The sequence below is a fragment of the Rhincodon typus genome, chromosome 21 (assembly GCF_021869965.1).
Source record: "Rhincodon typus isolate 14 chromosome 21, sRhiTyp1.1, whole genome shotgun sequence".
In the NCBI taxonomy this organism is placed as follows: Eukaryota; Metazoa; Chordata; class Chondrichthyes; order Orectolobiformes; family Rhincodontidae; genus Rhincodon; species Rhincodon typus.
Genome location: NC_063352.1, coordinates 40576860 through 40689359, shown reverse-complemented (window position 1 = coordinate 40689359; position 112500 = coordinate 40576860). Strand labels below are relative to the sequence as shown.

Here is a 112500-nt window from a genome sequence, read left to right as displayed (position 1 = left end):
AACTATTAACTGCAGTATCATATATAAAAAAATTGCTTACAGCTCTCAATGTCAGCACCAGCCAGTTTACCAGATGGGCCAAAGTGAATTCGGATGAATTTACCCTTAACAGAATTACAAATTAAAATTAAATTGAAGTTAGTTACATATTACCATTAACATTAATCTTCAGTCTTAAACAGGTATAAGATTACATAATCTTTGATTTTCCATCACAACCATGTTAGTTAGGAATTCCACCAACAGTAGAGGTGGTCAGCCCATTTATTGCTAAGAAATAAATTGTTCTGGCGTTTACTCATGAGATGGGAAAGGCTTCAACAAGACCCCCTCTTACTTCCACTGACTATATCAGTAGAAGGTAGAAGTGGATGTCTGTGAGGAACAAAGATTAGTTGGTGTCAATTTATCAAATTAGAAGATCACAGTTTGGCTGAGATCATTGGGTAGCAAGACTTCTTTCATATCAAAACCTCAGTGTGAATTTGAAGGAAAATGTGAATGGAGATCCATCCCATCATATTCTGATCAGACCAAAAATGTGATACAGTTTCTGAAGGAGGCAACTAGGCCTATTGAGCTTGTGCCAGTTCTGGGATAGAGCTATTGAATAGGTTTCACTCCCCTGCTCTTTCTGATTGTCCTGCATTTATTTGATTTTCACATATTTATCTCTCGCTAATTGAAAATTACAATTAAATCTGCTTACACTATGCTGTATGCTCCATATTACAACAACGTGCCACAGAAAGAATTTCTCCTCATTTCTCTGGGGCATTCGCCCATCGGTGTCCTCCAGTTACTGAGCCACCTGGAGCACAAACCATCTCTCCTTACTTATTCTATCAAAACATCTCATAATTTTGACACTTCTATCAAGTCTATGGAATAAAACGGTCAACCTGATATATTTCTGATGTTGGTCATGAAACACAGATTTTCTTTTATTCATTCAGGAGATCTGAGCATTTATTTGCCATCTCAAATTTCCCTTAAGGAAATGGTCGTCTTTTTGAATTCAGTTGAATGCTTTGCTAAGTCATTTCAGAGTCTGGTTAAGAGTCAACCATATTATTGTGGACCCGGAGAGAATATGGCTTCAACTGGATAGGGATGGCAGATTTTCTCCCCTGAAGAACATTAGATAGTTATATGCAGCAGTATGATGGTATTATGTTCACTATTATTGATCCTAGCTTTGTATTTCAGATTTGTTTAACCACTGAATTTAAAATCCCCATTTGCCATAATGAAATTTAAACTCATGTCTCCAGGTTGTCTGGTGAGGGTCCTAGATTATTAGTCCATAACATAAACACAATATCACTGTATCCATACTGCCGTGTTAACGTACATGATAGAACTTAGTAAAAGTTATCCTTAAATTTCAGTGAAGTTAATAGGCGACTGATCACAAATTATAGGGTGCAAAAGGTTTAATTATTTAATGGTCACATAACCTGCATGAAGGGAGGGAAGAAAAATAGACTTACAAAGCGGGAGGAGTTGTTGTTTCTGGTGGTTTTTGCATTCCCAAAAGCTTCCAGCACAGGATTGGCCTGGATGATTTGATCTTCCAGGGAGCCCTTTACAAAGAAAACGAGAGAAAAAAAAATCTGTATTATCAGGTTCATAATATTTTTCTGCATGAAGAATTTATTACATTAATTTTTATGTTTCTTTTTCTAGAGATGCTGTTTGACCTTGTGAACATGTCCAGTATTTTGTTTTCATTTCAGATTTCCAACATGCACAGCATGTTGCTTTTGTGCTGCTCTGATTATTTTAAAGTTAATAACTTTCGAAGGCATGAATTTGGCTTGCTTGTTATCGAAGTGAATCACCAGCCCAAAAACAGAAGTTGCTGGAAAAGCTCAGCAGGTCTTGCAGCATCTGTGAAGAAAAAATTCAGAGTTAACATTTCAGATCCGGTGACCCTTCTAATCCTAGACAACAAGGTGCAGGGCTGGATGAACACAGCAGGCCAAGCAGCATCATAGGAGCAGAGAGGCTGACGTTTCGGGCCTAGACCCTTCATCAGAAAAGGGGGAGGGGAAGGGGGTTCTGAAATAAATAGGGAGAGAGTGGGAGGCGGATAGAAGAGGGATAGAGGAGAGGATAGGTGGAGAGGAAACAAACAGGTCGAAGAGGCGGGGATGGAGCCAGTAAAGGTGAGTGTAGGTAGGGAGTTAGGAAGGGGATAGGTCAGTCCAGGGAGGACGGACAGGTCAAGGGGGCGGGATGAGGTTGGTCGGTAGGAGATGGAGGTGCGGCTTGAGGTGGGAGGAGGGGATAGGTGGGAGGAAGAACAGGTTAGGGAGGCAGGGACGAGTTGGACTGGTTTTGGGATGCGGTGGGGGGAGGGGAGATTTTGAAACTTGTGAAATCCACATTGATACCATTGGGCTGCAGGGTTCCCAAGCGGAATATGAGTTGCTGTTCCTGCAACCTTCGGGTGGCATCGTTGTGGCACTGCAGGAGGCCCAGGATGGACATGTCGTCTGAGGAATGGGAGGGGGAGTTGAAATGGTTCGCGACTGGGAGGTGCAGTTGTTTGTTGCGAACCGAGCGTAGGTGTTCTGCAAAGCGGTCCCCGAGTCTCCGCTTGGTTTCCCCGATGTAGAGGAAGCCACACCGGGTACAGCGGATGCAGTATACCACATTGGCAGATGTGCAGGTGAACATCTGCTTGATGTGGAAAGTCTTCTTGGGGCCTGGGATGGGGGTGAGGGAGGAGGTATGGGGGCAGGTGTAGCACTTCCTGCAGTTGCAGGGAAAAGTGCCGGGTGTGGTGGAGCTGGAGGGGAGTGTGGAGTGGACAAGGGAGTCACGGAGAGAGTTGTCCCTCCGGAAAGCAGATAAGGGTGGGGAGGGAAAGATGTCTTTGGTGGTGGGGTCGGATTGCAGATGGCGGAAGTGTCGGAGGATGATGCGTTGGATCCGGAGGTTGGTGGGGTGGTACGTGAGGACGAGGGGGATTCTTTTTTGGTTTTTATTGCGTGGACGGGGTGTGAGGGATGAGGTGCGGGAGATGTGGGAGACACGGTTGAGGGCGTTCTCGACCACCGAGGAGGGGAAGTTACGGTCCTTGAAAAACGAGGACAACTGAGATGTACGGGAGTGGAATGCCTCATCCTGGGAGCAGATGCGGCGGAGGCAAAGGAATTGGGAATAGGGGATAGCATTTTTGCAGGAAGGTGGGTGGGAGGAGGAGTATTCTAGGTAGCTGTGGGAGTCGGTGGGCTTGAAATGAATATCGGTTTCTAGGTGGTTGCCCGATATGGAGACAGAGAGGTCCAGGAAGGGGAGAGAGGTGTTAGAGATGGTCCAGGTAAACTTAAGGTTGGGGTGGAAGGTGTTAGTGAAGTGTATGAACTGTTCGAGCTCCTCGTGGGAGCACGAGGTGGCCCCGATACAGTCACCAATGTAACGGAGGAAGAGGTGGGGTTTAGGACCGGTGTAGGTACGGAAGAGGGATTGTTCCACGTAACCTACAAAGAGGCAGGCGTTGCTTGGGCCCATGCGGGTACCCATGGCTACCCCCTTTGTCTGTAGGAAGTGGGAGGAATTGAAAGAGAAGTTGTTGAGTGTGAGGACGAGTTCGGCTAAGCGGATGAGGGTATCAGTGGAGGGGGACTGGTCGGGCCTGCGGGACAGGAAGAAGCGGAGGGCCTTAAGGCCATCTGCATGGGGAATGCAGGTGTAGAGGGACTGGACGTCCATGGTAAAGATGAGGTGTTGGGGACCGGGGAATTGGAAGTTCTGGAGGAGGTGGAGGGCGTGGGTGGTGTCACGGACATAGGTAGGGAGTTTCTGGACCAAGGGGGAGTAAATGGAGTCTAGATAGTTGGAGATAAGTTCGGTGGGGCAGGAGCAGGCGGAGACAATGGGTCGACCAGGGCATTCAGGTTTGTGGATTTTGGGAAGGAGATAGAAGCGGGCAGTGCGAGGTTGGGGAACGATGAGGTTGGAGGCCGTGGGTGGGAGGTCACCTGAGGTGATGAGGTTGTGGATGGTTTGCAAGATGATGGTTTCGTGCTCAGGGGTGGGGTCATGATCAAGGGGGCGGTAGGAGGAGGTGTCGGAGAGTTGGTGTCCGGCCTCGGCGATGTAGAGGTCAGTGCGCCATACTACAACTGCGCCTCCCTTGTCCGCGGGTTTTATGGTGAGGTTGGGATTGGAGCGGAGGGCTGCATGTTCTGCGGGGGAGAGGTTGGAGTGGGTGAGAGGGGTGGAGAGGTTGAGGCGATTGATGTCTCGACGGCAGTTGGAGATGAAGAGGTCGAGGGAGGGTAGGAGGCCTTGGGGTGGTTCTGTTTTTGTTCCTGATTTACAGCATCCACAGTTCTTTAGGTTTTTATTTAGAATCACCAGCCCATGTTATGAGTTAATAAAGAAAATTCAGTTAAAGCATAAAATAGTTAGTCTGTTCTCTGTTGTCCATTTTGAGCTATATCTGGGATGAATTCATAATTTTTTCAGTGATAATTAACGACATATTTTCAAATACGCCTGGAATTAGGTGAATTTGGTATTTAATGATAATGCAATGCAGTTGATTTTAAGAGTGTTTTAGTATTGATGCTAAGTCTAATTGGGTGCTACAAACGTAGAATTTCCTGAGTATGTATCCATTGAAGCCTCAAGTGTACTTCTGTCTGTTTTATGTAAGATCTGAGACAGCTGTTGAAACAAATGAAAACTATTCAGAAATACAAGTGGAAATCTCATAGAAAACAGATACAAATATGAATTAAAATTCAATCAACTTTCTCAGCCTTAAGCTGGTTTGAGAAGCAACGATATGTAGTCATGTTCACCTATTACTTTAACTCCAATAATCTGATTCGGTTTTATCCTTACTTTGTTGACACTTCTTCACATGCAGCTCTAGAGCTTTGGGTTATACTTTGGATTAAAATGTGCAACAATATCCAATTGCAGAAGGAAACCTACATTCTCTTGCATATGTCACAAAATGCTGGACACTGTTTTGGTGGGTGAGACAATCCAGATCTCATACAATATTTGGATGTTTCACAGAACCTGTCGATGGCTGCTTTAGTTTATGTGATGTTGAGCACTTGAAGATGTTGTTGGCCAACAACAATTGGTTTGAATTGCATCCTCCTTCTAGCAGTGCATCAATGGTATACTGTTTAGGTTTGTCAAGAAGAGCCTTTATGAAAGATTTAATTGTTGAAAGACCATGACCAATTCCATTAGGATTTTAACTTTGTTAGCTTTGGTGAAATCATGTTGCATACATATGCATTGACTATGACATGACTGTCTAAGTGGAGTTTGCAAATTTTCGCCAAATGTGCATCAGTTTCCTCCAGGTGCTCTGGTTTCCTCCCACAGTTCAAAGATGTGCAGGTTAGGTGGATTAATCATACTAAATTTCCCATAGTGTCCAGGGATGTGTAGGCCAGGTGGAGTAGCCATGGGAAATGTGGGGTTACAGGGATAGCATGAGGGAGTGGGATGCTTCTTGGAGGGTCAGTGCAAACTCAATGGGCCGAATGGGCTCTATCTGCACTGTAGGGATTCTATGATTTTAAGTATTGCACTTAACTCAATCCAGAAGTAATATCATAAAGATTATGTAAAAATTCAAACAAGCTTAAATAGGTTAAGACCTATTATTTGTTAATTAATACCATTAGTCCCAGATTTACTTTGCAAGTTTCAGATCTCAATACCTGGAAATAGTAACTCATATTAATGTAATTGGTATGTAAGTGTTACAGTTTTAACTTTTTTCACATTTATTATCAATCCTGAATTGCTCTGAAACAATGGTAGCAGAGTTCCCTGAAGAAAGGTCAAATACAACTGTGTAGCGAAATTTTCTTTAATTTATTTGTTCTGGCCACTGAATTATTATTCCACTTGTCTACCCTCTATACCACTATATCTATACTGCTTTCAAAACATAGCAATTATTTTAACATTTATTTACATTCATATTAAATCACATTTAATGTGAAGTGTTTTGCAAGCGATACATGATGAATCCTGCTGATGTCAACATTAATGATGACGATTAACCATTTTAGCCACATTAGCAAACAATGGCTAATATTGGACTTGCAAACAATTAAGTATATTTAGGCAGACTTGTGTACAATGAAGTTTGCTATAAGAATCTTCCTGGAATGAAAAGATTTGATTTATAGGCTTAAGAGGGTAAATGATAAAAACAAGAAACCTAGATTGTAATTATATTGTCTCGTTCCGTGCCGTTCAAGAGAATCTAAAGGCCATGGTGCCTGTACCTCAAAAGATGTTACACTACTGTTATTTAAATTCAAAGATATTATTCATTATTCAAACAAAACATCATGACTGGCTGGTTCTTGGAATGCTTTCTTTTGGTGTAAAAAGGCAACAATAAAATTTGTTGCTAAATGTAGATATTGAAAATCACATGCAAAACTCCTTGCCCTTCTCTGCGCTGAGGAGAATAAGCCCAGCTCTCCTGGTCTTGCCATATAACTGAAGACCCTCATCCATGGTCCCATTCTAGTAAATTTCTTCACATCCTTTGAAGCCCTTGATACTCTTCTTAAACTATGGTGTCCAGAATTGACACAGCACATCAGATATAGTCAACTCAGTTTTTTAAAATAAACATTAAGACCAGCAGATGCTGCAATCTTAAATGAAAACATAGAATGCTGGAGAAACATAGCAGGTCTGGCACCATCTGTAGAGAGAAAACAGAATTAACATTTCAATTTCAGTGACACTGGACTTGAAACGTTAACTCTGTTTTCTGCCTACAGATGCTTCCGGACTTGCTATGTTTCTCTAGTGCACTCTGTTTTTATTTCAGATTTTATAAACTTCAGCCTAACTTCTTTTAAGCTCTACACCTCTGATAAATTCAATAATCCAATATGCTCTTTCACCAGCCTTTTCAACTTGTCCCACCATCTTCAAAGATTTATGTACGTGGTATTATTTATTTTACTCAAGTCATTCTTCCAAACAAATTAAATCACATCAAAATTCTCTGTCAAATCCTAATCTTACCTTTCCATCGCTTCCTTCGCCTGACTTGATGCCACCTATGTTGGCAAAATACTGAATGACCTTTTTGGTGTTTTCAGTCTTCCCAGCACCAGATTCTCCACTGTGTGTGCAAAAGTCACATTTTTAAATTGTCACAGATATGTTTGAATTGTGATGAAGAAACCCTTTCACTTTCGAGGTCTGAAGATCAGGACTCCCTCATCACATAGAAACGGATGAACTTTTGTGGTCAGTTTTAAGACTCGGACAGGATGGAAACTCAATAATAAACATAAAGAATTTCCTCTATGAAACACCTGTACTTGATCAAGGCAGCCTGGGATTATGTGCTCAGATAGATCCAACAGTAACCACACTTGCTGAGAGCAGTCAGAAATTCTGTTTTGGACCAAGTAACGGATCTTAAGTGCTTCAGGAAAAAGATAATGGGTCTCAGGTGGACCTATCCTTTGGATTAAGATAGGATAATTCACAGTTCGCAATTTCTCACATGACTGTGCTATCAATGTGAAAGTGTAGATGCCAAACTCGATTATTAGTAGTTACTTAGTTTTAATGATCTCCAAAAGTTTACATTCTGAAGAAAACTATTACAGATTCAAATATGTACTTACGTGATAAGCATAGATTGGTTTTCACGCTCTGTCAAAAAGCAATGTTAAAAAAATGAATTATTGACAGGTACAATACTAACCCTAATACATTCTAACTCATATTAAAAGGCTGAAATTTTACGATACTAAATCAGTGATGTGCCAGCCTGTTCACTTTGAGCACCATTCTCATTCACCTCTGACAAAAGATAGCATACTCCAATAAATATTGCTGGCAGTTACAGGGAAAAAAATTATATTTGATATTCTTTCCTGTAATTCCATGCATTCATACTTTAGTTTGCCCTGAGTACCAAAAGACCAGTAAATACTGAATGAATTACAATTTTAATGGACAACTGCAAAGTTGGTCTATGTCTATCTGGCATCATTTTCACTATTATTTTGGTAAATAGTCGATTATTGTTACTATAGCAATCAGGCGATTGGGGTTAATTGAGTAATATTTTGAGTAAATATAAAGGGAGAATGGGCAGAACTGCTATGTGGAAGGAGCCAAACAACTGTGTAGTTAATAAAATATGTCCAAAGAAGTGTCATGTTTTCTATATCACTAAAACACGCAAGGATCTGATATGTTTTTGGTAGTAAAGGAGGGTTGCTGAAAAGTGAAGATGGGAAACCAAGGGTTCTTTTCTGTGTTCTGAGTTACTTTGGAGAAGAATGGCTGAAACTAAGTGCGAACTGGCAGGGTATAGCTTCCCAGAAATGTTTGTGCAGCTGAACCTTACGACCAATGGAAAAATAAAGTGGGTTACGTCTTTCAAAAAAAAAGAAGTATGGCATTGGCATTATTTCTCCCTACTAGGGAGGATCAGGTGGAAGCAGTATCAGGTGTAAGGTATTCTCAGAGTTCTTTATGAATTCATGTTCATTGCTGTGGAAATCTTTATCTTTCTGAAATTTGCTCAACCCCTTCTCCCTAGGTGAGAGAAAATTGAAATTTGGCCCCATCCCTACCTCCCCCAAACTCCACATACAGATTGTACAGCCTTAATGCAGACTGTTTGTTGGAGTGTCCTGTTTTGCTGAGTCGGTAGACTTTTGTTTGGTTTAAATCCTGCTGTAAGATCTGCCTTGCTTTCCATACGTCAGCCGGAATAATAGTATAAATAGATGTTTCTGTCAAAATCTTCACATCCCTGACAATGAAAGTTTGTTTCAATTTAAGATGGATGTGAGTAGATTCTGACAGAGTTATAAATGTTCAATACTTTCAAATTGTTTCAAAACTTTAAAGAAACATTTTTACTTGTCTCTTACCTACAAGCATGTCATGGTAGGCGTTGTCTGAGATTGAGAAAAGATGGGGAGGCATCTCATTGCGTTTCTTGCCCTTGTACATAAGAGCTACTCTGGCACCGTAGATAGGCAGCCACTTGTATGGATTTACCGTTACACAGAACAACCCTGAATATGTCTACAAAGGAAGGAAACATCGTCAAGATGAGGCACGACAGTTTTGCTAAAATGGTTACATGCTGATAATGAGTACCTTAGAAAAATAGCTGATAAAACCCACCACTGAAGTTCCTTGCCAACTCAAGAAAGATTGTACTTCTCCAGCATCTTTCATGACCGCAAGACATCACAAAACGCTTTGTAGCCAGTTAAAGACCCTTAAAGCAAGGTCCCAACAATGATAATGTGTATGATAATAAGTGAGCTGTTATTTTTAATGATATTTCTTGAGGGACACCAGGGCAACATCTTTATTTTTCCTTGACATGAGTGAGAAGATCTTTTATGGGCAGAAAAGGCCTTGGTTTGAGTTTGTACCTCTGGCAGTGCAGTGTTCCTTCAGTACAAATTTTGGAACAAAGTCTCTAAATGCACAGCCAAGAGTGCCTACTGAACTTGTTTTGTGGTTCAGTCTGCATTCTGTATGGTTACAGTTAGCTTGCACGTGGAGTCGGGATATCTGCTGTGGAGGATATGCAATGTAAAACGCTAATGTCTCTGCCACCAGCTCTGACATTGATTGGGTATTATGTGTAGTAACTTCACTTGCTTAACATTTCTTTCTACAAATTGCTTAAGGCATGTACAACAGTCATCACTTCTTGTGTTCAATGGCTCTAGGCCTTCATGTAGCAATGTTCCTGGTTCAGCAGCTTCTCCTTTCTCATGGAATATTTACAACCCCTCGAGAGTTATCAGTAGCTTTATTTACTTTTACATCCTAATACCTTTATTTCCATCTAAAAGAACTAAAAGAAAATCTATGAAGTTCAAGTTGTTCTAAGGATAGAATATTACTCCCATAGCCAGGATGTTCTTTTAGTTCTGACATTTATGAATAGAATATAAATATGCACCTGACCTCTCTCTCAATGTAACCTTTCTCAAATGCTATTATGATTGGCATCCTTAAGATTTTCCTTGCTTCCTCTAAGATTGAAATGTGCCTTGCAACATGTTCTATAGTCTTACTGTCTTTAAATTAGCACTTATTAGACAATATTTGACTTTAACTCACCCTTTTCCAATTCTTAAAAATTCTGGAATTGTTGACCTTGGTTTCTCTTTTCAGCATTTGGGGTTTTCAACACAAGCTCTGCTTCTCTTGATCTCATCTGTTCCCTGTACTGAAATGTTAGCCTATACTCAGTGATAACAATCTTACCTTTGAGTCAGTAGGTCATGGTCCATGTTCCAGGGTTTGAGCACATAATCTAGACTGGCACATTAGCATTTTGCATAAGGACTGCTGTTCTGTCAGAGGTGGTACTTTCTTATGAAAGGAAGAGGGCAAGGAGAAGGGAGGTTTTCCAGCATCTGAAACATCTGTGTTTCAACAAAGACAGGTTGACTAGACATTGACCTCATTTTATGTTTGTGGGAATTTCCTGTGTCCAGATTGACAGAAGCTGCCTGCAATATTCTTTAGGACAATTTTTAATTGTGAGAAATTGTAGATAAATGCAAAATTGATCAATCCTTCCATCTATCTCTCTGTCTGTTTCTTTCTCTCTCTCTCTTTTCTTGCATTTTGTTCTAACTGTGGAAATTGGCCCTTCACATGGATTACTTCAAACTTAAAGAAAAGAAAAATACAGATCAACAATCCATGTGACGTACATAAATTCGCATTTTGACATAGCGATCGCGTAGATTTACGAGGACGCTTGCTTCGTTCAGATACGTCAAGTTAGCCATGTCTGTGACTTGATGAAACTTTGGTGGATTCATTTGCTGAATATTATCTTTCTTCAAAGTCAACGTCTGAAGAAAAGCACATAAAAGATTGTACAGAATGTTAATATAACGCTTAACCTACATTATTTTAGATCAGAGTATCAGATGACCCCATCACAATTGATAATTACGAAGGAAACAAACACAGGGGCCGTACATTGTATAAATTACCCTGGTTGCCAGGATTCTTTCCTTAACTATGTTGTACCATATCAAAATGGAACAATCAAATGTTAAAGCAGCAATGATCCTATTTGAGTCCTGTGTTTCATTCTACATCATAGAATTTGATGTATGCTTCACACTATTTTAAAAATGTTACATGTTTAACCTAATCTTTTTAGTCTCCCTTTTTCACAGATTTGGTACAACACAGAAGAAACCATTTGGCTTTCTTCATTTCTGAAGAAGGGTCTAGGCCCGAAACTTCAGCCTTCCTGCTCCTATGATGCTGCTTGGCCTGCTGTGTTTATCCAGCTCTACACCTTGTTATCTCAGGAGGCCATTTGGCTTGTCTTGTCTGCACAGGCTCTCCAAATCAGCAATTCTTCCAGTCACTCCCCTGTCTCCTGTGTGTAAGCCTGCTCACTCTTCATTTTTTTTACATTTTCTTTCTCAGGATTCAATGCTTAAAAAAATCTTCGTCAGCTTTAAAGATTGGTCTTTCAATCAAATGGCAGAATTAGAGTATCACCTCGCTCTTATTCACACAAGACAGCTGCAATGAAGTCAAAAAACTTACACAAAAATGACAAGTGAACAGGGAAAGTCTCCTGCCAGTGAATATCTTCTGACAATTTCTTTGTTTAGACTATTATGAAACAAAAAATAATTTCTAAACAATGGGAACCAATTGAAGGTGCTTGACACAATTTTGAAGGGCAACATTTGAAAGTTGAAAATTCAAATAATGCATCCCCATTTATTCCTGCATGTTGCTTGTACTGAGACTAATACATTAATCTGACGAGGAATCTGTGGTATGGATTGAGAGAAGCTGATGAATACTTATCTTTCTCAGCAGGCATCTTCATTACTGAACTTTATTTTGTAAAATGAGGACATTGTTATATTAAATGTGGGAGCACACAGCACCTGATAGTCATTGTAAACACCATAGCTTAAGTTTTCATTAGAACCAGTGTTCTTGCCATTCCAACCCCATCAACAAGTATAGCTCTGGATCATAGAATCCCTACAGTGTGGAAATGGGCCCTTCGGCCCAACAAGTCCACAATGACCTTTAGAGCTTCCCACCTAGACTCATTCCCCAAGTCCACCTAATCTACACATCCCTGAACACTATAGACAATTTAGCATGGCCAATCCACCTAGCCTGCACATCTTGGACTGTGGGAGGAAGCTGGAGCACCCGGAGGAAACTCACGCAGACATGGGGAGAATGTGCAAACTTCACACAGACAGTCACCCAAGGGTGGAATCAAACCCGGGTCCCTGGCGCTGTGAGGCAGCAGTGCTAACCACTGAGCCACCGTGCCGCCCTCTGATTCCAGAGATTCAGCCTCCATTGCGCTATCTTCAAATCCATTCATAGCACTGACCACAGTGTACAAAGAAATGTCTCCTGATGCCTACACTGGTGACTGAAGGCCAGGTTCAGGAAGATTTCTTAATTCCTCCTACCTCTAATTATCAAAGAAAATGAAGCGAGCACTGAAGTTCACCATTTAGTGTCACATGCATTAATATCATAAAAAAGAGAGAAATGTTGCTGTCTTTTATTTCTCACAATATTACTTGTGGGATCATGCTTACTTACTTGATTCTTGGCCGTCTTCACGGTGACTTGGTCACCTTGTTCAGACTGGATCTCTCCTTCAATAAAACCATCTTTATCATCCTTTACCCAGCATGACTTCTTAATATCGTAGGGCCTGTTCATATATTCCAGTTTCTCCTTTTCAGTGGGAGCCAAATAGGGCATTGGATCAACATCATCTGCACACTCTCCTTTGCCTACCATTTTGAGTTTGGTTTGATTGTAGAGGACTAACTCGAGGAGAACAGAGAACTCCCTCTGAGGATATAAAATAATTTCAAAAATATAATCTGCAAAGGGAGAACTCGTGCAGTGATTTTCAATTCTACAAATCTGCTTAGAGTCCTACAGCTCACCAGCCTGACATCCCAGTCTAATTCTGAAGATATATCCAGCCAGGACCATTGTTGCTGGCCCGACAAGATTTAAAGGGCTATGGGAGAGAGAAGGGGACTCAATGAGGACTGGAATTTCACGGATTTAGGCATACTCCAGAAAACCTTAAAAACAGTGGCCGATGAGATGCTGAGGTCCCAGCCACCTTCTGACAGATCCCATTTTTGCCGGGAGAGGAAAAGGCAAGGTCATGAATCACAAAGCCGGGAAACCTGATATCACTGAAGACATCTTAAGATCATGCAGAGATTAAGCAGACAACATTTTTGCTGTTCAAGGGGTCTTAACTCCTGGTATGGCAGTCATAAACTTATGGAGGATGCTTGAATGGTTTTGAAAGACCGATAAGCTCAGTTTGAGTGTTATGACCTTAAGTTATTTAAATTACGAGCCCATTAACAATGAAAAAGTAGAAAAACAGGCTACCACTGTTGCTGAAGTAAAATCAAACAACCACTGATGAAGTCCACTGAAAGATGGTAATAATAATAATTTTGTAGTTTGAAAAAGATAGATTGCCATCCATTCATACAGTTTTAATAGATTTCGTTGTTGACATTTCTCAGAGGCTGTTGCTGTAGTAGCTGAGCCCATTTGAGCCCAGCTGAGTCTCCAAAGTTCCAAAACTGTTTCTCAGCAGGGATCTGAGTGCATATTCTGCTTGACAGTTTTAAGAGCTTATTTAAGGATAAGCTGTTATGATATGATTAGTGAATAAAAGTTTCATGGCTTTTATGATTGATTGACCACTTGAGGATATTTAAAATCTTCCAAAGTGTTTCATAAATGAATGACGTTTTGTCTGTTTCAACTGCATCTAAATAAGAGCTCCATCAGATTGTTAGAAGAGTAGTTTTTTGTTTAGTCTCCACTCTGAGGTCAGCCCATTGTGTAATGTGGCCATGAAGGTGGCAGTGGGGAGTAATGAGGTGGCATGGAGCAGATGAGGTGGTGTGGGTGCATGACTGTTTAGGACTGGAAGATCTAGCAGTCTTTTATAAAACTGGGCCAAAGGTGCCAGAAAAATCCTGTGGTACTCCACTCTGGTCTTTTCCCAAACAGAACACAAATGCTTCTGGTTGTTCCAAACATTATGTTCTCGAATATCTCACTCACCATGCTCCGTTCTCTCTGTCTAATCCTGGCCAATGCACCATTAAAGAAAGCTGCCACCTCAGTTTAATTTACAGCTAAAAATACAAAGCTTATTCTATGCTCTGCGGAAAGAATATTTATTTTGCTGTTCCCCAAATCCTCACTCATACCAAGATCTGCGTGCCTGTTGTTTCCACTTTTAATGAATTTAAATGGATCTCTCGACTGGAGGTTTGACCTTAAGAGTCACATTAACAATTTCAAGGGCTGAATTTTGTCATGGTGATCGGTGCTCTGATGGCGGGTCTCCTTTCAAGGGTGTCTACTGACCCCCAGGAGCTGCCAACGAAATGGAGAGCTGGCAGTTCAATAGTGCCAAGAGGCACGGTGGCCACAGCTGGCACTGTGTCATAAAGAAGAGGATGCCATGAAAGCTGTGGATAAGTTGGGGCTGGGCGCAGTGACCCAACCAGGCAACCCTAGCAAGGAGGTGGTGATAATTGGGTATCAGTGAGGCATGAAAGTTTGTCACAGGTGCAACAGAATGTCTGCACCACCCGCCCACTCACAGGGAGGTTGCTAGAGTTCATCAGGCAGTCTCCCTACATTGGCAGAGGCCCACCACTACTGGGAAAATGGAGTGGCTGCAGGAAGGAACCCTTAATTGGCTATTCAATCAGCCGATGGGTCAGAGAGCCACCCTTCACTTCTGGTGCTGGTAAAATGGCACGGTGGCAATAAGATATTGGGTATTCTACACATCCCTCCCACCACCTCCTCACTTTCCCTTGCCATTTTACTGGCCCTTCTGCCTCCTAGCTTGTTTCTCAGCCGTAAATATTCCCTAACATCGCCTTCTCTCATCAAAACTCAGTCATATCATCTAACAACATGCTGGCTTTGCCATATTTTCCTATCCCTGCTCCCTATAGCCAGCAATGAATGCTCATTCCAAATGTTCTGTTTGTTGTATTTTTTTGCTACAACTTCCAACTTGCTAACCTCCACACTCCATCCAAAGCTTCGTTTTTGGAAACTGCAACCTTTTCCATTAGTCATGCTTTTGCCCTTCTGACTTTTTCTTTTCCTTCATTTGTCCTTCAGCATTTACTGTGGTGATCTAAGTTCTCTATGTGAATGTGAAGACGCCAACATAAAAATTAACTGTTTCCCAATTACTAAAAATACCTCCAAATTCACCCACAAATAAATACAAATGATACAAAATTTAAACCAATTGATATTTTAAAATATGTTATGGTCAACAAGATAGCAAGTGATTAAAGAATCATGGTTGTCTGACAAGAGACAAAATTAACTGTTTCAAGACTTATTTTTAACAAAAAGACTTGTGTGAAATGACAAAGTAAAGCACAATTCAAATTGTGATTATTTTACTGGAGGACGCTTTTTAACAATTCCTCAAAAGATGCAAACAAAATACTGAAAGGTGGCCTTAACTGCTGTTTAGGTGTGCAGTGTGTGCTTTTAGTTTGAAAAAGTACAATATACGGCACTTCACCAATGGATGTCGTAAAGTAAAGTCAGAAGTCACACGTCACCAGGTTAGAGTCTGACAAGTTTATATGTAATCACAAGCTTTCGGAGCGGTGCTCCTTCTTCAGGTGATGAGGGGGCAGCGCTCTAAAAGCTTGTGATTTCAAATAAACCAGTTGGATTATAACCTGGTGTCATGTGGCTTGACTTTGTCCAAACCAGTCCAACACCAGCACCTCCATATCACATCATGAGGTAAATATCATAGAATCTGTGGCACAGAGGAGGCCATTGGTTCATCATGCCTATTCTAACTCTTTGAAAGAGCAATTAAATATTTTCCCCATCTATGCTCCCTTCTAGATTTTATCCAGTTTAAATTTCATAATTGAATCTGCTTCCATCGCCCTACTTAGAAATGCCTTCCAGATCACAACAACTTGCTGCGTTTTTTTGAAAAAACATCTGCTGCTCTGACTCTCTAGCTGTGTCACTATCTCTGAATTTGTAACAAATTTCTTTTAAACGCTTGCCTTCCAGCAAAGTAATCCAAATAACAAACTTAACTTCACAATAATGACAACCTCACATCATAACAAGATCTGTTGAAAAATCTAATGGGCATGTGATTGCACTAAACAAGCACCGAAAATATGTTATCATTAGCTCACTTACCAGAGACGGGAAGAAGCTGCTATGAAGCCTTCTTGGAATTTGTCTTTTATACCTCATGTAATATCCTGAGCAAGCAAAAATCATTAATTAGCATTTACAGAAAAAAAACATTAGATATCCTTTATTGGTCATTCATTGGCTACTCCTGTTCCCCAGTGTATGACACAGTAAATAGCTTGTTTCTAGGGAATTGTGGAGTCCAACGTATGTCTATAAAAGGGACAAGGAACAGGTGCCACATTGTAACTTGGAGGCCATACTGTACTCAATATATAAGGGATCAAGTTGCAGTACTACTTAAGGAAGACATTAATTAATTTGCTATTTTAGAAAAACATTAATTTAATCCATGAGCTATTTTGGTAAGAAGAAAACATTGTCTGTGAAATTAGTCATTTTTTCACTATATGTTTAGATGAAAGTTCTGTCTGTTTTTATTTAAATTTGATTTTACATTTTTACATGTTGAGTTCTGCATTTCTGATATTTTTATTCCCACTGACACTAAAGGTAAAGTGTCTTATACAAGGAAATAATGATATAGATTCTTTCATTGTGGGCATATGAAGCTTGATTCGATATTGCAAATGTTCCTTTTGCATCTCAGTGCATAATATTTTAATTGTGAAACTGTAGAACTATGCTCTAATTTAGAGCCTTTGGGGTTGGAGGTCTTAGAATTAGAATTAGAATTATGTTTATTGTTATGTGTACTCAAGTACAAAGTACAGGAATACAGTGAAATGCGTACAATGTTGCCACACAAGGAGCATCTTGGGTGCAAAGTACCTAGCTACAAATCTTAGGTACAGAAATAGAGAAATAAAGAGAAATGCTAAAAGTTTTATATTACAGTCCTTCATAATATAAATTAGAAAGATAAAGAAATAAAGTTAAAAGATAAACATTACAGCCCTGCTATAGCCTGCAGTCTGAGGATGGAGAAACCAAACTTTCTCCTGGAATGGAAGAGATATGATGGACACAGTCACTGCTGACAGCTGTTAGTCAGCTTTGACCACGAAATTCGACTTTCTTGAATTTAGTTATCTCAATATCAGGGGACCATTGAGCATGCAACTGCTTTGCATTCGTATGGAGTCGGTCAGAAATCAGGCAATACCAGGTTATAGGCCAACAGGTTTATTTGAAATCACAAGCTTTCGGAGTGTTGCCCCTTTGTCAGGTGACTAATGCTTCGAAAGCTTGCGATTTCAAATAAACCTGCTGGACTATAACCTGGTGTTGTCTGACTTCTGATCTTGTCCACCCCAGTCAAATATTGGCACCTCCACATCAAGGTATTAGTATGGAGTTGTTTGTTGGATTGATGTGAATTGGAGAGAGAGAGACAGAGAGACAGAGAGACAGAGAGAGAGAGAGCACTGTAATTCCAGTACAGTTCTGCTATTGGGATCTGAACTTTAGGGATTTACTCAAGTGCAACACTTTGAAAAGTAACTGTTGGGTGCACACAATATCACAGCTATTGTACCCATTGGATTAATTATGTAATTATTCAATCCTTATATAAAAATAAAACACTATCAATATAATTTTTGAAAAAGGTGATTTTATTTCTGCAAGAAAGTAGCTCACCAACACAGTAGGAAAATGCTTGCGGTTTCATTAATCATGCGACAAGATTGTCTGTGAATTGATTTACCTTAGTTAGTTCAGAACAAGGAGATACACCACTTTGTGAAAGAACAATATTAACAAGAAGGAAGCTATTGTGGATATTTTAGAAATTAGTGCATCTAAAACACGCATTGTCTTTGAGAAGCAAATACATTTTTTCTAAGCGGAGTTCTTTCTCCAAAAGCAAATACAAATTCATGGCAGTGAATGTGTTTCTGCTCACAAGGATTTGTATATGGTTGCATTCAACTTCATTAGAATTGAAGGCATTTCAGCTCAGGTAATTTCATAGAATCATAGAATACCCACAATGCAGAAAGAGGCCATTCAGCTCATTGAATCCACACTGACCATCCAAAGACCATCCCAACAAGACCCAGCTTCCCCACCCTATCCCATAACCCTACATTTACTGGCTAATCCACCTAATCTACATTAGGATCTCAAATCTGCATTAGGAACTCAGGAGAAAAATATGGAAACCATGAAGAATTACCATCCATCAGGATGCAGACTTTGTTGCTAGCATCTACACTGCATCCTTACAACACACTTTGAAGGAAGCCATTATAATACTAGCCCTTATGGGGCAATTTAGTATGGCTAATCGACCAAACCTGCACATCCTGTGGGAGGAAATCCACACAGACATGGGGACAATGTGCAAACTCCACACAGACACCAAAGCTGGAATCAAACCCAGGTCCCCAGTGCTGTCAGGCAGCAGAGCTAACCACCGAGCTACCATGCTGCTCGTGGATTTGTCCACAAATAGTTCATCAAAGTGTCTCGTGATAAGGAGATGCAATTGTGATTCACTCCCCTCCCATTGGAAAGCCTAATGAAATAAAAATGTAATTTAATACATGTGAAGATGTTATGCTCTTTAAGGAACTGCACAGGTTGCAAGTCAGAAAACAGGAAGGTATGAAACAGGAACAAAAACAAAGTTGCTGGAAAAGCTCAGCAGGTCTGGCAGCATCTGTGAAGACAATATCAGAGTTAACGTTTCGGTCTGCTGACCCTTCCTCAGAACTGGTGCGAAACTGGTATGAGACAATAATGTCGACAGAAGCATTTATAACAAAATAATCCAAGGCCAATTCTTAATTATATTTTCTCAGAGCTATTTCATGCAATTTGAACTCGTTTGCAAAGTTGATGCTGACGGACTTTTCATTTTGATTAGTAGTTTTCCTGAAACCTCATAGCTCAAGAACTATTGCGGTTCATGACACCATTGACATAGTTGTACCATCACAGAAACAGGGGAAGTGCAATGAGCAAGGCGTGGATTAACACATTGTATCTGTTGATTTTAAAATGAATTTTTGGTACATTTAGCAGAAATGGACTCTGAAAGAGTTGGTTCATCAGCATGGCACCATACTGGTCAGGGTGACCACACATGGATAAATGCTGCAACTATTTTCAATAATAAATCAGAGGGATAAAGGTTTAAGTTTTGACCCCAGTTCACTCAACGTTTATTTGCTGTCATGTTTGAAGAATAACAAACTTTTCAAATTAAGACAATGTTAACAAGAGACAAAAATCTGTGAGGAAATCGAAATAAGGTATTCTTTTCTGATAACTGTGCTTGCTTCTTCGAATGACTATCTACAAGGGTCAGAGAGAATTGGCTGCAATATAGAACGACTTGTCAATTAAGCAGAAAAGATACCTGGAGCTCAAATCTGCATTTGGATCGCAAGAGAAAAACATGGAAACGATGCAGAATCACAGCCTAACACATCCATCAGGATACAGACTTTGTTGCTATTGTCTACACTGCATCCTTACGGCACACTTTGAATGGAGCCATTATAACGCGAAAGGTTTGTAATTTAAAGTACAGGTAAATATAAAATAACATGATGCACTGATGTGTTACTTATTTCTGTAATTTTTTTAAACATTTAATTTGTCACATTTATAACTTTTAAAAGATACTTCTAATAAAACACTTTAATAGAAAAACAGACTCTATGGAGCTACAAGAAATAACCGCAGCACACACTTAAAGAGCTGACAGAATTAAATCATGCGAAGTTTTAACTAAGCAAGCTCATTGGTGTCTTTATCTTACCTTAAAAGGATATTTGCATACCATACAATTCCCAGAGAACATACCGGTAATTGATTCCCCCATAGGGCTTGAATACAATCCAACCAGAGTTGAGCTAATGACTTCTGAAGTTGTTTACCAAATCTTTTTTTAACAGTTACTTCTTGTCCATGAGAATGGGGAATGTATAAAAAGGGATTACAGACAGCAACATGTGTTTCATTTGTAAATGGGGAACATGGCAGTTGATTGCTACAGTCACTGGATTGGCAATCCAGAGGCTAACGCTCTGGAGACCAAATTTCATTGCGGGAGCTGGTGGAATCTAAACTCACTTCACCAATAAGTTGAATTAAACAATAAAGATGGAATTGAAAGCTAGTCTCAATCATAGCGACAGTGGTGTGAATCTTACTTTTCTATGTCTACTTGCCAGTTACATGAAGGTTTTTGGAGAGTTTTCTGCAGAGTGGCAAATGAGACTTCTTGCAATATCTTACCAAACTCACATCATTATCTACGGACCCTGAATCTATGGCATCCATCTCATTTGATTCTAGCCCCATCTCCCCATGTACCATTCCCAGAACAACTCGCCAATGTCAGGATATCCCAGAATTGACTGGCATCCCAGGTGTGAGTGCCATCTTTAAAAGGTTATGTGCACCCAGGTAAGCACTGTCAGTCTGGAACTGCCCTGGATACGGCAGATAGGGGTAAATTTGAAACCCCACCTTGCGGGCAGGGAGCTGGAGGTCCTGCTGGACAGGGTGGTGTGCAGAGGAGACATTCTCTTGCTCCAAGACCATCAGAGGAGGCCATGACACTACACCATGCCAGCCTAGGCCAAGGTTGCCACCTGGGTCAATGCAGTTTCAGCCACCTGGAAGAACCTCCAGCATTGTGGGAAGAGGATCAGTGACCTTCTCCGTGCCACTAGCATAAGTGACCCCATCATCTCTTTGATACTTCACACTCACTCTATCTCTGCTACTGAACCAATCTCCTACAAAGGCTCATGTTCTACCACTCTCAGTATTGCCTGCAACATCTTTTCTCACTCACTGTCACCCATTCTAACCCCCAACTGCACTAACCTTGCATGTCCTCTGTGCTGCCTACTCACTCACTTGTGACACCTCCTGACTTGTACCAATAATGCCACCCACATTTGCCTTCAGTAATACCCACCACTTTCTCATTCTACGAGACAAACAACCTACAAAGGGCAGAAAGTGTCAAAACTGGTGGTGGCCCAACAATCACCCCTTAAGAAGAGAGGATTCAGGCTCTCTCTGCCCCAGTCTTGCCCTGGACTTACTGTGCCTGAAACCACTGAGTGAAAGCTTTGGTTTGACTGAGGCCTGCTGACAGTTTGTGCCAGGCTTTGGCTCTGTGCTAAAGGACATGGATGGACAGCAGAATCATAAGCCTGGTATCTCTGACTGAGGGGGGAAAGCAAAAAAGGCAAGGCAACACAATGCAAAGAAAAATGCTGTGAGCATCCAGGTAAACTCAGGGTGAGTGAGTACTAATAAAAGAGAGTGCAGAGCCCAGAGGTTCAGCCTGGTCCAGTCCATGGGCTGGGTGCGTGACTTTGGTGCAGCATCACAATGCTAGTTGTCGTTTTGTCCTGAGATGCAGCATCGAAGTGCAGAAGCTTCCTTGAGTGGACCTGAGATGTGTCATAAGGGTTCTTAAAGGCTGGTCACATACCAATGTCTGTGGATGCGGAAAGTGTGTGGCTGGTACCCTGGAAGGGCCACACACTAATGTGAATAGCTGGTTACTTCCACCATGAAAAGATCAATTTTCCAATGGCTAAGTCAGTTATTCTTCAATGTTCTAAGCTTAGATGCTTCTATCATCTAAGTACTGTATGCCTGCCTCTTGGAGATGTTTCAGTGAGTGGGGCCACTAATGGTTGGGCTTATTGGAATTCACCATCCTGCCTCACGTCACTAGACTGATTTGTAGAACGACAGGTCTATCTTGTGAGGAGTGATAAAGTAGAAATGGCTCATGTTCTCTGGGGTTTAGAAGAATGAGAGATAATTTAATTCAAACATATAAAATTCTGAGAAGGTTTGATAGGGTAGATGCTGAATGACTCTTCCCCTTGTCTGAAGTCTGTGATGAGTTTTTTTTCACTCAGAAGGCTAGGAATTTTTAAAATTCTGAAACGCAGAGAGCTATGAGTTGAAGTGTATATCCAAGAATCAGACTGAGAGATTTTTGAACATGAGCAATCAAGGCAATCAAGCAATAGTGAAGTTGAGATAGATCAGCCATTGTCTTACTGAGTGGTATAGCAGACTTGAGGAGCCATTTGGCTTACGCATAGTCATAATTTTTATATTTCAATTGGGCAATGAGGGAGATGAGGAAACAAATGCTTGCTCCTAGCTCCCATAGACACTCTAGTATTTGCCCCTGCATGTGACTGGGTACACGCCCAATTTCTGCATCTGAAACTCTCTGCCCACCCGAAGACGGAACTGGGGTTAATGCTCATAAAAGATACAAAATAAATTCAACTCTGCATAAACATATAATTTCTACACCCAAAATTATAATGAACTGATCAAATATGTTCAGTTGCCACTATTTCTCTTCTGTCATTTTTTATTAGTTTAAATTATAAATGACAATGCTAAAAGAAAAAAAAACCTTTTTGCTGCTTATCCTTACTATCATAACTCCAAGTACTCTTTATTCTGAAACCTTGAAGAATGTGCTAAAGAACTTGCAGCATCTATAATTTTCTCCGTAAACATGACAATGTAGTGGCGTGCAATCATGGGAACAAAATATTGTTTGGACAAGACTTGACACAAACTTAACAGCTCATAGTTTTCAGTTGGCAGCTATTTGAAATATCAATTGAGTTTCAGTACGGCACTCTGTACATCCTGTGCTTAAGTGAGGGGCACTTGATAGTGACTTTGTGTCAACACAATTAAGGTAATTATTTTCTCAGCCATGCTTTTCCTAGCTACGCAAAAAAAAAACCCACTGTAGCCAAAAGAATTGTAAAGAGAGGCGTTTTGATCTGAGTTATTGTTCACTTCTTGCTGTCAGCTTCATAGTTATCTTTCAGCACTTAGCTTGGATGAACAGATGCAATATTCTGTTACTTCTCTGGTTGGTCTTCTCAAGAAACAGATAAATCCTCAGAGACCCATTAGTCTACATCTAAAGTGCTTTTTCACTCTAATTTTAGAAACATTGCCCACTTGTGTTTGATTCATTTTGATTCTAATTAATGATGCTAATGTGTATAAATAAATCTAGCCCTTTGGCCATACCAAGATACACTTCATTAAAGTGACAACCACTTAAATGGGAGCATTGACACAGACAGTGAAATACGTTAACATTATTCATATTATGCTGAAGCTTTAGAAATTGCTTTACTAGCTCGTAAAGGGCACTATTTAAAAGATATCAGCAAAACATTCCTGTTAAGGTCTTGGGTCCTCCTGACAACATGAAATGGGAACTACAAGAAGCTTTAGGGCAGTGTCACATTGTGACAAGATATGGTTGCATCTTCCTAAGCATCAAGTTACCCAATCTCATAGGAAGTAAAGAAATAGTGGTAGGTTAGACCTATTCCTGGGTAGCCTATTTATAAAATGGGATTCCCAGATCAATTTCGTTACCCGCCTTGTCATAAGCAAATCCATAATTTAAAAATGAAATAATGAAAATACAAAATAACTTACCCAACAATTCAACTGATTAATAGATGCTATATAAATAAATCAACTTCTTCAAGTGTGATTTGAAATATTTTGTGTTTGGAGAAAATGTATATTTAAATAATTTTCCATCTTTTAAAGCCATTCAGTAATGGTATACAATTCCTCATCTGAGAGGAACATAGGAACAAAAGTGGGCCATTCAGCCCCTGGAGCCTGTTCTACCATTCAATTACATCATGGCTGATCTAAGGTCGAACTCCATACACCTGCCTTTAGCCCATACCCCTTAATACCATTGCTTAACAAAAAATTAATCTTTATTTATTGGATGAAGGTGTTGCTGGCTAGGCAGCAGTTATTGACCATCCCTAATTGCCCAGAGAGTAGTTAAGAGTCAACTATATTGCTGTGAGTCTGGAGTCACATATAGGCCAGATGAGGTGAGGATGGCAGTTTCCTTCCCTAAAGGGCATTAATGAACCTGCTGGGTTTTTCCCCTGACAATTAATTCATGGTCATTATTAGATTCTTAATTCCAGATATTTTATTGAATTCAAATACCACCATCTGCCATGGCAGGATTTGAACCCAGGTCCCCAGAACATTATTGGGGTTACTGGATTAACAGTCCAGCAATAATGCCACTAGGCCATCACCTCCCCCACCTCAAATTTAAATTTAACAACTGATCAAGCATCCACTGCCATTTGTGGAAGAGAGTTCCAAACATCTACCACCCCTTATGTGTACAAGTGCTTTCTAACATCTCTCCTGAATGGTCTGGCCCTAATTCTCAGACTATGCTCCCTTGTTACAGAATCCCCAGCCCGTGGAAAGAGTTTATCTTTACATACCCTGTCTTTTCACATATCAGCTTGCAGACATCTGAAAAAATGCTTTCATTGGAGGCAGCCAATCACAGTGGATGTTGCAGTAATGGAGTGAAAACATGGCAAAGAATTGCCAGCAAAGTTCCTGAAACGTATCAGATTAGTCATCATAAAAGTGATGTGTTAAGAGCCCATTTGGCACAATGGTAGTGTCAATAGCTCTAAGCTAGGAGGTCTGGGTTCAAATCCCTCTCTACCCTAGAAGTGTGTAATAACATCTCTGAACAGACTGATTAGAAAATATGTTAAAAAAACAGAGTGATTTGAGAGAGGAATAAACATAGACTAAGAGGAGAACTCCCTTGTGCTTTATTTTGTATTAGAGGTATCTCAACATCCACCCTTATTTTTCTTTGTTCAACGTTTCAAGTTCATCCTGGATGTGTATATGGCTTTCAGTAAATTACTAAACCAAGTGGTTTTATTTTGCAGTGGGGATCAGTTGGACAGCTCATTTGCGATGTAGAGTGATGCCAACAGTGTGGATTCAATTCTCTCATCAGCAGAGATTACCATAAAGGACTCTCCTTCGCAACCTTACCCAAAGTGTGGTGACCCTCAGATTAAACCACCACCACCAATCCTCTCTCTCTAATAAGAGAGCAGCCCCACACTCTGGTAGGACTATGGCACCTTTTATTTCCTAACCTATGTAACTATTTTACATTTAGATGATTGAGAATGAGGATTCACCTTTTTTTGACTTAGTTGGGCCTGTCTCCATCAGTTCATTCCTACAATTACCTGTATATTGGGTTTGGTACAATGTAACAGACATTTCATTACTGAACATGTTCTCAATTGTGACATGCCCAGGTGGCACATGATTGAATGATGTCAAATGATCCGGTATCGTACGATGGAGATAACATTATAAGAACCTTCAATAGCGAGCCCTGGGTATGAATGGGACTGCTGAAGGCTCCCACTCCCAGTGCTCAATAGATGCAGAACTTAAATAAAAATTGTCCCCTGCTGCAGGGTTTCCATTTCCTCTCTCATTAAGAAATCAGCGGGTTAAGAAACACTGCATTTTTTGAAATAGGTAGACTAGCCATAAAGGTATTTTAGTTGAGAGAGAGAGAGAGAGACAGTGGGAACTACCGATGCTGGAGAATCTGAGATAACAAGAGGGATAAAAATTTTCTGAAGAAGGGTCCAGACCCGAAAAGTCAGCTTTCCTGCTCCTCTGATGCTGCTTGGCCTGATGTGTTCATCCAGCTCTACACCTTGTTATCTCATGTATTTAAGTTGCTATGTTATTATAATACAGAACTTATTGCGCGCACACACACAAAACTGATATTGTGTAGTAAATTCCCAAATTGCTGTTTGCGAGATTAAGTGAATTAAGAAGTAACTACAATATATTCCAACAGCTTTAAGGAAAATTATATGTTCAGAGGGAATTCCGCTGCTGCCCCTCTGGCAATAGGAGCGCTCCGGGCGGCGCTTATTACTCACTCTCCAATCAGCGGGCACTGGGAATGATTTATTCAACAACCCTGGCCCGGCCCGGGAAATTTAAATCATTTTTGTTACTCTGAGTCATTATAGAAGGGAAGAGGTTGATTGGTGTTTATGTGTGTAAGATCTTTGGTAGGAAGGCGTCGAGGTATTGTATCGAAGGCTAAGCTATCACGTGTAAAGGTGTGTAGGGTTTATTAGTATTTGCAGCTCATCGTCCCCAACGTCTATATTACCGTAATTAATACTCCAAACATTTTCCAAATTCGTTTTTTTAAAGCTTTAGTTTCTGGACGAGTATAGTGATTTGGTATTCAATAGACGGGTTATTATTGTTAATTTCATGTCTGTAAAGATGCTCCTAGTTCTGAGGTGCTTGGAAACTCTTCATGTAATTGCCCACACTTGTGTACGATGCAATCTTCACTTTGCATCACGTGAAGAATTCTCTCCAAGGTGCAAATGATGGGCTTTGCTTGTTTCCTCTTACTTTTGTCAGTGTGGTCTGTTTCCTGGATTGTAACTTATTTGTTTCTGTTGGACATTTTGGTTTGGGGGATGTGGGTGGGGCTGGTAGGTGACCCTGTCCCTAGTTGCCCTTGAGAAGCTGCCTTCTTGAACCACTAGTCCTCTTGCTGTGGGTTGACTCTCAATGCTATTAGGGAGGAGACTGTGGTAATATTACAGTATGTTGTACTAATTGCTGGTGACTGTTGGTTTTTTTTCCCGGGTTTAATTTTGGACCGTTTGGGATGGGGGGGACAGCGACACTTTTTTTTTTCGGATGAGATGGCCGAACTGAGCGAAATCAATGAAAGGGAATTGTGTGGGGTCTTGACAAATAGTTATCCCTTGATTAACATCACGAAAGAAACTGATCACTAACATGCTGCAGTTTTTGTGCATTTGCCGTATTCTGATTAGATTCTCAATTCTACAATGCAGCCATGACTATACTCCCAAAAGTAACTCATTGGCTGTAAGTCTTTTGGAATCTCTAGTGCGTGGGGGAAGTGATATCTAAACTTTATCTTTTTTTTTCTATTGTTTTTCCCCTAAATTATACTGAAGGATATTGATCTCTGAAAAGACCAGAGGAACTAGTTGGTGGATTTTATTTTTGGTAAGTCCAAGCTAATAAACCTTGTAAAGTTGGACTTAGATATGATGTGATCTTTCTTGGTAAATCATGAGATATTGTATGATTTGAGGTACATATTACTGTGTAAATGAAGGATTATGTATAATTGACTCCAATTGTTACTTTTAGAAATAGATTTAACAGATGACCCAATCTGTGCTGCTAGGGCTATGAAGCTGTTCTCCAGAATGAAGTTAGATGAATAATATCAAAGTGTGACTATATGTAGCTAAATGAAATATCGCATTTAGTTTTGGCTTTTGAGAGATTATCCTTTAGAATGTTAAGTAGAGATTTGATGAAATTTCTTTCAATACATGTGGAGAATAGGTGGAATCTTATAGGGGTCTGAATAGGTGGAATCTTATAGGGGTCTGAATTACATGGGCTATGGCAGGATTTCAGGCAGAAGTCTGTTCAGATTTACTTCAATACCTGAGGCACTGTGCTACATATTTTTGTTTTTGCCAAACAATACGGTGAGCTCCTTTGTTGGGTAGTAGTGAATTTCCAATTAAGGGAGTTGTAGATTGTCAAGTTCCTTATTAATGCCTATCTCTAATTTTATTATGCTTCCTATCTTGCCTAATGGGCTAAACAAGCTAGATGCTGTGAATTCTCAACCCAGTGTTACAGAAGGGAGATGGAGGGCTTGGTGAAGTCGTGCAATGAGAATAAGCCCTCAATGTCGGCGAAACTAAAGAACTGATCATCGACTTCAGAAAGCAAGGAGGAGAACACTTTCCCCCATCTACATCCAACAGAACTTGGGTGGAGAGTGTCAAGCTCCTCGGAGTGATGATAACTGACAACCTGTTCTGGACTTGCCAAGAACATGCAACAGTCGTGATGTCACAACAACGCTTCTTCCTCAGGCTGCTTGGGAAACTTGAGGGTCCCTGTGGATGTGCCAAACTTCTACAAAGCATTCTCTTTGGCTGCATAATGGCCTGGTATGGCAACTGCTCTGCACAGGAAAGAAAGGAACTACAGAAGGTGGTATGCACAGCCCAGACCATCATAGAAGCTGAACTTCCATCCACAGACTTCATGTACACTGGCTCATTGTTGGCGTCCTTTCTGCAGCATCAAAGACCCATCACATCCCAGTAATGATCTCCTACTGCTTGATGAAAGAGGTTGAAGATATAGAAGTTTGAACACATGGAACAGCTTCTTCCCCGATGTTGTTAGACTGAATGAATTCTCTAGATGCCAATAATGTTGATCTCACATAGTGCACACACTCTGTGCAACTTAATCTGTATGCCTCCAAGCTAGTTTTTCCAACCTTTTTTGATCTGTACATCCTTGCTTATATGATCGGCCTGTAATGCTTGTAAAAGAGCTTTTCACTGTACTTCGTACGTGTGACAAATCAATCAGCGAGTACCAAGTGACTTCAGCTTGCTGGCTGCAACCAGCCTCCTATGTAGTAGAATGGGCACCAACTTCTGAGGACATGCTTCACGGGCAGTGGCCCCACACCTCCCATCCACAGACACTGGTAATCGAAGGTTCAAGCCTCTTAAGAACATTCATGGCATATCTCTGATCCAGACAGGATGCTTCTGCACTTCATGCTGCACCAGCAAGGACACTTACCCAGCTTGTGGATTGGATCTAGGCATCTCTGGGCATTTTGCTTGCTGACATTCACTTGTATGCTCTCTGAGCCTATCTGAATGCTTACAGCATTCCTTACACTTTTTTTTTTTTTTTCTATTTAACCCCTCTACCAGAGATATCAGGCTCATTGTACAGGCAATCTGTATTGCTGTGCTGTTCAGGGCAGACACGAAGCCGTGACACTTGTGATAGCAGCCAGCAGGCCTCTGCCTTCACTGTGGCAGGTACTAGCCTCGTCCAGGACAACTTCTGAAACCAATCCAGGAGCTTGGATGTGGTTAGTTGGCTGCTTGGTGCAGTCAGTCAGGATTGCCTTCACAGAAGGTGAGAAGCTGAATGTCTGTCTGGCACCCCACCAACCTTTCTGCCCTGCTGTGGGCTGGCTTATTCCTGGAATGAGAGAGAGGTTAAGGGAGCTACATCTGGTGCAGCTGTAGAGGTGTCTTAAGTGTATGGGTAAGGGTTGGTGTCAGTGAGCATGAATGTGAAAGATGTTGCAGCCTATAGTGAGTGGTGGAACTTGACCCTCAGGAACACACTAGCAGAGATTAGTAAGTATAAGGTGTTGGCAAGATGATGATGGCCACTCTTAAGGGCAGAGTGGAGAAAGATATTGTCCACCATTTGTAGAAGACAGTCATTCCCACAGATGTGAGTTTCCACTAATCTGGATGGTAGCCTTTGACAGGCTGGTGTGGCTATGATCCCTGGAAGAAGTCCCATGTCTGCATCAACCATCCAGCAGGACCACCATGTCGCTGTGCAAATAGCAGATGGAAGTTGGCATCCTATGTTCAGGGCAGCTCCAGACGAATGATGCTTGTCTGCCTGCACTGAGCTTTAAAAGATGGTGTGGGCAAAAAGGCCTGATCATCTTTTGAACTGATTATCTGTTGAGTTGTTCTGGGTATAGCATGTGGTAATAGTGTTGGAATTTGTCTTCAGGGATGCATAGGGGCAGGGTAGATATTTGATGTGATGAATCTCACTGATCCTCAGTGAGAATCCCTCCAAAAATTGTAGCATTGGTATTGTCCATCCTTCTGAGCCAGGAGGCTTGGGTTCTATCAAGTCCTATCTGCTCCAGAAGAGTGTAATAACATGCCTGAGCATGGTGATTAGCAAATATCTTTGAAACAACCAGCTTTCAGTAATTTTCACCAATATAGTGTGTTTTTGTGATTGTAATGTCCTCAATTGTAGATTTTCTTTCTATCTTGATACTGTCTCCCTCTTTATCCATCTGCTAACTGTATCAGCAGAAATGTCTTTTGTAAATGATATGTTTTGTGAGTAGAAGGTTTTTTCTTTTTAAAAACACCAGCTCTGATAGCAAAGGCGATTGTGGGTTAATGAATCGGCAAATGACAGTACTTGACTACTTGCAGGCAACTTCCCTTAACCCCCCAACCCTAGACAATCTTCCAGAAAGTCAAAAGACAACCTGTAGGGAAATGGTGCCAGTGCTAGAAAGGCTCAGTAGGTCATGCAGCATCTGTCCAGCAAAGATTGTTTGTTTCTTTTTAAGAACAAAAGATGGACTGTTTTAATAGTAAATAGCAGCTTCTATTTTCTGAATCCATTAAAGCCCATAAACCTATCATTGATCTTGACAAATTATTGCTATCCATGTTGGACATCAACTAATTCCTAGGACTCTTAACCAAACACGTAATCAGATTAACTATCTTGGTCTTGTTTTACTTGCAGTCTTTACCATGTCCACGAACTAGCAATTGCATAACATTGAATCACCCTTGCTAGAATAGAAGACTCTCTTGGAATGTGTGTTTTTTTATGTTATGAGTTGTGCTTGAATGTACATTCAATCTCTCATGCACCTGAGATTTTCCCAAATGCACAAATTTTTGACTGTGGTGTTTATTAGTACAATGACTTCATGAAACATTCACAAAAATTCCTAAAACATTGCATTTGGTAATGTGAACGAATATTTCTCCAGAAGGAGAAGGCAAGGCAAGAATACACAGGAATTCGGATAACTGAAGCGCAAAAGTCAATTAAATCAAACTTATATTGATTATCACGTCTACACTTGGACCATGAAAAGAGAAACGCAGTTCTTATTTAAGATGATCGATATATCGAGCTATAAATGGTGTATTTTTTTCCACAGGTTCTTATATTTCAACTGGATACAGCCAGACAATGTACTCAAATTTTTCCCAAAAGTACTGTTGAAATGGACAGATAAATGAGGAGTAAATATGCTACATAAAGAACATGCTGTAGTTTATTAATTCATACAAGGTTTCTATGACAGTTGCGGTCTTTCCTAGTAGCTTGCACTTTCCTCAGGTTGGACCTTGCTTCAGTGTGTTTTTTTTTTTGTCAGCTTTATTTGTATCAGTAAAATGCTTTGAGCTATCGTTTTCCATTGGCAGGTCATTCAAAATTGTTTACTACTCTTTAAAATAGCAGTTAAAATTTTACATTTTGCTGTGTATTATTGATCTCTAGTTGCACTTTTTTTTTTCTCTTAACTTCAGGCGGTCAAGATGTCAACTGCTAGTGAAACTGAGAATGAGAGGATGAAAAAATTCAAGAATAGAGGCAAAAATGTGGAGGTATTTCATTGGTTCTTGATTGATGGAAACTGAAGTTTAACTTCAGTTCCACTTTGGAGAATCTCACTTCTAGCTCAATGAGCTCCTGGCTGAATATGCCACCCAAGTGGAGCTTGGGTGCTGTCAAAAGTGTAGCACTTGTTCAGTTTTAAATACTCCAAGCCACTTCAACCTTTTGCTCCAGGAGTTTCCATTGCTGCCTCTTTTAAAATGTTCTTGTGATATCGATGAGAGCTAACAACTGCTTTTTGTTTTATTCTTGAAGACTCTCCTGGTGAAAGGAGATGTGAACAATTGCACAACACCCAGTGGCATTGTTTAGGGGAAAATATAATGTCTTGTTTAAAATGCATTTTACGGCTGGGAATCTTCCCCCAACACCACGACAGTGCCAAGGGTGGCCAGTGATGGAGAAAGCAAAACTAATTTTGGTTTGGGTAGTAGTGGGGGGAATTAAATATATGCACTTTTGCATATGGCTAGTAGCTGTCTGCGAAAGAGGTGGTGGGGTTTTTGTGGGAGGCTGAGCCCAGGTGTCAAGTATAGTTATTCAGTGGCAGAAAATGAATCAGTGCTGGAACCACAATTGTTCCTCCATTCTAATAACTGTTTAGATTGGAGATTACACAACTCCAATTTGTTTTTATTAATCAATACTGAAGAGAACTGCAACAAATTCAAGTGTTTTTATTTTTAATAAAATTTTGCAATAATCTCTAATTGCCAGATGTATTTTGTGAGGTATAGGAAGGAGGTTGCATGCTATTTGCCAAATAAGAATCTCATGAGGCAGAGGGAGTTGAAAGTATAGATGCTTATCGTTGAATGTAGTGATGCAATTTAATAAAGCCCTTTTCTTTTTAAAAGAATTATTTCCAGAAGAACAAAACTCAAATTGTCAAGTTGTATTAAACGTCTATCGTAAATAGATTAGACCACATTTTGAACTTTTGTACAATTCCAGTCACCATAAGGCACGGGAGAGGATAATACAATACCTGAAGTTGTCGCTATCCAGAATGAATAAATCAGCTGGTAGTAGGAAGTGCAGATGCTGGAGAATCTGAGATAACAAGGTGCAGAGCTGGATGAACACAGCAGGCCAAGCAGCATCAGAGGAGCAGGAAGGCTGACGCTTCGGGCCTAGACCCTTATTCAGAAAAGGGAATACATCAAGGATATTAAGCCCTTTTTCTGAAGAAGGGTCTAGGCCCGAAGCGTCAGCCTTCCTGCTCCTCTGATGCTGCTTGGCCTGCTGTGTTCATCGAGCTCTGCACCTTGTTATCCCTGAATAAATCAGCTGTTTCCTTTTTTGTTGTGAGAAGTGTGGGGTGAATAATAGCTATTCAAATTTTAAACTGTTGGATGGAGTCATTTGGCTTCAAGTTTGCTGTTGCATTCAATGAGTGTGGCTGATTTGATGATCCTCAACTCTGCTTTCCTGTCTTTTTCTCATAACCCATCGTTCCCTTACTGATTTTTTTAAAATTTTGTCCAATCTCAGCCTTGAATATACTTGACAGGCCTCTGCAGTAAAGAATTCCACAGATTCACGATCCTCTGAAGAAATGCCTCCTTGGCTGTCTTAAATGGGTGACCCCCTTTTGTTCTGAAGTTTATACCCTCTAGTCTGAGACTCCCCCACAAAGTTACTTCCAAGTCTGCCCTAAGATTCTTGCACGTTTCAATAAGGTCACCTCTCATTCATTTTTGCAATGAATGCAGGCCCAACCTAGTCAGCGTCTCCTCCATAGGACAAGCCCTCCATACTTGGTATTAATCTAGTGAACATTCTCTTACACAAGTGGAAGCACAAAACTAGAGAATGTTAATATGATAGTAAACCCAGAAATGACTTCAGCTTGAAGACTTGAGTGTAGAAGTAGGCTTGTGTGCCACCACACCTGGCTGAGGAGAATATTTAAGATTATAGCAATTTTTTAAAAAATGTGAGCTTAGGTAAGCACATGCAAGAGACTGGCATTGTGTTGAGTGTTGGTCTAGGAGCAGGCTCAGGTGGAGCAGGCTCAGGTGGAGCACAAGCACTGGCATGGGTTGAATGGCTTATTTTGAACTTGTGTGCTGTATTTGTAACAAGTATAGTACCTCCATCTGGAGTTCTACTAATCTCTCTCACTCCTCTTAAAAAAAAAAAAAAATTACTGTCGGTTAAGGCATTTAAGGGAATTCCACTACTTGCCAAGTGATCAATTATTTAAAATAATTAATTGTTACTATGTCAAGTGGATTGGATTACTGGAAAGATAAGCTCTTGAAGTACTATATTAAAGTTTGGAATTTTTTTCATTTTAACTTCTATTTCCTAGACTTGACTCTTGGTTTTTGCTTAAACCAGATACTGAGGAGGCAGAGGTTTGAATTTTCTGTTGAACTACGAAAAGCTAAAAGGGATGAACAGATCTTGAAGAGACGGAACATAAGCAATTTTCCAGACGGTGACCCTTCTCTACCAAAGCTCGCTGGAATTAGCGTATGTGGCACGTTCACTCTCTTTTTAATACTTTTTTAATTGAGCAACCACTTTTCAGCTAAAACTGTTAGAATTCTAGCATTGCTTCTATTTTGCCTGTTACCTTTTTTGTCTTCATTTTTCAACCTAGGGAACTAAAGTAAGCATCTATTTCTTTCCACTGCCAATTCTGATTCTTACACTCCTTTTGCAAGTGGGGGGTATGACCTGTAGGGGATTATCAAGTATCACTCGTACTGTATGATAGCCCAGCTGGGATGAACATTGACCTGTCCCTTGGCATTCTATGCCATGCTTTGTGCTCATATACTAATGAGCTGCCAGAACACTTTTTTTTTTTTTAAAAAAAAAAAAAAATCACATGGGACATCACAAAACAAGGGTACAAAATCATGACCATAAATGCTTTTGGACCCACTACTGTTAAGGACAACTAATCCTTTTTTAAAAATAATTAGAAATTCTAGAATTGGTTAATGACAAAAGTCTTGATTTATATTCCACCCTTGATCAAACATTGTTGTGCCTCACTGGGGTAGAATGCTAGAAATAAAGCCCTGCTATTCCTGGAGTTATCAAAAAAACTAAGATTTTAAGTATGCAAAATTCCCCAATTTACTTATCTTCAAAACCTATTTGTCTACTTTCTTGTAACAAACGGTATCTAGCTCTGGGTTTACAAAGTTGAACTGTTGACCTATCTAATAGTTAAAACTCTATTCCCCATTTCATAAATTTTCACTTGTAGGCACATACACACAAATGGGGGAAAGAAAAAAGAAATTATGGAAGGGTGGAAAAACTAAGAAAGCAGTTCAGTGGTCTCTGTTCACAGGATGTGCTAAAATGGCTCTTGTGCTGATTTAGAACACTACATCTCAGTCTCCCATGTCCAGATGCCTTCACTGGTTTGCAGGAGGCACAGGGTGGCTGGTTCACTTGTAAACTGGACTTTTATTAACTTAAGTCACTGCTATTGACAACTGCTGAAGGAAGAATTATTTTATGTTGGTGTAGTGAGTTTTTCCAACAGAATGTGGGGGAGGCAATGGCCTAGTGGTGTTATTGCTGGATTGTTAACCCAGAGACCCAGCTAATGTTCTGGGGCCCTGGGTTTGAATCCTGCCACGGCAGATGGTGGAATTTGAATTAAATAAAAATATGTGGAATTAAGAATCAAGTGATGACCATGAATCCATTGCTGATTGTCAGAAAACCCGTCTGGTTCACAAATGTCCTTTCAGGGAAGGAAACTGCCACCCTTGTCTGGTCTGGCCTACATGTGACTGCAGACCCACAGCAATGTGGTTGACTCTGATTGCCCAGAGGGCAGTTCAATGCTACTTAGCCAGTGACACCCTCATCCTGTTGATGAATTTTAAAAAAAAAAAAAAATATAAGCACGACTTCTGTCTACCCAGTTGGCAGCTCCAAACTGATTCTTGGGTAACTGAACAGTTTCAATTGTTGGCAGGCAGAGGGCCTTTGTTATTGCTCTATGGACTAATGACCAGTTAACAATCAGCTGCTTGTTTCCAGCTGAATTTCTATCTTCTCACACCCTTTGCTCTGGCTTGTCTGCACCACCTTTTTCTACTATTGCATGCACCAGTATCAAGTTTCTTTCTTTTTTTAAAAAAGAAACTACAGTAATCCTTCAACAATCCTGGCTTCAAAATAGTTCTTCTATTTCAGTCCACAATCAAATTTTCAAAAATAAAAGCCCAGTCTTTAAATTTCAAAATGTTGCTCTTCCCTTTAGGACCATCCAATGACCATTGAAGAGATTGTGAAGGGAATGAACAGCCATGACACATTGTTACAGCTGCACGCTACAAATGGAGTTCGGTATGAATCGTATTACTTCATCACATGAACTTTTTTTCCCCATTTGGATGGACAAAGTTCACTGTTCTAATCTGGCAATGACTTGTTGCACACCAGTCCTACTTGTGCTGCAGGTTTGGATCTGCGGAGTACTTGTGTGACCTTCAGACATCATTAGTGAAAATAAACAATGACTTTTGGACATTTCTTCAGGAACTAGGGTGTTTGCAGCTGTGGAGCTAATACTTGACTAGCTGTGTTTTGGAGTTGCTGAGTCAGAAATTTTCTTTGTTCCTTTCTTCTTTCCCCAATTCCACAGACCTAAAAGATCCACACCTGGTGCAAAGCTTTTAATTTTTTATAAAAATTCGGATTTAGTAACGCTTTCAAAATGTCATGACAACTTATTCAACTGCAAGAACAAGATACAGCCTTTAGATGAGAAATATTAATGAACAAACACTCAGCCTTTAACATACTAATGTAGAAGTCGTGTGTTGTTGGTTTTGAGTTTACCCTAATCTCCCTGCATCTCTTGCACACCATGTGATATTTTCTACTTTGAGCATCCTGCAGACTTAACGAAGTGTTGAAATTGGCTGTTTGCTATTACACTATCGTCACCATCCACGCAGTTTTCATATTAACTATTACATCCAACTGACTTTGATACAAGACAGTTTTGGGTGGAACCAGCAGGACTATTGTCTAATCAAGGTTTGGTAATTACCTTCTGAATGTGAGATGTCAACAAAGTGCTAATAGAGGGAAAATTGAATTTTTAAATTTTTTTTTTTCTCTTGATAGAAAACTACTCTCTCGGGCATGGAAACCTCCACTGGATGAGTGTATTGAAGCAGGTCTAGTTAAGAAGCTTGTTGAGTTCCTTGGTCGGGATGATGATTCTACACTACAGTTTGAGTCAGCCTGGGCACTGACTAACATTTCCTCTGGCACATCAGCTCAGACTCGGGCAGTGGTAGAAGGAGGTGCCATTCCGCCACTCGTACATCTCCTTTCCTCCCCACACATGCACATCAGTGAGCAAGCTGTGTGGGCCTTGGGGAACATTGCAGGTATGAGGTGGATTATTTCTTGGCCAACAAATGTTGTGATAATGAGTTTATTTCCAAAGATTTAGGCAGACTGTAGTAAACTAGAAATGGAGACAATAACTTTTGCAAACTCTTGCAGGTGATGGCCCTGTCTTTCGTGATGCAGTAATTGAATGCTCCGCTGTTCCCTCACTTCTACGATTGGTGCAACCGGGTATCCCTGTAAGTTCACATGGTAGTTACTAGTCTGGGATATGGTTAGTCTTAATTTGGTTAGAATACTGTAGTTTAATCGATTGAATTTGCCTATTACTAACAACGAGTTTGAGACAAGATTTCTTGTGTCCTGTTTTCCCTACTTCACACTTCTCTTCTGTTTCCACAATTGGCCTGGGCCAAAAACCCATAGGCTTCATTGGGATGATGAAGGAAGGGGCAGAGGGGGCATGATGCTGGAAATATGGTATTTTACCAATTAATATTAAACCCAAGTTGTCAACAAAGTATTCTCCCGAGTTGGAAATTTGCAAGTTCCAAGTCTGCAGTATTGGTATCTCTCTGCACCACTGAGGATCTGTAATAGGCCATCAGTCCCATTATTCTGGTGAATCAATAAATTGAGGCTGATAACAATATGGCAGAAATCATTGACACTTTTAGACTACAAGATGGCCGACCTGGTGATCTTCAACTCTACTTCAGTACCTTTTCTCCCCGATTAATTCTTGATTCCCTTGCTGATTTTAACAAAGGAATTTCTATCTCTCCCTTTGAATATGTTTGATAACCCAACCTTGACAGACCTCTGCAGGAAAGTATTCCACAGATTCATGACCCTGAGGAGAATCTGTGACCACTTATTCTGAGACTATGCCCTCTAGTCATAGATCCACACAGGCAAAACAGCCTTTCTGCATCTGATTTGTCAAGTCCCCTAAGAATCTTGTATGTTTCAAAAAGATTGCCTCTCATTCTTCCAAATTCCAATAAGTACAGAACCTCCCCTCTTAAGATGGCCCGTCCATAGCTGGGATCAGCCTAACGAACCTTCTTTGGACAACCTCTAATACAAATGTATCCTTACTTGGACAAAGGGCCCAAAATTGTTCACAATATGCCAGCTAGGATCTGACGAGTGTCTTGCATACTTTGAACAAGACTTTTCTCTTTTTATACTCCATTTCTCTTTGAAATGAAGGCCAACATTCCATTTGCCTTCCCCATTACCTGCTGAACTGGATGTTTGCTCTTTGTGAGCCATTCACTGCACAAGAACTCCTAAATTCCTCTGCCTCTTCTGGAGCTTTCTGCAGGCTTTATCCATTAAATAATATTTGCTCCTCTATTTCTGCCAGAGTGCATAAATTCACATTTCCCCACATTTATGTTGCATCTGTCATAATTTTACCCATTTGTTTAACTTGTCTATATCCCTACGCAGACTCTCTTTGTATCATTGTAACCACTTGCCTTCCCATCCACTTGTCATTTCAAGCTTGAAGTCATTAATATATTATCACTAATTGTAACCCCAGTACTGCCCCCTGTGGTATTCCACATGGTAACAGGTTGCCATCCTGAAAAATGTCCTCCTTCTTCCCAACTCTGTCTCCTATTCGCCAATCGCCTATCCATTCTAATATAATATTTCCAACACCATGGGCTGTAACCCTAAATAGCTTAACGTGTGTTACCTTATCAAATGCCTTCTCAAAATCCAAATCTGTTCCCTTCCCTGAAGAGGGGAAGGGAGTTTCCTGCCATCCTGAGGAAGGGTCACTGGACCCAAAACGTTAACTCTGATTTTACTTCACAGATGCTGCCAGAACTACTGAGCTTTTTCGCAACTTCTGTTCTTGTTCCTGAGTTCTTTGGGTTTCCTGCCATCCTGGTCAATAGTCATCCCTCAGCTAACCACTACAAAAGAGGTTAATGAGTCATTGAAAACTAGTCCACGTCAATAGGCAGCAAAACCAGTATAATTTAGGATTGGAGTGAAAAGACAATGCACATCCACAACAAGAACATCTAACAATCTCTGCTTGACATTCAATGGTAGTTGTGTTACTAAATCCCCCATCCTTGCTACTATTGACCAGAAACTGAACTGGACCGGCCATTCTGCAGCAACAAGAGCAGGTCAAAGACTCGATGCTCTTCTCTTGTCTTCCCAATTTACTATCTATAAGACGCATGTCAGGTGTATGATGGAATACTCCACTGCCCTGGATCATCCAGGACAAAGCCGTCTGCACGAATACCACCACATCCACCATGTCTTAACGCTGCCTGCCTGCACTGGTGCTCTGTGGCAGTAAGATGCATTGCAGCAATTCACTAAGGCTCCATTTTAACAATGCTTTCTAAACCTACAACCGCTACTCTCTGGAAGATCAAGCAGCTGGTGTGTGGAAGCACTGCCGCTTGCAATTTCCCCTCTAAGCTATCCACCTTTTATGACTTGGAACTATATCATTTCTACAGTTACCTGGGTCAGAATGCTGGAACTCTCATGGCACTGTGATGGTTCAACAAATCGGCTAATCACCATCACCTCAAGGAGTCGGGATAGATATCAAACTTGTCAGTAACACCCACATCACATGAAAGAATAAGAATTTTTATTTATTTTCCTTTTTTTAAAAAAAAAAGTCACTTGTGTAACTTGGGTAAATTACCTGGTCTCTTCTGACAAGAGATTATTTATCAAAGGTTCTTTTCCAATGGTTCTAATCTGTATTTAATTCTACTTTTTAACTTCAATTAGCTAAAACTTTAAGTCACTTCTCACTGCCAGCCTAATAGTTTTATTGAATTCTAGGTTGACTTCTTGCGAAATATCACCTGGACTATATCCAATCTGTGTCGCAACAAAAACCCACACCCCCCTCTTCAGTCAGTTCAACAGATCCTCCCCACACTGGTTCAACTGCTTCATTATGAGGATGATACCCTTCTCTCTGATGCTTGTTGGGCAATATCCTACCTGACAGACGGCCCGAATGAACGGATTGAGGAGGTGGTTCGCACTGGTGTTTTGCCGAGGCTTGTGCAATTGATGTTGAAAGATAAACTGGGTCTGCTGGTGAGTAATCCAACTGATGTAAAGCTTGATCCTGTTTCATGCTATCTATATAAAATTTCCAAAACAATGTTTGGAGAAAAGTTCTTACCTATTGACATGTAAAATGGAGGCTTTGTGGGGAAGAAGCAATGAAGCCTGGAAGGAATGAATTTTGACAAGTGAGCAATCCCACTGTTGAATTTGATAACTTTTTGTTCAGGTATTTTTTTTCTTGGTCTGAGATATTCAGTTGAGGTTGTTGTATTTTTAAAGTCCATGTGCCAACACCTTGTTAGAGCAGCACAGTGGAGCAAAGAGCTACGTACTTGTGATCAACAAAAAATCTTTGCAAGGACTAAGCTTTCAATACCATTAAATGATTGATTTTTTTTTGTCCTGCCTTGTTTCCATCTATTTTGAAATGTGTTGGGATAGTCTGTTGGAAGAGTAATTGCAAATAGTGTTGCATACTGCTTATGTTCACTTAATGTGCAAAGATAACAAGTACTTGGGAAAGGCTGGTGTTAGCTTGCTATGGAATTAGTTACTTAACACTTCTAATTTCTAGCATCTTAAAGTGGCATAATATCAACACCTCAAATTGTACTGTATAGCTGTTTCCTTTCAATCGTTCACTTTTTTATTTTAATGACCTGGTTGGCTCTGCAATATCAAGATTTAAGAGCTGAGGATGAAGCTGAACTTATGGCACCATCTATTGACGTCCATGAGCAGCTGTCATGTGTTACTCGAGGCTCTGAGCTACAGCGAGTGTAAATGACTTTAACCTAGCTTGTTTCATGAGCAAAATGCTGAGTGGAAAGTAGTTCATCACACTATGTAACTGGACAATTTCTTCTCATGTCCAGTCTAGGCAGCTCACCTTCTCCAAAGCAATTAGGGATGGGCAATAAATGGTCTAGCTAGTGATGCCAAACATCCCATGACTGGGTTTTTTAAAATGAAATCCTGTTGTCATAACAACCCTTTTTTGTAATGTGGAAATGTTGCACTTGAGGTCAGTGACCAGTCTACGTATTGTAGTGCTGATAACACAATACAAACAACCAATTTGTTTCATTCAACTGTGTTTGATTTGGCATTTGTTTGATCTGACACCTGGAGAAAAATTGGTTGTAGAGGCAAGAGTAGGGCCTTGCCCCTTGTGATAAGGTCTGCAAGTGAATAAGATCATGCTTAGCTAACTGTCACTTTGTTTTCTGGCCCCACTTTTTTCAGCAAAAACCTGATTAACTCTGGATTTTTGAATCTATTAAATACAGCCCCCACTTTTTTTTCCCTCAGGCAGAATTCCAAAGCCCTTATGACTGTGTTTGAGAAGAAATTGCTCGTCACCTATGATTTAAATTGAAGGCTCTTTTATTCTGAAACACTGCAGTTTTAGATTTGAGAAATTGTTTTTAAAATTTGGCTATTTTTGTTTGCACATGAGTAATGAATCCTGCTGAGCCTCTCCACTCAGTGAGTCTGCTTTGGAAAGCTTCTTTGCAGTAAGATCCTGCCCATCTTGAGTTGTATCATTTTTAGGTGATGTAGGACATTTTGAAAAGTAATGGTTTGTGCAAAGAAACAATTTTTGTCACACTTTTAACAGCAGAATCATGTAAAATGACCATGGCTTAGTCTGAAACTGAATATGCTGGAGAAATGTTATTTGTTTTCTTTTGTCCGAGTATATATCTTGCCTTAGTGCCTCCTTTAATGGTGACACTGCAGAGGACTTGAAGATGGTTAGGCAGTGTAAGGAGAGTGACTTAAACATACAGATTTCTTTATCATGTGGCCTGACCTGTGGCCTTGCCCTCTCTAAGGTGCAAACCTGGATTAAAATTTTAGAGACAGTTATCTAAAGCTTCAGAACAATTTTGAGGGGGTGCAAGCCCATTAATGCAGACACGCACCCCTGATGCTGTTCTGTGGATGGCTTGAGCTGCAGGCTAAGAGAATAAATTTTGCCAAATGACTGAGTTTTAAAGATTAGCCGTTAGGAGCTTTACTATGCTATTGGTAGAATTTGCAAATCATAACACCTTTTTTTACATTGAAATTGTTCCCTCCTACTTCCAACTACCACTGGTAGGTATGGACCATGACGCATGGCCCTCCTGCCTTGGACAACGTGGCTTGGGAATGATCATACAGAATGGACAGAGACTACCTAAACTTAGCTACTACACGCTTTGTGTAATGAACATCCTCTTGAGAACAAATGCTGTGTACCTTTACCAAGGTACGGGCACTGACAATCAGATGGTATTATCTCTAAACAGCATTCTTGGCACACTGCTACCACAGCACTGACTGTAATACAGTCTCTCTGCGCCAAGGTTTGGATGTGATCTTTTGAAGCTTTTTCATTCACAGGTGTCCTTTTTTTTAAATCAATGTCAACCATTCTGCCTACCCTGTTTTTATATATAAGAAATATAGCTGTTTGTAAATTCGATTGAACTGGTATTCTTTTAACATGTAGAAGCAAAATGGAACCTACCTTGACTGCTAGCAATTTCCATGCTCTATGTATGGGATAAGTAAATGGGAGGCTAAATCACGAACTATCATTGCAGCCAAGCAATTGCCCTCATTAATTACAAGAGATCTAAGTGAAAAGTCTCTGGGTGTACTAATGGCTGCTTTGCAACAGATTTTGGGTGGTATGCCAAAGCCTGTTTTGATAGATTTGGAACAGAACTTTCTTCTGGGCATTGTATGAAGAATGAAAAAGTAACAGGACCCTCAAACTCTAAGATGCTACAGCAGAAGTAGGCCATTCAGCACATTGCCTTCTGTCATTGAATGAAATCGTGCTTAATCTGAATCTTCAACTCCACTTTCTTGCCTTTGCCCTATAACGCTTGATTCTCAATGATTCAAAATCTGTCTCTCTTCAGCCTCGAATATACTTCGTGACTCAGCTTTGGCAGCCTTCTGCCGTAAAGAGTACACAGATTTCTCCCCTCAGAATAAATTCCTCCTCCTCCTCTGTCTTTTAAATGTATGACCCATTAATCTGATAAAACTGATCCACTGAAAATGAAAGCAGGGAAAGTAATGGATTGCAATAAACAATTAGAGATAGATGGAACATTAATATGGGAAAAAAAAATGCTAGAGAAACTTGGCGAGTCTGGCAGCATCTGAAACATAAAATGAGAGCAGGAGTAGGCCATTCGGCCCTTTGAGTCTGCTCTGCCATTCAATGTGATCGTGGCTGATCATCCCACTTAGTACCCTGTTCCCACTTTTCTCCCCAAACACTTTCAACCCTTTAGCCCTAAGAACTACATCTAACTCCTTCTTGAAATTATTTAGACAAACCATTTCAAGTCTAACTTAATTCTTCATAAATGTAATCTTGCAGCTTTCTGGAATGCAGTCAGGAAGTTGTGGACACCACGAAAAGCCTGTCCATGCCAGAATTGGGTAGTGATGTCCAGAATGGAGCATCTTGGCAAAGTTCATGACTCCCTTGCCATGTGTGGATATCCTATCTCTGAATTGACCAAACATGGGAAACCAGCACACCTGCAGCATCTGCACAAAGTCTGTGCCCCAAAATGTGTTGCACAGGTTGACGTTCACACTGACTGACTATTCAGCTGAACAGAGTAATGGTGTTGAACAACAATATGAACACTAAACTGCAAGTGTACCTAACACTGTATTCCTCTACAGTAATGGTTAGACTTGGACAACATTTGCTTAACAAACAAGCTGAACGTTTCCACTTTTTAAAAAAATTTTGTTTTGAATGTTTAATTTACACTTTGTGGTAGGACTGTCACCAGTTCAGTTGAGGCATGTGATAATTCCATCACAGACTCACTGGCTTAACAATGATATCTGTGCTGGCTTAGCCAGCCAACTTAATGGATGAAAGCCATATTTGTGAAGACTGACTTCAGTTTGGTGAACTGACCACTAGGTCATAGACTTCTGGGTGTCCATACCTCTACATAAGGACAATGAGTGTGATATGAAGGTGGTAGACATTGATTCTATTAACTGGGTAAATACTGAGTTGCTGATGACCATGACCATTTGGAAGCTAGCTGAGCTTGGGCATTGGAAGAGCTTAGCAGAAATTTTTGGCCGGGGTGGGGGCGTTGGTGGAGGAGAAAGAGTCCTCATCTGCCAAAAAGAAACTAGAGGCCAGTGAATCATACACCTTCTCTGCCCACTGTCTTGTGCAGAGACTGCAGCTGAGAGGTTCCTGGGCCTTACCAAGCAATGTTAGTTGACCAGCTCAATATAGTTGTTTTGTGTGACTTTGTGCTGGCTTGCTTTCTGAGGGTATTTGTATTTTTTAAGTGTATTCTACATGTCAAACAATGCTCTTGTACGTTCAAAGTATAGTTTTTAAAACAAAACATGTGCTAAAGCAGTAATGGCATCAACACTAAATTTTGACGAAGTATGAATTGTTGCATGTTTTCTAACTGACTGAGGTGTTTTGGTAATCTATTACTGAAACCACTGATCTACTTTTTCACTGCACATGTTTTTGCTTTTCTGGTGAGTTGAAGGCCTCAAATGAAAACCATGACTATTTTAAGACCAGTGAACAGAGATCCTCTTGGTAGAACATTAGTTTTGCTACAAACTGTAAAATCAGCACTTATGGCTGTTTTTAAGTGGTTTTAATGTGTTGGAGTTGAATGAAATTTCTCAGGAACAAGGTTGCTGATAAATGGAAGTAATTTCCTTTGATACTGCTCAATTCTTTCATTTGTTTGGATATGGCCAAACGGCTAGTTCCAACCTATTGAGTTAGGAAGATTTTATCCTCTGACAGAGATCCACTGTTCCAGTAAAATGAAGCGATGCAAAAATTTGAGGGAGGTAATATTCCGTCAAATGTTGGCAGAATATTAGGTAGCCCACTGACCTAGGGATGCATTGTGCAAATCAATTGACCTAATTTCCCCAAGCGAATTGGTCTGCAATAACTTGCTCACTTGCTGCCTAAATAAGGAAGATTAACACTTTTTTTTTGTATTGAGCCTCGCTGATCAGTTTTTTTTTTTTTCCCCAGAGTGCTCAGGATCCACAACCTGTACAGTGTGGAAGCAGGATGTTTTACCCCATGAGCAGGGGCCACTTAAGTACCTTTAGCAGGGGAGTGAAGACATTCAGATTGGTCAGAATTGTGTAAGCTGAAGGTATTTCTTAAAAAGCTACCTTTTTCAGAGGAAGGCTCACCAGACCCAAAACGTTAACTGTTTTCTCCTCCACAGATGCTGCCAGACCTGCTGAGCTTTTCTAGCAAATTTGTTTTTGTTTTCTACCTTTTTCAGAACCTGCTTTTTCTTTTGCTTCAAAAGACCTGTTAGGCACATTAATAACAAAATAGCATCTCATTTTGGGAAGCCCTATTGTGATGGTTATCCAAGTGATTACAGACCTAGTTCAGTGAGATTTAAAAGGATACTGAGATGGCTGAGATAGTAGGGACTGCAGATGCTGGAAACCCAGTCTACACCTTGTTATCTGAGATGGCTCTGGGTTGTTAACAAATTGAGGTATGTGAAAGTTGCCACGAAAAGTAGATGCCTAAAATGATTAGTTGATGGTTTTTTTTTAATTCTTGCCCAAGAACATTTTTACAGGCAGCTACCATATACAATTAGCAAAGCAAATGGTGTATTTGGCTCTTTTACAAGGGGGCTGAATTGAAATTTAAGGAAGGCTTGTTACAATTGTACACAGCTTTTGGCAGGATCACATCTGAAGTAGAGCACTGTTTTGGCCTCCAATTATCTAAAGATATGGTTTTCTTGGATATAGTGCTGTGGAGGTTAAGCAGACTGAATAACTGGGATTAGATGGCTGCCTTGTGATTTGTAATGGAGATGGATGGCTTCTCTTGCTTTTACAGGATTGATGTGCAGAATGCTGCACGCAATGAAAAGACATGACCAGGAGATGCTGCATATCCTAGCTGACGTATTTGAAATTTAAAGCTCACCTCTTCTGGTTAAGGGGTTAGTTGTGCAAGACTGAAGTAAGGAGGGAAAACTGTTTTCACTGAGGTTGTTCTGCTTTGGGTAGAAAATTTGAGTCATTGAGCACATTCTGGTCTGAGATTGACAAATCTTTGGCCTCTAGGGTAATTGAAGGAAATGGTGATCGGACAGAAAACTGGAGTTGAGGTCCATGATTCTTTAAACTGCCCTACCATTCAACAGGAAGTGTGGTGCCTTCAACTTCGTCTACTTGTGACCCGTGTCTGAATCTTTTTTGATTTGATTTTTGAAATTTTGTAATAATGGAACCAGCTAATTCAGTTTAGTGACAACTCAATTGGTGAATGACTCAAAGTTGTATGTGGTACAGCTTTGCTACAGAAAATATTTGATTGTTAAGCTGGACACCACCTAGCTACTTTCAAGGAGCCCGCCTTCTTTTTTTAAACTGCTGAAACCCATTTGAGATGAGCAGAAAATTGCTCTCCCTCAATTTGTGGTGGTGTTCCTTTGCCATCCATTGCCATACTAGTAGTGTGGATCCAAACTCTAATTTTGGGATCGTCCCGTGCAGCTATGCTTAAATCAAATCCTCTAACACAGAGTTCAAGATCCCTGACACTTGTATGATTAAATGGTGCCTTTTTATAAATGGTCTTGTTCACTGATTTGGAGACCAATGTTGAATACACTGGCATATATACTCAAGTTGACCAACTATCAGACAGTCATGGATATAGTCATGAATCTTCATGACCAACCCTTGTTCCAAGTCTAGAGAAGTTGGACTTAAGGCAGGGAACTGGTATACCAATGAGGAAAAACTGTCTTCAACTTCAATCTTGTTATAGAGTAGATCTGGAACACAACTAAGGTCACTTTTTGAATAACTGAAGGGCGATGGTCTGATAATTCTTCCATTTGTAATGGACTTCAGATAGTTCAATCATCTTCACCAAGAGGGTGGCATGATAATAATGACAACACTATATTTAGCTGTGCCTTACTTTGCTTGTTTGTTTCTTTAATTGGCTGTCTAGAATTCTTTAATTGCACCAAAAAGCAACTGTCTGTCTGTAACTCATGCTGTAGCATGTACACTTGTCCCATAGCATGACATTTCACTTTGCTTGGAAATGATCTTTTGCTTTTTGAGAGGCTTGTTGAGGCTCAGCTGCCTGACTCTCTAGAACTGGCTTGAGCAAGATTTTGACGCTACCAGAAGAGTTTGGAATGCTGTCATTTGGAAGTTTTTTTTTGAAAAGCATGAGGTTTGAAGTCCAAGGCACTTAGTCTACAAAATGCCTGCCAATTGCATAACAGTTTCTGAGATTCCTCATTAAGGTTGAGAAATGGTTCCTTTTTGACAAATTACAAATATGCATTTTTTTTTATCAGAGGGAGAGGTCTCAACCAAAGCCTTGATCAGACAAGTGAAGTAATCTGAGGAATGCTGGTATCCCTTAACTTGCCAGAACAGAAATAGCTCTTAAATTGTAAAATCCTGATCAATCTTCCTTGTACACTTTTTTTAAAATAGATTCTTCATATGAGGTCAATGTAAATCTCGGGATTTTCTCTAAACTGTTTCATAACATTGAACATGTATGGTATTGCAGGAGTAATTCCCTGCTTAGCTGTCCTAGTTGCAACTTTAAGAGGCTCTAACACATGAGAATACCTGAGGTCTGTTAGATCACTATATCTCCCAGAGATGACTCTGCATTAAACACTTGATCTACTTTTTGAATGTCCACGTTACACTTGAATGTGGCTAGAAATACCCACTATATTCTTCCTCCTTGCAAACCCAAGTGACCTGTAAATTTGTTGATCATTTCTAACTGTAGAGGAGATGGACAGCATGGAGGCTCTGCTTGTTCACAAATCTCACTCATGCAGCTCATACTGCTGGCTGCCTACTTTTACAGTACTGGAAACTATAACTTTTCTCCCTATGACCTTTTTCCTTTCAGCATTTATCATGAACCAGTTTTAAAATGCTGCTTCCTGGATTTCAGCCTAGTTTGTTCCTGTCTTTTTGTCTTGTAAATCAAAGAGCAACAAATCAAACTCTGAAAAACTTCCAACTATCTTCCTTTTTGCTTCTTGCTGAAAAGCTTCTGCAGCTATGACTTCTGTCATTCCATAGGTTTCTACCTTACTAGACCTGTGGTGTGATACATTATCACATGTCTTATGAAAGTCCACTTAAGAAATAGCGACAGCAATTCCTTTTTATTAACATCCTGTTTCAAAGAAGTGGCAGACCTTTTGTTGGACAAAACTTTGCTTTTAGAGAGCCAGCATGATTACTTCGCAAATTCAATGTCTCTCCAAATGAAGGTTTACTTATTCCTGATAATTTTCTAACTTTTTTTTTCTACCACTGATTCTTAGGCTGACAGGGCTATAGATTTTCCAATTTAACCCTGTTCCCCTTTTTTGGTCTTCATTAGTAGAACAAGATTCCAAGTCTTCCAGCATTACCCTGTAAAGGATTAACAGATTATGACCACCAATGCTTCTGTTTTTGCTGCTTGATTCTTTCTCACCTAAAATACAATTCTTCTGGGCTGTGTGACTGACCAAACCCCCCTCTCTCTTTTTCAGTATTTACTTTTAACTTGCAGGCAGAATACAGGTCTGCTGTGGGAATTTTTTGGGATCCAGCTTTAACATACACTTGACTAATCCAGATCAATTCCTGGTTTTGCATTAGTGAATAATGTTGGGCAGGTAACATAGTTCACCTGGCAGCAGAGCATGACAAGTAAACAGATGGATATTGTGTGCCTCCTGTAACTCTTCATCTGACAAGATGGACCCACCTTCTACCTGCTTCTTGACTGGAGCAGAAATGTCCCTTTTTTTTTTTTTGTTCATACAATTAACTTCAATATTCAACCTTTCGGTGGCTTCTGTGCATCTCAGTACTACACTTTTTATGCTGAAGGCTCCAACTAAAAATGTCCAAAAATCAAGATGTTCAGTGACCTGACCAATTTTGCTCCTTGGCATAACTGTATGATAGTGTAAACTTAAGCTTTTTAGTAACTGTTCATGGATTGAAAGAACCAGCAATAACTGTCTGACATTAACTATTAAGGGACAAAGACCAGCTTCAATACAGGAATTGAAGGTTAATTAGCCACACTTGATAGAAGGAGTCGAAGATACACGAACAGAACTATTTTAATAACTGCTTGATAACTGGTTGCCTTATTCTACAAGGACAAATTACCCTATGAAAGAAATTAAGGAGTTAATCACAGGGAGGTTGGCTTGTCTGTTTGCAGTCAATGCCAAATGCAACCAGGAACAAAGCTACTTCTGATAAGAAGGCAAGCTGCAGACTTGATGGCTCCAGAGGAGTAGTCAATATTTTAGATGAATGATCCTTTAGATTATTACATAATGTCACACCCCAAACTTAAAGGATGGGAAAATAAGAATTCAATTCCAGGATTCCTCAGGAGAAGAGCCTTAAAGAACAATGCCACACAAGGATTGAACCCTGGGCACATCCAGACATGGTCACTGTTGGTTGGAATTGTTGCTAAATTCTGCCTTTGGGTAAAAGCCAAGCTGGGGTCTTATTTTGGTTGCAACAGACAATAAAATTTAAGTAACTGCTTCAGTATTTGTCAGGCTGTCTAAGATTTCTTTAAGTAGCTGAATTAAAGGTAGCTTGTTCTAATTTTACCTCCAACAAGTGTAATCCCAATAACAGATTACTTACTATGGAATCTCTTTCTTTTTTAATCTTTTCAGACTCCTGCTCTCCGTTCTGTTGGAAACATCGTGACTGGAACTGATAGCCAAACAGAGGCTGCTCTTGAAGCAGGAGTTCTCTCTATTCTACCAAAACTGTTGAAACACCCCAAGTCCTGTATACAGAAGGAGGCTGCTTGGACCATTTCCAATATTGCTGCTGGACCTACAATGCAGATTCAACAGTTGATTACTTGTGGAGTTATAGCTCCCCTTATAGAACTTCTGGAAAAAGTAAGTACTTAATTCCTTGAATAACAGATGTCTTATCAAAAATACTATCTGTCTGTGAATGTTAATGGATTAATACTGTACTCAAAAGTACCTCAGAGGGAAGTAATCTTTTGTCAACACTTGGATAGTGGCAAAGATGGGTCTTTTGAGTTTTTATTAACTGTTCCTTTCTGGTTTGAGTGGAATGTCAGGAATCCTATCAAGCTTTGGGAATTTTTTAATTACCATTTTTTAAATACCATGACTGAAATGAATACAGGAATCACTGGCAGGATGAGCATTTATTGTCTATCACCAGTTTGCTCAGAAGCTGCTGCACAATTTGCTGTTTGTGATGGTTGGGGGGCAATAAATGCGCAGCTGAGAAAAGCACAGCAGGTCAGACGGCATCCAAGGAGCAGGGAAGCTAACGTTTCGCGCCAAAACCCTCCTTCATGCCTCTAATCTTCTTGGTTGGGAAGTTTTTGATGCAACAACAATGGAGGGTTAGCAATATTCTTGAAAGTTGAGATGGAGTGTTTTTTTTTTTTTGGAGGTGGCACTTTTAAGTACCAGATTGTTGGTTTAAGGGTTGCTGTTCAGCCTTGGTAAACTATGGTACATCTCGTAGATGAAACTTGCTGCAAGCAGGTACTGTAATATTTAATAAAGTGAAATAAAACCATAATTGCAGTTGCTTGAAAACCAAAATTGCTGGATAAACTTAGTAAGTCTGGCAGCACCTGTGGAGAGAAAGCAGTGTTCACATTCCAAGGCCACTGAAGGGTTTCTCCAGCAATTTTTGTTTTTTTTTTTTTCCTTGGCAGTGTTTGTGTGTTGTCAGTTAAGTGAGTCCTGAATGCTGGTATATTATTTGAGGCGCACTCACACATAGAATCCGTCGTACAGCACCGAAGTAGACCCTTCGGTCCAACTCCTCTGCACCAACCAGGCATCCCAATTTGAGCTAGTCCCATTTGGCTCATATCCCTCTCTAAACCCTTCCTATTCGCATACCTATCCAAATCCCTTTTTAAATGTTGTAATTGTACCTGCCTCTACCACTTCCTCTGGCAGCTCATTCTACACACGCCACCTTCTGTGTGGAAAATGTTACCCCTTGGGTCCTTTTTTTTTTTTTTTTTTTTTTTTTGCTATGTGCCATATCCATGCCCCTTTTTTTTATATAAGGTCACCCCCTAACCTCTGACACTCCAAAGAAAGTAGCCCCAGCCTATTTTAGCCTCTCCCTACAGCTCAAACCCGCCAACACTGGCAATGTCCATGTAATCTGTTCTGAACCCTTTTCAAGTTTAACAACATCCTTACGATAGAAAGGTGACCAGAATTGCAAACCGTATTCTAAGTGGTCTAACCAATGTCCTGTACAGCTGCAACATGACTTCCCAATTCCTATACTCAATGCACTGACCAATGAAGGCAAGCATGCCAAATGCTGCCTTCACCACCCTGTCTACCTGTAACTCCTCTTTTTAGGGAACCGTACACCTGCGCCCCTAGGTCTCTTTGTTCACCAACACTCCCCAGGACCTATAATTAACTGCATAAGTCCTTCCCTGGTTTGACTTCCCAAAATGCAACACCTCTCTCAAATTTAACTCCATCTGTTACTCCTTGGCCCTCTTGATCACAGTCCCATTGTAATCTTCACTGTCTGCTACACCTTCAATTTTGGTGTCATCTGCAAACTTACTAACCATACCTCATGTTCACATCCAAATCACTTGTATAAATGATGAAAAGCAGTGGATCCAGCACCAATCCTTGTGGCACATTGCTGGTCACAGGCTTCCAGTCTGAAAAGCAACCCTCCACCAGCACACGGTCTTCTACCTTCCTTGAGCCAGTTCTGCATCCAAATAGCCAGTTCTCCCTGCATTCCATGTGATCTAACTTTGCTAACAAGACTACAATGCTGAACGTTGTCGAACGCATTGCTAAAGTCCAAATGGACAATGTCTACTGCTCTGCCTTCAAACTTTTGTCACATCTTCAAAAAAAACTCCATCCAGATTTCCCATGTACAAAGCTGTGTTGACTATTGCTAACCTGTCCTTGCCTTTCAAAATGCATGAAAATCCTGTCTCTCAGAATCCTGTTGAACAGCAATCACTTCCCTAGCTTCCCATAAAGTTCAGGGGATCACCTGATTGATTTGGGTCCTGAGGATTTATCTACTTGGGCATTTTTAAGATCTCCAGCACCACCTCTTGTGTAACGCGAACTTTTTTCTCTTCAAGACAACATTATTTATTTCCAAGTTCTCCAGCTTCCATGACCTTCTCCACAGTAAATTCTGACACATTTGTTTAGTATATCGCTCATCTCCTGTGGTTGCGCACACAGATGGCCATGTTGATCTTTTAAGGGGGCCTATGCTCTCCCTAGTTACTTTTCTTTGCCCTTAATGCACTTCCAGAATCTCTGAATTTTCCCTAACCCTATTTGCCAAAGCTATTTCATGTCCCTTTGTTCACCTGCCTGATTTCCCTTTTTTTAATGTATACTCTGACTGCCTTTATGCTATTCTAGGGATTCACTCCATCTCAACTGTTTATACATGATATATGCTTCCTTCCTCTTTTGACCAGAGCATCAATTTCTCTAGCCATCCAGCATTCCTCCTATGTATCAGCTCTGCTCTTCACACAACCAGGAACATACTGTCTCTGAACTCTCGTTATCTCCTCCTTTAAAGGCCTGCCACTTTCCGATCATCCCTTTACCTGCAAATAGCCTCCCACAACCCCCATCAATGTTTTCAAGGTCCTGTCTAATACTGTCAAAGTTGGCCTTGCTCAAATTTAAAGGCTAACTTTTTTTATCAGTTCAACCCTTTTTTTTGTTCTATAACTATTTTGGAATTAATAAAACGATCACTTGCCCCAAAGTGCTCCCCACTAACACCTCAGTCAATTGTGCTGCCTTATTTCCCAACAGAAGGTTTAAATATTGCGTCTTCTTTAGTAGGTACATCCACATACTGAATAGAAAGCCTTCTTGTATGCGTATCAAATTCCTCTGCATCCAAGCCTTTAACACTGACGGTCCCAGTCTATGTTTAGAAAGTTAAAATCCCCTACTGTCACCACCTTAATTCTTACAGATATCAGATCTCATTACATACTTGCATCTCAATTTCCTGCTGACTGTTGGAGGGGGGCCAATAAATACAATCCCAACAAGGTGATCATCCCTTTCTTATTTCTCAGTTCCAGCCAAATAACTTCACCGGACAATCTCCCAGGAATATGCTCCAAGTACAGCTGTAATGTTATCCCCAATCAAAAATGCCACTCCTCAACTCCCCCTGCACCCCCCACCTCCCTTGCTATCTTTCCTATAGCATTTATACCCCAGAAGACTCAGCTGCCAGTCCTGTCCATCCCTGAGCCACATCTATGTAATAGCTACAATATGCCAGTCCTATGTTTATAACCATATCCTAAGTTTATCTGCCTTTCCTGTCAGTCCTCTTGCATTGAAGTAAATGCAGTTTGATTTAGCAGTCTTGCCTCTATCTGCCAAGCTCCTGTCTGCCTTGACTATTTATTTGTCTTGCTCCCCTTATCTACTGTACCAACCTCCAGCATTTTTCTCTTTTTTTTGTCTTTTTTTTTTCCCACCCCATTAGTTTAAAGCCTCCCAACATAGCACTAACAAATCTTCCTGTAAAGATATTGGTTGCCTTCCAGTTCAGGTGGAACCTTTTTGTCTTGTACAGATCACTTCTAGATCTCTTTTAGAGGTAGACAAATAGTGTTCCATTATATTTTTGACTGCCCCTTTTCTGGATGGTGGGAGGTGAATTACTCTCAAAAGAATTGAAGCTTCTTGCTCTCGCTCTCGCTCTTTGCTTGGCCACCATTGGCCAAAAGTGTGCACTTGTGTAATCACATCACAAATTGGAATGTATCCTCTGGAAACAAAAAATGTTGTTGTACACAGCAACATTCCCTCTTTAAGATGCATGTGGCCATGGAATTGCACTGGGCAACGAGCCAGCTATTCATAACAAACACGAAGAAATTTAGCCCCGAGGATGATGATGGTAGGCAATTCAGCAATGGTAATGCTGTTTGAATGACAGCAGGAAATGATTTTGGGTTCTCAATGAAGATGTTTATTGCTTGCTTGGCATTTGGCCTGTTAAGGGCTTATTGTATGTAGTGTACTGCTTCACTATCTGAAGTATTGAGAGAATGGAATTATTTGATTACTGCTTATTTTAATCAAAATAAAAATACATGAAGTGGATCACATTTTATCATGTAGATGGCGCTTTATTTTTAAAGATATGGACATCTTTTTCAAGACGGACCTTTTTATTTAACTTTTTTAAACAGGATATACTGGTAATAAATAGATCCAATATTAATGAGAATTCAGTAAGATCTGGTTGTATTAATTACCAGCACTTTTGATCATGGTCTGACATTTGGTTTGTTTTGTCTTCCAGGGTGAATTTAAAGTACAAAAAGAGGCTGTTTGGGCTGTGACAAATTACACAAATGGTGGTACAGTTGACCAAGTTGTTCACTTGGTGCAATGTGGGGTGCTGGAACCTCTCCTTAATCTACTCTCAAACAAAGATGCCAAAATCCTCCTTGTAATCCTGGAATGCCTATCCAATATCTTCCTTGTAAGTCGGCTGTGAGTTTTCTATTTTTTTTAAACGAGCCAATTAAAGTGGAGCCATTTGAGATCTTGTGGAGGCAAAGGATATGGCTGAGTACTAAACAAGTACCTTTGCCCTCTTAAGGAAACAATTCTGGAAAAAAAAAAGTGAAGAAAGTTCGTTTTTATTTTTGCTTAAGCCAATATCACAAGATGTACTACATGTCTGTAGCATTCAGTGTTGGTTAAGTCACTTGTACCAGGTGAGATGTGACCTAGGTTGCTGAAGGAAGTAAGGGTGAAACTCTAGCTACGATTTTTCCAGTCCTCCTTGGATATGACTGAAGTGCCGGATGATGGCCGAGGGTTGCATCCAAATCCAGAAAAGTAGAGAAAGTCAGCAGCCTTTTTTCTGAAGAAGGGTCTCTACCTGAAACGTCAGCTTTCCTGCTCCTTTGCTGCTTGGCCTGCTGTGTTCATCCAGCTCCACACCTTGTTAAGTCAGCAGCCTATCAACTTTAGTGTTAATAAAGCAAAATACTGTAAGTGATAAAAATGTAAATGTAAACAATGCCGGAGAAACTTAGCATGTCTGGTAGCATCTGTGGACAGAAACCATTAAGAATGAGTCCAATGTGACTGGTCATAATGTTAACTCTACTTTTCTGTCCACAGATGCTGCCAGACCTGTGTTTTTCCAGCATTCTTTTTGCTTCTATAAACTATTTTGACCATAGAAATCTTTTGGGGACAAATGGAGAGAGGGGAATAATGGTAGGCATTTGGGGTAACAGTTAATAAAGGCAAGTTGGGTTGGTTCCAGGCAAATTGTTCATGTTGAAGTGTCAGATTTTTGTTCTTTTTTTTTTTAAATATCTCCTGGGCTTGTTGACAAAAGACTAGAAAGCAGTAAATAGTAGCAAGCAGCTGTTTTCCTAAACAGAAAGAAACAATACTGGGGTTCCCAGATATTGGTATTAGGATTGCAGCTCTTTTTAACATTAGATTAATGACCTCTACTTGGTTATACAGAGTATAACGTCAAAGTTGACAAATGAGGAAAAGTTTGGGCATGCAGTAACTAATAAGAATAATAGATTTTGGGAGAACTACTGGTAAATGTGTAAGTACTTGGCAGCTGAACTTTAATGCTGTGAAATGATAAAACCTGTTAAGAAAATGCATTTTGAGCTTCACTTCTTTTAGGGAGGCATTGATGAATGTGTGCACAGGCATTTGACAAGTGGTCAAACAGACCGTGTATAGAAAGGGTATCTCCATCAGGAAGGATTCTTCCTGAAGAGATGGATAGACAATCAATGATTTCCCCAACCAGATGTAAACTACAGGCTTCACTCTGTGTATAAATACTGCCTTCGCAGTTGACCTTTTTAAATTTTCCTTCATCTTCCTAAAGGCCTGGGGGATAATGACTGTGTCTACTCCAATGATCTTCCAACCGTCTGCATGCACAAGTCTTGCAACACCGTTATTAATTTGATGCCTTATTTCCTAACAGAAATCAATCCCAGGGATTAAAGATATGAGGCAAAGGCAGACGAAGGGATTTATGTCCCCATTTGTGCATGATCTTGTTGAATGGTGAAACAGGCTTGAAGGGTTAAATGACTTTTGGTAGTTTCTGTGATGCATTCTTTTTTTGGGCTGACATTTGCTCACTAACTTGGTATTGTTTGAGCAGGAAATGTGCAAAATGATTCAACATTGCATTCTTTTTCAAGGTGATTTTTTTAACATTATTGCATCAAATAGCCTCCAAACAATCCAGCTTGCATATTTTGTATATTACTAAAGACTTATTTGGAGAATGAATACTCACCATATTGGGTCTTCCATACGTTTTGTGTGATTTTAGTTTTATGGTTTCTCAGTGGGTTTCAATTTTTGGTATTTTGTTCTTGAAATTGATTGAATCAGTGTAAACAAAGGAAACTTGATAATTCCAGCATTAACTTTCTTTGTTTAGCAGCAACTTTTCACTTGACTTGAAAGATACCGTAAGTTTATGCTATCCTTCAAAAATTTTTTAATAGGCTGGAGAACAATTGGGTGAGACGGACAAGCTATGTCTATTAATAGAGGAACTTAATGGCTTGGAGAAAATTGAGGCTCTTCAATTCCATTCAAACACCACAGTGTACAGAACAGCATTAAGACTAATTGAGAAGTACTTCCTTGATGAGGTATGCACAAACAAGGGGACTTGGCTGAATATTCTTGGAGTAAACTGTGTTGCTACTAAATCTTCGGAAAAGGGAAAAAAAACATTCCTGCTGGCAGGTTGTTTTACAGCACATATGACCATTCTTTCTTTCATGCTTCCACTGAATATGGATGGAACCCCTGTCCTGTTCTCACTCTCTAATTCTGATGGTTTTGACAAGATTAGGCCAGTTGGCCTTTCTTCAAGTAGGACTCCTGGTAAAGTCCAGTAGGAAAGGAAGACAAATCATTTAGTGCAGGATAAAGTTGTTCATTGTCAGAATTTTTGTCAATAAATGTTAAAGCTTTCTAATGAACCATTATAGGTGAGTAGCCTATGCTACTTCTCAGGCAGGCTAGCTCCCTGCTTACAGGTTGGCTCACAGCTGTGGTTGTAAAGTAAAGGGGGAGGAGTGAAAGGAAAATACAAGGACACTAACGTATTAAAATCTGAAGTGTTTTTTTTCCTAGGAGGAGGAAATTCCAAACATGCAGCCTGAAGTAGCAAACGGTGAACTTGCACTTAAAGTGCATTCTTCTGAAGATAAATTTAGCTTTTGAAAAATGTGCAGAAAAATTTACTTCTCCTTGCTGGTGTATTTATAATTGATGTTTAAGTCTATTTCTGAAAGTATTTGGAATAAATAACTTTCTTTTGCAAAATATGTTGTTTTACAGGCCTATTATTTGCATTCTTTGGAAAAGGGTAATAAATGCAGTTATAGGTGGCTCCAGTTTATCTCTGATCAACTGTCCATTTCCTTTTTAAATTTTTTTTGAATACTAGTTACAGTAATTGCTATTGTACTTGAGTCAGCTTTTTGTAGAAACAAAAGCTTTATCATTTGAAATGAATGCAGCATAGATCTAGGTTGTACTGATTTTGTTTTTTTTCTCACACCCCCCAACCCCCTTGGCTCTCTGCGTGGACGCAGCTATAAACTTTTCTTTTTTTCCAAGAATAAAGCTTGATGCAGGAGTCTAAAATACAATGTACTGTTTCAGTTTGTGAGGTAGCAAACTGTTACTGTACAATCTTGTCTCTTTATTAATTCAACCCTATACTCAACAATTTTATTTGTCATTGATTTAAGGTGTTGAAATCAATCCTTACACATTCTTGAGTTAAAGATTAAGCTTGAATATTCTTCACTATCTAACACTCTAACTTTACATCAAATGAAGTTTTCAGTTACATCTTTGTGCAGAAGGGCTTAAGTTCAGGATCAGTTATATTGCATTACTTCTACATTTACTTAAGAGGATAACTGCTATATTCGGGAGGACTCTTGCCCACCATCTGCTTTTGGGGAGGAGTGTATTGGTGGTGGAGCAACAGCTGCTCCATTATCCCAGTGTGAAAATCCTGGAACTCCTGAGTGAACTGTGGTAGAGCATTTTCTTGAGCCGAAGTGGGTCAAGAAGACATCCTAAGATGGCAGTAATAGGCTAAGAAATAAACATCGGTTTATCAGAATATTTTTGGCATTCTGTTGTTTTTGTCATGTCTTTGTACCTATTTTCCTTGCTTTCTTTTTTCAATTTTTTTTAAATAAATTTTCTTTGGGGAGAAGGTGGTGTAGTAATGTAACTGGACTAGTAATCCAGAGCCTCTAGTTGGGATATCAGGTTTAAATCCCATTACAACAGCTGGTGGAATTTATTAAATTTAATTTCCTTAATCTGAAATTGAAAGCTAGTCTCTGTATTGGTGAGCATGACTGTAGTTTAGTTTAGTGAGCCAGTTTCTTTTTTTTTTAATGAAGATCATCCCTGTTAGAAAACAGAATTTATGATCCTAACCTGGACAAGACTAAATATAGTTCTAGACCCTGTAGTTGAGTCTAGTGTCCCCTCAATTAGTTGAGTAGGCCACTCAGTTGCAAGGACAGTGGAGATTGGGCAACAAATCCTCACCTTTTTTTATGAACCATCCAGTGGCTCTGACTTCAATCATAAAGTGCTTAGAGGCTGGTCATGGCCCCCATAAACTCCAGTCTCTCGGCCTGCCTCAAACCCGTACAATTTTCCTACTGATGTAACAGGATCACAGCAGATACCATATCCCTAGCCCTGCACTCATCCCTGGAACATCTGGACAACAAAGACACTGACATAAGACTACAGCTCCATCTTCACCATTATCCCCTCCAAGCTGATCTCAGAACTGAGTTTAGTCTTGGCTCTGCCCTCTGCAACTGGATCCTCAGCTTTCTGACCCACAGACCACAATTTGTGAAGAAAGGTAACTGCACATCCTCCACAATAACACTCCATGCTGGAGTCCCCCAAAGGAATAGTGCCAGAAGACTGGAGACTAGCAAATGTTGTCCCCTTGTTCAAGAAGGGGAGTAGAGACAACCCTGGTAATTATAGACCAGTGAGCCTTACTTCGGTTGTGGGTAAAGTGTTGGAAAGGATTACAAGAGAGGATTTATAATCATCTAGAAAGGAATAATTTGATTAGGGATAGTCAACACGGTTTTGTGGAGGGTAGGTCGTGCCTCTCAAACCTTTTATTGAGTTCTTCGAGAAGGTGACCAAACAGGTGGATGAGGGTAAAGCGGTTGATTTGTGGTGTATTTGGATTTCAGTAAAGCGTTTGATAAGGTTCCCTATGGTAGGCTATTGCAGAAAATATGGAGGCATGGGATTGAGGGTGATTTAGCGGTTTGGATCAGAAATTGGCTAGCTGTAAGAAGACAGGGTGGTGGTTGATGGGAAATGTTCATCCTGGAGTTCAGTTACTAGTGGTGTACCTCGGATCTGTTTTGGGGCCACTGCTGTTTGTCGTTTTTATAAATGACCTGGATGAGGGCGTAGAAGAATGGGTTAGTAAATTTGCGGATGACACCAAAGTTGGTGGAGTTGTGGATAGTGCGGAAGGATGTTGCAGGTTAGAGGGACATAGATAAGCTGCAGAGCTGGGCTGAGAGGTGGCAAATGGAGTTTAATGCAGAAAAGTGTGAGGTGATTCACTTTGGAAGGAGTAACAGGAATACAGAGTACTGGGCTAATGGTAAGATTCTTGGTAGTGTGGATGAGCAGAAAGATCTCGGTGTCCATGTGCATAGATCACTGAAAGTTGCCACCCAGGTTGATAGCGTTGTTAAGAAGGCGTACAGTATGTTAGGTTTTATTGGTAGAGGGATTGAGTTTCGGAGCCATGAGGTCATGTTGCAGCTGTACAAAACTCTGGTGCGGCCGCACTTGGAGTATTGCGTACAGTTCTGGTCACCGCATTATAGGAAGGATGTGGAAGCATTGGAAAGGGTGCAGAGGAGATTTACCAGGATGTTGCCTGGTATGGAGGGAAGGTCTTATGAGGAAAGGCTGATGGTTTTGAGGCTGTTTTCGTTAGAGAGAAGAAGGTTAAGAGGTGACTTGATAGAGACATACAAGATGATCAGAGGATTAGATAGGGTGGACAGTGGGAGCCTTTTTCCTCGGATGGTGATGGCTAGCACGAGGGGACATAGCTTTAAATTGAGGGGTGATAGATAAAGGACAGATGTCAGAGGTAGGTTCTTTACTCGGAGAGTAGTAAGGGCGTGGAATGCCCTGCCTGCAAAAATAGTAGACTCGCCCACTTTAAGGGCATTTAAATGGTCATTGGATAAACATATGGACGATAATGGAATAGTTTAGGTTAGATGGGCTTCAGATTGGTTTCACAGGTCGGCACAACGTCGAGGGCCGAAGGGCCTGTACTGCGCTGTTATGTTCTATGTTCTATGTGTCCTCAGCTCATCCCAGCAGCACCCCCCACCACTGTACACCCATGACCACATTGCCAAATTCCAAATGAAAGCCATCTACAAGTTCACTGACGACACCATACCGGTATGGATATCTAATAATGACCAGTCAAAGTACAAGAAGGAGATAGAGGTTATTCTCACCAAGCCCCCCTCTCGAAGTTAGCAAAACCAAAGAACAGATCATTCCTTGCAGAAAGAAAGGAGAACACGGCCCTATTTCCATCAATGGAATGGAGGTTGAGAGGGTGGAGTGTGTCAAATTCTTTGGAGTGATGATAACCAACAACCTGTCCTGGACTTCTCATGTCGATGTGATAGTCAAGAAGGCTCAACAACACCTCTTCTTCCTCAGGCAGCTCAGGAAATTTAGCATATCCGTAAAGGACCTTCTCCACCTTAGATGTACCATTTGAAAGTATACTGTCTGGGTGCATAACAGCCTGGTATGGCAACTGCTGTGCCCAGGACCATAAACTACGGAAGATGGTGTGCACAGTCCAGACCATCACAGAAGCCAACCTTCCATCCATGGACTCTATTTACATAGCTCGCATTGCAGAAAGGCTGCCAACATCAAAGATCTCTTGCATTCCGGTAATGATCTCTTACAGTTTCATTTCAGAAGAGGATGTATTGGGCAGAAGCTTGGTACAGGAATTTGAATTATTTTAAACCATGTACTGTGAGCATTTAAGGAAAGGCTATTAAACAAAGAACAGAATAACTTGCATTCCATCAGTGCCTTCAAAATAGGAATTGTCTCGAGGCACACTAGATGTGTAAGGAAATTGGATGAATCAAAAAGAAATTATTTGAAGCATAAGCAAAATCATAATCTAAGAAATAGGAATTGTAGAAATAGGGTCTTGAAAGAAGTGTGTTTTCAGACTGAATCCAGAACTAGGCAAAAAATGTATGATGTCATGTATAAATATTGAAATAAAAATTTCAATCCCACTGTTAAATACTACAGTTTATATGTATCAGGCCAACATTGTTGCCATTATCATTTGCCTTGGGAAACATTTTTCAAATTGTATAGCAACTTCATAATTTTTTTCGCTGGTTCTGGAAAACTTTAATAAATTTATATTGTTGTCAAGGGCAAGAATTAGTTTCATTTGAGGTGTACAGGGAAGTGATTTTTAAACAATTGGTGAATCTTGCAGCATGTTTGGCTATGTAAGTAGCATTTAGAACTTGAATTCATGGGAGCTGAATAATATAAACCAGACTGAAGTACAATATGTAATATTCATTTAACCAAAACACAACCATGCAGTTTAAGCATTTTTATATTCTTGTGATTTAAATATGACATTGAGATAATTTAAATGGAAATTGTGGATACTTTGTGGCAATGTTGCCTTCTGATAGCATGTAAAGCATCACAAAAATGATTTGGTTTGTATCTCTTTAATCATTTAAAAGAATCACCAAAAGAATGCAAAATAAATAAGCTTGACAATATTAGTATTCTGGAACAAAAACAGAAGGTGCTGGAAAAGCTCAGCAGGTCTGGCAGCATCTATCAAGAAAAAAAAATCAGTTAACGTTTTGGGTCCAGTTCTGAGGAAGGGTCACCAGACCTGAAATGTTAACTGATTTCTTTTTTTTCTTCACAGGTGCTGCCAGACCTGCTGAGCTTTTCCAGCAATTTCTGTTCTTGTTCCTGATTTACAGCATCCGCAGTTCTTATGTTAGCGTTTCCTAAGGCAAAGGGAATACTACGTTTACCACTTCTTGCAGCTCCAGATGTCCCATCCTCTTCTTGCATGTTTGTGGAAGATTAAACTTGCAACTCCTTTCCTGTCCTCCTTTACCAGATCCACCACTGTCCACTGATTCAGTCATCTGTTTAACAATTGCTGTCCTGTGATTCATTCTAGTAGGCCCTGGCCAGCATTTTCTTATAGTAAATCACTGCATTGATGTGGTTATGACTGTAACTTAGCTCCTAGAAAATTGTAGTTTGTGCCAAGAAAAAAGCTGTTGAAATTGAACTGAAAAATAGCAAATGGGAATTGAGCAGGAGGAGCAGCATCAGACTAATTTTCATTGTTTCTAACATTATCATCCATTAAACACTGTTTCAAAGGTTTTGGAGTCGATTTGTAGCTCGCATTGTGGGTGTTGAGGTTGGTTGGCTCGCCGAGCTGGTTTGTTGTTCCTCAGACGTTTCATTACCCTGCTGGCTAACATCAGTGCGGCCTCTGATGAAGCGTCGGTGTGTTTTCCCGTCTGGTTTTTAAACTCTGGAGTCCATTGAGCTGGATTGCCTCACTTCCGGTTTTCCTTTGTAGTGGAGTGTATATGGGGTCAAGTTCTATGTATTTATTAATGGCTTTCTTCGAGGAGTACCAGGCTTCTAGGAATTCCCATGCCTGTCTCTGCTTAGCATCAGGAACACGTCAAAACTAACCACAAGACTCCTACGACCACTGGGCATCAGAGTGGCACACCAGCCCACTTCAACCCTACGACAAGTGCTCACCCGAACTAAAGACCCACTCCCCGCCATGGACAGGACCAATGTCATCTACAAGATTCCCTGCAGAGACTGCGAGAAACACTACATCGGACAAACAGGAAGGAAACTAACAACAAGAGTACATGAACACCAACTGGCTACAAAAAGACACAACCAATACTCTCTCATCTCAATCCACATGGATAATGAGAAGCACTAATTTGACTGAAACAACACCAAAATCCTGGGACAAGCCAAGCTAGGTTGGAGGAGATGCAGGTGTCATTTGGAAGGGCTGTTTAAGGCCCTGAATGGAGTTGAGGGTGTGTGTGTGTGTGTGTGGGTGTGGGTGTGTGGGGCGGGCAGGTGTTATATCTTTTACGGTTACCGGGGAAGGTACCCGGGGGGTTAGAGTGGTTGGTGGGGAGTGTGGTGTGAACTAAGGCATGGCAAAGGGAATGGTTCTTGCGGAAGGCAGAGAGGGGTGGGGAGCGGAAGATGTTCTGGGTGGTGGGGTCATCACCCATTTCAACTCCCCGTCTCACTCCCTCTCGAAATATCCCTCCTCAGCCTCCTCCAGTGTCGCAGCGACTCAGAACGCAAATTTGAGGAACAGCACCTTATCTTCTGCCTGCACACCCTACAGCCCAGAGGACTCCACATTGAGTTCTCCAATTTCAAATAACCTTGCCACCCATCCCCTGGCTTCCCGTCCAGCCCCATGTCCTCCCTTCAATTCCACCTTCTGACCCTCCCTTCCAGCCACTGACCGGATTCATACCTCCGTTAGACCAACCAGGTTGTTCCTACCACCAGTGTCTACCTATCACCACCATTCTGCCTCCACCGTTCCCCCCCTCTATTTGCAGCTCCCCCTACCCCCACATCCAGTCCTGAAGAAGGGTAATACCCAAAATGTTGACTGCTCCTTTCCTCCAGATGCTGCCTGGCCTGCTGTGTTCTTCCAGCCTCCTGTTTGTCTACCTTGGATTCTAGCATCTGCAGTTTTGTTTTGTCTCTTAGAAACTCAGGAGCTGTGGAGGGCACAAAAGATGAACTTTGCCCCAACATTTTCTCAAGTTTTTAATCTAATTTTTGTAATTAAATTGGTATTGCATTGTGACCACTTACACACATCTCAGTATATTTTCATGACTACAAGTGAGAATAAATTGCTATTCTATTCTAAATTCTCTGCTTATCAGTTCAATCTCTCTCCAATGCTAATTTGCTTATGTAATGGTCTTATTAACCTGTGTCACATTTTAATGATTGAAAAAGTGTTTATACATGCAAGTTGCAACCTAAGGGAGACGGACAAACTCATGAAATTAATCTGAACCATCCAGGGTGGTCATCTTGGAAAGGAGATAACATCAGTTATGGAAAGTTTATTTTGGCAAAAAAAAATGCAGCCACTGTTAATTGCTGTCATTTTTGTGTCAAGCTGCATTCGGTTTCTGTCTCTGTGACAGAAACTTAGGTTCTTTGTTGTCGATACAGAAATCACTCTACTTGTGTAGAAACGTTTTATTGGAGTAGCTATGAAAGATTTCATGCTAAATGCCTGAAATCTGCAAGAAATATGATCTAAAAATATTGTGTAATATCTCATGGGCAGGTTCATTCTTTGTCTTGTAAATATTTCTATTTGTATTTTAATTAGACTTTCTACTTCTGTGCAATTAAATCTGTAAGCCTGATATTTACTGCAGTGGGCAGAAAATGAATGGCATCTCCAGTGGGTTACACCTAAAATGAAAAGGCAACCGTTAGGCTTGTGATCTGCTATGTCATTCGTGCCACTCAAAGCTCATTGGAAACTCATTGTGCTCAGGGAAATGGTGTTTTGCTGAGAACACAAATTAAAATTGGGATACTCGAAATCATAAATGCATTATATACACAGACTGTGTTTTTATTATCAGTTGTGGCTACACATTTGTCCAGCAGAGGTCACTGAACAACAGCTGGGAAGAGCAATCCTCAGATCTCTTTCTCTTCCTCCCCAATGCCATAGCTCTGCAATGTTTCCTTTTTCACATATCAAATTCCCTTCATTTTGGAAATTAATATTTGAATCTTTTTCCATCAACCTTGCAGAAAACTCAGTACAGATCATCATAACTCATTTCTGTTGTCGTGTTTCTTCTGGTTCCATTACCAATTTCCTTAAATCTGTTTGTATTCTTGTTACTGATCTTTCTGCATAACGAATTTCTCCTTATTTGCTATCAAAACCTTCATGATTTTGACCATTTCTACTAAATCTTCCTTTTAAATTCTCTGATTTAATGAGTACCATGCCAGCTTCTCCTGTCTCTCCACATAACTTCTTCTCATTTATGGGATGTCGGTGTTGTTGGCTGAGCCATTATTTATTGCCCATCCCTAGTTGCCCTCAAGAAGGTGGTAGAGCGATGACTTCTTGAACCACTGGAATCCATTCAGTGGAGATGCTCCCTAATAACGTAATGGGGGTGAGTTCCAGGATTTTAATCCAATAGAAGTGAAGGAACAGTGAGCTGCTTCCACATTAAGATATGGAGTGGTTTAGAACATGACATAAGAAACTAGGAGCAAGAATAGGCTATTTAGCTCCTTAACCCTGCTCTCGCATTAAAAATGATCACGGTTGTTTGGAGGGGAACTTGCAGATGGTAGCGTTCCCATGTATCTGCTGCCCCTTGTTCTTCTAGATGATCGTGGTCATAGTTTTGGAAGGTGCTAAGGAGCCTTGCTGAATTTGTACAGTGCATCTTATAGATGATAGAAAAGCAGGGAGAACTGGAGAAACACAAGTCTGGCAGCATCTGTAGTGAGAAAACAGAGTTAATGTTTCAGGTCCAGTGACCCTTCATCAGAACCATTCTGATCAATGGTCACTGGACTCAACGTTAACTGTTTTCTAACTACAGATGCTGCCAGACTTGCTTTGTTTTACCAGCACGCTTTGTTATTGTTTCAGATTACCAACATCCGCAGTTCTTGGTGCATCTACAATAATAGACACAACACTGCTACTGTGTGTTGGTGGCGGAGGGAGTGGATGTTTTGTGGGTGTGGTGCTAAAGTGGGCTGCTTTGTTCTAGACGGTGTCAAGCTTCTTGAATGTTGTTGGAGCTGCACCCATCCAGGCAAGTGGGGGAACATTCCATCACACTCCTGACTTATACCTTTATAGATGGTGAACAGGCTTCAGGGAGTGGGGAGTTGAGTTATTTGCTGCAGGCTTCATAGCCTCTGACCTGCTCTTGTGGCCACCGTTTATATGGCTGCTCTAGTTCGGTTTCTGGAGTCTCATATCCCTGGTGTTCTCGTGTTGTTGATAATAAATCTCCTCTGTATCTTCTCCTAGGGCTTTGTGACCTATGCAGGTAGGAAGATGACAAATCCCAGAATTTAATTTGTATATCTCTCCTCACGTCCAACTACCTTCTCTAACGCCATTTAAATATCTGCTGGGGAGCTTGGTCTGTAAGATGATAAATCAGCTGTGGCTTCCTTTTGGGTCAGTTTCTAATCAATGTACTACGTGTTCAGTCTCTGAAATTTGTAAAATTGCAAATCTATCAACCTTGCCAATTTGATAGATCTACAGTTTTTAAAATAAAAAAACTTATTTTGATCAGTGATTCCAGTGAACATTAAATTAAAATATTCTTGAATTTTTAACACTGCATCATTTTCTAAGTCTGACATATGTGAACTTGTCCTGGTTAGTTTTACCTTATGGTATTGTGGATACAAATCACTCTTACGAAGTGCCACTTCAAACTGAGAATTACCAAAAGTTAGCAGTCAAGTTTGAAACGCAGCACAGCATCAAAAGGATCAGGATTGCCAAGTATTTTGTTTTGAGCAGATCAAAATGTGGGGGGGACTGGTGAAATCAGCTAAAACAAATTTATTTTTGTTTCAGTCAGGCTGATAGTTGGCACAAGGGGAATTCTACACAAGGCTTAAGGGAATTCCACAGAGCTGGAGGTTCTGTTTGCCTGATTCTGTAAGGACTCTCCTGAGTGCTCCCTTCAATCCGTAGGTTTCCAGTCCACTCCCAAGGCCAGATAGCTTCAGTTCAGATTCGCAATACAAAGACTTAGGGAACTTTCCCAACTTAAACCACAAATTTTCTTAAATACAAAACAAGCGCTGACATTCTAGAGCAGTACTGACAGAAAGCTGCACTGTCCGATGTCTTTCAGATGTAACACTAAACTGAGCTCCATTTGTTCTTTCAGATGGCAGTACAATTTCTTGGGCTATTATTCAAAGAAGAGCAGGGGTATTCTCCTCTCTGATGACCTAACCAACATTTATTGCTCGAGCAATATCTAAAAACAGTCTATCTGATCATCACCATAACTCTGTTGGACCTTATAGTGCTCTGTTTGTTTAAGTGAATTTGCAACATGGTAATAATGAGTAAGTGCACTTATGGTTCAGCAAACATGAAACTTTAAGATCCACTGTCTTTTGGAAAGTGAATGTCTTATAGTCTGTCGATTAGCAAATATTTGTTGAAAGATGTGCAAGCTGGGTGGATTGGCTATGCTAAGTTACCCATAGTGTTCAGGGATGTATAGATTAGGGGGATGGGTCTGGGTGGGATGTTCAGAGTGTTGGTGTGGACTTATTGGGCTGAAGGGCCTGTTTCCACACTGTAGGGATTCTATGATCCAAATAGTCGCTTTTAAAATTCTGATGCATTATATGGTTTGGCAAATATTACAATTAATTAACTTTGGAATGTTATGAGGTTGTGGAAAGCACAATATAAACGTAAGTCTTTTGTGCATTTGGTAGACCTAGTAATGGTAGGAGTGGGACACTGGAAGACAGATGTCATGTGCTGAAACTTCTGGAGACATAATCAAACATAGAAATAGCAGATGTAGAAAGTTTGCAGTTCTGATTGTCTCTTGTGGTCTTGACCGTACACTTAAACGTCTGTAATCTCTGGGCATAGTAATGAGGTTGTGGGTGGGAGCATACTGGACACTGAAAATATAATTTAATTTTATAAGGATCTGAGCGATCAGGAAATCGTTCCAGCAGTCTGGAAAAGAGACACTTAATTTTGACGACCATTTCTTTCGTCCATTCATTTATACCAGCAGACATTTTTTTTGGATCAACGAGTAGAAAAGATTGGAAGTCACCAACATGTTTCTTGTGACAAACTTTGTCTCTGGAATGCAAACATAGATAACAGGAGCAATAGTAGGCCATTCACCTCTTTGAGCCTGATCCACTATTCAACATGATTATAACTGATCATTCAACTCAGTACCCTGTTCCTAATTTCTACCCTAAGCCCTAAGAACCTTCTCCAGAAAACATTCAATAGTTTGGCCTCAACTACTTTCTGTGGCAGAGAATTCCACAAGCTCACCACTCTGAGTGAAGATCTTTCTCCTATTCTCAGTCATTGAGAACCTCCTGCCTGCATCTACCCTACCTAGCCATCTCAGAATTTTACAGGAGCTTCTTCTCCTCCACACCAATTCTTCTAAACTCCAGAGAATACGGTAGGCTTTGAACTAACTAGGCAAGAGTGATCTGGGCTAAACAGGTTCAAGACAAACCAGGACCAGTGTGACCCAGGGATCCAACCCCTTGATCTGAGGCTTTAGTCCAAACCCCAATGTTGGACTTGACTGGCTACAGACCGTGTTGGTCTAATCACCTGAAACTCAGCAAATGGGAAAGGGATTGCCTGGCTCACTGAAATAATTGAAAATATTGCAGCAGGTTTGATTGAATCTAGATAAGAGGGAAGCTGTAAAAAGTGTGCAAACCTCTTTTTTAAATGAACCAAAACCATGACGATACAGCCTGCACTCGGGTTACTCAGAAGAACGCGGAGGCGAGCCCGCGGGCACGGCGCCGTGACGTCAGCCCGCCACGCGGGAGCGCGCGCTGTAGCCGCCGTCAGTTGTGTCTCGTGCGAACGTTGTGGGTCCGTGGAGTGTTTACCCCTGTTCATAGATCACTAATTTTCTGTTAAGAAAGACAAAAGATCTGTCGATCTATCTATATTTTGACCATCGGCGTACAAGAACCGACCACCCCGCTGTGAAAAAAGGGGAATTTTTCTAAGGAATGTCGAATCCCGGAGCTCGACGGAACGGGTCAAGCATTAAAATCCGGCTGACAGGTAAAAGAAGTTCACTTCAGGCAGGTTTTTGAAGTCGCTTTAGTCGCTGACACATCAGCGGAGGTTGGAGACGGTAGGATCCGGCTGGAGATGTGGCAGAGAGTCTGTGAAGGCAGCTCCCCGGTTGTTTGTGGTAGTTGCTCGTTGCCGGGCTGGAGGCGGCGGCTGTTCCCCCTCGGTCCAGACAAGGGGAGGCGAACGGCGCGTGCGCACTGGCCACTTCCTGTCTCAGTCAGCCATTGATGGGGAAATGTCCATCTCACTGAGGGTTTAACATTGCAGTGAAACACTCCAACCAGCTGCACTGTGGTTGGGAAATGTGTAGCCCAGATTCAATGTTGCACAACAGTGGAAATGTTTTCAACCGCTGATGTGTGCAACGAGATTTGGAGAACTCAAAATACACTGAGTATTGAACCCTTTGGTTGTGAACTTGGTACTACAGACTGTCAGATGCATTTAAAAGTAAAGTCTAATATTTCGTATTGATGCTGTATGTACAGTATTAGCACATAACAGACAAGGACGGCTGGTAAAAGGAAACCTGAGTGTTTAATTTGGTTTTAGATTGGCTAATTTTATAAATAAATCTTTATATGTGAAGTATAAATGTATATAAAATGTTTTTTATTTAAACAGCTGAATTTTAAAGTTCACGGTGTTCATTTTGCACAACAGGATACATGTCAGTCTGTGTTGATCATTGATTCAGATTAAATATGCACTGAATTGTTGGAGGTGTAAGTGGTGCCTCCATGTTTGTGTCTTGTTTTCCCAACATTTCTCAAACAAATCTTCATGCTTTCAACTAGTTGCCTAAGAAAGCATCATAACTACTGTTTTGTCAGCACTTTCTTAACATCAGTTTAAGTAATATTGTTAGCCTTGTATTTAAATGTCAGGGCTGAATACATTATGTGGGACTTCACATGGACTCTGAAGGTTTTTAATAGTAATAATTTAAACTAATTACATTTTATCTGTGGTTATTGCTTTGGGCAAAAATCAGGTCACCATGGCAGGAGATAAATAATTGGTCCTATGCGTGAAGATATTTTAACTTTACTTTTCATTCCTTCTAGTTCAGTTAAGTTGAATTTATCACCAGTTCAGATTGGCAAAATGTCTCAATTCTTGTTCTATATCTTTTAATATTTTGCATTCACTAAGGACATAATTGAGTTTAGTCTGGGGGCAAACCTAGTATTTCAAATCAAATTGTATATCATATATTTTCCAAGCCTCCAGGGTTTGTAGCTGGTTGATCAACGGGTACCTCACACGCAGCATCTGTAAATTTTTGATATATCTTCCAAAATCTTGCTCTCCCTTTCCTCATTATTTGTTTTATTTTAATATTTTGCATCTTTTTTCCAAGTTTCCTTCTTTTGCATGAGAAAAACAATTTTTGTTGTACTTACTAACCATTATATTTCATTTCTTGTTAATTGTTTTCAATTTGTTCTTGAACGTAACCCATTCCTAATTGGTTATTTCTTCTTGAGTCAACCTATCCCTGGCAGTGCACCTTCAATAGTGATGGGGAGGGAATTCCAAGATTTCCTCCCAGTGGAATGAAGCCAACATATATATATTAGTAGATATATTCATTTATATATTCAGGTGTTTGACTTGGAGTTGACAGCATTATCATGTGTTGCAGCTTTTGTTCATCTTGGTAGGGCTGGGAAATGCATTAAATAATCATAAATATGTATTAATATTATAAACAATAAATTTATAATTATAAACCTCATAGTGGTGGCATGGAATTCTTAAGGGGGAGGATGAGCAGCCAGAGATCGTGGTGTCCTTTGCTACCAACAACATTGGTATAAAGAAGGATGAGGTCCTGGGAATGGGTACAGGGAGTTAGGAAAGAGGCTGAAAAGCAGGACCTCGAGGGTAGTAATCTCTGAGTTACTACCAGTGCCACGTGCTAGTGAAGCAAGGAATAGAAAGGTAGGTCAGATGAATGTGTGGCTAAGGAGCTGGTGCAGGGGCAGGGTTTCAGGTCCTTGGATTGTTGCGACCTCTTCTGAGGAAGGGGTGACCTGTACAAGAGGGACAAGTTGCATCTAAATTGGAGGGAAACCAATATCCTCACAGGGATGTTCACTAGTGCTACTTGGGAAGATTTAAACTGGAGTGGCAGGGGGCTGTGAACCAGAGCAGCAGGTCAACAAGTGGAGGGGTTGAGGGGAAGGTAGATGTTAGGACCAGTAAATCAGAAAGAAAGGACAGGCAGAGACATGTAAATAAACAGGATGGCACTAATGGGCTGAAGTGTGTTTATTTCAATGCAAGGACTATTAAAGGTAAGGCAGGTTAGCTTAGAGCCTGGATCAGTACATGGGACTACGATGTTGCGGCCATTACAGAGATTTGGTTGAGAGAGTGACAGGACTGGCTGCTCAACATTGCAGGGTTTCGTTGTTTTACACAAGATGGAGAGGGAGGTAAAAGAGATGGAGGGAGCTGCATTACTAATCAAGGAGAATATTACATCTGCACTCAGAGAGGACATGCTGGAGGGCTCATCTACTAAGGCAATATGGGTAGAGCTCAAAAATAAGATGTATGGAGTCACCCTGCTTGCATTACACTATAGACCTCCCAACAACCACCAAAAGATTGAGGAACAAATATGTAGGCGGATTATGGAAAGATGCAATAAAAACAGAGTTGTCCTAGTGGGCGGCTTTAACTTCCCCGGTATTGACTGGGACTGTCTTAGAGCAAGTGGCTTAGATGGGGTGGAATTTGTTAAGCGCATCCAAGAGGGTTTCTTGAAACAGTATGTGGATAGTCCAACTAAAAGAGGGGCCATACTGGACCTTGTATTGGCTAATGAGCCTGGCCAGGTGACTGACCTTTCAGTGGGAGAGCATTTTGGTAACAGTGAAAGTTTTAAGGTAGCTATGAAAAAGGATAAGTCAGGACCCTGTGGAAAGGTACTAAACTGGGGGAGGGCAAATTATGTCAGTATTAGGCAGGAGCTAAGGGTTGTTAATTGGAAGGAGCTGCTATCAGGCAAGTCCACGTTTGACATGTGGGAATTGTTTTAAAGACCCAATGAGAGTTTAGGACCAGCATGTTCGCGGAAGGATAAGGATGACAGGGTAAAGGACCCTTCGATAATGAGGGAGGTTGTGAATTTAGTCAAAAGAGAAAAAGAAGCGTATGTATGATTTAGGAAGCTAAAATCGGACAGGGCCCTTGAGGAATATAAAAAAAAGCAGGAAAATACTCAAGCAGGGAATTCAGAGAGCAAGAAGGGGTCATGAAATGACCTTGGCAAGTAGGGTTAAAGAGAATCCCAAGGCATTTTATAGATACATTAAAAACAAAAGGACAAATAGGGAGAAGGTAGAACCACTCAAAGATAAAGGAGGGAACTTGTGCTTGGAGGCAGAGAATGTGGCCGAGATCCTAAATGAGTACTTTGCATCAGTATTTACCCAGGAAAAGGATATAAAGGATAGTGAGATTTGTGTGGAGTATGCTAGGGCATTTTGAGATCAAGAAAGAAGTGGTGTTGGATCTGTTGAACAGTATTAAGGTGGATAAGTCCCCAGGGCCCGATGGTATCTACCCCAGGGTATTGAGAGAGGCAAGAGAGGAGATTGCTGGGGCCTTGTGTATCCTTGCTAGCCACCGGAGAGGTCCCGAAGGACTTGTCAATAGCTAATGTTGGTCCTCTGTTCAGGAAGCGAAATAGGAATAATCCAGGAAACTACAGACCAGTGATTCTGTGGTTAGGAAGTTATTGGAGAGAATTTTTAGCAATTTGATTTACATACATTTGGAAATTAGGGATAGTCAGCATGGCTTTGTGCAGGGCAGGTCCTGTCTTACTAACCTGATTGGATTTTTCAAGGACGTGACAAAGGTGATCGATGAGGGTAGAGCAGTGGATGTTGTTTACATGGATTTAGTAAGTCTTTCGACAAGATCCTTCAGGGTAGACTTATTCAGAAGATTAGGATGTATGGGATCCGCGGTAACTTGGCCACGTGGATTCAGAATTGGCTTGTCCATAGAATACACAGTGTATTGGTAGAAGGGTGTTTTTCAGGGTGGAGGTCCGTGACTAGTGGTGTTCTGCAGGAATACGTACTGGGACTTCTGTTGTTTGTGATATAGATAAATGACTTAGATGAAAATGTATATGGGTGGTTTAGATGATGCAAACATTATTGGAGTTGTGGATAGTGTAGAAGGTTGTCATAGGATACAGTGGGATATAGGTCAATTGCAGATATGGGTGGAGAAATGGCAGATGAGGTTTAATCTGGGTAATTGTGAGGTGCTGCACTTTGGGAGAGGAAAATGTTAAGAAAAAGTATACAGTTTATGACAGAGCCCTGAACGGCATTGATTTACAAAAGGATCTTGGGTTCAAGTCCATAGTGCTCTGAAAGTAGCCACGCAAATAGATATGGTGGCAAAGCAGGCTTATGGTGTTATTGCCTTTACTGGTTGGGGAATTGAGTTCAAGAGTAAGAATGTCATGTTGCAGCTTTATAAGATTTTGGTTAGGCATTGTTCCCTCTGAAATCAGGGTAGAGAATAAAAGTTGCTCAAAGGTCAGCTTTCATGAAATTCTTCAGAAATCCTGGGAGTCTTTCTGGTTAATTATCCTATAAGACAAAAAAGAAGTTGCATTTATATAAAAAGAGTGCTGGTGGAAGGTGGCAACTGTGGAGACAGAAACAATTAATCTTTCAAGTTCAATGTGACTCCTTCAGAACTGAAGAGAAGGTGGAAAAGTGATTGTTCATTTCTTAAAGAAATGATAGGGAAGAGCAAGTGGGAGGGTGGAGTGTGTTGAGGAAGTTGGAGGAGTCAAAATGGAGGACAGACTGCATGGTCTGAAGTTGTTGACTTCACTGCTGAATCCAAAAGGTTTTAAAATGTCAAAATAGAAAATGACGGTCTGTTCCTCCAACTTGGATTGGACTTTACTGGAATACTGCCCCATACCCAGGACAGATAAGTGAGGATGAGAGAAAGATTGAGATGGCAAGCAACCAGAAAGGTTGCAGTCACATTTGCAGACTGAGTGGGTTCTGCGAAGTGGTCACCCATTCTAGGAGACTGTCTTGTGAGTAACAGTAGACAAAATTGAAAGAAATATAGTTAAATCACTGCCTCATTTGGAAGGAGCCTTTGGGGGCTTGACAGTGAGGAGGTAAAGTGGCAATTGATGCATCCCCTGCAATTACAGGGAAGGTGCCATGAGAGAGGGATGAGTTATTGATGATAAAGGAACGCCATGGAGGGAACAGTCCCTTTGGAATGCTGACAAGGGAAGGGAGCAGAAGATATGTTTGGTGGTGTGATCATGCTGGAGGTAATGAAAATTGTGAAAATGGTATTCCTTTGAATATAGAGACTGTTATGACGGAAGGTGAGGATAAGGGGACCCCATAGCAAAGTGATAATAACCAGATAAATCAGTTGTGTAATGTTGATTGAAGGATTAATATTGGCAAAGACATTGGAGATAACTATGCTATCCTTTTTTGAAAGAAAGGCTTTAAGTTCCTCTAGAGGGGGGCACAAAAGTTCATCAGAATGACTCATCAGACTGTGAATTGTAGAAGTTGAAGTTAAGTTTATATAGATGGGGGAATACTCATGGTATAATTGCTCATGCAGAGACAGTGTGGGAGAGTGGTGCAGTAGTAGCACCTCTGCCCCTGAACTGGAAGATACTGGTTCCAGGCTCATCTGCCATTCTTAAGATAGCATAAAGAGACATTCATTACCGCTCGAGGTTGGTTGCAGAATTAAGAGTTGTGCATTTGTGATGTCTCACTTTGTGAATAAGTCCAATACTGAATAAAGACCTCTGTTTTTTTTCCTTCACTAGCTGCTGATCGGAAGTTTCACAGACAGCACCTCTGACAGTGCTTCACTTCCTTAGTATTGGAATTTCAGCCTAAATTGTTGTGGTTAAGTCCTGGAGCACAATTCAAACCCTCTGGCTAAGAACTGAGAATGCTATTAATTGAACCATAAATATATGCGTTTATAATACTTGCTATCACAAGTCATTCAGATTAGTCAAGCAAAGTTCAGGTTCATTATCTCATTTAAAAAAACTATTCAAATAGTTACTCACATCTTCAGTCAGCTTTTCATAGAATCCCTACAGTGTGGAAACAGGCCCTTTGGCCCAACAAGTCCACTGACCCACAGAGCATCCCACCCAGGCCCATCTCCCTACAACCCACCCAACCCACACATCCCCGAACACTATGGGCAATTTAGCATGGCCAATCCACCTAGCCTACACAGCTTTGGACTGTGGGAGGAAACCGGAGCACCCGGAGGAAACCCACGCTGGCACTGGGAGAACATGCAGACTCCGCACAGATAGTCACCCGAGGGTGGAATCGAACCCAGGTCACTGGCACTGTGAGGCAACAATGCTAATCACTGAGCCACTGTGCCGCACCGATTTTTCTTTTGCATTAAATAAATTGCATTTAATGTAAGTTGTTAATCGAATGTACACAATTGGCAATATCTATGTAAACAATGTATGAACATTGATGTCTTCCCTTTCAAATTAAAGACAATTCAAAATAGCAAGACATAATGGGCTTTGTAGATCACTAGACAATATTAAACTTAACTTGCACTTTATTACCCTGAGTCATACAGATAACAAAAAAAATTGCAGTATCTGACCACTGATACAACTTAAATATTAAACAAAAAATGTGCAGAATTGAATGTAAACACTTATATCTTTTGGAAAAAATTTCCCTTCAAAACAAGTCAACAATGAAAGCTTCCTTCAAATTACTAAAACTAATAACCCTTTGGAGGACATTAATTTAGAGTTCTGAGCAAATTAATGTCTTGAAGTTAATCCCATGTATCTTCACTGTTTCCTCCACTCGCTGGTATATTTGTTTCATAGCCACTGAAGTTTCTGTTAACACCTAGACCCTTAAGAGTAGATATGGAAGCAAACACCTTTCCAAGTGGATTATGGTAACTGGTCCCATGAGCAGCATAAGCAAATTCTTCTAGCCATATAGGAAACTCTTGTTGTGCATCAGAGAGAACTCTTAGGAGAGCACGTGCTATTGGTAAATCTATATTTGAATCAAAGAACGATATTGCTTTGCCAACATTCTCACAACAGCCTGTATGTCCAATGCAATGGACATATCGATAGTTGAAGGCAAATCAAAATTAATAACATGCTGTATGTGCTCAATGTCCAGTCCTTGAGCTGTTATTGCTGTAACCACTAAAACAGGACACTTCCCTGTACGGAAATCACCGAGTGCTATCTCTCTTTCTCTTTGCTCTCGATCTCCATGAATACTCGTCGTTGGGAACTTTTCTTGACAAAGGAAAATAGCAAGAAAGTCAGCCTTTCGTTTGGTATCAACAAAAACCATAGTTCTTTCAATACCTATGTTAGTGGGGATTTCAACCAATTTATTCCTTTTGGAATACTGGTCAACTTGCAGTATGGATTGCTGGACATCACCACCGACACCTCCCACTTGACCAACAGCAAGGAACAAATAATCGGTTTTCATGAAGTCTGCAGCCAACCTTTGAATCTCTTCAGGAAAGGTGGCGCTGAACATCAAAGTCTGACGGTGTTGTTTATGTGCATATTAAATGAGTTGACTAGTCTGCCAGATGCTTGTTTCAACACTTCTTTTAGAAGTAGTTTTATTTTCTTTGTTGACTGCTTTTGATAGCAACACGGTGTAGGAGATACACAGTGCATGTGGGTGACTTAATGTTTTCAATTCCCTGCAAAGTCTCACACCATAAGCTTAGGTTATTCTAACAGCCAGTATTATCTGGGAAAGTTATTATATTTACCTTCCACAGCTGACATTAAAGGCTCAGTGATTCACAATCACAATTATATCTAGTATAAAGTGAGTTCTAAGTTTGTACGTATCTTCAATAGTATTCCAAGTCTTGCTATATACTCTTCAATTCGTATGCAATAGAACTGAAGAAATAACTGCCTTCACATTAAGACTGTTAGAGCATTTTGAGTGCATATTTAATGGAATAGATACAATTATTGAACCTTGCCACAATAACTACATCTCTAAATACTGTATAGAACAAAATGAACTCCTAAAACCTCTGGACATTCTATATTTTAATAGTAGAATATCTTGAGTCATTTTAGAGTAGCGGTTTATGACCTGCAACAATCGGGCTTGTCTTTTTTCTTGTGCATTTATTCTTTCTTGGATGAATAGCATCAAAGAGACTAAGGTTCTTCATTTCTCTTTATGGCGTGTGTCAGGAGCCATGTAATAATCAAGTTCTGAATGCTCTTAAGAGACAGGAAGGTTTGGTGGGGGATGTAGGGATGAGAAAGTCTTGTGTTTGTATAGCACCTTCTATGACCTCAATGTCCAAAAGACCTATATACTTAGTTAAGTACTTTTGAATTGCAATCACTGTTATGTGGTAGAAAGGAGACAAAGAGAATTGGTATTATCCAATTTGAAATTCAGTGTGCTCTGAAGTGTGGTTATTTACCTTGCTGAATACTGCAAAGCTATCTGTTCAGATAAATTAAGATTAGAACTAGGCTATTTGACTCTTCAAGCTTGCTCCACTATTCAATAAAATTATGATTGCTCTGTTTGTATTTTGAATGCCATATTCCCATCTTCCCTTGAATCTTTGGTTCACTTTTTGAACAAAAATCTACCTACCTCGGCCTTAAAAAATCTCACCGCTGTCTGAGGCATAGAGTTTCAAAGTTTCACAACCCTGGGCGAAAATAAGTCTGCTCATCTCTGTGCTAAAAGGTTGACTCCAAAATATTAAGAAACAAAAACAGAAATTGCAAACAGAAACAGAAATCAGTTTTGAAGAAGGGTCGCTAGACCCAAAATATTAACTCTGATTTCTCTGCATAGATGTTGCCAAACTGTTGAGTTTTTCCAGAAATTACTGTTTTTGTGTTGATTTCCAGCATATTCAGTTCTTTCAGTTTTTTCCAGATATTAAGACATTGCCTCCAGGTCTAGACTGATCCACAGCAGTAAATAACCTTTCGCTCTCCACATTGTCAAGATCGTTCGGGATCTTACAAATTTCAGTCGTCATCCTCATTTGGCTTAACTCCTGTTCCTAAATTCTAATGAAAGTATGCTCAGTCTGTCCAACCTTTCCTGATTAGACAGCCTGCTTATTCCAGGTATCAAGCCAGGAGTTCAACCCTGATTCAATGGAGAATGTAGGAGGGCATGCCAGGAGCAGCACAAACACCTGAAAATGAGGTCAACCTGGTGAAGCTACCAAACAGGACAACTTGCATGCCAAATAGCATAAGCAGCAAGTGATAGTCAGAGTTAAGTGGTCCCACAACCGATGGATTAGATCTAAGCTCTGCAATGCCACCATATCCCATTGTGAATGTGGTGGACAATTAAGCAACTCACTGGAGGAGGAGACTCCACAAATATCTCTATCCTCAATAGTGGAAGAGTCCAGCATACCAGTGCAAAGATAAGGCTGAAGCTTTTGTAGCAATCTTCAGCCAGAAGTGCCAAGTGGATGATCCATCTCGGCCTCCTCCAGTGGTCTCCAGCATTACCCCTGATGAAGGGTGTTGGCCTGAAACATTGACTTTCCTGCTGCTTGGATGCTGTCTGACCTGCTGTGCTTTTCCAGCTTCACATCTATTAACTCTGGTTTTCAGCATCTGCAATCCTATTGTCGCCAGTCTTCAGCCATTTTGATTCACTCCACATGATTTCAATAAACAGTTGGAGACACTGGATACTGCAAAAGCTGCAGGCCCTGTCAACATTCAGGCAATAGGCTGAAGGCTTCTGCTCCAGAACTAGCTGCTCACCTAACCAAGCTCTTCCAGTACAGTTACAACAGTGGCATCTGCCTGAAAATGTGGAAAATTGCCCAGATATGTCCTGTACATTAAAAACCAGGACAAATCAAACCCAGCCAATTACCGCCTTATCAGTCTACTCTTGATCATCAGTAAAGTAATGGAAGGTGTAATTAATAGTGCTATCAAGCAGCACGTGCTCAGTGATGCCCTATTGGGTTCTGGCCAGGGTCATTCAGCTCGTGACCTCATTACAGCCATGGTTCAAACATGGACAAAGAGCTGAATTCCGGAAGTGAGGTGAGAGTGACAGCCCTTGACATCAAGACTGCATTCATCCAAATGTGGCATCAAGGAGCCTTAGCAAAACTGGAATCAGTGGGCACTGGGGGCATAATCTCCAGTAATTGGAGTGATACTTACCGCACAGAAAGATGGTTGTGGTTTTCACACTCGGTCGTCTCAGCATCAGGACATCTCAGGGTAGTGTCCTCGGCCCAACCATCTTCAACTGCTTCATCAATGACTTTCCCTCCATCGTAAGGTCAGAAGTGGGAATGTTTACCAATGTTCAGCACCATTTATGATTCCTCAGATGCTGAAGCAGTCTATCTTCAAATGCAACAAGATCTGGACGCTAACCGAACCCACGACCACTTCCATCTTGAAGGACAAAGGGCAGCAGACGCATGAGAACACTGCCACCTTCAAGTTCCCCTCCAACCCACTCACCATCCTGACTTGGAAATATATTGCCATTCCTTCAGTGTTGCTGGGCCAAAATCCTGGAATTCCCATCCTTAATGGCATTGTAGGTCAACCCACAGCAGGTGGACTACTTGGTTCAAGAAGGTAGCTCATCACCACCTTCTCAAGGCAAACTAGGAACAGGCAATAAATGCTGGCCAGCCAGTGATACCCACATTCCAAAAAATATGAATAATAAAAAAAAATACAGTCTGACAGTGCAGTACTCGGTTAGTATTGTGCTAGTGCATTGGCCTTGATTGATGTGCTTAAATCCTGGAACATGAAAACAGCTTTCTGAGCCAGAGGTGAGAGTGCTACAGACTATGCAATGGCTGTCACTTAGGTGCTCAAATCATTGTTCAGAGACCACTGTGCCTGAAGTTTCAGTTGAGCTTGACCTGGAACAATGTTGTAGTGAAGATGCTAAGATAGAATAAGAGATTGAAACAATGCTATTAGTCTTTTTTGTAGTTGGCCAAATTATATTGTGCTAGGATCGCGATATGAAAGACTATTAATCAACCCAGAAGGTCCCCCTGGCAATAGCATCGATTGTTTTCGTTTATATATGAGGATGTGTTCCATGTTTAAAATGTTAATTTTATGATGAAGGATTGAATGTGAACTATCAGTACTTGGGTCAAAATAAGTATTTTTTCAAAAGCTCTTCTTGAGATTTTTTTCACCGTCAGGGGGCCTTTTATTCTCACAAAATCGGTCATTGGTGAGATGCAAGCATACAGTAATATTATCTTCTATATTTGTATTGGGGTGTTTGTGCTCATAGAAGCACGATTAAAAGAGTATATCAAAATCCTCATTAATTATCAACCCCTCAATGAACTTAAAGGCACAACAAATTTCTTATGTACCACAGTTTTTAAGTTGGCAATAACTGATAACTATTTGCAGGGCATTCATTACCTGTGAGTTTCAGGTTTTCCAGGCTTCTTTAACAGGCTTTCTTTGACAGTTGCACCCTCTTATGCCATTGTCAGCCTCCCTTGGCAGCCCCCCTTCTTCTCCCCTTGGTTGCCCCCTCCCTGTCTCCTTGGCAGCAACGACCACCTCATGTAAGCACTGATTTCGCTCCCCACCACCATTTTTCATCCATTTGATTCTCTCAGCTTTTCTAGCCACCAGTTCTCTTGGCTAGTAAACTGTCTGTTCGTCCCACAGTCTCTCATGCCCCAATTTCACCAGCCTTGTTCACTGCTGCTCCTATTTTCAGGATTTCTCAGTTCCACATATGTGGTGACTTTTCTCTGATTAGTTGCCCCGTGACTCATTTCTTCTGTGATTTGGCCACTACTGAAGACAATTTCACCTGCTGCCCCTATGTACTTTAGAACATGGAACAGTACAGCACAGTACAGGCCTGTACTTTAGAGTTGGCCCTTTACCAGTGCTTCCTCTTGCAAATTGTTCTACTTTTACTCATACCATCCCCATAGCTATCTTTTATATCTCTAGGACTGCCTGTCTATTGAATGACTTCCTTTTGAACTGAAAAACCCACATTTGACTTTTTTATTTCCTTAGAATAATTCTGACTGTTTGCCCCAGGATCAACTTTTCTGCATTTTCTCCATTCCTTGAGCATTTTCTTGTTTGTGGCCAGACTAGAGCACTGTACAGTTTACATACAAATTCTTCTTGGGTTGCATTGTACTGTTTTGATGATAGAGCTAAAAAATGTATTTATTTTGTTGATCATTACTACACATTAGTTTCATCAACTTTATTCTTGTCTACTTCAACACCATTCATGGAACATTTGTTACTTATTTTACTTTCTGAAAGTAATACTTACAATTTTTGGAATTAAATATTTTCTACCACATTACTGCCCACACACCAGTTTGTCCAACTCATTTGCTTGTTTTTGAATAGTCTCCTCTGATTTTTCTTCACCACACTCTAAACCCCATGCAATTTGGTATTCTCAGCAAATCTAGCCATATCATCCTTCCTCACTTTGAGTCCAGAGTAATATTAATATTGGCTCAAACATCTAAAGTTGGGAGAGGCCTTTGACTCAGTTTACGCTACTAATACATATTGAGACTTCAAAGAAGCCTTGACATGTATGTGCTCAGTACTTTTTAAAGTTTAAGTTCTGATTGTTGGTTTTTGCCCTGCTTGGTCTGCTGTGTGATTCCAATGTCAGAGAGATCAGGTGGCCAGAACCATGGAGATTAGGTCTGCTAGCACTATATTTACCTTGCTTGTTGCACAAACCTACTGAAATCTTTTCATAGCAAATATGAAACCAGTATAGTACTAACTAAATTAGCTGAAGTGTCAAAGCACTCCAGCACCCTGGCACTGTTCAGCCCCTACCATCCCAGCAATATTCAGCCGCCTGTCCCTTCTGCCAACCTGCAACCCCACCAGTCCCATCCTGAGATTGTTCTCACTTACTCACCCTCCATGCACACGCACATCATCTGAGGAGTATGCGTGCTGTTGGGGATAAGGGAGGTGTGTAACATTGTCAAGCTGTGATGGAGAGAGAATTTAATCTGGGCAAGGGATGGGGTTTGAGCATGTTTGAGGAGTGAGAGAGAGAGAGGTGAACACTCGGAAGTCAGGGAAGGTAGGTAAACATAGCTGGGGTGAGGCCAGGGTCAATACTATCAGGGATTGAGGGATGAAGTGACTTAGGATGGGGCCTGAACATTCAGGAGTGGAAAGTAGACACTGCCAGGGATAAGTGAGATGATGAACAGTGCGATGAGAGTAAGAGAGATGATCAACAGTCAAGGGTGTGACAGAGGGCTTTAGAGGGTATAAGAACATTGTCAAGTGTGTGATTTGAGGGATGAACTTTATCAGGGGTGTAAAGGATGTGAAGTGAGCACTGTCAGATGTGAACACAAGATTGATGAGGGGTTGTGAATACTTGGGTGAGAATGAGATGAACATTCGAGGGTGAGGTGGAGTGAATACTTGGGGATATGGGGAGATTATCACTTGATGATGAAGGGGAATGAACACTGTCATGGGTGAGGGAAGTTGTCAACATTGTTCATCCTGATTTCACTTCTACAATGTCATGAGTATGCAATGGGAAATGAACGCTTTTGAGGGGAGAGGTCAGAGCTAACAATTTCACTGGGGAGGGAGGAGGGTATATCTTGTTGAGAGTGGAGGGATTTTAACACTGTCAGTGGAGTGTGGCTGTGTAGTTTCAGAAATTAATCGCTCAATTTAACAACAATGTAAACTATTAGACTGATGACAGACCTTAAGGTGCATGCCCTCTGTTTATGATGAGGACAGTGGTTGTGGTATGCTGGAATTATGCTCAATAGTTGGCCTCCCAATTGTGTTTGCCCTGCATCCCTACTCAAGCCAGCATTAGAAAGTTCAAGGTTCCAGCCTAAAATCAACAAGTTGGCAGATTCTATCCTGATTAGCTTCAGTTGCAGGCTCCCATGCTGACTGAAGAATTTGGGCCAGTAGTGTTTTACAACATAAGGTGTCAGTATCTAGGTCTGGCCTTACCTAAAATCATTATCTACTGAAGCAAGTCATATCTGAGAATATATTTTCTATGCAGTGCACCATAAATGCTGACCACTTACATTGCTTCTAATGGAAGTCAAACTTTGAAGCAAGTAAACAGAATTTGAGAGTTTGGACTTTGAGTAAAAGTAAACCATAGTTCATACTGCTACACATTACCTTTTTGACCTGCAGTTATGTCACAGGAATTTATACATTAAATTGTCTCAATTTACATTACTGTCAGCTACTTTCTCTTCACTGGTTATGCTATAAGATAACTAGGTAGTAATATCTGATTTCTTTTGCTATTTTGCAATGTCAAAATGATTGCAAGACATATCAGCATTAGCGCCGATTCCAAATATGTATGCACAATATAATATCTATTTTAAATCCTTCCTTGATTAATTTAAGTGTAGTTGTAGTTCATAGAATCCCTACAGTGTGGAAACAGGCCCTTCGGCCCAACAAGTCCACACTGACTCTTGCAGCATCCCACCCAGACCCATCCCCCTATAACCCACACACCCCTGAACACTATGGGCAATTTAGCATGGCCAATCCACCTAGCCTGCACATCTTTGGACTGTGGGAGGAAACCGGAGCACCCGGAGGAAACCCAAGCAGACACGTGGAGAATGTGCAAACTCTGCACAGACAGTCGCCCGAGGCTAGAATCGAACCTGGGTCCCTGGCGCTGTGAGGCTGCAGTGCTAACCACTGAGCCACCGTGCCGCCTTAAGTTCTTTATTTTTTATATTAAGTTCTTTTTTTATATTTTCTAATCAATCTTGTCAGAGATGTTATTACACAACTGGCTATATACTGCTTTCAACCTCATAGTTGCATAAGTTGTCGAAATATAACAAACAATAGTATTATGGATCTATGGAGTATAGAAGTTAATTGACACCTAATACAAAACTGGTATGATTTGTTTACTCTTAGGAAGTGGATTATTTTGTGCTTGAATAGCTGCACATATTTTATTCACACTCATAATGTGTTTTCCTGAAGTAATAAGACCTAATTTATTTAGTGAAGAAATCTATGTATGTAAATCAGGTCTTAGTTCCATCTCCATGGCTGCCAGTAACAACAAAAGGTTGTTCTAGTGTTCAGATATTTTGGGTAGGGCAACTTATTGGTTCAGAATGTTATATTATGACTTACGTCAGAATGATATCAACTTGATCATTTGTTTGAAAACAAGCTGCAGTGTGCCAAAAATGTTACGCTACTAATATAAAATCACTAGGCTTCATGGGGTAGCAGCTCACAAAGTTAGTTGCTTGGTCTTCTGATAGTCTACCATAAGAACCTTATTAGTTGTCATTGATTTAAAAGGTAACCAGATGGCCTTTTAGATATATTTTGGTTTACTACTTAAATTTGTGCACTTTGAGAGTGCAAAATACACATCTAGCTATAGTGTAATGCATCTGGTTTGATTTTACACCAAGGTATACATTAAAACTAAAACGATGAAGTCAGTCATTTAAGTATTGGCTTTTTTCATTCATTCATGGATTGTTACAATTGTTGGCAAGACCAACATTTGTTGTCCATCCTTAGTAGCTTTTGATCCAACAATAGTGAAAAATAGTGTGTCCTTGACAGGAACTCGCAGATGGTGGTATGCCCTTGTTCTTCTATGTGGTAGAGATCACAGTTTTAGAAGATGCTGTTGAAGGAGACTGGGAGATTCTGCAGTTAATCGTGTAAATATTACACACAGTTGTGTGTCGGTGGTGGCAAGAATGAGTACTTAAGTTGCGGAATGAGGTACTAATCAAACAGGCCACTTTTGTCCTGAATGAATGAGTGTTGTTGGAGCAGCAGTCATCCATGCATGTGGATAATATTCCATAACCCTCTTGACTTGTGCCTTCTAAATGGACAGGATTTGGTGGGTCAGGAGATGAATTCTTTGCTGTAGAATTCAGAGACTCTGATGTTTATTTATATGTCCGGTCAAGGTCAGTTTCTGATCAATAGTAACCTGCTGGATGTTGTTGGTGGTGATTTAGCGATGATGATGGAGTTGAATAACTTGAAGTTGATTTGATCCTCTGTTCTGGAGATGGTCATTGCTAGGCACTTGTGTGAGACAAATGTTGTTTGCTATTTATTAGCCTGAATGTTGTCTAGGTTTTGCTGATGTGGGCACTGACTGCTGCATTATCTGAGAAATCGAAAATAGTACTCAACACTATGCAATCATGAGTGAAGTTCCCCACCGACCAAAATGCTATGATAGCAGAAACATCATTGAAACATTTTGAAGGTGGTTGGCCTTGGACACTACCTAATGTAACTCCTAGGACTGAGAAGATTAGCCTGTAGCAACCATAATCATCTTCCTTTGTACAAGATATGATTTCAGCCAATGCAGTATTTTCCCTGTGATTCCAGTCGACTTCAGTTTTGTTAGGGCCCTTTCATGTCAGATTGGGTCAACTGCTGCCTCGATGTCAAAGACAATCACTGTTCATTTAGCTATGGAATTAAGCTGAGTTGTCCATGTTTGGTCCAAGGCTGGAATGAAATCTGGAACTTGGCCTTGGTGAAACCCACATTGAGCATCGGTGTATAGGTTACTGCTGAGTAAGTGCTGTTTGATAACACTGTCAATGCCACTTTCTTGGCAAGATTTAATTTCATAGAATCCCTACAGTGTGGAAGCAGGCCATTCAGCCCATCGAGTCCACACTAACTCTCTAAACAGCATCTCACACAGACCCACCTCCTTACCCTGTAACCCTTCATTTCCCATAGCTAATCCACCTAGCCTGCACATCCCTAGACATTATGGGCAATTTAGCATGGCCAATCTGCTTAACCTGCACTTCTTTGGTCTGTGGGAGGAAACCAGAGCACCTGCAGGAAACCCATGCAGACATGAAGGAAACGTGCAAATTCCACACAGATAGTTACCCAAGGGTGGAATTGAACCTGGGTCCCTGGCGCTGTGAGGCAGTAATACTAACCACTGACCCACTGTGCTGCCCTTGTGTTGCTTCATTGCTGACAGAACGTACCAGGACAATTTCTCACATTATCAGATAGATGCCAATGTTGTACCTTACTGGAATAGCTTGGTTAGATGCACAGCTAGTTCTGGAGGGCAACATAGTGGATGCTGTGCTCGCTGAAAAGATGCAACTTCTTCTGGAGTGATTTCTTCTACAATTATTGTCACAGGTAAAGACATCAAAGGCATGTAGATTGGTGAGGGACTGGTCAAGTTCTTTGTTGGTTCTCTCCACTGCCTGTGTTAGAAACTGCTGCTGAGCCCTTTTGGTGAGGAGCATTGAAATCCCCCCCATTTACAATTCATTCTGTAACCTTTCAACTCTATTTCTTCCAAGTGGTATTCAACCTGAGGCGTACTGATTTATCAGTTCATGGATTTAGATATAAGGACACCCCAGGTTGACTCTGAATGCCAGCATTTACTGGTGTCTCACCATTGTTGAAAAAATTCTGCCTTTCCGTTCGTTCTACTAAAGTGGATAATTTAACACATCTTCATATTAAACTGCATTTGCCACCTGTATGCAGACTTATTTAACCAATCTATATTCCTTTGCAACTCTTTTTATACCCTTATAGCTTACCTTCCACTTAGTTTTATATCATTGGTAAACTTGGATATGTTACACTTGCCTACCTCACCAACTTAAATCATTGACATAGAATTGTGAATAACTGAGGCACAATCATTGATCCTTGCAAGGCTCCATTAGTTACATCCAATACCATCCAGAGAATTACCTGTTTATTATTAGTCTGTTTTCATCACATTAAGCAATCCAACATCCGACTCATTTCTTAAAAAGCCCAAATCTTGATTACGTATCTCTTAGATGACATTCTATCAAAAGCTTTTAGAATGTACTATATATACACTGGTTCCTATGAGCCATCCTGTTGCTAACCTTCTAAAATTTGGAAATAGCTTAGAAAATATTGGACAAAGAAGAACTGCATCACTTTGATGAAAGATTGAGCTATGCAGCTTTTCCCACCTCTTGTTTATGACTTTGACCTAAATGGAGCCAGTTAGGATCTTTACTGCTATTTAGAACGGATCCCATTCACCATAAGTAAAGCTGTCATGTACGTCTATTTCTAGTGGAGAGTATTGGTAGAAGTTAACATGTAGGTAATCATACTGGCAAATTGCTCATATTCCTACATCCCTTCCTTCACCATTTAAAGTTTTTCTCGCTGCAACTTTTAGGAAGGCAGATACCAGATGTGGTTTCTCACAAACTGACATAGCATCTTTTCATTTCTTGTCAAGAAGATACATTAAGGATAGAATGAGTCTCCTGGTCTTCCATTAAGGCCTTGACATGTACAGTACTAATATCTAAGTTTGGAAATTTAATGTGGTTTCGTCACCTTCTGTGGTGACAGTGTTTCATCTGTATTGCAGAATGCCATGTGAATCGTAATCTTATAAGAGCCTTAAAATGTTCTGGTCTTGGGGCTCTCAAAACAACTTCATTTGTTGATCAGCTTTGTCAATTAGTACCCAGTATTTTCTTTACAAACTGTTTCAAAATTTGTGCTTTTTTGCCTTTGTCACTCTTGTAACTGTAAGCTTGTAATTAATAGCACTTGGGGTGATGGACTCTCAGGGGAATGTAGCACAGACAGCCAGATTTCTGGTACTGAGACCGACTCTAATGTGGCAAGAGGTGTGTCAGGTTCCAAGCGATTGATTGTGATAGGGAACTCATTAGTCAGAGGCACAGACCAACGTTTCTGCGGCCAACAGCGAGAAATCAGAATGGTGTGTTGCCTCCCTGGTGCCAGGATCAAGGATATCTCGGAGAAGTTACAGCATATTCTCAAAGGGAAGAGGGACCAACAGGAGGTTATTGTATGCATTGGAACTACTGACATACGAAGAGAAAAGGATGAGATTCTGAGGACAGAATATAGGAAGTTAGACAGGAATTTAAAAAGGTGGTCCTCGAGGGTAGTAATATTTGGATTATTCCTGGTGCCACGAGCTAGTGAGGGTAGAAATAGGAGGATGGAGCAGATGAATGCATGGCTGAGCAGCTGGGGCAGGGGAGAAGGATTCACAGTTTGGAATCATTGTAATCTCTTCTGGGATAGAAGTGACCTGTATCAGAAGGATGCTTTGCACATGAATTGGAAGGGGACTAATACACTGGTGTGGAGATTTGTTACAGCTGCACAGGAGGATTTAAACTAGAAGGGGGTGGGGGACCCAAGAGACAGTGAGGAAAGACATCAGTCTGAGACTGGTACATTTGGGAAAAGGAGCAAATTAAACAGTCAGGGCAGGCAGGAACGAAGCAGAGAACGAGGTAGGACTGATAAATTAAACTGCATTTATTTCAGTGCAAGAGGCCTAACAGGTAAGGCAGATGAACTCAGGGCATGGTTGGGAACATGGACCTGGGAACTTATTGCAATTACAGAGATGTGGCTCTGGAATGGACTGTACTTAATACCCCAAGGTATAGTTGCTATCAGAAGGATAGAAAGGGGGACAAGAGAGGAGGGGGAGTGGCATCTTTGATTAGGGATAACATTACAGCTGTACTTAGGATTGATATTCCTGGGAATATGTCCAGTGCCATTATTTGGGTGGAACAGAGAAATAAGAAAGGGATGATCACCTTATTGGGATTGTACTGTAGACCCCCATCAATTGTCAGCAAGAAATTGAGAAACAAATTTGTAAGGGGATCTCAGTTATCTGTAGGAACAATAGGATGGTTATGGTAGGGGCTTTTAACTTTCCAAGCATAGACTGGGACTGCCATGGTGTTAAATGCTTGAATTGAGAGGAATTTGTTAAGTGTGTACGAGAACATCTTCTGATTCAGTATGTACCTATTAGAGAAGGTGCAAAACTTACCTACTCTTGGGAAATAAGGCAGAGCAGGTGACTGAGGTGTCAGTTGGTGAGCACTTTGGGGCCAGTGACCATAATTGTATTAGTTTTAAAATAGTGATGGAAAAGGATAGACCGGATCTAAAAGTTAAAGTTCTAAAGTAGAGGAAGGCCAATTTTGACAGTATTAAGCAAGAACTTTCAAAAGTTGATTGGGGGTGGATGTTTGCAGGTAAAGGGATGGCTGAAAAATGAGAAGCCTTCAAAAATCAATGTCCAGGGACAGTATTTTCCTGTTAGGGTGAAGAGCAAGGCTAGTAGGTGTAGGGAATGTTGGATGACTAGAGAATTTGAGGTTTTGGTCAAGAAAAAGAAGGAAGCAAATGTCAGGTATAGATAGCAGGGATTGAGTGAATCCTTAGAAGAGTATACTTAAGACAGAAATCAGGAGGGCAGAAAGTGGAAATGAAATAGCTTTGGCAAAATAAGGTTAAGGAGAACCCAAAGAGATTTTATAAATATTATTAGGGACAAAAAGGTAACTAGGGAGAGTATATGACCTGTTAAAAATCAGCAGGGCCACCAATACTTGGAACCGCAGGAGATGGGGGAGATACTAATCGAGTATTTTGCATCAGTGTTTACTGTGGAAAAGGATATGGAAGATATAGAACGTGGGGAAATAAGACAACGACGTGTTGAAAAATGTCCAAATTACAGAGGAGGAGATGCTGGATGTCTTAAAACGTGTAAAGGTGGATAAATCCCCAAGACCTGATCAGGTGTACCCTTGAACTGTGGGGGAAGCTAGGGAAGTGATTGCTGGGCCTCTTGCTAAGTTATTTGTAGCATCGATAGCCAAGAGTGAGGTGCCAGAAGACTGGAGGTTGGCTAATGTGGTGCCATTATTTAAGAAAGATGGGAAGGAAAAGCCAGGGACCTCTAGACCAGTTAGCCTGACATCAGTGGTGGGCAAGTTGTTGGAGGGAATCCTGAGTGACAGGATTTACATGTATTTGGAAAGGCAAGGACTGATTAGGGATAGTCAACGTGGCTTGTGCATGGGAAGTCATGTCTTGATTTCATTGAGATTTCTGAAGAACTAAGGAAGAGGATTGGTGAAGGCAGAGGGATGGACGTGATCAACATGGATTTCAGTAAAGTGTTCAACAAGGTTCCTCATGGTAGACTGGTTTAGCAAGGTTAGATCACATGAAATACAGGGAGAACTAGCCATTTGGATATAGAACTGGCTCAGAGGTTGAAGACAGAAGGTGGTGGTGGTGGAGGGTTGCTTTTCAGACTGGAGGGCTGTGACCAGTCGTGTGTCACAAGGATCGGTGCTGGGTCCACTACTTTTTGTCATTTATATAAATAATTTGGATGTGAACAAAAGAGGTATGGTTAGTAATTTTGCAGATGACACCAAAATTGGAGATGTAGTGGACAACGAAGAAGGTTACCTCAGACACAACGGGACCTTGATCAAATGGGCCAATGGGCCGAGGAGTGGCAGACGGAGTTTAATTTAGATAAATGTGAGGTGATGCATTTTGGAAAGGCAAATCAGGGCAGGACTTGTATACTTAAAGGTAAGGTCCTGGGGAATGTTGCTGAACAAAGAGACATTGGAGTGCAGTTTCATAGTTCCTTGAAAGTGGAGTTGCAGGTAGACAGGATAATAAAGAAGGCATTTGGTGTGCTTGCCTTTATTGGATAGTGCATTGAGTATAGGAGTTGGGAGATCCTGTTGTGGCTGTACAAGACATTGGTTAGGCTGCTTTTTGGATACTGTGTGCAATTCTGGTCACCCTGCTATAGAAAGGATATTGTGAAACTTGAAAGAGTTCAGAAAAGATTTACAAAGATGTTGCCAGGGTTGGAGGGTTTAAGCTATAGGGAGAGGCTGAATAGACTGGGGCCATTTTCCTTGGAGCATTGAAGGCTGAGCGGTGACTTTATAGAAGATTATAAAATCGTGAGGGGCGTGCATAGGGTAAATAGACAAGATCTTATCCCTGTGGTGGGGTGGGGGAGTCAAAAAACTGGAGAACATAGGTTTAAGGTGAGAGGGGAAAAATTTAAAAGGGACCTAAGGGGCAACCTTTTCACGCAGAGAGTGCTGTGTGTATGGAATGAGCTGCCAGAGGAAGTGGTGGAGGCTGCTACAATTACAACATTTAAAAAGCATCTGGAAGGGTATATGAATAGGAAGGGTTTAGAGGGATAAGGGCCAAATGCTGGCAAATGGGATTAGATTTATCTAGGATATCTGGTCGGCATGGGCGAGTTGGACCAAAGGGTCTGTTTCCGTGCTGTACATCTGTATGACTCTATGACTCAGTGAGGCGAAAAGGTGCAACACTTAGTTTCTTCTGATATACTGTCTTGACGTCATTTGGACTCCCTTGAGGTGTGCAGTTTGATGTCATTTGAGCTGCTATATTTCATTTTTTAAATATCACAATTAAATTACCTTTTGTGGCTGTTGATGAAGCGACATATTTTTAAAATAGTTTCAGAGATAGTAGGAACTGCAGATGCTGTAGAATCTGAGATAACAAGGTGTAGAGCTGGATGAACACAGCAGGCCAAGCAGCATCAGAGGAACAGGAAAGCTGACGTTTCGGGCCTAGACCCTTCTTCAGAACTACACCTTGTTATCTCATATTTTTGAAATATTTGGTTTGGAATTGAAAACAGGTAGTGGGTGAACAACCAGTAACAAATTTGTGTGTCTTTTGCATCAGTTCCCTTCATTGCACCTATTACAAAATGGTGAAAATCTCCATTGACTCTTTAAAATGAACAAATTGTGACATTTGGGTGATAACTGGATCTGTATGAGGGAGATTGGAATTGAACGATACGAAAACTGTGCAGTAAGACAACTTGTAATGTGAACTATATCTGTAGAGAACATTTATGAGCTTTAAAACATTAGATTGTACCTGGGGATAGCTGTTGTGAATGAGGCAGTGAATTCAAAGGCTATAAGAATGTAAGAAATAGGAGCAAGAGTCTGGTCCGTCGAGCCTGCTCCGCCATTCAATAAGATCATGGCTGATCTTTTCATGGACTCAGCTCCACTTAAGTGCGTGCTCACCGTTACCCTTAATTCATTACTGTTCAAAAATCCATCTAACTTTGCCTTAAAAACATGCAACAAGGTAGCCTCAACTGCTTCACTGGGCAGGGAATTCCACAGATTCACAAACCTTTGGGTGAAGAAGCTTCCTTTTCAATTCAGTCCTAAATCTGCTTCCCCTTATTTTGAGGCTATGCCCCCTCATTTTAGTTTCACCTGCCAGTGGAAACAACCTCCCTGCTTCTGTCTTATCTATTCCTTTCATAATTTTATAAGTTTCTGTAAGATCCCCCCTCATTCTTCTAATTTCCAATAAGTATAAGCTAGAAACTCATAGACCAGAGAGAAAATTCATGGGGAGAGCTTTTATTAAAACAAATCATCTGTAGCATGCTACCATATGGATCGTTTAAGGGAAACTGTGTGTAGATGCATTTAGATTGACAAGTAAGAGGAACAAAGGAATAGGTGAACATTCCAGTAAGATGAAAGTTGTGCGTAAATATTGACATGGAGCTGTTGGACCAGATAACCAGTTTCTGAACTGTAAATATAATGTTCTATCCTCATTAGGATTGACATCAATTTCAGACTTCAGTGCATAATTAAAATGCTGCTAAATAAGAATTTCCTATAACATTTGACTTTAAAATATTACTATTTTCCTTTTAAAATTTTTGATGATAATACAGCTGTGACATTGAGCTGCATTTAACAAAAAATACTGTTTATTTTGAGCAGAATAGACCAGCATGTTTGGAGTAGAGATTGCGTGACTGAATCTTTCGAATTGGACCCTATGTAGGCTAACTAAAGGAGTTCTGTCTCTCAGAAATTTAGCCTACTGTGAAGTTTAATACTGGCATTATGATTGTAAACAATTTAGAAGAGACTATTATATGATGTGTCTGGTACAAATAGCTCAAGAACTTGCAATTGTTCTATTATTCATTGCCAATGGACTGTCACTGAGGTTATTGATTGGTAAGTGATGCAAACTTGATCTGTTTTGGCACTTAGGTATGTATACAGCGGTTACACGTGGAGAATGGTACATGAGCTTCCTTGTTTCTATCTTTAACAAGTTAACCTTTTTATTCAGGCACTTTCCCTTGGCCTAACCCCAGTTCTGTTGTTGAAACTGCTATTTGTCCTGTGCTGTACACAGATTGCTATGTAGTTCTTGAGTTACTTTGAATGTTGGGATGGATGGAGGAGAAAAGAGTAGTTCTGAAATGTTATATTTTGTGCCATTTGTGATGGATTTTAAGAAAAATAATCTCTTATTTCAATCTGCCTGCTGTTCAGGATTGAAGTGGATGAACAATTAAATTCGCAAAATTCAACTTCACCACTAAATATTAATGACAGCCATTTTAACTGCAGTTTTGAATGTGTTTGAAGAAGATATAGTGCAGTAAACTGCAAGGGGATGGAAGTATGCTTCAGTTATACAAAGCCTTAGTTAGCAATGTGAGCACGAAACCTTAGGAAGTTCAGTTCTGATGAAGAGTCACCGGACTGAAAATTTTAACTCTCCTTCCTTCCTACAGAGATGCTGCCAGACCTGCTGAGTTTCTCCTGCAATTTCTGGGTTTTTTTTTACACCTTACGAAGGGTTCATTTGCCTTAGAGGGAGTGCAGCATAGGCTTACAAGAAGGATAATTGGAATTCAAGTGTTAATTTGTGATTTTATACAAACTAGGGTTGTATTTTTTTGGACCTCAGAGGCTGAATCATAATTTATTCAAAGTTTTCAAGATAGTAGAGGGTACGACCATAAGACTGTGTAAGAAATAAGAATAGGAGTAAACCATTTCAGCCCCTCTTCTGTTCCACCATTGAATAGGATGATGGCTGATGCGACATTCCTTACACGACTTCCCTGCGTTTTCTTCTGTTACAAAGCAGAGGTCAATACCCCTCTCATAATCAAAACTGAAACCCCAGAGAAGCTTGTCTCACCTTGTAATCTGTTAGCTGAAATGTAAAAAGTGGAATAACCTGCCTCAAACCTCCCAATCTGTTATAAAGGGGAGGTTACCTGAAATGAACTCCTGATAGTCACTCTATAATCAACAAGTAACAATTTATTTACTAACTTTAACATTTACTAAATCAACAGAACTACTAACAAACCAAACAATTCCCCCTTAACTCCTAACTATTCCTGAGTAAAACAAAATTCTAATGGTATGCTGTTCTAATAGATACAGGTCAAACTTATATAAACCAAAATAATAGAAAATATTAAAACTTAATCTCTTGCAATTACAGCCAGAATAAGTCTTCCAGAATGTTCTTTGCCTTCTCTGCTGTCCTCCAGTCAGGAATGCCTTCCTCCGTCAAGTTCTTGTGTCAGGAATATTAGCTAAGAGTGCCATAGTACCTTTATTTAGATGCTTAGAGATTTCTGTGACAGCCAGTGAGTTTCTGTTCAGATGGCAGTTCACTCTCACCCCGATTTTCAAATAACTTCTTTTATAGCCTTGATGACCTGTCAATTTCCTACAACAGGATTGGTCTTAGGTTGTTAAAACCATCAGATTTGAATTTAATTGGTTTTTGGTTTCTAAGTGCTTAGTTTAAATTAATTGACTGATATTCAAACTGGTTGCCTCACTAACAAAACAAGACTATTGCCTGGGTTTCTAACCATCAGCCTTTTGATACAATGTTTCAATTTCAGGAGCTCCCTGTGCTCAACACCTTAACTCTTGATACCCCTACTGATCAATAATCTATCTATCCATCTATCTCAGCCTTAAAAGGACTCTGCCTCACAACTCTCTGTGGCAAGGAGTTCCTAGAAGTGGGGTGAAGTGAGAATTGTGTCTCTGATTTGGGACTCCCAAGACAGGGGAATATAATCTAAAACCTATAGCTGGACCTTCCAAGAGTGAATCGAGGAAACAACTCTGTACACAAACTGTTGGAATTTGGAACTTGTTTCTGTAAACAGATCAATTGTTAACACAAATCTGTCTTAGATTTAACATTACCAAGAGGTTTCATGTGTTAACCTTTTCTCTATTGGTAACATTCTTACTTCTGAGTCCAGAAATTGTGGATTCAAGTCTCAGGGCAAAGACTTGTGCACAACGATTAAGTCAACTCTTCAAAACATACTAGCTGCACTGTTGAGGTGTCATCTTTCGTTAAGACATTAAATTGAGGGCTGTCTGATCCACTCAGATGGATGTAAAATATCCCATGGTCTCATTTTGAAGTGGTGCAGGGGAGCTTTCCTCGGTACCTTGGCCAATATTTACGCTGACATTCAGCATTCGCAGAACAGATTATCTTGTAATTTATCATGTTGCTGTTTGAGAGAGCTTGCTGCGTGCAAAGTGGCTGCTATCTTTCCCACAGTGCAATAGTGACCACACTTAAAAAGCTGTTTATTGACCATGAAGTGTTTTGGGTCAAGAATGGTGCCATATAAATGCAAGTCTTTCTTTTAAGAGATACAGTGCAAAGGCATGGAGCTGGGTCACTAATCTGCCTTAGCTCCATTCAATAATAGGAACAGGCTTGAGGAACTGCTCCTTTTCCTATGTTCATGTGTTTTTGTGTATTAAACCTTTCATAAAACGTGTATCTGTTATGATATGTTGATGTCTGATCTGATGAAAGTTTGGTTTTCTAAAAGTAAGTTTTATTTGTTGTAGAATTTTGTTGTGGAATTTATGTAAATATATTAAGGGATACAGCGAATGTCAAAACAGGATGTTCAGTGTCTATGAAGTTCTGTTGAATTACAATATAAATGTCTATTGTAAACTATTTGGGCAATAACTGTGTATTCTGACTATCCTAGGTTGTTGGAATTTTTATTTTGGTACTATTGTAATAATTGCAAAATCAACAAATGGGTCACTCAGTATAAATGTTGAATTATTATAAGTATTTGAAGCAAAATCTCCAATTTAAATAAGCTGTCCTTTTGGAACAGCATTAACAAAATTTGGGGCAGCGTTATCAAAATACTGATGGGTAGGAAGAAATTAAGTCGGCAGTTTTTAAAACGAGCATCTCAAGGGTTCCCACAAAGGGATATCAAGGGGTCCCCATTATGATCAGACATCTATCTATGTGATTGCATTGTTGTTGATTTACCTGCCTGTTATTTCAGTTGTTGTATGTTAAAACAATGAGTTTCAGTAATTGCAGGTCTGTTTTCAACACTGCCTTCCAAAAATTAGGACAAGTATGACAAAATTGAAGCTTTTTTTTGCTAATATTCATGCATTAGTTGATTAATTTTGTCAATATGGAGTTCACATGGAAAAGAATCAGTGACTCAAAATAATTAGGCTGTTGTGATTGTGACACAATATCCTGGAATATAAACATTAGGCTTCTCACTAATTTCCCACTGATGAAAGTCAGTGGCACAGCCTCTCTCACAATGGATAACTAACAAGAAAATTATAGCCTCTTTGCCCACAGGTTTCTATACTTTGACATTAATAAATAAACATCAGAGAAGCCTGTGAGAAAATGGAGTGTTGGTACAGGAATTAATCTTGCTTACATATTGGGAAGGATATAGCATAGGCAAGAATTGGAACAAATTCATTGAATGCATTCAGGATAGTCTGCTAAAATTGCAAGTCTTAATTTTGACAAGGTAGCCGTTCAGGGTTGTTGTTACAAGTAAGGCAAAACAGTATTGTGGGCTGGTATACTGCAAGATCTAGAAGTGCTGCTTAGGAATGCATGCACGCTTGGGGCAGCTGCTATAAAGGCCCCAATATGGAAATGCCACTGCTAAGGCCACCTGATCGCAGAATACAGAGGTTGGAAACGATGTAAAATCCCTCATGCTGTATGACTAACATGAGGTGAATGTTGCAAATATAAGTTATAATTGTACATTCAATTTTGGAGTTAAAATTAGATTCAGACACAAACTTTTAAGTAAGTTATAACAGTCTAATTAAGGAAGGTAACTTCCTGTTAGTGGCAGTTATCGATCAAGCACTGGAATCCATTGCCTAAATGGAGTGTTGATTACAGTACCTAAAAAGTGACTCAGAGCACCTCCATATGAGGGTTTCTAACACTGCTCGATTAGTAAGGAGCAGTCAGTGTAAGTGGAGACTTGCTGGAGTTGTACAAGGTTGAGTATATCTGAAAATTTGGTTCAACATGGGAATTTCGTGCCAAGGGGGATGGAGGTGCTTTAAGTAAGATTTATTGCTAGAAGCAAAGTCTTCAGAGTGAAAGGATAGAACGCCAACCTACAGTGAGACCAGTGGCGGAATGATGCCATGAACTACAATATGACATAATATATGGAAAGTATCTGTTGGTGAGGAGGATTAATGATTATTTCTAGTTTTTAAAATAGAAGTAAGGTCTTCTGCTTGTGTTTAAGTCTCTAGTCTTTGTTTTCTCTTTTTCTTAAAATAACATGTTAAGCATAGTCTTGATAATGGTGTTTGAAAAGAATTGCAATAAAGTATAAAGATTCTGCATGTGGGAACTGCTCAATACCAAGATGTTACAAGGCAAACACATCTGTAATAGGTGTTTGCTGTTCAAGCAACTTTCATTAATATAGTAAAAGGAGAAAGCCATTCAGCCCCTCAAGTCTGTTCCACCATTCAATGAGATTATGACTGATCTGTGACCTAACTCCATACATCTGACTCTGGCTCTTATTCCTTTCAAAACTTTGTTTTACAAAAGCTTTATCTATCTCTGATTTAAAATTAACAACTGATCCAGCATTTGTTTGTCAAAAAGAGTTCTAAACATCTACCACTCTTTGTGTGTTAAAATGTTTCTTAACATCTCTCCTGAATGTTCTGGTCCTAATTCTCAGACTATACTCTCTACTGCTAGAACCCCAACAAATGGAAATAGCGTGTCTTTATCAACCGTGTCTTTTCTTGTTGAAGACTTTGATTAGATCTCATCTTAATCTTATAAATTCTAGAGAAAACAGGCCTAACTTATAGAATTTCTCCTCATAACTTAACCCCTGAAGTCCGGATATCATTCTTGTAAACCTACGTCGTACTTCCTCCAAGGCCAACATATGAACCCTAAGGTATGGTGCCCAGACTTGCTCACAGTACTTCAAGTGGGGGTCTGACTAGTGTTTTGTATAGCTGTATAACTGCAGCATAGCTTCTGCATCCTTGCACTCCAGTCCTCTAAATATAAAGGCCAGTATTCCACTAACTTTCTTGATTATTTTCTGCATCTGTTTGTGACATTTTGAAGTTTTGTGCACCTGAACCTAATCCCTCAAAAAAAAACTCTTTGGACATCCACTATATTCAACTTCATTTCATTTAGAAAGTACCCTGGTCTGTCCTTTTTCAGTCCAAAATGGATAAATCACACTCGCTTACATTGAACTCGATCTGCCAGTTTTGCCCATTCACGTAGTCTCTCATTCACTATTTGTAATTTTATGCTATCATTTACACTGTCTAAAATGCTGCCTAACTTTGTGCCATCAGCAAATCTAGTAATAAGACTTTCTATGCCATTATCCAAGTTGTTAATAAATAATATGAATAATTGAGGCCATAACACAGATTGTTTTGATCCAAGTTGAAGAGTTGGAGTACAAACTGCAGACATTACACCACACCAGAAGAGGAGAAAGTTGCCTGAACACTCTGCTCCAGGAGGCAGTCGTACCTCTCAGATCATTCAAATTTGATTTGTGACGAGGATGGGAGGGTGCATCTGCCTCATCTGCAGTTATAGGGACCTAGAAGTAATGTTCGAGGAGCATCAGCCCCTGCAATTGTTCAGTAATTACGAGATGCTTTCAGAGGGTGTGGAAGAGCGTGGGGACTGCAGGGAAGATAAGTGAACTGACCATGGCACTGTGGTACAGGGAACCATTCAAGTGGTATGAGGGAATAGGAATTGTAATCATGGTAATAGACAACAGTATAATTAGGGCAATAGACGCTGTACATTGTTATGTCAACGTGAGTTCTGAGGCTGTGTTATCTGCCCAGTGTCAAGATTAAGGACATCACCCCATGGCTGGAGAGGAACTTGGAATGGGAGAGTAGGGATTCAGTTGTTGTAATTCACATTAGAACTAGAAAAGGGGTTCTGCTGAAAGAGTGTGCACAATTAGGAACTAAATTTAAAAAGTAGAACCTCTTGGATAATAACCTTGAGATTATTACCTGAGCCACAGGTAAACCAGCACAGAGTGAATAAAGTCAAGTACGAGCTGCCAGAGGAAGTAGTAGAGGCAGATACAATTACAGCATTTAGTAGATGTTTGTACGGGTACTCGGATAGGAAAGGTTTAGAGGGCTGTGTGGGCCATGGCTGGCAAATGGGACTAGTTCAGTTTGGGAAACCTGGTTGGCTTAGACGGATTGGGCTGAAGGGCCTGTTTCCATGCCATATGACTCTCTGGCTTTAAGGAGTTAAATGTGTGACTCAAAGATTGGTGAGGGAGGAATGGGCTTCAGTTCATGAGGCACTGGCACCATGTATTGGGGTAGAAGGGAGCTGTTCTGATGGGACGGACTTCTTTTGAATTGTGCTGCCAGACCAGTGGCAAATTAGATAACCATTGCTGTAGAGAAGGCTTTAAACTAATTAGTTTGGGGAGGGTACGAGAGGAGAGAAATGTAGGCTTACAAAGCAAAAGGATATGTAAACATTGTTGGACATATATTTGGATAAACCTGTCCAGAATGAGACAGGAAGAATCAGAGAGTACAAACATAGAAAAACAGCTGCTGCACATAGTGTTGGGTGAATGTGGAGAAAGTGGTAAAAAAAGAAAAAATGATGGCTCTTAAATGTACATTTGGAACAACATAGATGAATTAATGACGCAAATAGAGGTTAGTGGGTATGATCTCATAGCCATTCTGGAGACATGGTTACTAGGAGATCAAAGATGCGAACTAAACATTCAAGGACATGTGACTTTTTAACGGAACAGGAAGAAATGAAGGAAAGAGAGGGTGAGGTAGCTTTGTTAGTACAAGGTAGAATATTTACAATAGCAAGAAATGATCTTGAACCAGATGTTGAAGAATTCGCTTGGGTGGAGATAAGAAATAACAAGAAAGAAGTCCCTGCTGGAGTGATCTACAGCCTTTGTAAAAGTGATAATGTGTAAGTCATCGGGGAATGTAGATAGGGAAAATCATATTGGCAGAGAAGATACTGAGGAAGAATTAATTGAGTATATTCAGGATAAAATTTGTTCTTTTAGTTATCTGTACCAGCTGAGTAAACAATAAACCAACACGGTGCTGGAGAAACCCAGCAGGTCTGGCAGTACCTGTGGAAAGAGAAACAGAGTTAAAGTTTTGAGTCCATTATGACTCTTCATACAGGACTATGATTAAACGATCGTATTTTTTTAAGAAACCGTATGCTATAATGGACTACCAAATAAAACTTGAGGGAATTGAACTTCAAGTTAAACAATACTTTATTATTAGCCACAACCACAATTATTTAATAGATTACCAGTACAACCCCCCCTCTAATTAGAAATTTTCAGCATTTGTTCTTTTAAAGTCTGCTCCAACTAAGTATCTGAGTTACTTGGAAGATTGCGTTAAATACTAAAGAGTTCCATGTTGGACAATTTATTTTCCAGGTCTTGGATTGACTTTTAAAGGCCAACACCTATTCTGTTCATTAGATGCAGCAGGTACTCCAGTCAGAAGCATGACTGTCTCTGGCAAATGTGAGATGTTGGATAAGGTCGCTATCTCTTCTTTTGGATTGCACTTTCTGGACTTTACTGTCTGAATTTTAAGATGGCTGTACAGAAAATTTCTGAAACATAGTCCAAATAGTGCCTTGAGTTTTCAGAAAGAGAGACATTTTCCCCTTCCAAACATTTGAGAGTACGCTTGGCGCAAAACTGCCCATTACGGAGCTGTGATGGTGTGACAGCAGTGGTACTTCTTTTGCTCCCTGTTGACCTGTTTTTTTTTTTGAACACCATTATTGCTGTCTAAATGACAGAAAAATGAAATTCTGTCACCTATATTACCTGAGAATGAGAATTTGGCAACAAAAGCCGATTGAATTCTGAGTATTTGGGATATGTGTGTCTTTCTGCTTATATTAGCCAATTATTTACCGATTATGTCTGATGAATGACATGACAGACTTAATATATTCTGAAACTTGTGATGCAATTCTTTAAAGTCAGCTGTGGCAATAGTATTTAATGCTGCAAATACTGATAACAGTTCATAATTTTCTTCTTGCATAAGTCTAGGCATCGCATGGTGTTAATCACAGATAGCAATAATGTGGGGTTTATTCCCAATGAGGCTGCTTTACTAAAATGGTAATTGCTGTGGTCATTGAAGTGAAGTTGCAAGTACTAGTTTTGTAATTAATTTATGAAGACTGTTATTGGTTAGCTGCTTCTGTAGTTGCATTAACTTCCAATTACCTTTTTAACAGTATAAGTTTTCTAATATCATGATCGTTCAATTGCTGTCATCTAATCAGTAAGCAGATTAATGTATAAATAAAATGTTCCTGAAAATAAGAACTATCACTATTGTTTGGTGTACCAGTTAAGTTTTTGATAGGAACCAATTTTGAAATTAATGTAGCTGAGAATGCACCAGAATACATATTCAAGCATACCAAAACTAACTTTACCTTGCTGTATTCAATAGTCTTTTTTAAAACAATGTAATGATACCATGGACATTATTTGCCATAGTAATGGTTTTGTTTTTATTCTTGCTAAGAATCTTCATTTGTAGATGTCTCTAAATTATTTTTCCTTGCAAAAGAGGGGTTCTCTTCCACTGATATGGTTAGAAGCCAGTGTTTGATAAGAGGTAGAGACGTTATATGAAGGCATCTGCCAATATGCGTCCAAAGCCAGTTGGTGAGACAGAAACCAAGACACTTTGTTTGCCGATAGGATTCATAACTACTCAGTCTTTCTATTTATAAATACTAATCAATCTGTTCAGCCATGTTACAGTACACCTCTGGAGCAGGTGGGACTTGAACCTTCCTGGCTCAGAGATAGGGACATTAGTACTACACCACAAGATCACCTCTGTTTCCCTTATTTCTTTCTTATTCAGAAGTGCTATCACACACAATTGAAAAATTTTTCCCACCACCGAATTACTGGTGGCAATTTTTGCCTATTGACCATCACCACCATTTACTCATCCATGTCTTCCAATTGCCTCCCCAGCTCTTTCATTTTTGTGCTCTATATTGCTTCCCCTCCTTATACCCAGCAGGGAATTTTATTTTAAAATTCAAACTATTTTTCTAATCACCCTGTACAGGGATGTTATCACACACCTTTGGAGCAGGGGGGACTTGAACTCATGCCTTCCAGTCCAGGGGTATCCGGTTAATTCATTAATTAATCAATTAACTCTAGTCACCTGCTTAGCTGCTTACTATAGCAAAGTTTGAAAGTTCTTTTACAGCCATCCAAAAGATTTCATGGCTCTTGTAACACAGTGGTAGAGTCTGTAATCCTGATGAAAGGTCACTGGACATGAAATATTAGTACTGTTTCTCTCAACAATGCTGCTAGACCTGCTGTGTTTCTCCTGCATTCTCTGTTTTCGTGCTAGAGTCTATCTCTGGGCTAGAAGGCTCGAGCTTATGTTCCATCTGCACCAAGGATGTATTAGAATGTATCTTGATAGGTTGTTTGAAAATATCTAAAAGATCTCCCAGTGCCATGTACTGACAAGGAAAAAGTCACTCCCTGGTGTCCTAGCCATATTTAATTCCCTTAAACAGCATTTTTAAAAATTGATCCGATTATTATCTTGTCACACTTTTATGCGCAAATTCAAAGGGAAGACAGTGACATTTATCAGTAAATTAGTAATCCAGAACCCCAGGCTAATGTCCTAGGACAAGAATTTGAATTCTACCATGGCTAGCCTAATTGGGAGCGTGTAAAGACTGTTGATTGCTTCACTAAAATTTTAGAGAAGGAAATTTGTTATTCTTACCTGGTCTAGCCTGTTTGTGAAGCAGAGCCCACAACAATTTGGTTGACTCTTAACTGCCCTTCTGGCAATTCCGGGTGGGCCGTAAATGCTGGCCTAGACAGCAATGTTCACATCCCTTTGAATTATTTTTTAAATGGTTGCCAAGTTTTCTACATCCCCTCTGTGACTCCATTTCAAAAAGTACTTAATTGATTCCAAAGCACTTTGACATTTTTGTCTTGAGATTGTGGAAACTGCAATATTACACTCTTTCTTCCTTCTTTCTTTATCTGGTAGTGTATGAACTCTCTATGATGTTGTGGATGATACCGATAATTCATTTCTGGCTAGACCTGTATGTATTACCACATCCTGTCTAATTAACTGTGTGACCTGGACACTTCAGTGCCCATTTTTATCTTAGTTGCTTTTCTCACATTTCTTCTTCCATGACACCAGTTGTATTTTATATTGTGCTCTTGTATATGTCAGAATGCTTCTTTTTTCTTTGCCCCCAGCTACCTCTATATTCTCAACTTCAGCATTTCGGCTCCTTTTTAAAGAAGTAGTTTATCTTTTATTTCATATCAAGCATTATGCCAAGTTTTGGATTTCAGAACTGCGTAATTTACTGGAGCCATTAATATGTGAATGAGCTCCAGTCTATTCACAAAACGCATTTTAGTTATAATTGCAAGATTGGTGCCTTGAGAATAGTAGACTAATGGTAGTAGCAAAGTTGACGTGTTTGCAGCTGGAACAAGTGAATGCCTCTCCCTCGAAGTTCAGTTTCAAACAAAACTTGAATAGTTTGAGTTGAGTTGCACGTAATTGCATCCATGCTAAGAGCTTTTTCTCTTACTTGGTGGTGAATTGTTAATCTAATCTTGAAATATTGCAGGATTAGATTTAATGGACTGTTCAAAGCTTTGGCAAAGATCTACACCTCGGGTTGTGGGTAAGGTTGTTGACTTGCTCGCCGAGCTGGTTTGTTCTCGTTCAGACGTTTCATCACCATGGTAGGTGACATCATCAGTGGAGCCTCCGATGAAGCAGTGTTATTCTACTCCACTTGGAATTTATACTGTCTGGTCTGTTATGGTGAATAGTGTCATTTCCAGTTTTGATCTGTATGGGTTTGTATATGGGGTCCAATTCTGTGTATTTGTTGATTGTATTACGGGTGGAGAACCATGCCTGTAGGAATTCATGTGCGTGTCTATGTTTGGCTTAGGCTGCTATGGTTACCTTGACCCAGTTAAACTGATGGCCTTCATTGTCTGAGTGTACTGATATTAAGGAGAGTTCGCATGCTGATCGGACAGACAAGAAGGAAACTAGCCATCAGAATACATGAACATCAACTAGCAGTAAAACGGCACGCAAACTCTCCTTAATAGCGGTACACTCAGTCAATGAAGTCCATCAGTTTAACTGGGACAAGGTAACCACAGTAGCCCAAGCCAAACATAGATATGTGCGGGAATTCCTAGAGTCATAGTTCTTCATCCGTAATACAATCAACAAACAAAAAGAATTGGACCCCATATACAAACCCATACAGATCAAAACTGGAAATGATACCATGCACCAAAATGGACCAAACAGTATAAATTCCAAGTGGAGTAGAATAACACTGCTTCATCAGAGGCTGCACTGATGATGTCAGCAAACATGATGACGATATGTCTGAACAAGCCAGCTCAGCGAGCAAGTCAACATTTAATGAACTATTTTTAAGGTGCTAATTACAAGTTTTGATTTGATTTTAATTATTTTTGAAGTTTGTTCTGATTGGACTTCAAAATATGTGGATCTGGGTTTTCCGAGCAGCAGGAATCATCAAAGAATTGTCACCCCACATTTTCTGCCCAGATTGTAGAGCCTGGCTTGCCCAGAACACAGTGGTAGTGCCTATCAGGGAATTCATTCTCAGCACCCCTTTATGACAGTAGGTATTGTGCAGTTTCATGGTACAATGTGAATGTTGAAGTGTTTATCAATGACATTTATGAGTTAAGCAGCAAAAGACTTTAGCAATTTACAAAGGTTTTATTGAAAATACATAATGTAGTACAAACATTAATTTATGCACTTCTTTTCTGGACCCTTTCCCTGCCCAGAAGCCAACAATTCCTGTGGAAGAGCTACGTGCTTAAATTCAAATGCCCAGTTAGCATCACCTTTCAGTCTCCTATTGAACCTCCTAAGGGATGTACATTTCTAACTGACAAATAGATGAGTGAATTGAAGTGTAAGTGGCGAGGTGGGAAGGTGAGTAGATGGTTGAGGTAGGTAGGTAGGGAGAGTGAGTTGGCACATTAGGTGATAGCTGGGTGGGTTGTCAGGTTGTAGGGTGGCAAATGTGTGTGAATACAATCGTGGGTCGGGTAGTAGGGTAAGATCGAGAGGAGTAGTCAGGTCAGTTGGGTGGTGTTGAGGTCTAGATTGGTGTGGTTGGTGTACAGTTGGTCATGTGGAGAACGGTTAGTTAGGGTCAACAGTTATGGGTAGTCAGAGGAAAATTGAGGGAGTAGTTGGTGAGTTGGGGCAAGGAGGAGTTACGGGGGTATGTTGTGGTCATGGTCGTGGTCAGTGTGATTGATGGGCAACATAGTTGTACAGTCCAAAAATCACGCGACACCTGGTTATAGTCCAACAAGTTTACTTGAAGACACAAACTTTTGGAGTCTCACTCCTTCTTCAGTGAGACTCTGAAAGCTTGTGTCTTCAAATAAACCTGTTGGACTACAACTTGGTTTTGTGTGGTTTTTGACTTTGTCCACCCCAGGCCAATACCGGCACCTCCACATCATAGTTGTATAGGTAACCAGAAGTTAGACTAGGTTTTTGCTGTCCAGCATTTCCGGGATAATTATTCAGATACGATTTGTTGAACTTCCCAAAGTTTTGTCTGCAAACAACGTTCATTTTGCTTATCCAAATCATTAACATATGTTGTAAATAATTGTGACCCCAGCAAGCATCCTGAACTGCAGGTTGCCATTCCTTATTTCAATTCTGTTTTCTATTAATTAGCCAATTCTCTATCCAACGAAGCCCCTCTATTGCAGCACTCAACAGTTAAATAATTTTGGATGTTTTGATTCTACTATCTTATCATTCCTGATCAGATTCTATGCTTTAGAATCTTCTGACACCAGTCTCGATTGCCGATTTAATCTGTTCTCTCTAGCTTTCCATTGCAATTTGGTTGGTTCCAGAGCTTATTTGCCTTTTTGAATGCTTTTAAGTAATTATTGAATATATTGACTGGCAATTTTCAGAAAAATCCCAAGGTCTTTTCGCTTACTGATCTGTTTCAGGATCACTTGCTGAGTATCTTTGCTGTCCGTTTCTTTCCACATTAAATCTAATATGCTATCAACCTACCTCCTTAAGATACTTTTCTAGTTCATTTGTGGTTCTGGTGAGATTCAGTAGTCTTTTGCAGTTTATCATTAATGAATTTAGCAATGAGCTTTTGCAAAGACTTGATGTAAATTGCAAAAGTAGGACCCAGATTTTATCTCCTTGATCTCTGAATTAAAATAAATGGATCAATGAAAATCATTAAAACATTCAACTTAATGACTCCCAAACTAAAAATAAATCATTCTGTTTTGATCTTGTTTACATCTCCTGCAGTTCTGACAACTTTGACTTTCTTCTTGATATTACAATAGTAAAAAAAATTGTGTTCTTTCAACATCTTTATCCTTTATCTAACAAAATAAAAGCAAAGTATGATGGATACTTGAAATCTAAAATAAAAACCGAAATTACTGGAAGCACTCAGCAACTTTGCCAGCAAGCGCAGAGAGGAGAATTAACATTTTGAGCTGAATATGACTTCTGTCCTTTCAAATTCCTCTTTATTTTCTTTTTGATTGATTACTTCATGTATTTCAGTTTAGTGTGTTCTTGTTCATCCTGTGTCCATGTTTATCTTGCATCCTGAGCATTATACCACAGTGGTGTTTCTTTAGGTCTTCATCAGTTATTCAGGTTTTTAATTATAATTAATTGTTAACAAAAAATTGCCACTCCCTCCATAATTGTGCATAATGTTTTTCATTGAGCCTTTTAAAAAATATATTATCCATTGAGTCTTTTAAAATAAAAAGTATCCAAACTAACAGCTTCTTGGATTACAGCATTGAACTTATACAGCAGTTCCTACACCTCAAAGGTACCATCACCCATTGAGTCTCTGATTGTTACCTACATCACTTGGCATGACTGTGTCGGTACTAAATATGCACCCACTTTGTGGATTCCATGATGCCACTTAATAAGCAAGTGCATTGTTAGATTTACAAAGTTTAGATTTTAATTGCTTGATTATTCCAAATTTATGCTTAATTGTTTAATTCACCTGTTATGATAACCAGGCTGTTTCAATTTTCCATTTTTCTTCTAGGACAGATTCTGTTGTGCTGGGTCTGTAGCTTGCCGCGATGTTATTTTTGAACTTTTGATGTTAAAAATCTAATTTGTTCCTAAAATATTTGGACATTGTGTCACGCTAAATTTGTATCTTAAAATAATCTTGCAATGCATTCCTGTTGGTAGCCCCAACTTGTCCAACTGAAATAACACTAACAATTTCTGCTGCCTTTATCAAACTCAGTAATGAACACTGTTTTTTTGATTTCTTTTTGTGGACAAGAACCAAACATAATTAAAGTCTCAAAATTTAAAAAAATGCAAATAATGAAATTTCCCAGTGGATTTATCCAATCATATGGCGTAATTAAAGGAGGCAAGGTGCCTTTGACCTCAGAAACTGATTTAATCCTGATTAAACTGATGGTATGAGCATCACCTCTCAGTGTTGTTGTTATCTCTTGTTCAACTGTAGATAATGTGAATGCAATTTTATTCCAGTCCTCTGTGTTTAAGTCCTTAGAGTCCATTCAGAAATCTGTCTGAAAGAGGAAGTTTTTTTTTGTGGGTGCATTAGTGAATTCTGTAAGTTTGAGTGTCCAGGTGGCTTAAAGAAACAATCAATTTTTTTTAAAAAAATCAGGATGACAGATATTGGCTTTAAGCAAAAATAAGTTAATATGGCGCAGAAAGAGGCCATCGAGTCTGCACCAACCCACTGAAGGTGATCCCCACCCAGACCCAGCCGTCCACCCTATCCCCATGGCCCCACCTTTACTATGGCTAATTCACCCAGCCCTGGACACTACAAAGCAATTTTAGCATGGCCAATCCACTAACTTGCATATCTTTGGACTGTGGGAGGAATCCGGAGCACCCAGCGGAAACCCACACAGACAGCCACATACAGGTGGAATTGAACCCCAGTACCTGGTGCTGTGAAGCAGCAGTGCTAACGACTGAGCCACTGTGCCACTCTAAAAGTTGACAGGAATAGTTTGCTTTAATATAGATGTCGTCAATGCTGGTGGATTTATTTGTCTACTGAGTTGCATTTGCATGAACTGGTGTTTGTACAATGCGAAGCTGATTTTGCCCATTAAATAACATTTTTTTTTCTAATAGACTCATAGAGACCTACAGCCTGGAATAGATCCTTTGGTCCAACTCATCCATACTGACCATGTTTCCCAAACTAAACTAGTCCCATTTGCCTGTGTTTGGCCCATATCCCTCTAAACCTTTCCTATTCATGTACCTGTCCAAAAGTCTTTTAAATTTTGTAACTGTACCTGCATCTACCACTTCCTTTAGCAGTTTGCCTTAAAAAATGCCCTCTAGTTTTGAACTCCGCTCTCCTCCCCAAAGGGAATAGACCTTTGCTATTCACCTTATCTATGCCCCTCATGATTTTATAAACCTCTATAAGGTCCACCCCTCAACCTCCTACGCTCCAGTGAAAAAGTCCCAGCCTATCCAGACTCTCCCTGTAACTCAAACCCTCCAGTCCCAGCAACATCCTGGTAAATTTTTCTGAACCTTCTCTGATTTAATAATATCCTTCCTATATCAGGGTGAACAGAACTGTTCATAGTACTCCAAAAGTAGCCTCACCAACATCCTATAATAGTTTTAGTAAATTTAAGATTAATTAAATTACTTGTCAGGTGAAATAATGACTCCTTTATGTTAAAATTAAATTTTATTTCTGATTTAGCAATTGAGCAACATTTATTAATTTATGGTTTGACTTTGAACAAATAAATAATCAATGCATTGTATTGAGTCTGTGACATTATCCCTGTTTTAGAATAGGGCATTTTTGGTTGCTATGGAATATTGTTTCCATAGTAGCATCTGCCTGGGGCTCATGATAAAGGTCACAATGTTCAGTTGTTGCTTTTGTGTAGTTAGATTTGCCCAGCAGTTTGAAGTAGCATATTAATTTATATTTGAACAACTATTAGGAACTTTTGTGGTAACCAATGCAGTTTTTTTAACTTCAATCTTCTAGATGTTAGAAAGTACATTTTAATTCAACAATAGAACTCAGTATTTGCCTTGAAATCATTATTCTGTGAAAGTAAGCTAGTTCTGTATTCGTGAGTTTCATTGTAGGATTGTAATTCAGTACAATTAAAATGATGAGTTATTATTTGAAGATTTATTCTTGATGAAAATGTTGTAAAACGTATGCTGTGAGGACAATAAGAGGTGCTGCATGAGGTTCCAACTGCTGTATAATCGGGTCAAGTCTTTTTTATAAATTGATGTTGTCAGTCATCAGTTGGGCTGTTATTTCCTATCACCTCCCATTTACTGACTCTGCCAGTAATAAGCAGCTTGAGAGGATCCTTGATTGACATAAGGTTCTGGCTTTTCATTGATCGAATTGAACAACACTTTTTAAAGTGCATTTTAAGTGATCCTGAATACTTGGTAGGTGACCATTTAATGTGAACATAAGTACTTCAATTCAAAGAAGGGTCCAGACCCGAAATGTCAGCCCTCCCGCTCCTCTGATGCTGCTTGGCCTGCTGTACCCCTTGTTATCTACAATTTTGAAAGATTTCTTTGGACAGCTGAATAAAAATAAAATTAGCTTTAATATAAATGAATAATTAATCTTCCAGTGATTGACTCTGTAGTTTTATACATGCAGATGGAAATATTTTATACAATTTAAGCAGCCAAATCCAGGCTGTTACTTAATAAATAAAACTTCACTGTATTCCTCCCTAAATGTGGTAAAGTTAGTCAGAAAATTCATAACTGTATAATTTATCTGATCCAGTGTCAATTAGACTCTTTGTGATGGAAAGCTTACCTCAGGGTTGAATAGGATACAGAGATGCTAAAGCAGTGGAGCTACAGTGGGAGTTGGCAGAGAGGGTTGGCCTCCAGTGTCGTAGATTTATAAACTAACAGACCAAGACTATGGAATGGTGTGATGTAAATTTGTAACTGATGTGGAGAATCTCATCGCTTAAATTCCACAATTGTGGCTAAATATTTGAAGAGAAAGTAAAAAGTGAAGAAGGTTTACTCCTCCAGTTGTAGATTCCCTCAAAAGCAAATTTAAGTTTTTTCAAAGAAAGATTTTATTAATAGTCAGGTGGAATGCTTATTTGCACTTACATGTTAGAGTTTATTATTTCCCTGATCTGAAGTCCTGAATGTAACAGATGCACTGAATTAATACATTTTAGAATGGTACAATAATCTAACAGAACACCTTATGATCATTCACAAATGTAGCTCCAATGCAAGATTTTTTTAAAAAAAACCAAGAATGTTAGAATGGCCTTGAAGTATGCTTGTGAATCATTGCTGAAGAAAATTTTAAGATGCTAAGGGAAGAAAGTAACTTATTGTGCTCAGAGTTTATTTTCAGAGTTTATGCTCCGATGAGTGAAACAAGTCAGTATAAATTTGTAGTTGAGATGTTACTTCTTTTTTGCTCAATCTTTTTGGTAGTTTTTCAGCGTCTAGAGTGCTCTGTAATTTTGCTACTGGTTCAATAGCATTTGAGGGAATAGACCTTGTTCAGTTCAGTGATTTGGTTACTTTTAATAAGCAACCATTCGATCTACACAAATTAATTTTAAGTATTCAGTCTTTTGATTCTCAGATCCCTTGTACCACAACTTCTCTCAATTTTTCTCTGGGTTTCATTCTGTCTATATTTACTTTTGCTGTGTCTTGTCCTTAACAGGTTCCCCTCCACCCCCAACAACCACCACCACCACCTTCTATCTTTGCTTCACTTTCTTTTAGGAGAAACTACAACCTTCAGGTCAAAAAATTAAATAAAGACCTTAAAAAAAACTTTAAAAAATGCTCAAAATTCCTGTGAAAACGTTGTTAAAATTCTGAATTTTTTAAACCTTAATTAAAATTCATAATGTCTAAAATAAACTGGAGAGAGCCGAATGGATGGCAATAAAACCCAAAAGATTTGGATTTTGGAAGAACCTAGTGGTTGGATTGTGCAGGTACAGAATTATATTGCAGTAAAATGCAGCTAATATACTATTGTGCAATGCAGACTTAAAGTTTCTGTTTCTGTTGAGTTAGTTAATTATCTTGTTCTGTTGAGTGAATGAATATTATCAAGAAAATGTTGGTGTTTTCTCTGTTATGGTTTTCAGTGCATGCGTATTCCAGAAGGCATTCACCATATTCCCTGGTGATTAACAGGAAGTTATTTTTGAAGTTTTTTTGTGGCAAGGCAATCAGTCATTACTGACATTAGAACCACAGAGCACCAGCAATTGGAGTCTGTCTTATTTCTCACTATCAGCACAAAGCAGACCAATTCCAGAATAAATACAGTAAAAGCCTATAATTAGTGGATTATAGTTAAATGATTTTAAACCTGGAACTCTGGACCTTACTGTCATCTCCATCCATCTTGTGTTTCTGTCCTTTTATAAATATTGACGCATACAAATTATTTCCTTTGCATACAATACTGATAAATGCTTTCTGCAATTATGGCACAGTTTTCATTTGGGTAATTGGCCTTTCATAAGTGAGTCCATTTTGCAGGAGATATTCCAAATAGCAATGTTTGAAATGGCTGTTAATATCCATTGAGGAATTACAAATCATCTGTACTCCAATCTGGATTCTGATGACAGTGATGAACTATTTGATCTTCACCTTCACAACTTTTGAGTTACAATGTAATCTATCCTGGGAAACCTCTATCCTTCTAACTCTGACTTATTCTGTCTAATTGTGTCACGTGTGTATTACAAAACACTTACAATTCGTATTTGGTCACCCCTCTGTAAGTTGACCTAAAATCCATTTTTAATAAAAGGGTAACTTTGATGCTTGATTTGGATTATTCCATTAACAATCATAAGTCACTTCATAGAATCATAGAATCTCTACAGTGTGGAAACAGGCCCTTCGACCCAACAAGTCCATGCTGACACTCAAAGCATCTCA

General features: G+C 40.1%; 3 protein-coding genes across 6 annotated transcripts in view; 1 reads left to right on the top strand and 2 right to left on the bottom strand.

Moving 5' to 3' along the window:
* LOC109938470 (myosin-16-like) overlaps positions 1-12837 on the bottom strand; it is a 73804-nt gene extending 60967 nt beyond the window's left edge. Inside the window, exons 1-7 of the mRNA XM_048609399.1 lie at positions 12634-12837; positions 10737-10880; positions 8919-9075; positions 7656-7683; positions 7042-7141; positions 1494-1586; positions 41-104 (exon numbers count right to left, since the gene is read on the bottom strand). Of these exons, the coding sequence (XP_048465356.1) occupies positions 41-104; positions 1494-1586; positions 7042-7141; positions 7656-7683; positions 8919-9075; positions 10737-10880; positions 12634-12837 (790 nt within the window). The remainder of the gene's footprint in view (positions 1-40; positions 105-1493; positions 1587-7041; positions 7142-7655; positions 7684-8918; positions 9076-10736; positions 10881-12633) is intronic.
* Positions 12838-26125: 13288 nt separating this feature from the next.
* LOC109929727 (importin subunit alpha-5-like) lies at positions 26126-57362 on the top strand. 4 transcript variants are annotated; one of them, XM_048609925.1, is made up of 12 exons: positions 26138-26252; positions 27141-27192; positions 31350-31427; positions 33784-33918; positions 35681-35766; positions 36553-36821; positions 36940-37022; positions 39622-39885; positions 49626-49859; positions 54319-54501; positions 56531-56680; positions 57171-57362. In XM_048609925.1, the coding sequence occupies exons 3-12, from the start codon at positions 31359-31361 to the stop codon at positions 57258-57260; spliced, it is 1563 nt and encodes a 520-aa protein (XP_048465882.1). In that variant the 5' UTR covers positions 26138-26252; positions 27141-27192; positions 31350-31358; the 3' UTR covers positions 57261-57362. The 4 variants fall into 4 exon arrangements, with proteins under 4 accessions (XP_020384882.2, XP_048465882.1, XP_048465881.1 ...); XM_048609924.1 differs by lacking the exon at positions 26138-26252 and adding an exon at positions 26304-26525; XM_048609926.1 differs by lacking the exon at positions 26138-26252 and adding an exon at positions 26644-26755.
* An 18610-nt stretch (positions 57363-75972) lies between these two features.
* Positions 75973-76730, bottom strand: LOC125485688 (probable ATP-dependent RNA helicase DDX4; the record flags this gene model as incomplete). Its single annotated transcript, XM_048609744.1, is given in 2 exon segments — positions 75973-76283; positions 76286-76730. Coding segments are annotated over 2 exon segments (756 nt in total), but the record flags the coding sequence as incomplete, so codon positions are not given.
* Positions 76731-112500: the final 35770 nt, after the last annotated feature.

Bases quoted from the DNA above. Each gene is read 5' to 3' on its own strand.
- LOC109929727 (XM_048609924.1), top strand. From the start codon at position 26,413: ATGTCTGTAAAGATGCTCCTAGTTCTGAGGTGCTTGGAAACTCTTCAT. The intron at 26,526-27,140 runs GTGCAAATGATG...ATTATACTGAAG, and splicing joins CGTGAAGAATTCTCTCCAAG to GATATTGATCTCTGAAAAGA. The intron at 49,860-54,318 runs GTAAGTACTTAA...TTTGTCTTCCAG, and splicing joins TTATAGAACTTCTGGAAAAA to GGTGAATTTAAAGTACAAAA.